General features: G+C 29.5%; 3 protein-coding genes across 4 annotated transcripts; 1 reads left to right on the forward strand and 2 right to left on the reverse strand.

Moving 5' to 3' along the window:
* Positions 1 to 17,298: 17,298 nt before the first annotated feature.
* On the reverse strand, positions 17,299 to 30,625 carry LOC129961035 (cysteine protease ATG4D-like). Its single transcript, XM_056074827.1, has 9 exons — positions 29,862 to 30,625; positions 28,643 to 28,726; positions 28,258 to 28,449; positions 26,782 to 26,968; positions 26,171 to 26,247; positions 24,154 to 24,603; positions 22,912 to 22,988; positions 19,129 to 19,248; positions 17,299 to 18,184 (listed from the first exon to the last, which is right to left on the reverse strand). Exons 1-9 carry the CDS (start codon positions 30,529 to 30,531, stop codon positions 18,023 to 18,025), a joined length of 2,019 nt encoding a protein of 672 aa, XP_055930802.1. The 5' UTR covers positions 30,532 to 30,625; the 3' UTR covers positions 17,299 to 18,022.
* Positions 30,626 to 42,672: 12,047 nt separating this feature from the next.
* Positions 42,673 to 91,278, reverse strand: LOC129960476 (MAM and LDL-receptor class A domain-containing protein 1-like). Of its 2 annotated transcripts, none has more exons than XM_056073940.1 (19): positions 90,886 to 91,278; positions 76,716 to 77,003; positions 74,447 to 74,480; positions 71,383 to 71,559; positions 70,144 to 70,526; positions 68,801 to 68,921; positions 68,486 to 68,629; positions 65,490 to 65,573; positions 65,065 to 65,252; positions 63,543 to 63,627; positions 62,193 to 62,222; positions 53,854 to 53,982; positions 52,471 to 52,790; positions 50,329 to 50,413; positions 50,209 to 50,238; positions 47,712 to 47,912; positions 46,567 to 46,859; positions 45,591 to 45,666; positions 42,673 to 43,539 (listed from the first exon to the last, which is right to left on the reverse strand). In XM_056073940.1, exons 2-19 carry the CDS (start codon positions 76,953 to 76,955, stop codon positions 43,490 to 43,492), a joined length of 2,670 nt encoding a protein of 889 aa, XP_055929915.1. In that variant the 5' UTR covers positions 76,956 to 77,003; positions 90,886 to 91,278; the 3' UTR covers positions 42,673 to 43,489. The 2 variants fall into 2 exon arrangements, with proteins under 2 accessions (XP_055929915.1, XP_055929914.1); XM_056073939.1 differs by having other exon boundaries at positions 53,842 to 53,982.
* A 27,045-nt stretch (positions 91,279 to 118,323) lies between these two features.
* LOC129960898 (vitamin K-dependent protein C-like) lies at positions 118,324 to 131,775 on the forward strand. Its single transcript, XM_056074616.1, has 3 exons — positions 118,324 to 118,496; positions 125,633 to 125,830; positions 129,764 to 131,775. The coding sequence occupies exons 1-3, from the start codon at positions 118,448 to 118,450 to the stop codon at positions 131,167 to 131,169; spliced, it is 1,653 nt and encodes a 550-aa protein (XP_055930591.1). The 5' UTR covers positions 118,324 to 118,447; the 3' UTR covers positions 131,170 to 131,775.
* The last annotated feature ends 11,121 nt before the right edge of the window (positions 131,776 to 142,896 follow it).

The following is a 142,896-nucleotide window of genomic DNA, read 5'->3' on the forward strand; positions in this document are numbered from 1 at the left end:
ATTAAGCTTTAAAGATGCAAATTTTTTTTTTTTGGGGGGGGGGGGTTATAATTCTCAGGCTTGTTTCTCTTGGTTATTTTATGGCCAGATCAGGATTTAAAGTATATGTAAATATAAAGTGTAAAATATAGTTTATATATGGGATGGATATATTCAATCTTACATTATGAAGCATTCCAAATTCCCTAATGAGATGATATTGTTCTTATTCAAGCTTATGTACCTTTGGATTTTTGCCTGCTTTACTAATGTTATGAATTTTTTTCCAATCTTGTGTAAAATGGGGAATCAATATTTCTTTTGAAGCACAGTGGTATCGCTTTTTTTGACACTGCAAAATCATATGAGCGAGCATAGAGGTATGAGAGAATGTAAATTCTTTACAATTAAAATTTTAGATTATAACTACTCCTTTTCTATTCACGATTTATTGCAGCTCAGATTTTTTTTATAGTACATCATCAAGATAATTATTCTGATGTTTTGTACCTAAGAGAAAGTGTTCTAAAGAGCTGTTGTTTTTTTAATGTGGCTCTCTTTATTTTAACTCTTAACATATTGTGAGCCACGTCGTCCACATGTATGCCGCAAAAACTTTTCTCATAGGGCCATGTTACACACGTGTGTAACGGGTATTTTCATAGTCACGTCGCATTGTACTGAGCGACTCTTTAATGTATTTTGTATCGGTGTGTGATATTGCATACTGTAGGGAAACACCTTTAAAGTATAGTTTTCGCTGATATAAAGTAATAAAATGCGTGAATGTCATCAAAATAAGCTAAAAAAATTGATTAAAATTAAATTATCTTAACCCAAATCATGCATCATACAACATATTTGATGTCAGCTGAATGCGAACTACTCAAAAGAATGCTTCTTCCACCTGAGAAATATTACCCACTTGACTGGGATGTTTTAATCCTTTTTTTTTTTTTTTCCTGCTGTGCTCGCAGTATTTATTATATTGAACTTTCAAAAATATTATAAACTGGTCGGATAAGGTTGGATCTGCCCAGACCCGGCCTTCTTAATAAAGGGGCCTGGGTGCAATAAACCATTTGGAACCCTAAATTTTTGATAAAGTAAAAAAAAGAAAATCGCAAACATATATTACTATTGCATGTTTATTTAATGCGTGCTTTTATTTATGCTATTAATTACTTCAGAAAAATTATAATTTTTTTGTAATTCCTTTTTCGGTGCTTAATACAGCAATTGCATTTAAGCATTCTGCACACATGCTTGACCGAAGACAATTCTTTATTAATTTTAATTTGCTGAGAGAGTGCTCAGCACTTACCATAGTAACTGGCAACGTAAAGAAAAGTTTTAACACAGTTAATATATTTAGAAATCATTCATTATAATAATTATTTAGTATGTACTGCTGTATGTTTTGTGCGTTAGTTACATCCCTTTTTTCGAAATCAAATCCCATAACCGATCAATTTTTTGGATTAGCTTTACATTTACATCGCTGTTATAAAACTTTACAAAGTTTTTGGAACATTTTTCTAATTCCTGTTTTACTAAAGTTTTTTTTTTTATCAGTGATTTATTTGAAGTACTTTGAAATCTATTTTCGATATGTACAATAGCAGTATCAATTACAGTGCTAAAAATAACATTTATGCTCTACCGGGTTTTCTCTAACTTCATCTTCAGCTATTTCGGAATATAACCTTTTTCTTTTTCGAATTTGTTTTTCAGGAAAATTTTCTGAAATATTCAAATTGCGTGCTATCTCTTTTGTTTCGTCTAAAATTGTGTTAAATTTTGGATTTCAGTTTTAATTTTATTGACCAAATTAAATCAATCAAGAAGAGTTGTTTTTGCTTGAAATATTTAAATGTTTTTGTAAAATTTCCCATATTTTTGTAGGTGCAGAAAATAAATATAAAAGTTGCAATATCAAAAAAAAAAAGTATATTTTGCTGGAAGCGGCATCGCAAATTAATAAATTAAAAGAATGTGATAGGCAAGGCACCAAAATTACATGAAAGTTTAGAGCAATTATTCTAGATCACCTTTCTAGTACACCTTTATACAGGGTGATCAAGAAATAACAGGAAGTGTTTAGAGCCCTGTACTGGACGAAATACAACAAAATTTGGCCACCGTACACATTAAAGTATGCAGATTCTATTTATCAACAACAACAACAAAAAAAAAATTAGTACCAAAAAACGCTGATAGGGGAAATTCTGACGCTGCAACCGCATAATGTGTGAAAAAAATGCATAGCTGCCAATGGAAACAATAACAACACGCCAAACACCAATGAAAAACGTTTATTAAAGCAACTTAAAAATTTGACTCAAGGTAACCACCACTCTGATGTTCCAATAATTGCATGCGGTACACGAGATTTTCGACAGTTGCTTGCAGCATATCGGCATTTATTCGTCTCACGTGTAATGTTATTTGATCTTTTAAAGTAGGAATGTCAGGAACATGTCCTTGATACACAACGCCTTTCAAGTAGTCCCACAACCAGAAATCGAAACGATTCAAATCAGTGGACCCCGCAGGCCAATTCATGGGAAATGCACGACTCATTATTCTAGCATCTGTGAAATGTTGACGCAGAACATCCTTCACCCAACGTCCTATGTATGGTGGCGCATCATCTTGCATGAAAATGGTAGACTCGATGCAAATTCTTTACTGCCGTTGATGTATCACAAAGTTTTGGAGCATATCGGAATTGACAGAACAAATTACTAGTCAATTTCTACCAATTTCTTCATAAAAGTACGGGCCGATGAAAAAAGAAGCAGTGCATCCACACCAAACTGTGACTTGCGGCGAATGTAAGGGAATCTGTTGACCAACATGTGGATTTGCATCAGTCCAAATGCGGCAGTTGTGTGTGATTATATCACCGTGCACATGAAAGTGAGCTTCATCGCTCCATAATATCCACCACGGCCATTCGTCATCCACTTCTAATCAAGCCGAAAATCTTAAAGCAAACTCAAATCGCATATTTCTGTCCCCTGGGAGCAGTTCTTGAATGGGTGTTATCTTATACGGATAAAATTTCAGCATCTTACTCAATATCTTCTGCACCGTCGAAAACGGGATATCCATTTGTCGTGATATTGAACGTGCACTGCTGGTACCCTGGTTATTAGCTTTCGCCTGATCCATAACGGCAATTGGAACTTCTTCAACTTGTTCCTTCTTGATATTTTTACGTCCTCGGCCTGGTTTTACACCAAGAATTCCTGTTGTTTCAAATATTTCAACCATTCTTCGTAAATTAGTTATGGTCATCGGCAGAGTTTGACGGTTTTTCAAACCCGGTTTTAAAAAACCGTGGTTTTTTTTAAGTGAATTTGTCATATTTGAAAACCGGTTTAAAGAATTCATATTATTATTTAAAAATTAATTTTAAACTTATTTTATTTGCTAATTATTCTATGCAACGGACAGCAAACACATTTTTTCAACGTTGCAAGTTGCGTTGGCCAGTGCTTATGCATTGTCCACTGCGCAGCTACGCCTGCCCACATGGAAAGACGTGCCTAACCGATTTATTTTATGTTAGTACTTATACATATGTGCAATCCGACATATGTGAGTCACGAGAGATTCGCTTAATATTATAAAGTGAAAACTGGAAACTTATCTTAAACTTTAGAACTTCATAAAGTCTTGGGATCGACTCGTCTAGCAGCTGAAGACTTAGAGCAACGAGATGCCAATTTATTAACGAGTGAAGATATATTTGAATTTCTGTAAAATGAACTATAAAATTAAAACATTGAAATAAGTGTGAAATTATTATGCGCTTTAGAATAACGAATTAAAGAAAATAGAATTAGCAACTGTTTTGCTGTATTTGCAAAATCCCCAAAACATTTCTAATTCAGCGAAGAAATCTAGTTTACTTTCTTTAGCTTCAAAAACCGAAATTATTAAGCTATCTGAAAAGATATTATCTAGAATATCTCCAAATTCTTATGTGGAAACCGATTCTGATGAAGAGTAAATCGAAGAAACTATTTATAAGAGTAATGCTTTTTTAAAAGAAGCCATGGAAAAATCAATTCATAAGGTTTTTGAAGATCCTGAAGAAAAACTTACAAATCCAAAGACACTGAAAGCTGAATTTTCATTATTTGTGGCAACGAATAAAAGAACAAAAAAACTTAAATTTGTTATTTGATGCCATGAAAACTGCAAACCCAAGCTCAGTAGTTAGTGAACGAGTATTTTCAATTTCAGGCAATATTGTGTCCAAAATAAGAACAAGACTTAGCCACCGTTCAGTGGATATTTTAGGATTTTTAAAATCCTATTTTCTAGGGAAATTAAAGTTAGTGAAAATAATATAAATACTATTTGAAATTTTTGTTTGAGTTTTCGTTATTTTGTGTAAGTAATATATATATGTAATCCTTAATTTTTTTTTAGTATTTTGACTTAATTATTGATTTCGTCTTTTGTTATTTTATATAAATTAAATAAAATATTTTCCCCTATTCTTTTTTTTTTTTTTTGACAAAAATTCTAAAACCGGTTTTTTGGAAATACTGAATTCGAAAATAGGTTTTTATATAAACCCTAGTTTTAATCTGTTTTATACTGTTTTAATCGCCGGTATTCACGAAGAGCAACACAGGCATTTTCATCCCGCTAATAAAACATCTTGATTTATAAGGCAAGTTCATGTAGTGACAAAGCCATCGACTGGCGAATTTTCGTAGAATGACTTGAATTCCCATAACCCTTCCTTTCCCCTATCCGCGTTTTTTAGTACCAATTTTTTTTCCTTGATAAATTGAAACCGCATACTTTAATGTGTATGGTGGCCAAATTTTGTTATATTTTGTCCAGTACATAACACGCTACAGGGCTCCAAACACCTCCTGTTATTTTTTGATCACCCTGTATTTCCCTTTCATGTTGCAACCATTGCAATATGCCTATCCTCTACAGTTCATTCTTCTACAATATCTAAATCAAGCTCACTTAATCTTTTCAATGGAATTTTTGCCAGTCTTTCTATGGTTACTTCAATAAACTCTATAATTGACTCATTTATAGTTAAACTGTTCTCTTCAAAATTTGCATATCTAATAATGACTGACGTTTGTCCCTTATGGGGAATATCAGGGGTACAATCCATTTGGATATTATATTACATGGCTGCTTTCGAATCGTCATTTTAGTTTATGATCATGTTGGGGCTCAATCAAACCTTTTTGTCTTGGAGAAGAATTTAACCACGTTTATTTTATTTTTATCACATTTCATCCAGTAGTTGTCATCCTTTATATAAAAACATAAGGGATCGTATTATTCAAATAGTGGTGATTCCTCTTCGAGAAAAAGAATAAAGAGCAAAAAAAAAAAAAATTGTATTTATTTTTTGGTATTTTAAATTATTATGGGTAACCCTACCTACCAAATTAAGCGCAATTGATTCTGAAATGGAAATACAGTTTGTTAAGTGTACTTGGGGAAATTATTTGATAGCTCTCGAGTATATAAAGATATTATTAGTCTATATAAAGATATTGTCTATATCATTATTGTTCATTTGTTCGCAAAATCGGTTTGCTGCGTACTGCTCGCTTTGTAACAGGATAATAAGCTTAAGTAATACGGGAAAACAAGCACTTACTAGTTATGCTTAAAGAGGAAAACGTAAAACTGCGTTCCACTTCAAAAAAGTCATGTCTGATATTGGACTTTCTATCTGAAAGAAATACAGAAGATGATATATTAAGTTCGAAAACATCAAATTTGATATCTGAAAATAAGCTGATTTCAAACTTTTTAGTTCAAAATCAATCATTTAAAGTTGAACTCTCATGGTCATTAAAACTTATTGCGTCACATTCGTCCTTTAATGCATTCAACGATATATATTAGAAATATCATCATGTTCATTCATAGTGGGATATCCAAAAATTGTACGCGAGGTCTTACAAAAATTTTGAACATTTTTTGTTACGGATTTACTCCATTTTTACAACAATCTCTTAAGAAATATTTAAACAATTAAAAAAAAATTAATATGCTTTGATGATGCTTTGAACCACATTTCACATAAATGTCAAATGGATCTTATTATAAAATATTAATGTGGATCACCCAATAGTCTCCTTAAGATATTGGAATTCAGTATTTTTAAGGCATACCAATGCTCAAGAACTTTTGAGAATTTTAAAGAAGCTATATCAAGATTTTTACATACAATTACTTTTACAAATTCGTATATATGGACCAAAGTAAATTTAAAATGTTAAAATATGTCAAAGAAGAATTTTCGTGAATATCACTATAAAATTTAAGGGCTAAGTACTTTTTGACTACATATAATCTATAGAGTGTTTCAGTATGGACATCTACTCGATGGAAAGTAGATGTTACTTTAAGAGCAATGTATAGAATATTGAATAATAGTTCGTTGGACATGTCGATTTCCTGAAAGTTATAGTTTCTTCGGAATTTTCATTAAAATTTTGTTTTATCCGTTGAGTAGAAAATGTCAATGTTTGCAAACGTGCGTTAAAAGTGTTTGGCAACATAAAGAAATACATAGATTTCATTAAAAAAATTGCCTGGATCTGCTACGAGTGATAATATGATAAATACTTGTCAGGATAAATTGATTCTGGTTAAAGTTAGCTTCTCTTATATTGCTAATATTCCTCAGCCATTTCCTAAAGAATTTCAGACATTTAAACCAAGAATGCTTTTCTTATACTAAACTCTTTTAATACTTGCTAAACAGTTAATAAAAATATTGTAGAAAGAAGCTTAATAGAACAAGCAAAAATATTAGACAGCTTATTTTTGATAGAGCTTATTGATGGTAAAACTCAAGAGACTGTGAAAAAATACCGATATTAGAATAATAACTACAAGTTACTTGATTGAATTACTGAAACTGTAAAAAGAAAAATTTTAATAAAACGTTTTATGTTTGTGAAGAATACTATAAAAAATATTTGATCGCATTTCCAAAAACTTTGCTGTTTTAAAAGATGCATCTTGTTTAAATCCATATTTATTGAAGAACGATGCATTATTATGTAAAAAACGAATGGTTGATTTGCTTCATTTTTATTCAAAGCACAAATTTTCCCGTCATGTTCAAAATGTGCAAGAATCTAATTTGAGATATTCCTGAAAAAAGTAAAAAGGGTATACAAAAAAACAGCTCATTCATTTTCTGAAAAAATACGTTTAGATATGATTTCTGTTATAAGATTTTGAAGTCCAAAGAATTTCCTGATTTTTTGGAAATTGGGCATGCGGCTGCGGAAAATGGATTTAATATCAACAAGGATATGCTTGTTGAAAAGCTGAAAGATGATTCTTTAATTATTCTAAGAACTGTACATGATATCATAAACTTTTATAGAGATGTTTTAAATGTACCGATTTTAAAAGATTTACTCCAGTATGGTAAATGAACACGTATGATGTATTATGAAGCCTTTAGAAGAACAGTAAAATATTCAGGAGAGAAGAAAAGGAATTCAACAAATGCAAAGAAACTGCTGCAAAAGAAAAAAAAATTAAACTGATGACTGGAAAATCTGCAGAAGTTGCAAACATTGATGCCCAAATATACGAATTGGTAAAAATAAAGAAATAAAAATAAAAAATAATCTTATTTCATAATGTTTTTCGTTAAATCAACATAAAATGGTTTGTATCCTGATAGTAAACATGTTATATTGTGTTTTATTTCATCCGAGACCTTAATTTTGTACAACTTACAATTAAAGAGCATTAGAGGGGATCAATATCCCCCCCCCCAAAAAAAGGTAAATTTTATCTTCTAAATTCTAAGTAATAAATAAAGAGAAATTGTTACAAAATATACAAAAATACTAAAATACAAAAAATTTTGGCCTTGAGAATACAAAGAGAGAAGAAAGAGAAGATGATTTATTTTTGAATCTGATTTTTTAATTGAATTTTAATTTTCAGTTTAAAACCGATATAAAATAGAACCTGGCAATTCGAAGACTTTTAACACTTTCACTGGTACGGGTTAGGTGTGATATTCAGACTACTTATCTAATAAATGAATCCTTCTTTGCAATCTCTTAACTTTAGCGGAGAAAGGGTCATCTAATTAGATGGTCTGGTACCATCAGAAAATAAGTGTGAACTACAAGTGAGGCACGTGACAGTGAATGTGCTAATTTAAAATATTCTCTGGTGCCCTGGATTTCATATTATCATATGCAAAATATCGTTTATAATTTTAATTTCATGCCACGTCAAAGCAAAAAAATTGTTGATTTTTTAAAATTATTTTTGTTTTTTGATTGTTTTTACAGCTGCGATGTTAGCAGGGGGCAAGTGGGTGGTGGTTAAATGATACTTAATACTTTTATTTAATTACAGATTAAAAATTTAGTAATTAGATTGAGAGTCCAATTCGCCATTGCACACGAAAGAGTTAAGAGAAACCAATGCATGCCACTGAAGGGAAAACACTCATGTTTGGGCGAGGAATTAGCTTGCATTAGTTTCGAGGAAAAAAAGTACTTAATGTTAAAAACATGTGCTAAACAATCAAGATAAGGGGATTTAAATTCAAGACTTGATTGTTTTTGAATAAAAAGCATTGGTTTTTAAGTATATATGTACATATATGTATATATTTAGACTTAACCTGAAGAATTTAATACTTAATTTGTATATTTTCCTACTTTAATAAGCGTTACATATAAAAATAAGCTTGTACATAAATTTCCAAATTTCCAGCCATCTTAAGAAGCAATAACATCATCGCATCTTTTCCACAATATATACTATTCATGTCCAAATTATAGTAAATTTTCGTTTGTGCACGCGAGCCTGTTCGCCTCGGATTCAAAACGCATCTGAATTCTTGCTCTTATGGCAACCATTATTTAAAAATTGTTTTTGGTAGGTAAAAAATTTGATTTTTTGACCCAAACCTCCAAAGCTTTTTATTACACTGTTATGCAAAACTTAAGCAACGGGTGCTTTTTTGCCATAACTCCACGAGAAATCATCTGAGAGACATGAAATTCAGAAATGTGAGACAGTATTTTGTAATTAAGCGATGACGAAAGCATAGGTGCGCAAAAATGAGTACAATATGTAATGTCTTGAGAAGGAAAATATAGTTTTAAAAGCGCACAAGATATTTATTCACAGACATAGACAACAATTAACATTAAACATAAATGAAAAATATGTTTAGCAGCTTAAAATCCTCCGGGGTTTTCAAAACCAAACTAATTTAAAAATGCTAAATATCAAAGTTCAGGATCCGACCATCACACACATAACAAAACCACAATCTCGCCTCATCCTTTCTTTTTAATCCTCCGACGCAAGTCTCTCACTTCAGTTTAACTCCCAATCTGAAGAGGTTCCAACAAATTCGGCTTCAGAACGATTTGCCTTTAAATAAGTGGCAGGATGGTACAAATGCTTATAGTATGGAATTAAACAAGCAAAAAAAGGCTTTATTGAACTCATAGAATCGCTACACATGATTTTCTGTCCAAGAGGAACAACAAGCAATTGTTCCTTAGTATAGGATATGCCCTCGCCTTATTGCAATGGTTGCTTCGCACCGTCTCTCCATACTCAGCATCAGATTGTCCAATAGTCCTTGAGGCAAGAGTGCCCATTCCGCAATCAGCATCTGCTTCAGTTGTTGGGTGTTCCACAGAAGATGTAATCGTGCCGAAAGGCGTCTCCCCAAAGCATCCCACACATGTTCTATGGGATTTAAATCAGAAGAGAATGCTGGCCAATCCATTCGAGTTATATCTTCACTTTCCAGTAGCTGCTGAACATCAACAGTCCGGTGTGTTCGTGCATTGGCATCCATAAAAACGAAGTCTGGTCCAATAGCATCTCGGAACAGACGCACATAGGAAAAGATCTCCTCCTTACAATAGCGATCTCCGGTTACAGAACCTCTGTCGAAAACGTGGAGCTCAGTCCGCCCGTTCAGCATAATGCCTTCCCGACGACAACTCCAGGACCATCACAGCGGTTTCTTTCCGTGATGTTACTGAAACCATTCCGTGATGAAACCATGTCCCGACCTCTTTCTAAATCAACTGGCGTTGAGAATCCCTTATGGCATTGAAATCTTATCCGTAAAGAGGACACGACTCCATTGATGAAATGTCCAGTTTTTGTGCTCCTTACACCACTTTAAACGTGCCACCGATGGCCAACTTTCAAAGGGATGCAGCGTTTAGGATGGTGGGCGTATAGGTCACCTTTGTGAAGACGTCTGGCCACAGTAACGGCGACACTTGTCGACTTGTTGCTGTACACAATTGCTGAGAAGTGGCGCTTGCTGACTGCTATCGGCTCTTTTCGCCAGCATGACGATATATAGGTCATCCGCTGCAGTTGTTTTCCAAGGCGGCCGCCACCAACCTTTCGAACAACTGTACCTATGGTTTGGAAGGCTTTTCAAACTCGTGAAACGACACTTTTATTGATTCCGAACTCTTCAGCTATACTGGTGAAACTGTGCCCCTCCTCCAGCTTTCCAAACTTTCTTCCACATGTGAAGTCATCCAGGTAATTTCTTCTAGCCATATTTCACGAAATAACTCATTTGCATTTGCAACGAATTCCTTTAATTGCTCCTCCGTTCTTCCTTATCTTGTAGTGTTGAGCTGCGAGAGCCGAATGTACGAGTTTTGCGCACACTCACGTTGCCTACGATGTTTTGTTCCTGACATTTGCATACGCATCACCTTTTTATTGAATTTCGTGTTTGATGTACTGATCGCAATAACCCCTTTTCTGCAATTTCATGGCTACCTGTTTTAAATTTACATTGTTTCTTAAGTTTTGCTCACTTGTGTAATTATTCCAGATTTCTGAAAAAAAACACACACCTTCGATTATAGTTTTTACATTCGTTTTATATAGCCTTTATGATAAGAGCATGTATTTGTGCATTTGGCATGGCATGTCAATCTGGCGCAATCGATACAAAGTTGAATGGGTTCTTTTGCCAAGTATGTTTCACACTGATTACGTTAAAAGTCACACGAGTGTGTAGCATCCCGAATTAGTACAAAAGAATCAGGTAGCTCCGCTCTTGGGAGTGAAGAAAAGGAAGAATTCATGGGAAATTATTTCTTCAAAAGTTTTAACTTGAAACGAAGGGAGCTCAAAAATTCTTAATGGTATCGCTGTCATATAAATATTTTTTTTTCTTTCTTTCTTTCTGAATCGGAAAGGGTTAATAATAGTGCCTGATACATTTTTTCTTTACATATAATTATATATTGTAGAAGCATTGTTTACTTAAAAAAATAACTAACCAATAAAATTTTTTATGAATTTTTAGATTTAAATATTTTATTATACAAAGTGCTATTTTGCTTATGTTATTATTATCCAATATTAGGCCTTTATAAATTATTGTAGTTCTGTTCGATTAATTCATTTTCGTGTAACTGAGGCATTTTATAAGCATTAAAAAAATATCCAGATGATCAAGAACTGTGTTGAATTCGAACCAATTTCAAAGTAGTTAAAAACATATTCCTCGTTAAACTTCGATTGAATATTTCCATGCTTATGCTTCAACAAATTTAGGTAATTTAGTGTTGCAGTCTGTGTTGCTATTTATAAACTACAATCTAGAATGAAATATAACCAAATTTTTTCTAGAATTAGATGTAAGTGCAATTAAATCTCAAAAGACTCCGAATTTTTTTTCCAAACATCTTTGAAAAAAAAAAAAAAAAGAATGATGAAAATTCTTTTCCTCTCATTCTGAAAAGTTGAGAAAAATTGTTTACTCTCATCTTTGTAATGAGAGAAAAGATCAGTATCGGAATAATAAAAACTAATATAATAATTTTAATTACATTTAAATTAGTTATTATAAGTTATTTTGAAGCCAAATTAGAGAAATTGCGCTTGCCCCCCCCCCCCCGATGAGAAACGGCAAAGGTAAAATATTAAAATCAAGAAGACAGAATAAAATTGATAATACAGTTAAAATAACAGGAATATAAAAATCTGAATATAAAAAAAAAATTCATAGCCGAAACATCCACTACACCCGAGCTTTTTAAAATCGAGGAGAGTACGAAAAGACCTGACAGCCCTGGATACGTCTCCAATAAATATAAGCCACAGTATAAAATTCAATCATTCAGAAGTCAGCATTATTTAAAAAATGAAAAATGTCAATTCTGTAAAACAAATCCTAAAATACATTGGTATAAACAGACAAGAGTCCACAACATGGGTCAGTGGATAACATAATTTAGCACTAACTAATTTTAAAAGCCTTCGCCACCCTTATAACAATCACATTAATTAAATTTTGATATCATCACATTAATTAATTAAAACAGACAGACACATTAATTAAATTTTGGTATCATCACATTAATTAATTAAAACAGACACATTAAATTTTGATATCATCACATTAATTAATTAAAACAGACTATTAATTAAATTTTGATATCATCACATTAATTAATTAAAACAGACACATTAATTAAATTTTGATATCACATTAATTAATTAAAACAGACACATTAATTAAATTTTGATATCACATTAATTAATTAAAACAGGCACATTAATTAAATTTTGAAATAATCACAATAATTAAATTTTGAAACCAGGCCCTTCCCATACGCATGTACGAAAGCATTTAAATGAAAAGTTTTAGTATACATACAATTGAAAGAGTAATGATCTGTGTCACCAATAATCCCACTGATGCAAAGAGGAGAGTCTAATATCGGATACCTGTGAAGATATGAAGGAAAAAACCCATATCCGCTCAAAAATAAAAATAAAAAATTTGTTGCTGATTAAGATGCCTTTGACCCTCTCACCAGAAGCTAAATTATAATTGCTCTAATATGTATTCCATTCTTGAATAATATATTTCTTTAAAATATATTTAATATAGAAGAGAGGAGCGGGAATAATCTTCTCCTCTCGAGAAATACTAGCAGTCTTCGCAAAATGATCAGTCCTTTTATTCCATGAATTATCATCACGATCTTTCACTCAAAAGAGACCGATCAAATCTTTAGCTTCAAATATGTTCATTAAAGCATGATGCAAGTAATTTTGTCACTGCTCTGAAAATCAAACTGACAGTAATCATCGTTCATCAATCAACAGTTGTATCAACCGAGAGATTTCACTCGAGAATAAAAATAATAGTTAAAAAGAATTTGCGATCTAGTATTAATGTGTTCTTGGGATTTTCTAAAGTGCAGTATTATGAAGGGGTGAAAAAGTAACGTTCTACTCCGAGCTAATGTGTACCTGCTATATTACAAATGGCGACAAGATTATATTGCACTCGCAGTACCAGCTACCCTCGCTACGCTTCCAAGACTTACATTATGTATCTAATTGGATGAAAACAGAACTGTTACAATTGAAATCGGCATGACATATTTTTAAAAGCACGTCACGAACCTGAATTAATCAAAAGATTTTTCTATGATCTAAACAAATATTTTTAGCATTTAGCATGATCTAAACAAATATTTTTAGGCATTAATATAAAAAAAAAATTTTTCGTTAATACTAAACTGAATGATATAGAGTGGAATAGTTCGCTCGCCATACGGGAGTAAATAGATGAAAGAACTAAAAGATATTTCCATGGTAAGCACAGTTACCAATTTACAAAGGTAAGAAAAACTATTTTTTAGAGCTAAGTCAGAATATGAAGAAAAACAAAATTGTGATAACAGAGGGTTTATTTTATTTGCCTTATGAAACAAAGGATATTTTAAATATAAGTTTGTGAACAAGATATCAATGAACAGTGTATGTGTCTCATAAAGCAACATACAGTTTTTTATGTACCCAAATTGCAACTTTTGAACAGCCATTAGACTTTTATGTAAATTTATTTCGAATTCAGAAGGTGGTTTAACCATTTTGACTGTTTGAATTTGTGTCAACATTTTTAATTTTATTTAATTTTTTTTTTTTTTTTTTTTTTTTTTACTTTTGAACTGTTTCAAACAAAAATATATAAATTGGTTGATAAAAATAATGCCTCTTTTAACCATTATTTTGTAGATTTAAATAAAGGGAAACTCTGTAGAAATAGATTTATTCAGAAAAATAGCCGAATTGCATGCATCGGCTATATTACTTAAAAAAAAAAAAAGTGTCCAGAAAAATTTTAGAAAGAAAAATCAGAAGTGAAAACAAACTACAAAAGGGGAAGGGAAAAAAAAAAAACCCTTCCAAAGGACAGATAGCAAAATTACATGCTTCTCATTTTTTTTCAGCTTTATCATCATCGTTAGAATTTTATTTTGAAATAAAAGCGGACATATTAGGTATTTTTTGTTGACTTGTACTCTAAAGTTGGAATTAAATGATTTAATACATATAAAATAAAAACTGAAGTTCATCAATTCATTGTGTATATTCCTGAAACAAAGAACAATGCGAATTCGTTTTAAGAAACGGGAAAAACTGAGAAAATAACAGATGACGTTTCCTTAAGTATTATTCATTCTCAACAAACAGGTCGTTTTCGGTTTTTTTTTTTTTTTTTTTTTTTTTAAATAATTGAAACTTTTCTTCTAAGGCAGAAGACAAGCAATTTAAATTTCTAATTTCAAAATAAAAAATACAGATATTTTACAGTTTACCAAAAGCAAAATACCAAAAACTTTTAATTATTGAATTTCTCCCATAGGTTACAAAAATTATTTATGGACAATTTAAAAATTTTATTTCAATGCAAGTTCAATACAACAGCAAAAAAAAAAAATCTTTATCACAGTCTTTGTGTACTTTTTTACATATAATTTAGCTTAAAATTTAGGATTTTTCACCCCTGCAAAAATAAACATAGTTCAATAAATGTTGATACATTCCAAGCAAAAATATGCAATAAACTATACTTTAAAAAAATACATTTTTTATTTTTATATACAACATTCTGCTTAAAAACAGATTTATATTAAATTATAATTTTATAATACATAACTTTCACAAATATAATTTATAAATATTTTCTAATGACACAAATTCAAACTCACAAAATGACATTATTAAGTAAGTTGCATGACCATCTAAAATACATATATAAATCAAAAATGTTTAATATACAAGCAGGCACATAGTACAATTTCAATTAGTTCTTTATTTTACATAATATATTAGTACTTATTTTAAGAGCATGTTAACAGTTTTGCTCTGTCACACAATAAATAAATTTTCCTATAATGTAAAAATCCTTACATAGTAATAAAAACACAGAAATGCTTAGCTTCTGTAAATTCTTTTCCCCCTACCCCTTTGAAAACAAGCCTCAATTGAAGTTGAAAAAATCATATAACGGTATATACTGTAATGCAGCATGAATATGCGGGGCCACAAAAAGTACATTGTTTTCAGTAATTCCCATACGACTGTAATACTGCGTAGGATATTCCGACAATGTGACAGCATTAAATCCATGATAGAATTTAATATGCATGATGTTCATTTGCATCTTAAGTGATAATGTCTTAAACTCGCAATCTTCTTCTTACAAAGCTAAAAAATAAAGCTATATCAAGCTATTGCAATCTCTCTGAAGAATGCAGTTGAGAAATAAGTTATTTTCACATGCATCATGAATTAAAAAAAAAAAATGCATTACAGGGAGGATTTATTATATAGTAAATAACTTTTTATTTCTAATTGTTAACATGTAAATTCACTTAAGTGTCTTCAGTACTTGAAAATATTTTCTTGCTTCTGACTGGAAGTATATAATTTTCAAGATAAATATATGAGGATAAATATATTACAATACAAGCAAGTGTTTCACTTTTCCATCAGTTAATTCTATCACAATATTTGTAAGCAAAGCAAAAGGAAATCTTCTTGAAAAAGTTTGTAATATAATTCTGCTATACAGGCAAAATAGGACCACATTTTATAAAAATAACAAGATTTAATATTCTTGAAAAATGGTTCCATAAATTTTGATTGGTTGATTTGAATAATTTTTATGGTTTTCCGTATAATACCGTAGTATCTATTCATTTCAAATTTTCATCATGGAGAAACGTTTATGCACAAACATATTGGTGTAAAAAATTTCAGGTTTTTATGGCTGAATTAATTTTCAGTATAATTAATATAACTTATAGACACTACGGTATTTTTAAATATAAGTTTTTTTTTAAATATTCTGTACAGATATTTCCATCCATTCCAAAGGATTTAGAAACACACTAATTATGAAGGCATTCGTAGCATCTAAATGTAGAGCTAAGAAAAGGCACTGTGCGAACCAATATATTGGCAGATCACTGCTAATGAAGGCTTCTATAAGTTGTGCTATCACATATAGATAAAGATATAATAATTAAGAAATCTTTAAATATTTTTAATGCTCTATATTTATGTAGAATCATTTTTTAAAACGTAATCCACTTTTGAAAAATGTCAACTTATACAAATATGCACACAATTAAAATTAAGTTATCTTTGAAAGATGAGGAAATTTTGTAAAAGGTTGGGAAAATAGATGGATTGGAAAACAATACATGATTATTAATAAAATAACACCAAACGATGAAGAATGGCCATTAACAGCACTCTTAAATCCATAAGAATATTGCAAAACTGTAAGTACGATGACAACATTTAAATTTAAAAGGAAGCTGATGCTTTACATTACGACTTAGACAATAATTATTTTTAGCATTTGTCATAATTCTGAGACTGAAAAAAAAAATAGCAATAATAAAATTAGGTGCGGTTGTGGTTGCATAATTGGATAAAAATGAATGATAAAAGAGTAAATTTTACTATTTTAGTACACAAAACAAAAAACACAATTTTCAGATGGATGTTTTAAAAACATTCAATGGAAACAAGAAATTTTCTAAACTTTTGCATACATATGCATATTAGCATATACATTTTTAATACAAAGAGCAATATATAAAAAATGAACCACAAATGGAATATAAAGAAAATATGATTAGATCTCTCTAGATACATTTTTCCTACGCAAAGTAACATATTATATATTATTTTATAGAGAATTACAAAAACTGAATAAGCAAATATTTCAGAGAAGAATTTTGACAATAAAATTTTAGAATAACGAAATTATTCAGAGATAGCTAAATGTCATAATATAATGATTACACTGTTCAAATTTTATTTGATTATTACTACTCTTTTAAAAAATATAAAAATTTTAAAAATCAGTATATTAAATATGTCTACAGAATACAGTATCAAAATAATTTTAATTAATCAATTAAAAATAGTTTTAAAAAATTCAAATTTTTAGAGGTAAAATTTTAATAAAGAGAAAAATATGAAATTGTTTGCAACATAAACTATAGCAAATAATTTGAAAACATCCCAATCTGAACAAATTAAAGTAAACAGAACTTAAGTTTTATATAATCCAAATAATGAAATCATTCTATTTTTAAATATATAAACTCATCAACATACATAGACTATATATTAAAAATCAACAGAAAACACAACAAAGATTAAAACCATCAATATAGATTAACCATCATTCTTAAAACAACAAGATTATCTATTACGATAATTCACTTCAGACACCATTCAAAATATCCAACCATTCAACATGTTTCAATTTAAAAAAGAACGCATTTTAAAAAATTTGTCAATAATATTTTTTTCAATATTAAATTATTTTCATTCTAATTTTCAAAGCAAATAAAAAAATACTATCCAGAAAATTCATCAACTGCTTAAGTAATCATGACCATATCCAATAAATTTTTTGCTACTGCTTTAGGAAATTATAAAATAATACAATTTTAATAAAACATGACTAGACATTAAATCTCATTAAACGGATTCTTCCACTAACTGACAATTTGCCAATTCCATAGATTGCACAAAAATTTAAATTTAGTTTGATAGCAATTTAAATAAAAGCAGATAATACAGAGTTTTAAAAAATACCACAACTAAAATTGCAATACATGTTTAAATTTCATGCCTCCTATTCACAAGACTAAGTTCACAATAAAATATAATCGTCTTCGTCAGTTCTGCTATTAGTATGAGATAAGGAAGATCTGGCATATCCACAAGGAGTATCAACTTCTTCCACGTGGACTCGCTTTCCTTCTGCTAGTGCAAATACAGGATAGTCTAAATTCATTTTCATTGGAGCAGTAATCTGATAAATAATATAAGAATGGTTTAGTATAGAAAACTAAATTACAAAAATAAATAAGAAAAGCAGAATGCGAGGCATTTGAGGAGGGAATGAAAAATAACTTCCAAAGTTGCACCATTTCATAACAGAGATAAGCTGGCAACTGTTTTAATGTTTTAGATAAGTAAGCAGTATTTAAAGAATTTAAAAACGCTACTGCACTAATATTTATTATATATATATATATATATATATATATATATATATATATATATATATATACGCCTTTAAGAGTTTGTTTAAAAAATTATCAAATTCAATTCCTTAGAATATCAATATTTTCTGCCTTTTCATCACACAAAATATGAATTCCCTGTGAATGATTAGATAAATATAATTGAAAATGACATAAACAAAGAACCAGAAATATTCTTTTTGAAAAAACTTAATATGCTCATTTATATAATATAAAACATATTTAGATAATTTTTAACATAGTTTAAAAGTCTTCCCCCCTTTTTTTATTTATAAAAATGAAACCATAAAAACTATGTGCTCCTCACCCAATCACATGAAAAGCGTAATTTAAAATACTCAGTAAATTTCATCTTCCTTCCTCTGTATGTTTCCTGAACTCACAGGCTCAAAATTCAATTTTTAATCCCATAAAATTACATTTATGAAGTTATGTTATAGGAAATATCCATGAATTAGTTTTATATTATAAAGGGTGTAAAATAAAAATTCTATACAACTATATTGTAAAATGGCTATTTTCTAACTAGTTTAGATTTTTTAAAAGTAATGAATGCATTAAAATATTGTAAGGCTAATATTTGCTTCACATATATTAGAATTTAGCTAATTTTAAATAGGTAATGTTTACATGAGAAAAACAATTTTTATGCAACTAATAATTTATTTTAATGCAACTTCTTATTTACTTCAAAATGCAAAATATTTACTTCAGAAAATTTTTCTACAAAATGTTCAAATTCTTCTCTCTTCCGGAAGTAAAAACCAATTGCGCAACTAGGATCCATTTCAGTAAATGACATAGTGCGGATTGATGATGAATGGAATGACTGTAAATACAACGAAAATCAGAGAATTAAAACAAATTTATTCACCATAAAGATACTTAAAAATTATTTTGCTATAATAATTACGTTGATTTCAGCAAACATTAAAAAACATTCCTAATCTAGAGGCGTAACTCATAAAATACATAAAAAGTTACAGAAAGAAAATTAGATATTAGAAAGAAAATCAGTAAGTTCCTATTCATGGAGCAGGACTTCTCCAAACATAGTTTGATGAACAAGAGGAAGAAGTGAAACATCAACCTAGGTCCGCACAATCCCCTGATCTCAATATAATCGAACCGTTGAGGTCTAATTTATAGCGTTCAATCTGGAATCGATATTCCCTACTGGCATCTCTCCTGAAACTTTCACAAATATCTCCATGATGAATGATGCAATATTCCTCTAAACTCTATTCAGCACTTGTATTATTCGATTGCCAGATGAACCCAAGCTGTCTTATATACCAAAAGTGACCCCATGCCTCATTTTTGCATTTATATGTGATGTTTCCATTTTCTTCTTCTTTTTTTTTTTTTTTTTTTTTTTTTTTTTTTTTCATTACCATCTCTATGATACTAATAGTAAATTCAAACATATATATAAACTACGACTGTGTAAATTACACTGCTGAAAAGATTTAACATACATGGTCATAAAAGAATAGTATGATGATAGTTTTAGTTTTATGGTTGAAAGGTTTTTCTATGGTTGTAAAGTTTTATGGATGTAAAAAGCACATAGCTGATACACAAATGATGGAATTCCATCAAATGTGAACCATATATCAAAAATATTTTAGAGAAGTGACAATGCCAATATAATGATTTTAATATTTAGAGCTAATATATAATAGACAGCATGCTAAATAACTAAAATATACAAAACTCACTTTTTCTAGGCATTTCAAGAATATTTACATTATTTTAACCCTTTCTGGCAAGGGTTACTAAAATTTTTGAAACATAATGTAAAAAGATAAACAATGGGTAAATTCATGGTCAACTATAAATTTTACTGTAAGAATTCCTTTTCACCGATTTCCCTCTGGAGAAAGAAATGCTCAATAGGGGACATTACAAGCTTCTAGCAATTGAAATTTGAGAGAAAATCTTCGGAAATGATCGCTTCAATTTCTTGCAATAGTAACAATAATTATAAATACCTTGGGCGCATAAAAGTTTTTATTTACATTCTATGAAATTTACACTGGTCTGCAAAACTTAAGCAACAGGTGCTTTTTTTTGCCATAACTCCACGATAAATCATCTGAGAGACATGAAATTTAGAAATGAGAGACAACTTTTTGTACTTAAACGATGACGAAAGCATAGTTGCGCAAAAATGAATACAGTGCATATAATATGGAATCAAACAAACAACAACAACAAAAAAGGCTTTACTGAACTCATAGTATCGCTATACATGGTTGTTTGTCCAAGAGGAAAACAAGCAGATGTTCGTTAGTATGGGATATGCCCTCCTCTTACTGCATGGGTTGCTTCTCACCGTTTCTCCATACTCAGCATCAGATTGTCCAACAGTTCTTCAAGTAAGAGTGCCCATTCCTCAATCAGCATCTGTTTCAGTTGTTGGGTGTTCCACGGAGGATGTAATCGTGCCGCAAGGCGTCTCCCCAAAGCATCCCACACATGTTCTATGGGATTTAAATCAGGAGAGAATGCTGGCCAATCCATTCGAGTGATATCTTCACTTTCCAGTAGCTGCTGAACATCAACAGTCCGGTGTGTCCGTGCAATGGCATCCATAAAAACGAAGTCTGGTCCAATAGCATCTCGGAACAGACGCACATGGGAAAAGATCTCCTCCTTACAATAGCGAGATCTCCGGATACAGAACCTCTGTCGAAAACGTGGAGCTCAGTAAGCCAGTTCAGCATAATGCCTTCCCGACAACTCCAGGACCATCATAGCGATCTCTTTCCGTGATGTTACTGGGAGGAAGCCATGTCCCGACGTCTTTCTAAATCAACTGGCGTTGAGAATCACGTATGGCATTGAAATCTTATCCGTAAAGAGGACATGACTCCATTGATGAGATGTCCAGTTTTTGTGCTCCTTACACAACTCTAAACGTGCCACCGATGACCAACTTTCAAAGGGATGCAGCGTTCAGGGCGGTGGGCGTATAGGCCACCTTTGTAAAGGCGCCTGGCCACAGTAAAGCAGGACATTTGTCACCTTGTTGCTGTACACAGTTGCTGAGTAGTGGCGCTTGCTGACTGGTATCGGGCTCTTTTCGCCTGCAGGACGATATATCGGTCATGCACTGCAGTTGTTTTCCTAGGGCGGCCACCACCGACCTTTCTAACAACTGTACGTATGGTTTGGAAGGCATTCCAAACGTACGAAACGACACTTTTGTCGATTCCGAACTCTTCTTCAGCTACACTGGTCAAACTGTTACCCCCTCCAGCTTTCCGATCATTCTTCTACGAGTGAAATCGTCCAAGTGATTTCTTCTAGCCATATTTCCGGAAAGAACTCACTTGCACTTGCAGCGAATGTATTTAATTGCGCCTCTGTTTTTCCTTTCCTTGTAGTCTCGTTCTGCGCGCCGACTGTACTCGTTTTGCTTACATTCACGTCGCCTATGATATTTTATTTTTGAAATTTGCATACGCATCACCTTTCTACTGAATTGCGCGCTCACTGTATTGATCGCAATAACCCCTTTTCTGTAATTTCATGGCTACTGCTTAAAACTTACATTGTTGCTTAAGTTTTGGACACTAATGTAAATCGATTAAGATATTAATAATACATTATTTTAAAATTATCTTTGCAGAGATATAAAAACTAAATCAAACATATGTAAACTTAAAAAATTATTCCAATTTAATATAAATCTTAAACTAAAAATAAAATTAAAAAACTAATATACAAAAAACACGAAATATTTATTATATTTAAATGATTAAAATATTTATTAAATTTATAAATGTCAATTAAAATTATAAATATTACAACGTTCATTATTTTGAAAAAAAGTGCTTGAAGCAGGTGGCAGTGTCTGTCTGCCTCACACATGAAGAAATATTGCATGTTTTACACTTTAAGAACGCTTCTGCTCGAAGTTACACTTCTCACATGGAGATGTTTTTTAGTAAGCTGTGCCCCTATATGAAGATGCTTTTGAAAAATTTAGCAATGAATTTGAATATTACACAAAATTATGAATTGATACAAAAAGAATATGGAGAAATATGATTGGTAAATTTTGCTAAAATTATAATCATTAAAAACTTTAAAAAATTCCCATGATAAAAAAAAAATTGGGGTATTTTAAATATAAAATTAACCCTATAAAAAAGCTCCCATCCCATTATTCCATCATGCTGCTATTTATAGTTCTGAAAAAAAAGTGAGAGGCTATGTTTCCAGCAATTTTTCAGGTTTCAAAATGGAAAGTTTTTTGTTTCCTTTTTAATATCAAAGTTGGTGTCCTTTTCTGTGACCATCACACCACAATAGACTAAATGCTTGGTTTCAATATATACAACACTAAGGAAATTAGCTTAGGGTGAGTTATAAATTTTGCCTATCCATGGAGTACTTTTAAACTAGATAACTGCACATTAAAGACTAATTACAAAAATGAATTTAAATCTGTTTTGAAATATAAAATATGAAATTAACAAACCTTCTCACTGAAATCCTCTTTGTCCATATCGATCGCAGGCTGACAGGAATGTGGATCCATATGAATTAATTTATCATCTATCATTAAATGAATGCAATTAATTTCAACATACATATAGCACATTCAGAATGCAATCATTCACAATAAATTTAATGTTTCACTTGGGATATTTAAATACATGATTTTTTAAAATCAGTAAATATATTAGATTTAAGGAAACACTAACAACAAAAAAAAAAAAAAAAAAAAAAAAACACCAGAATTAAAAGTATTTTGATAATAGAAGTTAATCTGGACAAATAAGATATAGGAGTTGACAAGTGATCAATGTTTCACTCCTTTTTTGCTCTTTCTAAGGTTATTGTTCTATAATAAATAATAATACTAAAAAAATTGAGCATAACTTTCCAAAAACTTATTCACGAAGTTTCTATGAGAGAACATTTAAAAACATTTTCTTACAAAAATGAACTGGAAAAAATATTTATCTTATAATAAAGTAAGCCAACTAAAAATGTAGATTTACCATTATACAAATGATGAAATATAAAGTTGATTCACCAGTGACTGGAAATGTTTGAAATTTATGTTAATTCAAACTCCATATTTCACTTTATTTTTATTAATTTTGAAACTTTTCTAACTTTTATAGATTAAAATGTAATAAAATAATTCCTAATTTAAAAAATTAATGCCCTTTTTAATGAAAAGATTATTCAAATTAAAATTACCTTCCCATACATTTTTAATTGATTATTTTCAGCTAGCTAGCTTTATCATGGCATAGATTTAAAATCATTTGTGATAATGAAATAATAATATATAATTCATTTTCTAAGAATACTATTCCAGTTTATAGCACTAAATGCAGTTTTATGAATTTTACTGTAGTATGGCAAATACAAAAATATATTTATTTCAGCAGAACTGCACACTAAAAAAGGCTGCAATTTATTAACAAGGACATTTTTTTATGATGGGCATTTTACAATAAAAGAAGAATTAAACAAGTGAATTTTTTTTTATGCATATGACATATCAAATAAGTGTTATGATTTTCAATGATTTTAAAAATGGAGCTCAATTTTTATACAGATTTCCTTCATTTAATTCAATTCACCATATGATAAGTAACTAAACGGAATTAAAAAAATAAATACAAAATTACAGATGGCATATAAAAATCTTAAATAGAGTTTCATGTATAAAATATAATTTCATTGGCATTAAAATGGAACTCACCTTGCCAACCAATAAAATATAATGCATGCTTAGGACGACCACCAATGATTCCAATGCAGTGTTCATATGCTAAAAGGCTTTTCAAACATGGTATATAAAAAGGATTAATTTTATCATTTCCCAATCGCACAGAAACAAAAAGGATTAAGCTTGTCCATGCTGACTCAAAACTGCTAAAACTTGGAGGACTAAAATTGGAATATGATGGACACGGATCAATGAAACTTGCATCAGATTCATCAAATTCACTAAAAGGTATACTGTCCGGGCCATATCCAATAGATGAAAATGTATTTGACACACTTCCAGATGATAAAGAATAATTTTGTCCAACTGGATTTGTTTTAGAAAAATCCATATTGTTAGATACTGGAATTTGATCTCTCTCTAAAGCAGACATGGGCCTTTCTGCAGGTCTCAAACATAGATCCATAACATCTTGTTTAAATACTGTAAGAAAAAATAACTTTATACAGACAAGATATGAACAAATACTTTATGTACAATATATTTTATGCATAATTATTTGTTGGCTCAAAAAAGATCCTTTACAAAATATAAGAAATTACCACAAAATGAGAATGCTATTTCCTAATAAATTCTTTGCAGAATTAATTTATTTAATTTTACAGAATGATGAATTATTTTTCTTAATAATTAATAATAATGAACTCCATATTTTGTAACAAGAAAAGGGCCATTTATGTTTGTTTGGATTTTATTTTTTGTTTAAGTGCTCAATATTTTTTACACTAATCTCAAATCTTTTGCTGTAATAATAATTATTATAATATTGCATATAATCATACACAGAATAAAAAATTCTGGCACCAAAACATTATTAAATAACACATTTAGTATTAATTTTTTGGATACAAAATATATCTTACATTTATCCCCCCCCCCTACAAATGAGAAAATGAAGAATGTCAAATAATTTTATTGATTCATGAAGTGATAACTGATATTTTAGATTACCACAATTTTTGTCTGTATAAAATTACACTTTTTTTCTTAATATTTAAATGAAAGCCAAAGAAGATAAAATAAAACTGAAAACTATAAATTTCCTTTTTTTTACTAATTAAAGAGCTGTTCCTGTCAAAAAGAATTTCACACTTTTAAGAAAGAATGCAGAAATTATACCTATATTTATTCTCAAACTTTAAGAACAATTATGTTGTTTTTAGTCAATTATATTTAGATGCATTATTTGAAATTCATTTTTCTTATTTTATTACTCAAATTAATATAATTGATTGATAATTGCTAAATTTTTTCAATGCAAGTTTAATCAAATTAACTCTGTTGTGTTTATGCATATAGGTTCTAATGTAAATTTTTTACTATAAAGTTAGTTCTTAAAGACATCTGATAAAATAACTATTCTCAAAATAAAATATTACATATATAATTCTTCTTATAATTAGACATCCTTTCAAATTTTTATTCATGTAAATAGCAGAAAAATATGGGAATATAAATATTTTGTCGTGAATGAAGTAGCAATCGATTTTAACATGTAGGCTGTAACTTTAGAGAAGCTTTTAAAGTGTTATAATTATTACTATCAATATATAGAGAATATGTAAATCTTAAACACATAAATAGGGAAACTACCCCTAAATATATATTGTCAAATGTCTCCTGAGGTAATCATGGTATATTAACTGAAATTTAAGCTATGGGTATTTCTTCCATGGGGAAAAACAGATGCTGCCATAATAAATTTCATAGCTTTTACAATTTTAAGTATGTAAACAATCCCCTACAAAATTTTCTGTTGCAGCATCTTTTAGTATTAATTACAACCTTTAAAACTGTATTTTTAGTTTTCACACAGGATTATGGTTAACAGAATAATGCTAGGTGGACCCCCCACCCCAAGCTGTACATTAGAAAACCTCAAATCCTGCAAATTATAATACTATAAAACTTCTCCCAATTAATATATAATCTATATAAAAATCATGAGCAATAAAATGAAATACAATGGTCATCAAATGACAAAGCTTACCAATTCCATCTAAAGCCACATACATGCATACATTTCTAAGTTCAGAGTGATCTCGTTTAGCTTGAATAAGAGCATCCCTGAAGGAGAAATGGTATTTATATAAATTAAAATAATAAATTTAAGGCACATGTGTACAAAATTCCAAAATGTAATTTTGAAAAGTGGAATATTTTTTCATAGCAAGAGTCAAAAAGTTTTAATGAAAAGTTTAAAATGTATGGCAATTCATCTCCTAAAATAAAAGTTCATTAATACAAATATAATATCTGCATCACCAAACATGTGTCTAGGAAATTAAAAACTTTTATTTTTTAATAACAATTTATAATATTTGGTGAATTAATATTTAATAAAAGGTATACATTTTTTACAAAAGTAAAAATATTTCTTTTTTTACCATGAGAAGAAGTTTATTTCAAGAAAATCAATACTTAAAATGGACAAAGCATTTTGACTAATTTATCTTTCCTAATATTAAAACCAATATTCCTATTTAGCTTTAATGAAATGATCAGTATAAGACTAAAAAATTGTTAGTTTTCAGCTCTATAATAAAAAAAACTAAATAACAAAATGCATTATTATGGTTTTTCTTTTTCTAACATATTTACCTCAAAACCTGAGCAGCATGAGTTGGACCATACCAGTCACCAGCTTTCCTACCATAATTTTCACCAAGGGAAACTAAATGATGTAAAGAAAATGGGCTATTATCAGATAATGAATCACCAAACCAACGGAGAATCATCTTATACAAATGTTTCTTTTCAGGAGGCTGATCAGGAACAACACGCCAATCTGAAATATTTAATAAAAACTAATTTAGTTCAAGAACATCATGTATTACTACCATTTAATTTTTTAAAAACAAAATAAAACTCAATGATTTTTCACACACATAAAAAGAATATAAGGTTTTAGCTAGGATTCAGGCTCAGCTCTTAAAATTATTTCCAATTTAATGTAAGTAAACCTTAATTAATAGTCAGTTTTGTTTGGTTAATAACTATACTTAAAAATAAGATTTTTTCAAAGTATAATTCAGGAATGAAAATCTACGCAACAATAATTTGAAATAAAATCTGCATAAAATTTGATTTTTTTTTAAAGGGTCAACTGAACAATTATTTAGCGGTTCTTTATAAAACATCTAAACTAGTAAAAACTATAAATTTACTGTCAGAAAAATCATCAATACATTACAAGATGACTCATGTCAGAAGAAAATAAACTTTAACTCAACTAAAAATGGCCAATTCTATAATTGGTATGAAAAAAAAGTCAGATAGAATTAAAAGTTGCAAATTTGTTTCGCTGGATTCAATAATAGGTGATCTTTTAAAAAAAATTATACAGCATATGGTATATAAATTATATATTCGAAAAATAAATTATTAGGCATACAAGAATTTATGCCGCCCCCCTCCTAATTGTAAATAGAATAAATAACCCTATAATAATTTAACAAAAATAAATATATCCTCATTCACCCCCACTCTTTGAAGAAAATTAATCACAATAAAATATAATACCAACAGAGCTGAGGAAATAATTTTTGATGATGTCCTTAAATATTTTTTTTTCTTCTCAAAAAATGAAATTTTAATGCATGCTTTTAATACTTTTACATTTTTAATAATACTCTATATGAAGATAAATCATAAATTAAATGTAGTTTGCAATATATGAAAGTTTGACTTAAATCAGGAAAAAAAAAAAAAAAAAAACTTTAGTTGGAATAAGCATCTTGAGTTCAGATTTAAATGCAGAAAGTATAAATAGTGTAAATCTTCAAAAAAATTTTTCATTCGATTAAAAAATGTTTACCTTTTGAATAGCAACATTAAAAAAAATTATTTAGATCAAAACCATTGCTTAAGCTAAGTTTCCTAATCTATGCTTTGAAAATACATCTTAAAATATATACACAGATTAGAAAATGGACATCATTGCATTTTTTTCAATGAAACTTTGAATCAAATCACAAAAGATCATTTTTTAAAATACTGTCATAACTATCAATAGTTAAGCTATCTTAATTATTATCAATTACACAAAATCATTTTTGTTAATAACCAAAATAGCACCTCTGTTAAGAAAATGGCACACTAATGCTTGAGCCATCATCATTTGACCACATCTTAACATGCAACCCCAACCAGAATCTGATATATAATCTGTTCCAGGTATTGTTGGAAAATTTATTCGATAAGTCAACCATATTCTGCTAAGAAGATCAAGCTTCAGCTGTTTAGAAACATCCTGTGAAACTGGACCATCTAAAAAAAGTTAAAATAAAATAGGAAATCAGACAATATAATAATTAAATTAGGAATTTTATTAAAAACAAAAATTCCCAGATTTTAAATAGTTATATTAATTTTATATTAATCATCTTATGTTGCAAAATATAAAATAAAAATCTTATCATACAACACTGTAACCTGATTATCAGTAAATAAAATTACATACCTGTTAATTTATTATGATAACATTGTCCAAGTAGCCATGTTGCAGAATCCAATTTTAAATTTACCTCTCTCTTAACTCTCCAACCTATAATGAATTTAAAAATCTAATGAATTTCAAATATCATTGTAAACCAACATATTAATATCATTTTCAAAAATATATCATATAAAAGATAAAAATTAATTATTAAAAACAATCATTAAAGAGCTATCAAAGAAAATCTACATAAAACATCACTGAGAGTAATAACCATATAAATAAAATAAATGAAGTAATTTAATGATGTCATATTAGAAGAAAACTTATATTAAAACTCTTTTCCTTTCATTGGTTGCTTTATCATAAGTGTATTAATAACAAGATGTGTAAGTGAAAAAAAGTTTAACGTAACAACAGAAGTGCACTGTTAAAATAAATGGTGCCCAAGACAAAATATGAAATAAAACACACTAATATCTTGTCTTTGAAGCCCCTTACTTTATATTGCTGATAATCAAATAGAAATCAGATATAGCCTCATACAAATAAAAATATTACATTTCATAGAGTTTTACTATAAAAGAAGGTTAGGTCAATTCAGGAATAAAGTTGTAAGTTTTCATTAAATAGAAGTAATCTGCATCAGGATTAAGAAAAGACTTTAGTTTCAACAAGCTGATTGTCTTTCTTTTTTTACCCAGCTAAATAGCAATTAGCTATTTAGAAAAATGTAGCTGGGAAAGTTAATGCATCAACTCATAAAGTACAAATGATTCTAAAAACAATTAATACATTTATATAATAGAATCAAAGCAAGACACAATAGCAATAATTCCAGATATATCATTTAGGATTAATTGAATATGCTGTCACAGAGAAGAAAACGATTTCTGGTTTTCTTAGCAGAGAAAATTTAAATTTTAGGTGGTTTTTATAATTATTATTAAAAGTGTCAATAATGAAATTAAATAATTAAAATTAAAATTCAATAATTAAAATTAAAATTCAGCAATTAAACTTGCTACTTCGAATACAATTTTGCCAATACAAACAACTAAACATATTTTTATAGATTCTATTTAGCAAATGATTATTTAAATGACAAAGCAAATCATCATATTTAAAATAAGCAGCCTCTCTCTCCTTTTTTTTTTTTCTAAAATCCATAAATATAGCAAATAAGCCTCATAATTTATTAATAAAGCTTTATAAATCTTAATTCAAAAGAAATACACTTTACCATATTTCATATTATTCCACATAGTTCGTAATTTTGTTTTCATTTGGGTTTGTTGGGAGCTGTCATTCGAATTCGCACTCACATTTTGCTTCTTAAAAACAAACGGTTTCGAATTTACTGCAAGATCATCAACGTTAGGGTCGTCTGAAATATGAGTTCTATCTGAGCCACTACCTTTTCTTTTGTTCAATAATTGTCCGAGATGAAATGAAGTTGATTTCGACTTTTTTGTATCTTTACAACTTTCATCGGAATATTTTAAAGGAGAATTAGAAATTCGTGACGAAGGTGAATTTTTAGGAGATCTAATTTTTTCAGAAGCAGTACTCTCATTGGAGCAATATCCCGAATTTACACCTTGATAGCATGAATCAAAAGAATTAAGCTCATCATCTGCTGCTATATGAGACTGAATCAAATCATCTACATCAAGATTTTTGAAAGTCTGGGGTTCAGAAGAATACGTTTTGGGACTCATTCCTACAGAACTGGTATTTTGTTTGTTTGAGGAACCACTTGAAGGAGCTATACAGTCAGAATTTGAAAAATATTGCTTTTCGAACACATTTGTTTCTTCACATTTATCACAACACAGTATTTCAAAGTTTCCAGAGGCACATAGTGAATCAAGCTCATCTCCTTGCACGTTTGTTGGTTTTGCATTCGACATTTGAGTAGCTATAATTGAATTTCAGGGAAATTTCAATAAATTAACACATTCACCCCATTCTAACATCAATAACAAACCGAAAACACGAAATGAAAACAAATGATTTATAGAAAATAAAAGTTACAGTTACATTACAAAACGACGATATTGCTATAGAACTTTTTTCTCTTAAAGAGAATTGGAGGTAAAACCGACTTTCATTTATCCAGGGTGTATAATTAGCACCCAGTTTGGAACAATGATGTAAAATATCATTGCTATCAAAATTTACTTTAGTTACATTCATCTTGTAAATTTAAATAAGAACGTGCCATGAAAACAGCTACAAAGAATATTCGAATCATGCAAAAATATATATTTAATCATACATGTTACATTCACTGAATAAAAAGTAGAATTCTAAGATAAATTCAATTATCTATTAATGCAATTCTTAATCAAAAGATCACCTGAACAGCTGTGAGGTATTTATTAAAAATAAATCGACAGTCACCTATCTGGCAGAGTGAGTAATAAGTAGAGATGCATAATCCAAGATTTTTCGAATAAAAAATATTTTTGCTATTGTTATTTTCAAATATTTGTTCCAATTAACTGTTATTTTAATCACATTTTTAATTAAAAATTATTAGCTAATAATAAAATTTATTAATTATAATGGGGTCAATTCACGGTCACGTGTCATGTACCAAACAAACCGCTTCTGTTCAATTTTCAATCGTTCTGCGCATGTCGTGATGTCTGTCGATAACGTTGATGAAACCATCGTTTTATAAATATTACGCTAGCCGATCAATTATGAAAAACTTCTGATTTTTTAAAAAGAAGATATTATTTTGAATTATTTAATCTAAATTTTCGTAGTTATATAATTTTATTTTTTATATTAAAATTTTAATTAGTATTTTCAATGGAATTATTGTTTTTGCATAATTAATTACCATCGCTTTTTAATTCGTTTGGTGCCACTTTATTCTTTCCTTTCCATATCCCTTCCTTTTTTATCCAAAGGATACATTTTGACAAACGACTATGGCAGTGTTTTTGAAAAATTACATATGTTCGTTTTTACATATTATTTAAATAATATTGAATGGTGAATCTTATGAATATAGTTCTTTTAAAAAATAATTATTACTCTTAGATAAGTTAATATTTTAAAGCTTACTAATAAAATTATTACATTTTTTTCTTATGTAATTATTTTTATTAATATTGAGACTTTGATGTTTTATGTTTGCTCAGAGGAAAGAACATGAAACTCAAATTAGTATATATTGAATAAATTATGTTTACAATTTCAAATTATAAAATATAAAAGGCATAGATACCTTTTTTTAAATCTATGCAACTTAATGAATCAGTTATTTCATTTTAATTTGTAGAAATCATTAAATGAAAACAAACTGAATCAAATTTTCATAATTTTTATTTACACATTACAAAAAAAATATAGATCAAATATATATGATAATTATTTGGAAAAATAGGATCAAATGGATGTTTTAATGCACTCACTAATTCAAAAAACTATTTACTATTTATCAACATCTATTTTTCTAGACACTTAGAAATAATATAAACACAGTATTACAAGAATGTCAATGTAAATAATGAAATCAGTTTTATTCAACAGAAACATCCTAGATACTAAACAACATTTTTTTTATCACCAATAAAAACATAATGTTGAACAATATACTTTTAAAGCAGAACATTTATGAATTTTTTTAATGCTAAAGTTACATTGATAAAAATTACATTGTATGAATATCATAAAATAAAACAAAAACATATAATACAGTAAATTTAATAAACAAGAATAAGGTCATGATAAATATATATATATATAGAGAGAGAGGGAATTAAAATAGGATATAAAGAGTAGTTGAAAGAAACACTTTTATGCTTTTACAGAATTTTATAATTCAAGATTGATATGTTAAAGAAATAGAAAAAGAAAAAAAAAAGAGTCCAATATTTTCTGGAATGAATCTCTTTCTTTCTTACAGAATCCTGAAGTTCTTGTAGCTCATTTTGCAAATTGCTGATTCTGTCGATTATTTCAGAAAAAATAATAGTCTGGGAAGAAGCAGAGTACATTCCACTGAAATCAGAATTCATATAATTTTGCTTAGTAATCAATTCTCTTGCATTTATATACTTAACTTATATATATATATATATATTTCTTATATATAGCATTCAATTTATCAAATTAAGAGCACTTTTAATAAAATACATCAATTATATATATATATATTATAACAGTCAATAAGAAAATTGGATTTTTAGTAGTTAGTAAAGGATTCACTTACTAAATAAATCTTTAAGAAATTTATTCACTTCCACCTAAGTTTAGCATTATAGCAGTTGTTATTTTTGCAACAGGAATTTGTTTACTTACATTAATTAAATTTAGATAAAATTTTGTAGAAAAATGCAATGTAATATTCATGTAAACATTTTAAAACCTTCTAAGCATATTCAAAATTGTCAGAAATTTCATCAAATGTGAATAAAGCAAATTAGAAATGCACTCATGTTTTTGTTTGATTGTTTTTGATGGCAAATCGCTTACCGATTTCTTTTTCTTCGAATAGTTTTTCTACCAAATTACTGGAACAGCTATATTTAATAAATGGACACACACTGAATGAATTCTTCAAAATGATCGGAGCATATCACCGACTTCGAAGGCTTGAAAAAATCTATACCAAAGCTATCAACCCAAGTCAGGATTGTTTAAAGGAAAATAAGAAAACATTTTATCATGACAGTCACTCTTGTATTTCGCATCAAAGCATGCATCCATCAGCACACCAGTATTTCTTCTGTTAACACATAATAAGAGGAAAGAAAATGACCCAAACATTATAATTTCAAATGTAAACAAAAAAAATCCGCTTCATACTCGGCGGAGAACGTTAATGGCAGACTAAACGACGAAAGCGGTGCGGATGAAACTTAAATGCCATGCGCGAATAGGTCATGACATGTGACTTTTACGTCACATGAATTGACCCCATTGATATTTAATTTATTAATTTAAGCAATGTGGGATTGACTTAATTTATATATTTAAGCTAAAGTTTTAATTTTAATTTTTTCCAATACCATTTTTTAAAAATTTATTTATTGGAGTAAATTTTTTTCTGAAAAAATTGAAACAAAAAAGCGTCATTTCTTTAAAATTTTCACTTTCGTTCTATATTCTGCCAATAGATGGCGCCTACAGAATGAATGATAGTAGAAGGTCACGATACAGATAATTAAAAATTGTCTTCATGGGATATAAGGATGAAGAATATTTTACGAACGGTTATTATGTAAGCAATATCAAAAAGTCACAAATACCAGTGATCAATACTTTTGAAAGATTTCAAAGAGAGGTGTGATTCAAATCCTTGATATTATTTTACTGTTGATATTTCGATTACAAGTCCTGAATCACGGTAGAAGGTAACAATCGATAATATCTGTCCAATTAAAGCTCAGGAACAAGAATTCAGTTATGCATAGGGAAAGTCTTTTACACACTGTCGCACGTTCCAGGAAAAGACCCCCCCCCCTCCCATTGATGTTTTGGGGCTTGCTGGTCACAAGCAGAGAGTGTCTTATTTCACAAGGAGCTCCATGCGTTCCTTCAATCAGTAGCATTTCGCTTTCTTTCCCCTCACTTGAGGTTTTCACGGATTCTTTGATATCTGTTCATTTTACCGACAATTTGCGAAAAGCTCACAAGATCTACGTCTCTGGGCAAAAGTAATCCTGCAATGGTCATTTTATATATTTGAGTCTACAAAACCAATGATTTCATTTATCTTTTATATACCTCTCAAACTGTTTTTTGCAAAAAGCATAAGAAACTTTATGTTAATATGGCAATTTATTTATTTGCATGGATCAAATCCTTGACATGATTTTATTGGTGATATTTCAATTACAGGTCTTGGATTACGATAGAAAGTAACAATCGATACGATCTGTCCAATTAAAACTCAGGAACAAGACTTCATTCATGCATAGGGAAAGTCTTTTACACACTGACTCACGTTCCAGGGAAAGATCCCCCACCATTGTTGTTTCTGGACTTATTGGTCACAAGCAGAGAGCTTCTCATTTCACAAAGAGCCCTGTGCACGCCTTCAGCCTGGAGCATTTCGCTCTTTTCCTCCTCACTTTTGGTTTTTCCAGGGTTCTTTGATGTCTGCTTATTTCGCCGACAAATTGCGGAAAGCTGCTGATCTACATCTCTGGGCGAAAGTGGTCCTCCAATGGGTTAGATGGCAAATTTACGATCATATCCGTAAAGGAACGGAAACTCTCCTAAACCATGGATGCTAATGACTATTGCTGGAAGCAAAGGGTGGTGTGGCTACAGCAGACATGGCTATAGCGGACACATAAGATTTCGTGGTCAGAGCGGACACTCCGAAACTCATCATGGTTAGAGCGGACACATTTCCCCCCCATCTTAGAACAGATAAAGAGAGCAAATAAATAAGTAAATAAATACTTTTAAAAATCACAAATATAATTTAAAACTGTATTTTAAGTGGCAAATCTCTTTCACGTGAGATAACGTTTTTTTTACCGAATTTTTCTGTTTTTGCACTCGATTGTCGAATTATAAGGATAAATACACTTCTACCAATCAAATTTAATTATTAATATTGTATTATAGTGCGAATGCATTTTAAACATAGCGAAATGTAATAAAAATAAAAACATTCAGATAAATATTTAAAAATTAATAGTAAGTAACGGTATAATGAAGGGTATGAACGAATTTCAGGGATTTTGTGGAAAACTGTAATTTAGAGTCAAATAAATATTAGAACAGGTGCAATTGCTATAAAATTAATTAGTTTCATTAATGTAAGTAAAAATAAATACTAGAAGTAAAATATATAAAACAGATACAAGTAAATAAAATAAAAATAAATACAAGTAAATAAATACTAACTAACCTTTATTATAAAGGCATAAGTATCATTTACCATTGGTTACAATACTTAAAGATTTTAGACATTTTTCTAAATTGTTTGATGTTTCGAAATCTTTTAGGATGTTTTCAATTCTTTCATCCAATTTTACATATGCTTTTTTTCTTTTTATTCCGGGGTCACCTAATTTTCTGGATTTCAAATTAAAAGACACTTTTTGCGTTTCTTCTTTTAGTATTTTAACTAATAAGTGGATATTAGGCTGGTTTCGGCCAGTGATTGCATTTAATTTGGAATTTCATCCTTCAACAGAATTATTTGTCCTTTAAAACGCTGTCCATATACATTCCATACTTTAATAGGCATATTTGGATTGTCCATCCACTTCTCGACAAAATAATTAATGAATGTGGTAAGTTTGTCAATGCTAAAAGCTTTTTCCCATACAGTGCTCCAAGCCTCATCTATGTGTTCAATTGGCAAGTAAGCTAATGCAGAAATCACTGTACAGACATTTCTTATATCTTCGTTCTCTTTATATTCCTTTGCAAGACCCATTTCTTGTATCTTACGCCACAAACACTGATTAAAATGAATGTTACAACCGGAAATAGTCGAACTGGGAAATTCTAACATACAGCTATTGATAGCTGCGGCTTCAAAATCCAATTTTATAATGTCCACCTTCCACTTAGGTCACCAAAGTTTCACTTCCTGAAACATTGCAATGTAAGTTGCTTGTAGGTGCAAAGCTCGAAACTACACAATAGATGACATGTGACTGATTAGGGAAACAACACAATAGGTGCAAGAATGTCCGCTCTGCTCACCCAGCTCCTTTCACATGTCCGCTGTAGCCACTGTCCGCTCTGACCACGCAACCAAGCAAAGAGCTGCTTATCTCATTGTGCATAAACCAGATTTCTTACGAGCTCAAACTTCCACATTGAAACACTTTTTTTTAAGAGGTTTCTGCCGACAGTCAATGCTGCAAATAAATTCCATATGTGATATCCCTTAAAAGAATATAAAGCCAAAATTACTGTCATTTATTAAACATTTTCCATGACTAAAACGGGTTGATATTAACATAATTAAATTGTCGGTGCCCTGTTAGTATGAGAGTTCTCTGCCGCCAAAGAATGTCCAGTTTTTTAAAGCCGATCTATGACTTATTTTTAACTCCTTTTAAAAATAAAAGAGATATTTTAAATAAGATGCCATTGATAAATTTCCCATCATAGATAGTTAAATACATCTTTGATGATGCATAGAAATTCATCCAAATGTAAATGCTTTTCTTTTAAATATGTAACAGAAAATCTAAATGTTGATATAAGGTATTTATCAATGATTTTAATACATCATCCTTAATATGGCTGGCAGTGTGGTAAAGAAAATAAACTCGTTTGTTAAAATTTCTAAGTTTTTATTATTAATTTTATTTTCAGTATAACATAGATTTCTCCTTAGTGGGAAAAATTATAATGTTCGCATTAAAATTATTTATTTTAACTAATTCTTGTTCTTTTTTTCAATAAAGTTTTTTTTCTTAAAATATTTTTATTTGTAATGCAAATAAATAAATTACTTTTTTAACATAAATTTTCTTATGTTTCTTTCTAAAAACTGTTTGAGAGGTACATAAAAGGGAAATAAAAACACTGGTTTTGTAGACACGAAAATATAATAACACATAAATTTGCTGTAAAGTTGTTTCAAGAAAATGCCAATAATACTTGCTAAGTCTCAGTATCTTAAAAAAAAAATCGAATAAGAACTTTCTGAAAATAAGGGAATAAGTGAAAAAGGATTGTAACCCGCCTTTGACTGTCAGTCAACTATATTCCAGTGTGTAATGTCTACATATTATTTTCATTGGAACTTTATTTTATTTTTTCAGAGAAAGTTTTAATAAGAGAAATAAGCATAGAGTATATTAAAAAAAAATCATAAAATTTCATTAATTACAAAATATTTATTAGCAAAATAAACGGATCTTCAAATTACCAGTTTTAAATGTTAAAATAAGTACAGTAGAATTTTTTAAAAAATGTAGCACATTTCTTAGCTATGTTTCATAGAAGTTTTTCTACATATTGGTATTGTGAATAAGTGTAAATGTGTAAGCAAAATGCGATGTTTGTGGCTCTTAAAACTATATAGTTTTGGGAGTTAAAACAATTGCCGGCATCCTTGCATAGGGGTAGTGCATCTTCTCCCTTATATGGGCGTCTCGGGTTCAAATCCGGGTTTGGGCATGGTTATTCTTCATCTGTGAGGTGTGTGAATATATATAATATAAGTGATAATTACATACAATAAAATTAATAATCTCATTTTTAAAATCAAATATCTAAATTCAAAATGCACTTTAAAAAATCATAAAAGGTTGTAAAGATCGTTATTTGTAAAAGTCTCCTTCTGCCTTTGTGTATTATAAGGGAGCCTTTAAAAAGGTAATCCAATGGAGCCGCGCATGAAACTCATTCTATTTACATAATTTTCGAAAAAATCTCTCTTCTGTGTCTTAATGGTTCAAATATACAATTTACAAATAAAAACACTTTATAGCGGTATTATTAAAAATTATACTATTTATGGTTTGTTTATTCATCAAGAATGTAAAAATCAAGCTGAGTCTATAAGAAACTCTTATATAATTCCCATAGCACATAAAAATTAGTTTTCAGAAATTTAATATATAAGTTTAATAAATTTCACGTTTGGTTTTTGCAGAGTATTAAGAACTCTATAATAAACCCGATGAGTTAAATACGATATTATTTATATTTGTGGTTTTTATACATATTACTGAAAATTGAAAGCTACTCAAACCAAAATGGAAGAAGTGACTAGAAACATTATATTAGTAAAAGACAATTTTTTCTCTAAACATTAAAAAAAAAAAAAAAAAAAAAAAAACATTTAAAATTCTTGATGTGTTTTTCCATGTTGCCGAGCATTTATATAGCAACATAGTTTGCATGAAACATCATTTTTTATTAAAGATGGAACTAAGGCATGAGAGGAAGAGAAATGATGCTCTTAAGGGGGAAAAAAAGTGTTTTTTTGAATTGATATAGTTACCTTATTTTGTATCTTTGTCCAGCTATTTAGAAAGTTTGAATTGAATTAATAAATTTGCCCTTTAATTTTTTTTATTTATTATTAATTTTAAAAAGGATTCAAAAATTTTAACTCTTTATATTGAAATCCATCCAAATGTTGATGTTAAAAAAGACATAAAAATATAAAATGATGATATTGGTGATAATTGAACATTGTATACTGGAATATACCATTATTATACTATATAATGCTTTTTATGTGTCATTATAAAGCATTTTATTTGATTCATTTCTCTTTCCCCCGACTGAGTACCGTTCTGTCTTTGTATAAAGTATTGTGTTCTGATAACTGTCTTTTCCTTAAACGAGAATAAGGTATAAGCAATATATTCTGTGAAGCTTAAAAACCATGAAAAAACTTCAGTGATGCTAAAGATATAATCTTTGAAAATGTTTTGAATACTGTGTCCTTGGGCGAAGTTTCAGTTTTTCTATATTTACTACTTTTACTAGATTTGAAACATATATTTTCTTCTCTTATTTACAAATGCGCTTGCTTATCTCCTTACATATCTGAACACTTAAACTTTGATTCAAAAAATTTTAGAAATTTAGGTTTAAGCATTTAAAATATCTTTTTTTCCCTTAAGACAGAAAGAAAGGCTTAGTAAGAAAAGAATTATTACAGTCAATTAATAATTATAGTAGTCAAAATAGTACAAGATGTTCCACGATATTGCTACAACATCTTCATTAGATCGTACAAGATTCAGAATATCGACCTGTTAGTGTGGTACGGAAGTTAAAAGTGGGAAATGACAACTCAGGTGTCGTCCTCGCCATCTGACCGCTATTACGCTATTACCAAAATTACGAGGTCTTCCTTAGATGTTTTAAAAATAAAAATAATAAAAAATAAAAACATCCACAAAGCTTGATATATATTATTTTGTAGGAATGTATAAAAAGAAAATTTCGTTTTTATTGCATTCATATAAGGATTCTGTTAAATTCTATCAACTTTAATTTATCAATCCCTGTCTCCTTTCCCTGTACTAAAAGTTGTAATACTTGCCCAATATTAATATATTTATTGCATATGTTGAAGTGACTGAATTAAAAGTATTTCTTAGACGTTGTTACAAAGGCAAAAGCACTTATGCTACATGGCATTGAATTTCGTTTCCTTTCTAAAACTGTAATATTTTATCGTTATTTTTGTCTTTTTCAAAACAAAAAGCGTATTTTGTTTTACCGTACATGTACTTGCGTCATTGTTTTTATGCATAAATTGCCTTTTCATTATTTGGTTAATTTTGTTTCGATGTTTCCTGTCTGTACTTTAAAGTGTTTTGAATTTATCTTCTTTTTTTTGAATATTCATATCACTGAAAAGATTTTTATGAATTTTCTTTTCATTCCTATACTTTTATGTAGAAATATTTTCTTTTATCAAGGTCATTGCATGAGAAAATATGTGATTTACTTTGTCTTGAATTTTCAACACTTTTTATTTACGCAGAATATTTGAGAATACATCTTTTACATATAAATAGTGGCTCCTTCCCACTCTTTTTCCACAAGAATTTTAACAACTGGATGCTCCAGTAGAACTATGAAGCTGATTAATTTGCGGAAAAAAGTTAAAACCCCAATTTAGAAATTCATTTTGTTTTTACAGAACATACTGAATTCTATTCTCCTATTGGGTACAGCAATTTTAATGTGAATTTAAGATGTTCTCCAAGCGAAATCTTGGAAATGAGTATTCACGAATTCTTATTAAAGTCATTTTTAAATTTTTGTTATTTCTTCGGCTAAATAGAATTTTTCAAGGCGATTACTAGATATAACATAGTTAGCCTACTGCGAGAAATATAATCTTATGACCATTTTAAAAGAGCATTACAAAATATAAGAATCATTTTGGTGTTTTCAGAAATTATTTTCAATCCATTTAAAAGAGTACTGAAGACTTTAAAAACAACTACAGAATTTGTTGCGAGAGGCATATTAGGTATTCTATATTTTTCGGCTTGGATGAGTTATGTTTCCGAGATTAATTTATAAATGTGTAGAGAAACTTCAATACCTATCGCATTCATCGGGGATGAGAAGTTATCTGAAACAGTAAGGAAGTTCTCGCTTCCCTAGAGGGTGCAATATTGGTGGTGGTATTTAGTTAACAGGTTCATTACCGATGGCGAAATGTACCTCCTTAGAGAAGGGTTTATATATGCATCGCTTATAATGAGGTCTGTTTTGAACTCAGATATACTTCACAGTTAAGCACAAGGTCGAGTTTTCTTTATAGTATAGTCTTTGCATTCTGCATATGAATCACATAATAAGACTACTTGACTTGCTTCGTGTTTGTAATGATGGAATTTGTACTCGCTTTTCATTCATTTCCTTATATTCCTTCCTGTGTTTCAAAATTATATATACTTGCGTATTCTCAAAGACGGCACATTGTTTAATGATATTGGTATTTAATTATCAATTAATCGATTAATTTAATTAGATTTTGATTTCATATGAGACGCCTCCACTAATAAAGAATTTGACAAAAAAGTTGCTAACAAGATTGCTTAAATTTTATAATTATGTGTCATAAATTAAAGTTTAAAAAGCATAAATATAATCAAAAAAATTTTTTAAGTCCACTAATGTCTGTGTGTTTTTATTAAAAAGTTTTTTCTTATTAATTAAAAAAATAAACTGGCAGTTCTCGACTTTTTAGTATTTGAGACAGTATTTTCCATATCAGTTTTAAAAACATTTGCTTCCAACATTTTTTGTTGATTTTTTTTTTTTTTTTTTCATTTTCTGTACGTTTTGGTTTTCAGTTAATTAATGCAAAAATACATTTTACGCTGATTAAGAATGATATTTATCTTTATAATAACAGAATTTAACCTTTCTTGTTTCGAATCCAATGACTGGAGTCTACGAAACTGTATTTCATGCTTCTTGGATTCTTTCTGTAATTTCGCGTGCTCCAAGGAGGAAAACTGTAAACTGCGAACAGAATGCAAATCATTAAAATAAATGATTGGTAATACTGTTTGTAGCTACAAAAACTAATCTTTTGAATTGCTAATTGCGTATTAATATTATAATCTTATGACAACAAAATATTATCGTTTTAAAGACATTGAAAAAATGATATTTTCACTTATTAATGTTTATTAACTTTATAATTAATTAATAATATAAAATAGTTCCATCCCCATCATTGATTCTTGAAGTTTTCCATAAAAATATAATAGCTTCAATGCATTAAAATTAATACCATTTAAATGGAGTTTATCGTTTTAACCACAGTATATATTTCTCCTTTATTTTTTAAAAGAATTGTTGATTCTTAAAGAGTGAGCTGCCAAAATAAAATGAAAAGCTTTCCCTTAAGAAAAGAATTACACTTGCAGATATATCCTGGATGAAGCTAAATTATCTCTAGTTTCTACGTAAGGAGTGCAATTGTCCATTCTCGCTTATTTAATACAAGTAGTAATAATTTTTATTATAACCAATCTATTGAAAGGGATCTAATCTAATTGTCTATTAAGTGGTTCATTTTCTATGTCGATTTACTGACCTTTTGAAATCTGTGCATCATCTGAATCAAATTTTCGATGCCATTCAATTTGATTTGTGCTTTATTTGTGTTGTGCTGTTCGTAGATTTTAGAGGATTTCAGAATTAATAGTTTCATAACAGAATATTTCTGAGTTCATTAGTTAATCGTACTCATTTCAATATTATTCCAAACTAAATCATAAAGTGCACTATTGATGCAACAATTAATTTATTTATGTCATTGTAATATATTGATGACTGTTATTATAAAACATAATTAAAGACGAAACTTAAAAAAATTTAATTGTAATTAGTATAAAAAGGGAATGGTTAGATATTATAGATGGATTCTTATACAAATATATTAATGCATGTAAGTATTTAAAAGAAATAACACGAATCGTTTGATAAGAGTAAATACTATTTATTTTTACTCCAATTTCAAATATCTAGGATGGTTTAAATAGCACAATGAATTTGCAGCTTTAAAATAACATTCAGAAGTGCAATAATTAAAAATGACTTTAAAAGCACTTGAAGGAAAGTACTGAAATTAATTTCTTTTACTTTAAGTAACAGACGTTTTCAAATTTTCTTAGCTAACTTATTTTATTCTGTAAAAAAATATCCCAAGTAGCACAGCCTGTTGCACAATATATTGTGCAACTATATTGTGCGATATTAAATGATATTAAACAATATTCCACAATATCAAACAATATTGCGAATATTGATCAATAATTGTACATGTTATTGTATAATATTGTACATGCAATAGTGTACAATATTTGTGTGCTACTAGGGATTAAGAAAATTATTCGATATTCGAGATTAGGATTTCGATTTAAAATCAGTTATTGGGAAATAAGATTTAAAAGGCAGCATCCTAATACATGAATTGGATTTTTTGAAGCATCCTAAATCACATTGTCTGGATTTCCATGAAATAATTTTTCCCAGTCATACAAAAAGCAATGAATAAAGTCCTTTATAAAATATCACTATTCTATAAATTACGTACGAAGCAAAAATGAGAGTATACAAAGAAGACTGAATAGCTTATATGATTCTCAAACAACAATCTTCAAATGCTATGGAAGTTAAAATAAACAAGCAAAATCTTCCAAAAAGCAGCATTCCTCTCAGAACTCAGCAGTATTCCTGAGTTCTCCTCTCCTCTTTTGGCTGGATTGTATACTTCTTTCATTTAGATGTTGCCTATTTCGCATGAGATGATTTTCTTTCGTAGATATTTGCAGAATTTTCAAATTATGAAGGAGAGAATCATTCAGATTTTTTTCAGCTTACTGCAGATGTTGATATACATTACTACTTTTCTAATTGCATATAGGTGTCTTAAAATTTTTCAGAGGGAGGTGGCTCAACTGTGGCTCTTTCAGGTCGTGCTAAAAAAAGAATAGAAAATATAATATATTAAAAATTTAAAACAATTAATCAATATAAAATTCACTGTTAAATAGAGGAGTAAACGGAAATTATTTTATCAGTAGGTTTTTTTTCAGAGAGCAGGATTTACTATTACTTAACTAGAGACGATTGGTTAGGGGCTCCACAACAATGGTGTGCTTGTCTAGTTAAAAACATTTGTTGTTATTTTATCTTCCGTTCCTTATGATAATACTGGATTACAATATGTATTAAACTAAAACTATTAATTTGTTATTAAATACGTTAATGAATTATCGATGCTTAAAATGCAAGTTTGGTGATTTTTTTTACCCGTTTTGTAAAATTAAAGTACTTTGTTAATTTCAAAAAATGATACTTGAAAAAATATTGGATGTGTATATATTCGACAAAGTTTGTTTGATAATGAATTAGAAAATGTTAGAAAATATTGGTAAGGGCCGCATGAACTTTTATTTGCCAAAGGAGCTGACACCCTTGCACGGACTTTTTTTTATGATTCCGAAATTACTAAACATGTTTTTGATTAGAGGTTGCAATTCGTTCTGATGAAACTAGAGTTCTGAAAATTAAGGATGCAATTTAATTTTGATTCAATGAAATAAATTCACATTACATTACTGTCCAGTAGTAAGCGAAATGGCGCATGTCACTTAAAATATAAATGCTCATTATTTGTTTCTGAGAGGGGCACAATGGTATCGTAAATTAAATTGGCATCGCACTTTTGATGTGCTTCATGTGAGCATAAAATGATTTTATTGATATTATTTTATGCATTTATAGGATTTGTTCCCAAACGTTTTATATATTATGAACCAAAATTCAGTTCCTCTCATCTAAATAAGTCACAGTTTCCTTAGTCTAAAATAGCTCTTATTTTAGAGCTGAAATTTCTTAAATTAAAGTTTGAAAATTTCAAACCTGTCATAGCGACATTTTAGCTTATCGCTGACTGGCTATTTTCTAATAGATTTCTTTCATAGAAAGGAAGTTACAGATAATTATAGAATGGTGAAAGACACTTAGAAATCAGTAAATATTATAAAATATTTATCTAGAGATATCATTTGGAAATGAAAAATATTTTTGTTAGTCGCGAAAATATTATAAAGTGTATTGCTATTTTTAAGAAAAAAGTTTAAAAAATGTTTAGTTTCTGAATTTTAGTTTGTTTGCACTGGTGTCTAAAATTAAACACTAAAGGAATCCTTGCTACAGGCAAGGAATTCTCTGCCATCAAAATGATCAAATTCTCTTATATTGGAGGAGTGATAACGAGTTTTAGATTCGCTCCAGATGAAGACTTGTTAAGAATCGCTATGTACATTGAATCGCGACTCAACAATGAAAAAAACAACCTGCCATTCTTGTTATGTTCAAGAAAGGTGTGTTCGGTTTCACATCAAGCATACTCTCTTTTGTGATATATTCAGAGGTAAACATTGTACTGGACGCACGTTGTAAAAGGAACTTTTTCCAAGGCATCTGTATATTGTTTGTCAGGAAATTCTTTTTCCATATGCTGCAACGAGGTCACGAGAAAATTTTGTAACCTTGTCCACCAATGTTGTTGTGCACTTAATGCCAAGTACCACTTCTGTGCAGGTGTCATCACTCTTGGGAGGCTTTGACAGAGCCTTCTTTTGACAATATCACTCGTTTGAAATTAGTTCTACAACTATATACCATTTTGGCATCACTTGTAACCATCCAGCTACCTCTGATTGAGACTGCCTGGTTTCCAGCCAGCCGATGGATATCCATCTCATTATCATCAAAATGATTTTAATAATTCATTCTCTCTGGAACCAGTAAAATGTATGGATTTTAATGCAGTTTTATAAATACTGCAGCCAAAATTTCCAAATGCTTAGACAAATACACATTTTGTCAATTTTACTAGTAGCACTTTTTGAATTATTGCAGAAAACGTATTTGCGACCATACTTTTGGACACCAGTGTACTAAGTAATTGATTTTGGATAATGGAGAATTACATGATTATAAGATATCATATTATTCTTACTCTGACAGTTTCCATCGTAGAAAGTAACATCATCCAGAGCAAAGCCTCCATCAGTTGCTTCTCCCTCAAATTCGATCTATAAGATATTCATCAAATTTAGAAAGTCTATGGTTTGCTTAAAAACAAAGTAGAGCAAAATGTTTGAAAGAAAAGTTCATCAAGAATTTATTCATTAATGTAAGAAAACATTTATTCCTTTAGAAAAATTGCAAACACTGAAAAATCAGTGTTCCTAGATAAGCTTTGTTTCTGAAGTTTGGCTCAGAACGATCAAAATATTCAAGAATTTATGTCGATGGGAAACTGAAATGTTTCATTCTCATAATTTTCTTAGTAAAATTTTTAAAAATGTGAAAATAAAACATATGAAAACTCTATAATCTGCAATTTTGCTGAGAAAACTTCACCAGATTTTGATCTGAATCTCTTAAAATTTAGTTAAAAATTTTTTTATCCTTAAATTTTTATTCAGTCTTAATCGAAACTTTGAAATCTTCTTGTCCAAATCCATGTGAATTCCTTACGGTTAGTCTAGTTTGCGGCCTTTTCTACTTTTCGATCATCTTCCAGCCTACAGAAGTCACTTTAAACTCCTTTTAAACCTTAAAATCATTTTAAAACTTGAAGAATTCTTTGAGACAGTAGTTTTTCATGGTATTAAATATTAAGCTTGAAATATGTGAATTCTAAAAACTTAAATTTTAATTTATTTAAATATTTAGATGTAAATATTGCTCTCCGTTTCTGTGGAACAAAATATTCTTTCAAATTGTGGAAAAACAGCAAAGAAGATTAAAAAGATAATAAAACATGAATAAATGTTAAAAAGGTTTAAGAAAAAAAAAGATAATCAATTATATTGAAATTTAACTAATTAACTTTTCGATGATTTATCCTTTCTCTGTCATCACTTTTATATTTAAATCTGCTTTAAATTAAATCGAAAGAGGATATTAAATTTAAAGAAATTTCTAACCCTATATGCTGTAAGTGTTGCTACAGATACTTGTCCGTATGTCCAATCAGGACGCGACGTGTCAAACTTTTTAGTTGCTAATTTCCATATAAGCAGCCTCTGTTCTTCTTCCCCTTCAGGAGGCTGCAATTCAACACGAAACACACTCAAAGCAGTTGCTTCCCCTCTTCCAAAAGGTGCAAACCAGAAGCTCAGACAAGAAGCATCGTTCTGACTGGCTGCGAAGTCTGGACTTCGCAAAACAGGATGTTGAGCTGTAGCTTGATTGAAAATATCGAAGAAAACATATCCAGCTGGAAAACGAAAATAGTATGAAATTAATATAAGTTCTGTGCTGGTTTATTAAATCAGAGAATCATATTCAAGCATTGAGTTTTAAGAGCAACTTCTTTTCGTTTAATGTAAATAGTAATCTTTAAACAAACGTCATACATGATATCCATGTCATGGTTTTAGAATCAACCACAGATTAAGCCTAATAAGAATTATGATGAATTGTTTCCTTATTTCAAAGGTCTTTCAATGAAAAAAGCGATGTAATGTAAACAGGTAAGTAAAATCTATAACTTGAGAATTTTTGAATTTATACCTAAGTATACATTCAATTAATCCAAAAGAGTTTGATTTGATTTCAATTAATTCAGAAGGGCATGGTTTGATTTATTGAATTAAATACCGTAATTAAATATAGAACTTATGGCTAACTACATTTTTATGAATGTAGTTGGCTACAATCATTCACTTATGATTAGTTTCGTTTAGTTGTATTATCATCCTGTTTTTGAAGTAATATAAATGATATTTGGGCTCGGGTCTCATACTTTTAATTCTTTCGTGGTCAGATGATGACCTGATCCATTCACAAGGTTGTACTGTTCCAAAATGTGATATTTTTTAACTTTTAACTCCAAGCAGAAAATATCAAAAAGTATAGTAATTTTCTAAATTTAAATAAAGTAGATCTAATAAATTGTCAGATCAAATAATCGTTATACTTCTGCATGATAATTACAAAATATATTTCTGTGAAACTTCGTAATACATTTATATATTCATAGAAAATATTAAATTCATATTTATATTGATAATATAAATATGAATTAAAGTGATAAACAAATCTGGTAAAAGCTATAGGATGGAATTACTTGGTGCTCGAAATGTATGATCTTGAAGGTTTGCTGGCCTACTGATAATGGAAGCCAAACGCCATGTTAATCCTTCTTGATTTGTTTGGTCATGCTTTGTGAATTTCGTTACTGTTCGGTGAGATCCAAGTTCTTGAAGTGGAGGTGGTGTTTCTGTATTATTCTTCCAGTCGCACAAGCTGCGATCAAATGAACATTCCCCTTTTATAGAAAGAAAAATTAGAAGCTAGGCATTAAAAATTAAATTAAGAAAATAACAAGTTGTAGTGAATGCCTATCATAAATCATATAAATCATATCAGATATCTGTAAACTACAGGTTCCGTCGAGGCGGTATGTGTGACGTAATTGCCGCGCCGCTCATCATCCGGGTATGCTTCTAAAAAAGCTATTATCTCTCCTTCTCTTCGGAACGCTCTCGCACACTGCCTCGGTGAAGCGCGTAAAATCAAATGTTTAATTTCTTTAGTAAAAATGTAAATAAAATTATTTTTCTAAAACGTCCCAATAATTGGAGTCACGCAATTCTAATTACGACAAAGTAATCTTAATTTATAATACTCTTAGATTTAAGAATTTTCTTTAAAATCAAAACGCATGTAAATCTCATTTTTACTTTAAAATTAAAACCAGTCAAGCACAGCCTGGTATATTCTTCCTATCAAAATCAGTTATTGATTAACTAATAAAAATGCGGCATAAAGCCTTTCAATCTAATCAACCAATAACCACACGAAATGCGTCTTAAAATATTTCAGCCTAATTAGTAAAAATTCATGGCAGTTATAGGATATTCAATCTGCAAATGAATTGAACTGATTAATAAATGAGTTCATATTTTGTTTTCAAGGTAAATTGGGAATGTCAGGGAAAAAAATAAAAATAATAATTGATCTTTATGCATAGAAAAGCAAATTATTAGTTACATATAATGAATTTCATCTAAATAACTTCTGGCGTTTGCTTGGTGGGGCTTCAGTGTCTTAATTACATATAATGAACTCCGGCTAAATAATTATTGGCATTACATGTGCTTTCTTGTTTAATTCATTTACCCGTTATTGTGCTATTGTGAACCTCCATTGCGTTTGGAAACTTAAATACAGTTCGATTAACAGCCTCAAAATGTGTTTTCTCATGAAATGTTTTTTTCTTGAAAAGGTTTTGTTTGTATTGTGCAATTTTATATAACACCTAGAAAGGAAGTCTAAATGAAAAGTTCGGTGAAAGATTACTTGAAATTATGAAGACAGATGAAATTATTTGGAATTAAATGCAGAAGTTTTAATATTAGAAACCACCGCTATTTTATTAATTTCATGATCACCGTAAAAGACTGAAATTTAAGTAGTTTGCAAGCAAAATTGAATCAACTACAGTCAGTTGCGAATTAGACTCCTGAAAATGTATTGAATAATATTGCAGAAATATAGAAGCAGAATATAGTTTGAAGTTACTTATGAAAGCAGTTATAACTTGAAATTTGTACTTTGGAGCTGATTACTTATTGCACAAAAGCCGCTGAGAGTAACAAGTGGATGTGTATGATTAAGGGATGTTCCTTTCGAGGAGATATGCTTACGTGATCTCTTCTTCGACTAGGACGATTGAGGAATTTATCACATTTTCTCTTCTTCAGGAAGAACAAGTAGAGAAAGAATTATGAGCTTTCTTTCAAATTGTATTTTATTGAGTTGAAAATTTAAAGAAACATATTTTAAAATATTAGTTGAATATCAGGATGTTAAATAAAACTGTTTCATTTAGAATTCTGAATGTTTAATGCAAAACAAAACAAACAAACAAAAATAATAATGCGGTGATCACATATGAAAGGGAAAAGCTCGTTTTGAAATAAGTGCACTTGCATAGTTTAGATGAAAACACGAGAGGAATAAACGAAATCAAAGAAAAACTTTCCTAAACATGAAATATGTGTATCACGAAATAAGTATCATGTAAAATAGAATTTATTTATTTAAGCTACCTGAAATATATCGGTAAGAATCAGTTCTAAAATCACGTAATATGAATTCAACTAATTCTTCTCTTGTTTTCATAATTTAGAAATAGTTATTATTAAACATTTCTCAAATAAATACAGTAGACTTACAGTAAACCGGCTATGTCTCAATCCTATCTCTACTACAATCCCGTGTTTTCTGCAGGGCGACGGAAAAGAATTAAAGAGAAAATATGTTGCTGTAAGCAAATGTCACACTTCGGCTCGAATGTAAGCAATAGGTAGCTGCACAAATTTAAATTGCATTTTGTATTATTTATTATATATAATTTTCTGTTTAATTTTATCTATTTCGTTGAATGAAAATAGGCTTCAATATCAAAGAACATTTTTAATGAATGGCCACTAATCTTACACTTTCCTTAATCCGGCAGTCCTTTGCTCTGATATGTTCCGGATTAGTAGGAGTGCACTGTTCGAATTTGTGGTTCATTAACATGATTATTGGGGATAATTATTGTATTGTGAACTTACCAATGACTGCAGTTGCTTTCAGTGGATGTGCTGTAACATACAAAGAAAACATTAGTTTTATATTTTCATTTAGAAGTTTAGAGCTTCTATGAAACATACAAGATTAATGAAATAACTCACACGAGCAATCTCCATCAAAAAAGCTAATATCGTCCAAAGCAATGACACCAACTCGACCATCTCCCCATATACCTTCTATAATAATCTAAGAATAAAAGAAAAAGAAAGGCATCTAAATTTTATTATGAAATAAAATAGGAATTTTGGAGCGTCTAAACTAATGATATTTACTAAATGCATTCAGCAAGAATCTATGATAATAAATGAATACATAATACATTTGGCAATATCTGTGACAATAAATTCGGATGAATAATTAAATAAAATAATTGCTTTTAATCATGAAAGATGATGCAGGTATATTCCTTTTCATCAGCATAAAATACTCGTCAAGCAGACAGAGATCAAATAAATTCTTTCTTTTTTTTTCCTTCCTTGCAGCCGAAGAAAATAATGACTAGTCGTAAAAATACGACTATTAAGACATACAAGCTGCGGGTTTTTATGCATTAATGAGACAACTTTGTTAACTGCAGATTGGTATGTAATGAAATCTAAGATTTCAAAAGTCAGATTTATGAAAAATTTTATTACTGTATGTGATTATCTTTTGTTGGATTACAATTTTATAACAATTATATTTCACTGGCATCCATATCAAATTATATAGGTCAACAAAAATTTTGGCGTCAGAGATATTTTAATTGATTTGATGTGCATTTTGTATGCTGAAAACAATTATAATTTTAATTTTTGCCCATCAGTCGTTGCTTGTAAAATATAACATTCATGTTACCTAGGTTAGCATAGTAAATTAAGCTTAGCTTACAGGTATTAGATTAAAAAAAATATTATCCTTAGTAAATTATGCAAAACAATGGAGCATTTAAAAACAAAAAAGCAATTCTGTAAATCGTCAATAGCTTAATTGATAATTAGAAATGAGAAAAATCAAATAAAAATAAACGGTTTTTTAAACGGTTAATTTAAAAAAAGCTTTTTTTAAATGAAATTTTTGAAAAAACAATGTTTACGCAATATTTTGGAGATTCCAACTATAAATTGTCATTATTTTAATAACCCATATGCCATGATATTGGTTCTCCATTATTCTTCGGCACTAGTGAAATCATTTACCGTCTTTCGTTCATAATAGTCCACTATTGCCGCCATGATTTACAGGAAAACTATTTAAATGTTAATAACGGCAATGGATATGCTTATATTACATCCAAGGTTTCTGAAGCTATTTAACTCGCAGGTAATTAAATTTTAAAAAATTATGTTATGATTTCTAAGAAAGTTCTTGACAGAAAATGAGATTCTTGCAGCTGGCTGTCTCACTTGTGTAATTTAGAAATGAGTATAATTATTTAATGAATATAATTTAAATCTAATAAATATTTTATGAACTGTATAACTTGGCGACCACTGAAATTCCAATTTAAAATTTTTTCTATTTATTCCAAGCACTTTTTTATCTTATGTATACAAGCAAGAACTATCTTGATTAAAAGCTTCCATGAAGCTGTTATATTAAATATAACTTTATAGACAGCGCTGGCAAGATGATTCTTCCACGTCCGATTAATGCATAACGAATGACATTTCATTCTCTAGTAACTATGTTCTCTCTGTTAAGTCCCTCTTTTCTCAGATAGTGGTGTTGTTTGGCTGTGCTATTTCGCAGGCACAAGATATTTGAAATGATACCTTTATTAATAAAGGGTATAATGAACCACTTCCAAATCCACACAATTTTTTTCATTGATGATCATGAACTTAATTTCATACTGACAAAAGCTATGGTATCGTATTGTTTTTTTTTAAATATGGAACTTTCTGTGTGTGACTGGGACGGGAAGAATACTAATATTCTTCCCGTTTTTCATGCGATTACAAGTTTCGAGTTCGAAGAATTCCATTTTCATGTTCTCGGAACAAATTTCCCTTCAAGATTTTAATGATTGAAGAATTCAGCTGCACTAAATCATAAAAATTAAAGCTGAGGGAGAAACATAGTTTTCACATTTGAAATCGGCATACCAAATATAGCTAAAATGAATTAAAAAATTCCAAGCATAAAACAAACAAACAAACAAAAAACTGTGGCGATTCTGTGAACACCCACACCAGCTCAAATTCATGATTTAAAAGTCTTTGTTCTGTAAAAAAGCTATTCGCTTAGCATTCCGTATTTACCTGATAAGGGCTACTAGGTGCTGCTCTTTCAGAACCCATCACCACAGGAGTTCTAGCCGTTTGCCATCGCTGTCCTTGGTGATTATGCAATCTCCACAAAGTTGTAATCTTTCCACCAGCTTCTCCAGCAGCTGACTTCACATGCACTCGTAAACTGCCTAAACTTGGTCCGGCTGGATCTATAGATCTTTCATACATGAAATAGTAAAAAGACAGACAACGGGTTCTTCCAGTCGCTGAGAAAAGAGGACTAATTAACCAAGCTCTCGTACCACCTCTCTGGGGAGCTTGAGGATTGCTCAAAAGATTCATATAATAACCTAAAAAGTAACAATTCTGATGTTTAAATATTTGAATAGCTACAGGATTATCCTTTTTTCAATATCTGAAAGTGTCTGAAAACGTTCTGAAGAGTAAAAATTAAAACCAAAGCAATTAGATACAAGTTTCTATTGGACATAAAACTTACCCTTTTCTGTGTAAGATATGACATATAAAAACGTAAATATACTTTATTGTTCAGTATCATTTTAAAAATATTTTTTTTTCTACTATTATGGTTAAATATCTTGAATATCAGATATGAATTTTGTAAGTTTCTACCTGTATGAGGGCGCAACACACTAATATGTTTTTGATTTAAAAAAAACCGTACGATTTTGTTAAGTGAGCTTAAATTATTTTTGAAGGTTTTAGATAACAACAAAGAAAATTAAAGTTGAAGTATTTAGCCAACTATGAAATAAACAACTGTCCATCAAATTCTGAATGCATTATTTTACAATGAAATGACAGCGTTTCAAATGAGTTATTTCAAATCTGATTTTAATCGTTTAGAAGTAATGCACTGTTATTAAAAGTGAGGGAAACACTGAAACATTTTTTTCTGTCTCATGAAATTAGTTTTTTTTTCTATTTCATAAATTAAACAGCATAAATCTCTTTATAAGCCTAAAAGCCGTTTAATACGATCTGAAAATTATATATGCTTATATTATCTTATTTTGAGAGCAATTTACAAATATTAATCAGCTTTATTTAAATTATGAGTTTTATTTAAATTTACTTTTGTAGTTAACAAAAATTTAGGCTAGCACCATCAAAGTACAAAGAAATAAGTTATGATGACAAAATATTGAATCTGAAGTAAAAATGCAAACTTAGAGTATGTTACTATGACACCATTCTCTATCGAGTTTCGTGCAGTCCTGAGTTTCATACGGCCCACATTTCAATCTAAACATGTTCTAGTATGTATTACAATATTGAATTCTTTTCAAATGTTTGTATATCGTGAAGAAATATAACTACTACAATTTTTATTGCCTAATTATTTCCTTACTGATGGCTTGGGGTCGACTACCGTCTTACCTTCCTTTGTACCTTTCGTATGATCAGTTGACGGTCCTGAAGTGCTGTAGCTGTATTGTCGAGCCCAATCAAAATCATCCAAGGCATCTATTGGCAATGCATTGGTCCAACCACAAGAGTCTTCTTCAAAAGTGCAATCACCTTTAAAAAAAGAGTCGTCGTGAGTCAAGTGAAAAATAAATGTATTTGAGAAAAAGTATTGTTATAAAAAAGTTAATCCATGATTATTTCTCTTTGCAATAGATAAGAATTTTTTTTCTTTTAGAACTGCGGCAGTCGAACTTCATTTCAGCGAGTTTCAAGGGGCTGAAACTTGCAGAAATGCTTTCTCTTCGCCATGTCCAGAAATATCCTAAGATTGATCTGATATTTAAAATTAATAATTTCAGAAAAAATTGTTTAATAACTTTAGACTGACTAAATGGCCTATATTTAAAATTTAATTGGAGAAATATTTATCTTTTAGTATGAACATAGTTATTTTTATGATAGTTATTAATTTTTTGAATATTCTATTTGCAAAACATTATGACTATTTAGCGTCATTGCTAAAAGTTGGGCATTTATTTTGAAGGTTCATCACGTATATGTATGCATATTATTCCAAAACATGCAAATTAAAAATAAATTCAAGATGAATATAACCAGCCTCTAATAAAAAAAAAGAGGGACTCAGAAAAATATGGGGCATGAAGTTTTGTAATTTACACCTCCATTTTTACCTTTTACATATGGATTATAAATAGAAAACAGTAAGAGTATTCAAAACTATTAAGGGGTATAAAAATAAAAATATGAAGCATTAAAAAAAATTCCATGTATACAAAGGAATGGGTTTTAATAATTTAATTAGTTGAAACCATTTAACTAACTGCGCCATTAATTTTTTTCCTTTATTGAAGCACAATTAATCTGAGATTTAATTGAGTAACTGAAATCAAGAATAAAATTTCTTTTATAAATTAAATACTTTGTGCTTCTAGATTGATATTTGTATTTATTTTGGAAACAGATTTAATTTGTAAAACATTATTGTATAGTAATAAAATATTCGCAATATTTTTTTATTAAATATATAGTTTTTTTAATAAAATATACCTTTAAATACTTATTTAAAAATATAATCACATATATAAGCGACTTTCAATTGAAATGAAAACGTTCATTTTATTTTTGCTTTATTTATTCGGTTCTAAGTGGTAACGGAAACCTATAATTGTTTCGATTTCCTTTATTTAATCTTACTTTTCAGAATCGATATACGTCAAAACTAAGCATTAATGACTGATATCCTTTTTTTGCAGATATCCGCTTTTATTCATATCAAGAATAATACGCATTTTACTCTAGGTGCTAATGAGGTAATGCATTCACCAAATGTGTCATTATAATAATTCATCATTCCAATTTCAAAATGAATAGAAATGGGGACCTGATTCAAAAATAGCTCTATGTTACAGCTATTTGAAAAACAACTTCTTTTGTAATTCAGGACTGAGTGACTTGTATCGAAAGTAGATCACCGTAGTTATAATTTTTTAATGAAATTATTATAAAGATTTTTCAGGGCAAAAATATCGGTTTGTTTCCTATGTTTTTAAAAGAAATTTTACTTATAAAAATATCAATGCATGTAGGTAGGTAATCAAAATTTTATCACATTTATCAAACTCAAAAAAAAAAAAAAAAAGCCGCGAGATTAACTGTTTTCTAGAAACGGAAATGATAAAATGAAGTAAACATTTCCGTTTTTCTATCCAAGTGCAAATGTTTTGTTCAAATGAAAAGAAGTTTTGACAAAAAAAAAAAAAAAAAAAAAAAAAAAATGTTTAACGTATGAGCAACAACTTGTAACATTTTGTATTTTATTTAACAATGAATCTTCAACGATTACGATTCGGAAACTTTTCGATGAAGACTTATCAAGCAGGAAACTAAATATAATTAAGGATAACTATTGATAGTTTAAAGTTTATCAATTGATATAACATAAGTAACCGAAAACTATTTGATTTTCTCTCAAAATTATTTGAATTATCATTGTGTTTACTGATGCAATGTAGAATGTGTCTATCAATCCAGTTAAAAGAATTTTGAAATTGTTATATCGTCCCTGTTATATTAAAATTCTTTATGCCAAATTTACCAAAACTGTTTACTGAAGCAAGACACTTTCACAATTTAGCGACATCTCCTCTCAAATTATGATAAAATACCAGATGTCGCTAGTAGTTCCAGAGGTTATATTAGATTTTCATATGCGTGTTGTCTTTGACACGTGACATTTTAATATAGCAGCGACTAGGGTTTATTTCTCGAGAAATCGTAAGATTTTTCAGATTTTTTGTATTCCTGTTAACAAATACATAAAATTATAAACTAAAATAAAATTAAACGAGTTGATGTCTTTAAAAGTTGTTATTTTTGTAGGAACGTAAACTGGAATTGAACTGGGGGAGATATAAAATTTTTGTATCCTTCATTATTTTCAAATTCAGCATTCTCGAGATATTAAAATAAAAATATACGCTTTAGTTCTCTTTTCCTTTTATTCAGAATTATTTTGTATAAATCTAATATTGCAAGAACTGGGATCATTAATATCATTGTACTGTATTTTCCATGTTATTATATTTCTATGTTATCGTGATTAATGCACAATTTTAAAAACAAACGAAATTAGTTAGCTACTAATTTAGTTGGAGGATTAAAACAATATCCGAATTTGGAAGTGGGATATGATGCTGCAGCAGTTATTATTGATCTTTCATATTTTTATCAAATAAAAACTATTTGATTTCACAATCAAAATTGTTTATGATAAGACATTTCTCACTATTCTCTTAAAAGAAGAGAGCACGAGAAGAAATTGGAAGAAAAAATTTTAACACTAGAAGATAATAAAAAAACAAACAAAAAAAAAAAAAAAACGACCCATTCCAAAACATAAGTTTGCGTTCTAGTTTCAGAACAAGAATTGCAATTTTTCGGCTCAACAGAGAATTGTTTATCAAATGTTATAAACGTAGTTTAGTTAGTTATATTAACGTACCGTTTTTAAAACAATACTAAGGATTTTTTGAGGCGGACCAAGTAATTTTGTACCGTGGTCCAGAAGACGAGAGTGACACCTGAGCCGACACCTCCTCTCCAAATTTTCACACCACACCATCATGAAGATGGTTGGTCACTACAGATTTAATGGGAATCAGACCCGCTTACACGAAGCGGAAAAGCCTATACCTTCCCACCAGGCCACCACGGCTCTGTTATAAACGAAAGTGTGGTTTCGAAAACAATTTCTCCGTCATCAGCTAAAGCTATGAAGGAATTATCTGTTGTAACAAAGCTAAGTGATAAGAGCATATATTACTTATGTTTTCTTAATCATACTTTAACCAGTGAACATGGTCTCTCTGTAACTTTCTCGCATATTCTCCAATAAATTTTTTATCCCCCTTCTCCGGCATAAAATTGTGGAGCTTAGGTAAGGCCGCTAATGTCTTAGCATTGATGAACAATAGTTATGAAATATAGATTTTTTAGCTTGAATCGAGCATTTTTACTACCTTGAGAATATGTATTTTAGATGACTTTTTGTCTATTGTTTGACACCAAAATTTAGCACGTATTTCCAGCTGTAGTCACCTGATAACATATAGAAATTTCATTGAGCCATTCAGCCATTCTTGTTCGTGGCTTGGTGATGGTTTTTTCATATACCAAGAGATTGTGGGGACGCATTCCATATCATAACGAAATGCCGTGTCAATCCCACCACAACTGCACTGGTCACTCACCGGCAGTTTGTTGTTGTATTTAAATTTATTCAAAGAAAAGGTTAAGTATAGGTAGAAATGGATTATAGGAAGTACATATGATTGTACCGCATGATTATACAAGGTACCCACTATAATCATTGCCTAGTAGCTAATTTTAATAAAAGGCATATACTTCCATGCAGAAAAATGTTTTATTTGAAGTAAAGATTTTTTATGTTGTTTGAATCAGTAAATGTGTGACCAAAATAAATAAATAAAAATTTACATTTTTCTACAGTTTCCAAATTCAATTTTTAGCAAAATATTCTAAACATAATTTATTAGAAAACATACAATTTTAAACAAAAATAAAATTGTTCCGCTTTCTGCAGTCAAAACTGATTTAGTTGAAAAGCTTTGAATTTCGTTATTTTAGGTTAATCAAAGAAACGAAGACAGTTGATTGAATGATCATTCTTGAAAAAGTCTTCGAATGGTCTAAAGTAACTTAAATTAAGAAAATTCTAAGCTTCACAGTTCATCAATTTTGAACGCAGAAGAGAAGAACTTTTTTTTAAAAAAAATATTAGTCGAACGAGATTATTTTAATATGATTGATAAGATTATTAAGCCTTATAAAAATTTCGATTTCTTAATTTTTCTGCAGTACATTTATTGATTCAAATAACATAAACAAATTCTTTACTTCATTAAAACATATTTACAACTGCATATCCCTCTCTCTATAAGCTTAGAAATTATTTATTGGGTCCTGATTAGGGATTGCAATACCGGTATACCGGGATACCGAATACCGGTATTTTGAGCCATTTGTACAATTTTGTAATACCGGTATTCAAGAGTTCAAATACCGGTTTTTCGGTATTTACTAGAAATTTTTAAAATTGTCTGCACTATATGTTCAGGGATAGCCAGCATAACAAAATAGTATGAGTTTTTGTTTTTGTCTCATTAATGGGCGAAATTAATTAGCTAATTAATGTCTTAATTGCTTAAATCTAAATTAGCGAAACATGGATTATCCCTGAAAGAAGATATTGTATCCATAATGACTAATGGAGCAACAGTTATGAAAAAAGTTGGAAAGTTGATTGGTGCAAATCAGCAATTGTGCTATGCTCATGGAATTAAATTAGGAGTAATAGATGTATTATACCAAAAAATAAAGAACAGAAGAATCCAAATACTGTGGATATAGAAACTTCGGATTCCGACATTGAAGGGAGTTAGAGTGAGAGTGATATTGACAATGAAGATAATGACAATGTAATTGTTGAAAAAGATATTGCTAATGAGGTTGAAATATTAACCCATCAAGAATGGCTTCCTATAATTTATAAAGTTCGAAAAATTGTTAAGATATTTAAACGTTCCCCTACAAAAAATGCCATATTACAAAAATATATACTAACTTAAAATAAACCAGAATATATGTTAATAATAGATTCTAAGACACGTTGGAACAGTTTACTCCTAATGATGGAATGATTTTGGAAATTTAGAAATCCAATCCAAAAAAGCAATAATCGACTTAAACCTGTAAATTATTTTTTCAGATAGTGATTTCGATTTAATATCCAGAACTATATCAGCTCTACTTCCAATAAAACTGACTATTGAGGCATTATGTCGGAGAGATTCTAATTTATTAACAGCTAATGCAACAATAAATTTCACGTTGCAGTCACTGAAAGAACAGCACACATCACTATCTGAAGAATTATATATTACATTGAAAAATCGCACAGAAGAAAGGCATACCGAAATAAAAAATGTCTTACGGTATTTACATAATTATAATGATTTTAAAAATAAAAATGAAAAAGAAGAAAAGAAAATAACCAATTCAAATCTGATAAAGTTTAGAGTAAATTTTCTTAAAATTTTTTAAACACAAACCTATCCACATTCAGAAGAATTCGGTTCAGTTATCGAAGATTATGATGTCACTACTGTCGATAGTGAAAAGGAATTGTCTCTTGAACAAAAATTAGAATTAGCGATAAATAAAAAAAAATTTAACTAATCAAAATATAATACTGAAATTAGCTATATCCAAAACCATCCGACGAGAAATTGATTTATTTGAAGATGAGGGATTTAGAGGTAAATACTTGGAAAAAGTATATCGCGCATTGTTAACAGTATCACCAACTAGCGTAGATGCCGAAAGAGCGTTTTCGACAGCTGGTAATTTTTACACAAAAATAATTTTCAGGCTTAATGACAGTGCAATTGATGCATTATGTTTTTTAAGATCCCATTTTAAAAATTTGTAATAGTACCACAGACTGAATAGTGATATTTACACCTTTTTTGTGATTTAAATAAATAAGTTGTTCCTTTACTTTTTTGTGATTCTTTATATAGTGTTATAATTTATAAGTTACATATTATTTTTTGTGATATTTACACTCTCTTATAAAACTTTCAAATAAAACGAAGAAACACTTTTTTTTTTTCTTTTTCTAAAATTTCTAATACCGGTATTAAAACCGGTATCCCGGTATTAAGATCTAAAAAATACCGAATACCGGTATTGAAATTTTGGTCCGGTATTGCAATCCCTAGTCCTGATTAGAGTAGACATCCTGCACGTATGTGCATGAGCGCAGAAAAACATCTGTATATATATGCAACAATGTGTAAACTATATAAAACAGCCATTTAAAAAACTATAGAGAAGTATAAAATGTTCTTGAGAAATTAAATCGGATAGTACCTACTGTGCAATATAATTCACTGGTCTTATTTTAAAATCTACAGCAAGATTTTTTTTTGCCATATTTAATTCATTGTGTTTATAAATTATTGAGTTTACATGCATGTGAGAGTACAGACCGAACAGGCAATCAAACTTAGATAGATTTGGTTAAAAATTTGATACATTTTGTATTTCAGTTGCTAAATCTGTATTCAAAATTTTTATCTACTTAGCGTTTTGTAGTTATCGATTTTTTGGTACTCGAACACCCAGGCAACTAGATTTCCTGTGAATGAATTTCGTTCAAAATTTGATAAAAATCAGCAAATTTGGTCGTAAGTCTTTATACCAAATTTCATTCGTCTATCTCGAAGAATTTTTGATTTATGTATTCACAGATAGACTGACATAATGCCAAAAATACGTTTTAAGTACTCAGTGAAATATGAAATGTAGAGTCGCCAAAATCTCCAGTTCGATATTTTTGACGATTACAATATTCCCTCTATACCTGGTACACGAGAAAGTAAAAATAAATAGTTAATTTATTTTACTTGTATTTTGTTATTTAATGTATAAAGAATTATAAATTTGGGAATTTATGAATATCCTTATTTTACTTAGCAATTATCAATAATATAAATTAAAAATAACTAATTTCTAAGTTTTCACCAATTAAAAAAAGTGTAGATGTTGTTTCCCTTTTAAAAATTAATGAGGCCGTTTCCGCGAATCTCGGATATAGTTGCAATTACCCCGGCATTTCCTGGAAAAGTCCTGGGAAGAAGAGGAGAAACCATAGCAACACCGCATTATCGATTTCTTATTAAAGACATACGTCACAACGCATCATTAGTTCTGCCTCCTACGCTGTTTTTCTTCATCTATGAAACAACGCCTCATCTTGATACGAAGAGATAAAATGGCGACGAGAATTCTGCTCACGGAGTGAATAAATTATCGCTTGGTCAAAAAAGCAAAAGTTTTTAAGGGCTATAAATTTTAAATTATATCTTTAAATCCTTATGCATGAGCATATTTTCTTTATCTTTATTGAAAAATAAAATAATTTATTTCGATTACTAATAAATAAAAATAATTTATTGCTATTAAAGAATAAATTATTTTTTCTTTATATTCTTTATTATTTTATTCTTGCTAAAGAATAATAATAAAATAATTTATTATTCTTGATACGAAGAGATAAAATGGAGATGAGAATTCTGCTTACGGAGTGAATAAATTATCGCTTCGTTAAAAAAAGCAAAAGTTTTTAAGAGCTATAAATTTTAAATTATATCTTTTTATCCTCATATATGAATATATTTTCTTTATCTTTGAATTTATTTCGTATCTTTATTGAAATTATTTCGATTACTAATAAATAAAAGTAATTTATTCTCATTAAAGAATAAATTATTTTTCTTTATATTCTTTATTATTTTATTCTTACTAAAGAATGAGCATAAAATAATTTATTCCTATTCTTAAATAATTACTAATAAATTAACATAATTTATTCTTATTACTTTAAAAAAAGTTTCGCAAAGTCTAGTGATAATAAAAATAGAATCTAATGAAAATGAAATTAAAAAAAAAAAAAAATTGAAGCCTGAACTGAAGATTTTTAGATCCATCAACTTAATTTCTCGTTCATAATAGTACAGCATTCTCTTTTTCAAGAATTACAAACTTATATCGAAAATTAGAAAATCCGCTGACATTTAAGTAATTGAAAAAAGAGCTTCCTTTTCCCAAAATTCAATGCAATCATATAAGACAAGGAGAAATAACTTTGGGTGTTATGTTTATGTAAGATAAAGGGAAATAAATATAAAATTTAGCAATGATATTAAGAAACATACCCGAATTTTTGGCAGCTGTCTGAGGAGTGACTAAAAGAAATAATAGATTAATTAGTTATACAAAGAAGTACATTTCTTTTCATAAAAATGTAATATTTCAAATCTAAGTACAAATAAAAACTAGGAACAGTTAAATTTCTCATTAACAGCATTCTTTATGAACACAAAATCAAGTAAAGTTCTTTAAAAAGGAATTTAATCTGAATTTAGTACGAAATTGAAACAAGAAACGTGTCTTAAGTAAACATTTTTTGATACATAAATGTTTCAAAAATAACAATAAAAAACTTTTCCAACTTTATAAATAAATATTATGGCCATTCCGTTAAGTAAAATAATAATTATAATAAATATTTATAATAATATTTATGATGTATATGTTGTCAGAGATATATGGAAGTCCAGTATTCTGTAGAGTGAACATATGAAGTTTGAGAATTATTTGAATATGTTATATTTTTTTTCCGGGCATTGCATGCAATCCCTTTTATAGCAGTTGTCTTCTATAAAATGACGACTGCTGCTTAGGGTGAATATGAAAAGAAGGTCATGGTAACGATATTATTTAAAAATGTATATTTTGTAGAAATACAAATGTTATTTTTTTAAAAATAATAAAAAAAAATGCTATTAAAATTTTTTTATTCAAAATATGTAAAGAAAATTGAAATTTATGCAAAAAAAAGTTTATTGCTTTCTTATTAAAGAAAGCAAAATGAAGTATGAATCTACTTATTGCATCACGAAGGGAAATAATTTCATTTTGAATCGTAGTTAATTTTATTTCTTATAAAAAGAAAAATAGAATCATAAATGGCGATGTATTCCATACTTCACCGGTTTGTCATTTTGCATTGAATAGAATGTCTATGAAATGTGTAAAATATTTATCATTTCAAATTTTCAGATTTCAAGTTTTGCCAGTAACACATATAAAGTTTTCAATGTAAATGAAAAATTTTAGAATACTCTGAGGAATTCGTCACTTTTCAATAGTTGAACTATTTCAAACTCCAATAATTTTAAGCAAAGCGATCGAAAATTTCATTTAAGTGTTAAGCGTAAAAAATAATTTATAATTTTTAAATTTAAGAAACAATATTCGTTTAGGCATTAGCACTCTTTTTTTTCAAAAATTACATACGAGTATATATTACATTAAGAGATTTATTTATGCTAAAGTTATTTCGATATTCACTAAAAGATTTGTTTCAATACAAATGTTCTATTTTGAAATGGAATGTAATATTTAATGAAAAGCGTCGATAAAACGTGAAGCTTCTTAGCATTTAAATTTAATGTGAAATCTAGAAAAAAAGTTTTGAAAATAGCTAATTCTTTTTCACTTACTTGTACATGTCCCAGGTATGAATGAGACACTATCTATAGCAATATTTCCCAAGGAGTTTGTACCAACGATGCCTTCAAACACAAGCTAAAAATATATCTCAATGTGAGAATTTATTAAGCTAAGTAATAAATATATTACTTCTGCACATTAATTTAAACTAAAGAAACACAGGAGAGTTTACTTTCTTAGATTTAAACTGTACTTCTTAAAATTATACGTCCATTTGCTAACTTTATATATGAAAAATGTTCTATAATTTTTTGCAAGTCTTTTTAAATTTTAAACTTTGTGCCCAAAATATCGTAGCGTGATAAAAAGAATTGTCTCAAACAATTAAAATCATATCTAAAATTGTTTTAGACTTGATTTGTTAGTTTCGTCTCCGCTTGACATTGATTGTATCAGCCGTTGCATTCTATGCGTAACGATTTTTAATTCACTCAATTTATCGAAAGCATGGCAACTTAAAAGCATCATCTTGAGAAATTGTGTAAACTAAACTTCTGATTTCAAGTTAATGTTCAGAAATCTATTTTTTTTTCTATCATAATGTTGACATTGAGCAAGAGTAAAAGACACAATGGAAGAATAAAATTAACTTGAAATTTTATAGCATCAATACAATTTATTATTGCAATTTGTATTTAAAAGTAAATTTGAATAGCTGATTAAAATTAAAGAAAAAATTGCCTGGAAATAAAACTAATATCATTTAAAAGTTAATTTTTTTGAATTTTTAAGTGTTTTAAAAATGCCTTTCGTGTGATTATTTGTTTTGAAGTTATTGAATTAAATTTTAATTTATTAAAAATCCAACTGAAACTAAAAATCCTTTTTATGTGAAACCCTCTTTTTTTTATATAACACTTACTCACCCAGAAATAGCAATATATCACATTTTGTGGCTCTAGATCCAAAGATCTGCAGCGCAAAATAGTGAATTTTGTGCTTCACGCATCTGTTTGTAGAATTTTGCTCTGACTTGTATGCTATTGACTCTTATGTAAGATACTGATATGATTGATACTCTCCTGTATAATACTGACGCAACGAGGTATTATTTTCATCCAATTTCCTCATTAACAACTGACGTTCATCAATTGTTACTGATTAAGTTAATCGTATGACAAAACGTAAATAACTTTGCACTCGTTTAAGCAATATTGTATAAGGTACAAATATATATACAAGTAAAAGCTAAATCTTGAATTTGGATAATAGAAACTAAATGTGATAAAACTCTGTATTGAAAATGAAAGCTCTTTTATTTCATGGATCCATTCTCCAGTTCTAAGATGCGTAGAAAACATGCATTACATCAATTATCATTGATCCATCTTTCGTAATACCTACTCTTTCTGAGTATAACTTAGTCATAGACAAGAATTCCTAGTACATTTTTAATAATTATTTAATATTTTTTTCTCTGACTAATATAAATTTCTATGATTTCAAGTGCTTATTAATTTATAACTATTACTCTTAGCCAAAAGTATTATGTAAAAGTATAATCGCACTTACTTGATACGATGTGGCCGAAGAAACGGAAACTTGAGCTCGGTACCATTTATTGCCGGATTCTCCGCTAACTTCCCAAATGACCCTGTCCGGTGCTTCATCTCCAGGAACTCGTTTCAAGACTCTCAGAGTGCCGACTCCATTTCCAAACATGTGAGTGGCGAATTTCATGCACACGGGATTGTTATCACCTACGATAAACAAATCATTCGTTCATTTATAGATCCAAACTATCTTTGTTACAACTGAATAAGGTCTTGCTTTAATACACATCATGTCTCCCCAAAATAGGCGGCCATTCATTGATTCAGCTTAGAATGGAGGATGGTTGCGGTAAAGAGATTTTCCTCTACTTGTGAAAAATTAATCCGCAGTTATCATCGAATGAATAAAATTTCGGCTTACATAAAATAGAAACAAATTCTTACCTGTTGCGAGAAAATTAGGGCTTAAAAGTCGGGCTTTGTCTCCTGGACGTCTTGGAAAAGATGCGTCAATGAAGGCGTATCCACCTGGAAGGAATATCTATTTCAGGTATAAAAAGTTAAAGGACTATTTAGATAGTATAATCCAACAGATTTTGATAATTTCAATATTTTATGGAACAAAATAATTTCAAACTTTCATTCCATGCTATTTGATTTATTGGGACAGAACAGAACGCCGTCTCATACCCCCATATCCGTAATCATTCTGGTCACTGAACGGTTTGATGAGCATGTTACGGAAATTTTATTAAATACCAAAATATTTACAGTAGAAGAAACAAAAATAACTATGTACAGAATTTACAAACATATAAGAAATGATAATAAAATGAAAGCGTTTACAAAGAGTTTCTACTTTGAAATATTATAGAAAAATTATTTGGAATATACAGAATTATATGCAGAAAGATTTTATGTATGGAAAAAAAATATGATTTCTGTGTTCACTTGTTATCATGACATAGTAAATAAGGATTCATTTATAAAAATCAAATAATAAATAATTTCGTTAATGTTAACAAAGAAAATCTATGTTTGAAAGATATTAAAGAATGCAAAAGAACTTGAAGAAACCGTGGTGCTTTTCACCCCTTAGTCCTTGTGAGTATGACAATTGATGTTGAAAAATAGGGAGGCAAAAAAAAAAAAAAAAAAAGACCTTTGTTTTCACAGAAAGACCTCTGTTTTCACAGATAAACTTAATTATCCTATGGATTTTTTGCTTGGAGCTGAAGTTGCTGGCGACTCTTTTCAGCCATTCTTGTACATGGTTCGGTGATGGTTTTTTCATATACCAAGAGATTGTGAGGACGCATTCCGTATCATAATGATGTGCCGTGCCAATCCCACTCCTGTCAGTGTTCACTCACTGACAGTTTGTTGTATTTAAATGGATTCAAAGAAAACGTTAAGTATAGGTAGAAATGGATTATCGGATGTACATATTAGGGATTATATAAAAACCGACTTTTTGAAAAACCGGTTTTCGAATTCAAAATTTCCAAAAAACTGGTTTTAGCCGGTTTTTGAATTTTTGTCAAAAAAAAAAAAATGAAAGGTGAAAAATATTTTATTTTATTTATATAAAATAACAAACGAAATCAATATCAAAATCAAAATATAAAAAAATTAAGGTTTACATATACATATTACTTGCACAAAATAACGAAAACTCAAACAAAAATTTCAAATAATATTTATATTATTTTCACTAATTTTAATTTCTCCTAAGAAAATAGGATTTTAAAAAACATAAAATATTCACTGAACGCTGGCTAAGTCTTGTTCTTATTTTGGAAATAATATTGCCTGCAATTGAAAATACTCGTTCACTAGCTATTGAACTTGGTTTTATAGTTTTCAGGGCATCAAATAACAAATCTAAGTTTTTTTTTCTTTTATCCGTTGCCACAAATATTGAAAATTCAGCTTACAGTGTTTTTGGATTTGTAAGTTTTTCTTCGGGGTCTTCAAGAAACTTATGAATTGATTTTTCTATGACTTCTTTTAAAAAAGCATTACTCTGATGTAGTTTCTTCGGTTTGCTCTTCATCAGAATCGATTTACACATAAGAATTTGGAAGTATTCAAGACAATATCTTTCCAGATAATAATTTCGGTTTTTGGAGCTAAAGAAAGTACACTAGATTTCTTCGCTGAACTAGAAATATTTTGTGGGTTTTGCAAATACAGTAAAAGAGTTGGTAATTCTGCTTGTCTTCTTTCTTGAATTCGTTCTTCTAAAGCATATAATAATTTCAAACTTATTTCAGTGTTTAAATTTTTTAGTTGAAATAACAGAAATTCAAATTTGCCTTCATTTGTTTATAAATTGGCATCTCATCGCCCTACGCCTTCAGCTGTTAGACGAATCGGTCTCACCCAATGAAATTCGATTTTTTGAAGACGAGGAATATCCAGACGTTCCGGAAAACCGGTTTTCTTAATTTTAAAACCGGTTTTCAAATGTGACAAATTTACTTTAAAAAACCGGTTTTGAAAACCGACAAACCCTAGTACATATGTATGTACCGCATGATTATAGAAGGTACCCACTATAATCATGACCTAGTAGCTAATTTTAATAAGAGGCATTATGTCCATGTGGAAAAAAGTTTTATTTGAAATAAAGATTTTTTATGTTGTTTGAATCAGTAAATGTGTGACCAAAATAAATAAATAAATAAAAATTTACATTTTTCTACAGTTCCAAATTCAGTTTTTAGCAAAATAATCTAAACATAATAGCATTTTAAACAAAAATAAAGTTGTTCCGCTTTCTGCAATCAAAACTAATTTAGTTGAAAAGCTTTGAATTCCGTTATTTTAGATTAATCAAAGAAATGAAGACAGTTGATTGGATGATAGTTCTTGAAAAAGTCTTTGAATGGTCTAAAATAACTTAAATTGAGGAAATTCTAAGCTTCACAGTTCATCTGTTTTAAACGCAGAAGAGAAGAACTTTTTTAAAAAAAATATTAGTCGAACAAGATTATTTTAATATGATTAATAAGATTATTAAGCCTTATAAAAATTTCGATTTCGTAATTTTTATCCAGTACATTTATTGATTCAAATAACATGAAAAAATTCTTTACTTCATTAAAATATATTTACAACTGCATATCCCTCTCTCTACAAGCTTAGAAATTATTTATTGGGTCCTGATTAGAGTAGACAGCCTGCACGTATGTGCATGAGCGCAGAAAAACATCTGTATATATATGCAACAATATGTAAACTATATAAAACAGCCATCTAAAAAACTATAGAGAAGTATAAAATGTTCTTGGGAAATTAAATCGGATAGTACCTACTGTGCCATATAATTCACTGGTCTTATTTTAAAATCTACAGCAAAGATTTTTTTTTTGCCATATTTTCGGTGTTGTTTAAAAATAAAATTATATTGAATTTGCAATTTTAGAAAACTGTACCTGTTTGTTCGTCTCTATTATAACTACTGAAATCTCGGGATGGGCCCGTTAGAAAACTTTTACTTGACCGTCCAAGTTCCCAATCGAAATCGTCTTCCACATCATTTGTCCAACCGCAAAACCCACCTTCAAAGGTACAATGTCCTAATAAAGAGGGAAAAAAGAATAAATTATCATTATTTAAGATTTAACAAATATTTGTAAAAAATAATCTAGTAGCTGCATAAAGCCTATGACTTTATATAGAAAAAGTGAAAACATCGCCAGCATATTTGGTTAGTGAGATAATTGGTTGTTAAAATGAAGTGAAATTACCGAAGCAGTTGTCAAGATCTGGGCTACCCATTTTTTGAAAAACCATATCATCCAAAGCAAAATGACCCCTGAAAGGCCTTGCTGGATCATTCGTTGACTTAGTCACAGCTTCAAATATGATCTAAAGGGAAAATGATAGGATTTAATTGCACTAATAAAAGCCTTTTAAAGCATATATATATTTTTTATTCTAAGCACATGATCCAAAGAAAAATATTCTCATAGTTTTTTTAAATCAAAATTAAAGTAATTGCAACTAAATTTAGTATTAAAACCAACATTTATGAAAGATATGAGAACGAAACAATAACTACTTGATACATTAGTACAACAGGCACCATGCAGTAATTAATTTGCTTGGTCATTAACCAGCATTTTAGCAATCAAATATGGAATAAATTCAATTATGAGACTTTTCTTGTGTTAAAATGCTGTTGAAAATTGATAAAAACAGAAAAAAAAAATGCATAGCAAAAAGCACTATTTCAAGAATAGCTTGTTAAACAAATAAATCAAGATAAAAATTATTTTAACTCTGAAAGAGGACAGCTTACAAGTTAATGTAGGTACGAAAAAGAAATAAATCTAAATTGTAAATCAAAGATTTTTACGTGTCTTTAGGGGAATTCTGGCTATAGAAGGAAATTCGTCGGGCCAAATGTCCTCTCGTTTGGGCGGAAGTTAGGTGAGGGGGTTACGAGCTCAGGTGTAGTCCACGTCATCTGACCGTGGCTCAAAATTATAAGGTCTGTCCCAAAATACACTTAGTGTTGCTTTAAAATGGGACATTAATATAACTGAACTGGATTCCTTAAAAATATAATTAGGAAAAGAAAGTATTTTCTGGGTTACTAAAAAGATTTTAGAGGACTATTTTTGCATTTAAAAATATTCCTTTTAGTATAATTTTATAAAAGTTTTGTCCAATTTATTTTATACAAAATTGTCGAGAAGAGTTCTAATAAGTCATCACCGATCTATGCCTTGGACAACTAATCTGAAACTTATTCAGGATGTGAATAATTTGAATGATTTAAATCAGCTTTTCTAATAAATTCATTATGTTCATTATGTACGATGTAACTGGAGAAAAAAATGAGCATGAGAGTAGCGTGTTTCATAGAAACTCTAAGAAATGAAGAACATAGTGAATCATCTCATTTACCATTTGCATACTATCAAGGGAAATAAAATGAGAAGGATTTTATAAAAACTGTAATTGTTTTAATATTATATGTGTAATACAAATGCTTCATATTTGTCCTTGACAATTGTCTTTTCTTTTAATAACAGATCACAAAAATGACATACTTTTGAAATAGGATGATGCCCTAAATACTTACAAGATGAAAGCCATCGTAAGTATAGGCAAGTTCGCCTTTAGTCCAGCTGCCTTCTTGACCTTCTCGAACTTCCCACAAAGATGCATTTTCGGAGGTTTCCATATCTCTCAGATGGATTATCAGCCTGTCTGCACTCAAACCATCCATTATGTAAAAGAAACTAAGGCAGTAGCCCATAGGTCCAGTTCGACTGAGATTTCGGCTGATAAACAATGCACTATCTATTACTCCATGATCTTCTGATAAATCAATTGAAGATCCTCCTGCTCCTTGTGGAAGCGGACGCGCTCCACCAACCATTTGATGACTAGGCTTTGGTAAAGTTGGTACAACCGGTTGATGACTGTCTTCTTGATATGAAGTTTCGTAAAATACATAACCACCTGAATGTGTAATGGAAGAAAATAACCTTTATATGTGCATCTTTTGACTGAAAGTAGTTAATGAATGACAACTATATGAATTAATATCAATCCAATTTTTAACTATCAGAATAAAAATATAACATTAATCTGAGTTTAAATTTTTAAAAAATAGATAAATCAGTCTATCCAAAAAAGAAATTTATGTTTTTGTTCCTATACTGTAATACTCTAATTATAGGTAAAAACATCATTGACGAATTACTTTTGATTAGTTTTAAAACGTTTTATTTTTTTTAGATTTAAATTAAGTGTCTAATTTTAAGAACTATTTCTGAGGCGGTTTTAAATTATTAATGTTATTAAAAAAGATATTCAGAAAAATAGTAATAATATATAATAAAAAGAAGAATTTTTTTTCATTTCATTGAATAAAACGAAAAGTAAATGGTTATTTTTAATCTATTAAAAAGTCTGTTCTTGTTAGTCTATTAAATTATGCTAAAATGCATATCTAAAAATTTAAGCTCAAATCAAATGAAAATTTAACGTAACGTACATATAAAGCAAGTTTTGTAGAAATTGACTCTTGCTTTTTATGCTTTCTTTATTTGATATTTACATACCATGCGAATTAAAAAAAATTATAGAAAAGTTCAAAGAATTAATAAACAGTTAAAACAATTGATTTCATTCAGATATTAATTAAAAAGAGGGACTTTATTTTTTTGAAAAATTAAAAGATGTCTTATTTATGCAGATTAAGTAGCGTCCATAATTCAGCCATTATTAATTCTAGGTATCTAAAATCCATTTAGCTATCCACCTTCTTCGATAGTTATAACTTAGTTTATTAAAACATTTTAAACCTTCTTACCTTGCCTGTCTGAGGTGGTATGATCTGCTCTGGGACCTCCTATCCAAGCTGAAAGTTCACCCATACCAAGTCTCCATCGACTTCTAGGAGGTGCGTTTGGAGGAATCAGCCATGTGCACATGTCTAAGTTTGGTGCTCCAGTACCAAAGTCACAAGGATCTGGTGGCTCTTCGGGCACTGTAAGACGTTCAGAACGGATTTCTGGTTCAGTTTGTACAACCGTGGAACACATGACTCTCCCCAACCACTGGAGAGTCGCCATAGAGCCCAGTACTTTCGATGTATAGCGCGTACTGCAGCACTCCCAGCTAACACATCCTGAGAAATTGTAGAGTAATTGATTAACTATTTCTGGTCTCTAGATTGCAATCTTGTATTCTCAACTCGGATCAACAATCTAAGTAGACAGACAGAGAAGACAGTAAACATGTTCGAAGACGAATTGTCAGAATACTCCAACAGGAAACGAAATGTTCAAGAAATTTTTGTTTTTGATTTTAAATAGTTATTCTGAAGAACCATTTGATTTTAAGCAATTAATAGGAAAGAAAAGAAGTATGGAAGTCTATGCATATAGGTTAAATATCCTTACTTAGAATTACCAATGCTAATATTTGGTTGAGGACACTGAATCATAGTTGTCTGGAATTTGAATTCAGATTTATTCGAAGCTTTGCCAGATTAGATCTCAATTCCATTGAAAACCAACGTTAAAGATTAGTGCAAGCAAAATCTGGGCGAAATGAAACATCAGAGAGAAAAGTGCGCGCACAGATGTTATTTATGCCACCTTGCATAAAATTGTGAACTTTGATTCTAATAATTCATGACATAACTTCTAAATGGAGTGTTAGCCTGACATGAATGCCAATATTTCTGAACTGATCAAATTTTTCTCCTTTAACTCCAGAAAAAGAAGTTAAATAGTTAGTAAATAATAGTGGACAGAAAAAATGAATCTGAAAGAAGTCATCTATTGTTACGTAAAATGTATTTTTTCAATTGCTTCACAATCTTAAAATCCCCAGTCACAGTAGAAAAGACAATAGCCAGAGTCATTGAATTTTGTATTAAGGCAAGGTGTGGCTGCTGAATTAGATCGGATGAAGAAGAAAATTGTGGCCATTTTATGAAGCATAGCTAGAATAACCTTTGAAAATTGGTATACAAATTTTCTTTTTAGATACGAATTGCTTAATCCAATTGGATCAGCTGCTGATAGCTTTCCTGGGTTTGCTCCAAGAGAAATATAAATGGGTTCAGCTTCCGCTGAAAGCCCTCCAAGTTGACCACAAGTATCTCAGTATAGAAAGAAGAACGCAAATGCTTAGGTTTCACAAAAATAAAAATTAAAATCAGATATTTCAATTTAAAAATTGTTACAATTTACGGAGAAATTTGTAAATTCTTTTAAAATTAAGTTTTGGTTTAATAAATAGAAAGAAAATCAGAAAATAAAATGTTAATAATTAATAAAAAACAAATAAAATATGAAATAAATGTACTTAATTAAAAGTTTTGATCGATAATTATATCTCTAAAGATCTTTACCTTTGTTATGAAGATTTTATATTTTTCCCGAAAATAGATAAATATTTTAAGAGACAAGATTGTTGATTAAGGTTTATTTTATGATAATTCTAAAATTATAATTTTTGAATTTTGAAAAAAATAAACTAAGTTATCGGCCTCTACTTATAGAAATGCTTTTATAAGATTAATTTTATATTCTATCAAATATTTAATGTTTACTTGACAAATTAAAATGATTCGTTTTCAGATGAAAATTTGAAATTTCGACCCAATGAAAATAAATACTGCTTTGGAATGTGACTTAAAAGTATTACTCTCGACCATAATATTTTCACTCATTTATGGTATATTATCTTAGTATCTATATTAAAAAAAAACCAAAAGAAATTATTATGTGTTTCATATAACTCATATATTTAAAAAAAATATTCCAAAATTTGGAAAATGAAAAAAAAAAAAAAAAAAAAAAAAAAAGGTTGGTATAACTCAGAACTTTCTTATTTCTTATACCCAAACAAGAAGACAGTTTTATAAAAAAATGATAATTTTCGGCAATTATCAGTCTCTTAATAAAATATGCTATTATCACCTATTATAGATGTACAGCTTAGATGAAACAGTGTTATAATTTGAAGTAAATAGTTAGTCAGAATTAAGTGTAAGAGTTTTTTAAGAGAAGTAGAATTTGAAATAAAGGAATAGGAGACAATGGTTAAGGGAAATTTGAAAATGATTAAGGCAAAAGAGAAACCTTTTTTCATGAAAAGAAGAATCAAGTCAAAAAGTGAATGCCACCAATAGCATTTGAAAAATTCTAAAGAATTCAGGAGAAGCAACAAGAAAGAATCGTTTGCTGGAGTGAAAAAAATCGCAGGAAATGGAAGTTTGAATTACTTGAACAGCTATAAGATTCAGAAAGATGTCTAAGCATATAGAAGACGTTACAAGTAAAATTTCTTTGTTACAGTAATATAGAAATTTGAAAATACAGCCTGATTATTACATTCATAGCATATTTCATTTGAGTTTTGTTGCAGTATTTTTTAAATAATTTTAGTGGGTTAGTTAGCTGAGAGTGCATGAAGACACAGACATCGAAAGTATTTTGATTAGATTAACCCTCCATTTTTCACAATAATTTTTATTAAAAAGTTGTGATTTACGTCATGAATATATCTATTTTATAAAATGATCATCGAGTTTTCAAATTTTCCCCCATATTACTCTAATTTACTTTTAACCAAAATGTAAGAGTATTTTGTAAGAAAATTCAAATTGCATTGTGTTAAAAATAGAATAAAATAATATAAAATGGATTAACCTAACCAGGTATGCAAAACTATATTGAGATTAAACGGAGGGTTAAAGAAAACCAGGGCTTAAAAGACAAAAGTAGATATAGTTAGAATTTGATAAAAGTAGACAAAAAGAAGATAAAAGTTAATTATAATGACTAAAGTAGACATGATAATTATATGAAGCGAGCGAAGAAATTTAAATGTTTTCGACGTGTTAACATGAACATACTTACCGTCAGCATCGAATTCTTGACGTTTTATTCTTTTCTGAAAATAAAGTGAGAGGTTAAAATCAAATGGGAAAGAATGTATACAAACAAAAATAAATATATTTAACTATTGAAACTGTTTATATTTGTTTTTCTGAAAATATGACCCCTACTATTCTCTGTAAGACGAGTTCAGAGTAGTATTTTTTACTAATGTTATATTTTTGTTGCTGAGCATTATGCGCAGATTCACTGAGAAGTTATATATATATATATGGTTATTAAGAATAACCTTATATATATATATATATAAGGTTGTTCTTTTGAAATTACTAGATTTTCAAAAAAAAGGAAAAAAAGAAGAAGAGAGAACTTTGTGAAAAGGAACAACAGAAGTGTGTTTATGAGGCCCCGGAAGGCAAATTCAATATAAAATTATTATAGTTGCGGAGATAGAATCTTTTAGATAGATTTTAATTCTGCGACGAAACTTACACTGGAACTCGATAATCGATTCAACACTCCTTATATCAATCGTAAGTTTACGAAAAAACAAACAAACTGTTTGAACATTTACATTTGCATAACGCCAACTGAAATGCTTATGCAATAAAAAATGAAATAGAATGTGTGTATTTGCACATATGTCCCTCTGTACAAAACTGCGCATAGGTTATTTAAAAATATTATTTATGATTTATTTGTATCACAATATATTACGACCCTTAATCTGTTTAACTTTCAGGTCCTATGAAGTGCGGATAAAATGTAAACATATCCTTAAGAATGAAAGGGCTTAACTTAACTTTGCTAAGTTTAGCTTGTACACTTTGCCATCATCTATCGTAAGAATTAAAATGGCTGCGTAATAAAACTACTATGAAAATCAGAAATCTAAATTTAGCACCTTTGTGAAAAAAATCGTTCAAGAAGCATTACAGAAACCAAATTTAGGATGGAGTTGGGATTAGATGTAGATAGTGTACTTGAGTTAAAGTGCAGCTATGCATTTCAGTGCAGCAAAGCTCAAATATAAAGTTATATTTGAGTCATAATACATTCATATCAGCATAAATTTTATATTAACTGAAAAAAATGTCAAATGTTCCGTCATATTTACACAGACTTCATATTTTCAAAAAATATGAAATGTATATATATCTTGTGTTTGGCGCAAGTAAGTCAAGTAAGGCCAAAAAACACAACTCAAACAACCAATCATATTTTCAAAAAAGAATTTTTGATTTCAAAGAAATACGGAGAAATTAAGGCGTTTAATAACCTTTTTTTGATGTTTTAGCTTTCAAAATAGATGGTTACATTTATTACTCAAAATATTTTATAAAAAAAAAGAATTTTATTTTTGTTCATGAAGACTTAAGAAAACCAGAAAGAAATTCAATTCTCTATTCCTATAAAAAAGTAAAATTTTTAGTGAACTTAAAGTCTCTGTTCTTGTTGGCTTGAAATCTGGTGACAGCACAAAAATTAAAGCATTGAAAGAAATATTTTGACTCTGTCATATCAAGATGTCACATGTCAAATTTGCAGAAACATTTAACTAATGAAAAACATTTATATAATTACACTTGGTTTGATAGATTTATCCGTAACTTATAATATAAGTTGTTACCACAAAGTGCCATATGTCACAAATGGTTTTAGCTGTTACATCAAAATTTTGTATATTTTATTGTGTCGTTTCCAACACACGACATTTTGATTTAAAAAGAGACGATTTTGAATTTAAATATTTTGATATCCGGTGCCGTAATTCCGAATCCGAGTACTGTAAAGTTTCTACTTTTCTACAGCATGTAATTCTACTATGTAACCGCATGCAGTCGTCAGTCTTGGATTTCATGGTTCTCTTTTCTTATTTTGAACATCTATTTATAGTAGTATTTATTTCAAATAACGAAACAAATTGTGAAAACTATTTTTGAAACAGTTGCAGCGGCCAAACAAGCGATAAATGACTGTTTGTTTCGCCAGTTGGCGATAAGCATCAATCATACCTACGGAGATGAACTTTGCTCTCCAACGAATACGAGTGACTCACTTCCTGCCTTCGCCAGCTGGCTTAGAACTTCTTCCTCGTGCTGGTCGATGGAATTACGGCCAATGTATCATGTTCTATATTTGTTAATTTAATTTGTAATTAAAATTTATTTTTGTTATTTACATGGCTGGCAGTTTCCATTAAGTAAAATGTTTTAATACTTTAATTTAAAGTAAATTTGGCAATGCGTGTTAAACCACGCACCAAACAGTAAACAAATGATATACATACCAATAAATGTTGATATGGCGAAATTTGAGAAGTATCTCCCGTCGCATATTGTTTATAGTTAGCTGGAAGCATGGTTAAATTGTGAAAAATGCCAGCTTCGACTTTCGATGTGAGAAAATCGAAGCACCATAGATAAGAAAGTAGCAGTACAAACAGTGACACATTGTTCTGCATGTTATAGAAGAAAGAGAATTTTTTTTCATAATTTCCCTCTCTCACTGATGAATGTCTTTGATGCATCTTTTACTTCAGGAACAATTTTTCAACAATTTTCATACTTATATATACCTGCAAAGAAAATAAAAATGTTAGCAACTGATATACATCATCTTTGTAAGATGTATATTATGTAGTTATTTCAAGAAGAAAAAGATTTAGTCATTAATTATTAATTAGCAATTAGCCGAATGGTGTTCCGCATATATATATGTATATATATATATATGTGTGTGTGTGTGTGTGTGTGATGATATCTCTAAATCTAAATTAAATCCTAATTAATTTTAAAATTTTTATCTTAATGTAACTTATATTAACTTAATTCTAAAATGTTCTTTTATTTCTTGATCCAATTCCACCTTTTTTATTTAATTAATGTGCCACGAGCTCTGTAAAAATGCTTAAATGTGCACTTTCACACGCTCCGAGTGAAGGGATAAAAAACTGTCAAGTCAAGCAAATTCTTTTAAAAAATACCTAGATTCCCCTTACCTAAATCGATATGTGTAAAGATATCCCTATCAGAATCTCACAGTATATACTGACCGAAAAAATATTTCTGTCTCTCTTTACGCTCTTTTCTCTTTTTCGCTCTTGTGTTACACTGTGGATTGACGTGCCTCATCGCGTCTTGCTTGTACATAAATTATGCCTCCAGGGATGGAATAAAAGCTAAATTTAAAAATTCAAAGTGTCTTCTTTCTCTTCGGCCACGAAATTGTTTTAAAAATACATGTTTTTACATTATATATACATAATTTAGATGAATAGATTGATTGATATAGATGTAACTCAGTAAATGATACAATTGATTAATTTTTATAAACTACATTCACAACAAAATGTTTTTAATATTAAAATGTAGTACCAACATCTTTACAATGCTATCATGCGTATATCTTTGTTTAGTAGAGAACATAAGGACATTAATCAAAAACTGTTGAAAAGACAGATCAGAACGGGTCAAATAATGACTTATGACACTATGAGCAATTCCTAGCATTAAGATTTAACATCTTGAAAAGATAACCATTAAAAAAAGAAAAAAAAAAAAGATTATTATATCATGATCATCAATGAAGAAAAGTCAAAGTTCAGAATATAATCTGACATTCACTGTCCGATTTGTAATTCGGGTATGTAAAGTTATGGAGTCTTTTAGAAAGTTTTTATAGTTTTCTCTGTATTTTAATGTTTTAGCAGAATTGCATGCATGTTAACTCCTTCATTAATGCTTTTCGTAGAGGGAAAATTTACAGTGTATTGTTTCAGAATTGAATAAAAAAACCATATTGGCAAAGTGGAAGTAAATTCCTTTTATTTAGATATATAAGCGAAAGAAAATTTCACTTCCATTTACATCTACATCCATCTACCTACATCCATTTACATCTTCCATCACGTCTACATCATAAGTTGTGGAAATAGTATGAAGATGGAAGGGAATGCAGTTGATGAGAGTTTCCAAATAAGGCATCACATGTTTAGTTTAAAACCTCAGCTTCTAACTTTTAAGGAGTTGCAACTATTAGAAAATATTTAATGAAATTATTGATCTCTATAATTAGGTCAAAATTGAAGAATTGGAATTATCTTTCCTTCTTCAAAATTCAGTTAAAGGAAATTTTTAACCTTTTGTTTTTCCACCCTTTAAAACTGGAAGACTCATCTATAAAATCGATCGAAGCTTTAAAGCGCTATATAATATATTCTTCGTAAGTTGAAATCCAATATAAATTATTCTTGTCATCGTGCTCACAAAATGATGCAGGTAAAACATAAAACATATCGTCCCTGCGATTTCAAGTTCTTGACCTGAAAAATGATATTTTCCCAACTATCCTCTCAAAGATTTCCTTCACAAAAAATTGCGTATGGCAGCAATGACTTGAACATGAATTTCCTTTACAAATTGAATAGTAAAATAGCTGTTGCAATTTATAGAAAATTCATAGTTTGGTGCCGATTTCGTTGGCTAGGTATCGAATAAATTTCATGCTTTCGATAGTTTGTTTATATTACCGTGAAAGACCGAAATTAGAGAATGTCGAAGTATACCGCGAGGAATATTGGCACAAACCAAATAATTTTTTTTTTTCTTTTTTTGCATTTGAGCTATTACCTGTGGATGTTGACAAGTACAAATAAGTTCTGGTGAGAAGTGAAACGCAAAGTAGAGAAGGCATAACCAGGGAAGCTAACATAACAGTTTGCTGTAGCAATAAATGAGATTGTATGATAATAATTGTAGTAATTTGTTGTAATTTTTGCGTAAGTTTATTGCTGGTATTATAATCTTTTCTCATTTAAAATGTACTATTCGTTTTAAGTTCAACAGTTTATTATTATCAGCTGTTACTTCAGATTTCTTCTATTTTGATATATATAGTAATATGTTTTAAAAATAAAGTATGTTTTAAAAAACTGCAGTTTTCTCTTAATATAATGAAACATTTTTATTCAACATTCACCATTAGTGCTGCTGCATATCGATATTTGTCGATTTAAGTGAGAAATAGTGATATTTGGCAAATATTTCGGACTACAGCAAGCGACTGTGAGAATGCTGACATTCACCGAAGAATATCAAAATTTGTCAGATACCAGTCTTTCAGAGTAATATATGAATATATGTAAGGTTTTCTGCTTCAGGAATTTTAATCAGAGAAACTGTGGAGAAAGTTTCCCCAGAGTCATGCCATGAAACCTATTGCAATAAGTCTTCTTATAAGGAATCTACATAATATCATTAATCTTATTTACCACATCAAAAAAGATAGAGTAAAAACAGAAGTATACCCGAGGAATAATTTCAGTTGAAAAAAACAGATTGATTTGGTAAGCCTGACTGTTTCATTGCAGAAAAATTCTGATAACATATTTGTTTGCTCAGAATGTCTTTCTATATTGGATTAAGTTATAAAGAATATCTTCCAATTCAGCACTTCCTTATTCATGAAAATAAAAATAACATTGAAAATCGAGAACATGATTTAGTAACTGACTGTATAATGATGGTTTACATTAGTATAGTTAGGGTAATTGAATGACCTGAAATCTCTGAGGAAAGACAGATGAAGCTAAAGAAAAAGTACTATAAAGAAGAAAATTAATGATTCTTGGAACCTGGATTCCATGCACGGAAATACAAGTTTGAATGTTATTCAAAACACTCAATCATGTTATCAATATTAATAGCAATGTCTACAGAGTTACAAGAAGACATTTTTTCGCGTTAGTCTCAGACTCTTTTACATATAAACAATTTCGTAATAATATTACCTAGCCAAAACAACACTTTGCATAATAAAAAGAATATTTCCGGAAGTACTTCGGTATTTCCCCACAGCATTGACCTTAATCTAATATTGATGCCGGTTTTGACATCCTTAAGGAGAAATCTTACCTGGAAATCATCTCAAGAACAAGATTTCAGTAAAAAGAAATGTGACTGAATGTGCTAATGAATAAAATAAAACAAATTTATTAAAATTGTGTCAATCTTTTTATAAATATAATCCTTTGGAATCAAATCAAATCAGATACTGTTTGTTTATTTTAGAAAAACCGTGTATTAAATTTAACTTTTGAAGCCGATTCTGACAATTAATAAGTGCTATATTTTGAATAAGAACTAACTTTTTACTGATAAATATTGCAAAAAAGAGTTAACAGTATCTTTTAAGTATCTTTTATTTGTTTGAAACAATCATATAGCTTCAGTTTAAAGTGATGCATCAAATGCCGATTTTATATTTCTGTGTCAATATTTATTTGCACAACAAAAATATTAAAAATGCATTATAATATCACCAAAATATCAACTAACAAGTGAGTGTAGTGAATAGTATTAAGAAGATACTTTTTGAAAACTATTATTTAAAAAAAAGATATTTTCTCAGACCCAAAGACCTTGTTAAGAAGCTTCCAAAATTAGAATTGCTGTAACTAATTGGTGAAATTCCTCGTAAAAATGGAGCATAGAATATATTTTTATCACTTAAACTAGAATAACCTTTATATTGATTACATTTTTTTATGCTAGTTACGGAAGATATGCGGAAAGAGAGCTTTTCTGTTAAACAGTTAGAGCATGAAACCGCGCTGCATCAAGCGTTGCTGTGAAAGAAGCTATTGGTCACTGCTTCTTGAATTATTAATCAAACAAGAGCTGCCCATTACAACTGCAATAACATGGATAGGGGGTTAGGTTCATATATAATTCAGTAGAAATTTCCAAAATCTAGGACACAAGGATCTCCCTTTGCATTTCCGGACACTTGCCTTTCAGATTAACATGTAGATTACAGTGAAATTGTACATACTGACACATTAATTTAATTTTTGCACACTTGTATAATTTGAATTTAAAAAGGGTTTGTATCTTGCTTTATATTGTCCATTGTAAAAAGCAACCTTTGGAAGAGTGCCTATAGAATTAAGCTCTGATATCTTGAATGCGATTTTACAGAGTTTCTTTGGTTTAATTCTAAACTATTTTTTAAAATTAGTTTTTCATATCCAGAAGCAGATTTTTATTAGAAAAACTTACAACGTTTTGGTGACTTAAATTTGCTTAGTTTTCTGAAAAATGAGTCATGTTGAATGCGAAATGTTGATTAATTAAATCACTGTTAATGATCAAAATGTAAGAAAAAATATCGAAAAATATTTGAGGAAAAGAATTAGAAACCAATAAAGTTTACATTGTTTTTTCAGCAGCTATCATAACGAAAATAAAACTAACTGTAATTCAAATTTCGTATTTTCCTTTTATGGTTTAAGATGAAGATAACTAATTCCTAGAAAATTCTTACGAAGATTTTCAATAATAATTGAAAAAAATATTTATTTCGGCTTATTTGTAATGTGTTTATCTAAACCTCATGGTAATATTAGCTTAAAATTAAAATTTGCTGGAGTGGCAAAAATTTTCAATGCTATTAAATATGTCAGTTAATTTACGGTAGCAATTAATGGCAAGTCACTTTCGGTAATTTTCAGAAAAATGTTTTGATTCTCTGTGAATTATAATCTTTCAACGATTTTTAGTTCTAAGAGGAAATTATTATTATGCATCAATTAAGAAATCTTAACATTACAATGCGAATTATTTTCATTTCACTAGATATTCTCCAACTTGTTTTAGAAAAAATAGCCAAGATTTATTCAATATTAAGGACTTTACAGTAGGTTGTTACACAATTAATGATTTAGTAATGGATGTCCCAAACAAGCTTTCATTTTATCTAAAGGATAAAATGTCACTGTTTCGATGAATTATTAGATTTTATTCACACATTTTGAAAGCCCCGTAAATCGAATATTGAAATAATATATTTATTCATTGTTATATAAAAAAGTCGTTTATCAAATTTGCCAAAAAATTTATTGATACAAATATTTATATAAATAAGCTACATCTGCTTTCAAATTTTTATATGTGATCAGGTGATAGAATTCAAATTATGGATCAAAAACAGAATGCAAAATGCCGTTAATTGTGCCTGAAACTGTTTTGTATGTTGTACAAATGTAGTTTTCTTACATGTGACATCTTGATATTATATCGACATTTGAAATTCAATCACACGAAATATTTAGTTATAAATTAGTTACTTCAATGAAGAAATGTATAACTTTCTTCATATTTTAAAATCTTTAAAAAAAATTTTAATACAAAAAAGTTAAACATTAAGAATGTAATCTGAAAAAAGATCCAATATCCTACGTGCGCAAAAAAAAAAAAAAAAAAAAAAAAAAATCGTGCAGGTTTTGTCACTATAAAAAAGGAAAGAAAAAGGCTTGTACTCATTTTAATCAAATAATATTTCTGTCCGATTGACTGATTCAATTACGAGGTTAACGTCCTATTTTCGAAGTCATACTAGGGCTATTGGGAAGAAAAGAAGAGTTTTTTTTCTAGAAAATATATCGAAAAATGTACGTTACAAAAATAAATTAATGAGGATAAAAAGAAATTCAGAGAAAAGAAAAGAATAAAGAAAAATAAAGTTCAAGCTATATTAGGGCAATTTACCAATAAAGAATCGTGCTAAAATGGAGCAGTCCTCACTGATTCTTTTTTAAAAAAAGAATCAGCAGTCCTCAATGTTTCTTTTTTAAAAAAATCTGAACTCATTGTTCAAATATTTTATAAACAGCTCATTTTTTTCTAATTTCTATTTTAGATTTAAATAAATACAAACAGCTTAAAATATCAGTAAATATAAGAAAAATGAACTCGTACTAGATATAAAAACATTTGCAATTTACGCTTCCAATAGTAGAATGTTTGAATTCTTATTACGTGAGGTCTTTATTTACTCTTTGTTTTGACAACGTTATCATTATGACATCGGTGACATGCTGTGAAAAAAAGTCATAATCATATTTCTGTACTTTTTTTTTTAAATTTTAAATATCATTCAAACTTTCAGTAGGATAATTCACTATCTTTTTATATACCAATAAAATAAAAGTAAACAAGAAGAAAGGAGAAGAAAATCGAAAAGATAACTGCTTCTCTGATAGTTTAAGCTTAACGATGTTTTTGTTAGTGCTGTACTTTTCGCACATACGCATGTGACTAACTATTTTTCAGTTTGTTTAATGCCCATCGTTTTCTCCTTTGTTTTTATACATAAAATTGACTCGTAATTCCATAATTTTTCATCAAGTAAACAATGTAAACTCAAAATTTTTTATTAACTCTTAGCGACCTTGACTGCTGCGAGAATACGAACTTAACAATAACTATTCATTCTAAAAGCTCAAAATATTAATTTTATCTCTTTTCAAATTACTACACACAGGATGTAATTACTATCGTTTTTTTTTTTTTTTTTTTTTTTCTATCTGCCATGATTTCACCAATCCATTTTAGAAGAAAAAACAATTTGTAATAATTGCTTACATCTTTTTAAATTTCTACAATCTTGTAATTGAATTTATAATTAAGAATAAATTGTGTTGTGATTCTGTCTGATGATAATATAGAAGTAATGTCATAATCCTACGAAAAAAAAATGTTTGCCTGAAATGTTTTAGCTTATTCTGATTAAATTTGTTCAACAGGTTTCAAATATAAAAACAGTTTTTCTCTATCAGCTTTACTTTTTTGAAATTTAACATAGCTGAATCATAAAATATTTAAAAACAAGTTTTTTCCTCAAATAAAAGAATCATGTGAAAAGAATAAAAAGAAGAAAGAATTTTAGTATTCGTTCTCACATGGAAAGTCCTACATGATCTGAAATACTGAATAGCCTGATACTGAAAGCCATATCTTACAAATGTCTCCCAACGTTACTCATTAATACCACTGTGTCTACTAACAGAAGAAATTTTCTTTTACCTTTATACCATATAAGTTACTTTCCATCTGAAAAGTTAATGTAATTTTTTACGTAAAACATTGTGTAAATCCTATTAAATTTGATTAGATACTTCTTTATAATAGTTTATGGGGGGTATTAATTTCTAAAAATCAGCTTAAGGGAAGAAGGGAGTGCTAGCTTATAAAACACAATTTTATAAAATATGATTAGAAATCAACAGCTTTCGAGAGGAACAAAAACTCGTGTTTCTTACATATGAATGATAAATTTCCTTTAAGAAAATAAGATTTTACATATTATTTAAAATCATATTGTATTATTTGTGTTATCATTTAATATTACTTGAGACTGAATTTGAAAAGTCTTTGTTCTCTGAAGAAGTTTTCCCGATCTAAATAAGCAGAATTATCTTCAAATCAATTATTAGTTCTCTGATAAATTAAAAAAAAATCGTTGCATTAAAGAAAGATTAAAAATCATTTTTCACGTACTTGTTTAATTCAGAATAACATTTCTTAAGTCTAAAATAAACCGTAATCAATGTAATATATAGTTCAATCAATTTTTCAGATTGCAAAATTTAAAAAAGAAATTCTTTTAGCAGTAACGAATTTTTTTCGTTAAATTTGATAAAGATATACGGAATACACCAAGATAATAATTTATCGATTTTGTTTTGCCAATTCTGCTATCTAAATATAAATACAAATATGATAAAGTTTTTAAATATAAAAACCCTGATACCGTGAAACAATAAGTTTGGGATAATTACCATACGCAGTGTGTTACATATTTTTTTTCTGTTCAAGCTGCTTTTGATAGGACTGCGCAATGAGTTTATGACAGAAATTTGAATCAAACTCGAATAAAATCCTAAAAAGTTAGTAATGTAAGATTAATTATAAATGATCCAAAATACGAATTCTTACTCTTAATCACTTCACGTATGTATACTCGTACACTGCACGTAATATGTTTTGGGTAAAATGTAGCAATCAAAATGATTTTATATCTCCTGAAAGAGGCCATAGTAACCACAGTTCTCGAAAAGTATTCCTTGCAATTTTTTACATAAATTTTGAAGCTATTTACAGACAATCTCTGCAACAATAAGATTTTAAGCTTATTAATTTTTTATAATTCTTAAAGAAAGATTTTGTAAATAACAGCTCAAACTAAAACAATAAAATAAAAACTTTATTCGGATTTCTTAGTGAATTGCTGAATTCATAATTAAAAATATTTAACCTTACATAGACGGACTTTAAGTTATCATTTAGACGCAATTCTTGCTAATAATAAGTTCAGATATTTTTTTCATCGAAAAAAATTATTTATATGCGACACCATAATCATATAAAGGGAATAAATGCCATAATTATATAAAATGTTTCATTTAAATAAGTCTAGTCCGCAAATTTATTGGAATGGCGGAGACGATTTCAGCAATGGGCAATGGAAAGCAGTTAAATGATCCAGGCTTATATCTGAATGTTCTGAAATCGTCTGCGATTCGGGAAATAAAGTATTTGAAAATTATATATTCCTTATAAAATTTAAGTTTAATTAAATAGCTCGCATCATATCTTACATAAACATTGAAGAAATAATTATCAATAACCGACGCATCTGCAATAGTTGCCAGGTGAATACAGTTTCCTTCTCTCAGTTGTTGCAAACTTTTCTGCAATAGTTGCAATTTTTTTCCCGAGAAAAATTAGTTAATTGAACTCTGATAATTTGGCGATTAGTGAATCTCCCCTTAAGAATAGACTAAAATTAATATGTAACAGCAAGTAACCTATTAAATCACAAAGCGTAAAAGATCTATACCACGCAAAAGGATTACGCAAATGATTCATCATCTGGTACCTAAATTATTCACTTCTGTAGGTATTAGTCTTTCGGCTAATGCTAGGGTAACTGCTTTGGTTGTACTTATTTCTCATAATCGATGATAAATAGTACTGCTCTCATTCGTATTTTTCCAATTACTTAGCAATAGGAATATAAAGGTGAGAATAATCTCATAATAAGCGATTTATCGTATTGAATAATGTAGAAGAATACAAAATCATAATTTACGTTCGCAATATCTTGAAATCATCGAAAACCTATAAATTTTATAGATTGAATCATTATTTTGAAAATTTCGTGAATGCTTATAAAGTATTTTGAAGGAAATAATTTGAAATAAAATTTACAAAAATATTTTTTTGTTAATTGTATTAAGGTAGCGCAACAAAAATATAAAAGTGGTTAAATATTTGAAAATTTGAGGAAAAAAAGGATCCATCTTTATTTTATCGGAAAAATAGATATTGCAATTAATTCTTTAATTATGAAACATTATATTTGATTCTCAATTATTTACTAGTGGATATATTAAAACAATTTTCTTTTCATTTTTGCTTGTTGCATTTGTTTGTTTCATTGACACAAATAAATTATAAAGAAGCAATAGAACGATAAACCTCTTGATGAGAAAAAGAATGTAAATTCTTTTTGAATTACAACTTGTTATACTTTCTTGGGTTAATTGACTTAATATTTAAATTGGTCAGAATATTATAACAATAAACCCTGAGCGATTAGGAAAACGTTCTTATTGTCTTTTTCTCTAATTATTTGTTTCACAGACATATTAAATGTTACGTAACGATTATTACATAATATAATAAGTTTTCAATCATAATTCTTCATGTCTTCAATCATAAAATTTCATGTCTTCATAATTTTTCTCTCGGAGAACAACACTACAGAGAATGATCATAAACAGATTAGTAAATCAGATGTTGAAAGAGCGAAATGGGGTTTACAGCCCCTACCTTTATCCATCTAAAAAGTCTTCAAAACCTTTACTGCAATGCATACATGCCATTGAAATATACAGATCTTAGATTTTTTTTTTGTATTGTACATGATAGTTTAAAAGTCGATTTACTCGTATGATCTCATTCACTGTATGGAACATTTTAAACAACGTTTCTTTAACAGCGTAATGTCAAATAAAGTAAAATTAATGTGATTAAATATTAGTATTAGAGTTTGATACACATTTGATTCGATACATTTCAAAAATGAAATGTGATATTAATCCGTCAACATTACCATTAGCTTAAAAATCACAAAGTTTGATTGACACAATGGGAAAAGTAAATTTGAGGTTCAGTACACACACATAAAAAAAATTGAAGACAGCTTTAATCACTTTGTAATCATCACTTCAGGCGAAAGTGAGCGTGAATCAAGCAGTGAAAAATAGTCAACTTATCGTTCTTTATCTGACAGAGATTGTGAAATGGGGCACTCTCTAGTATCCTGAAAAATAATTGAAAGGTAAAGAGTGTTGAAAGATAACGAGTGTTGAATTCGATAGCATTACGACAATTTACAGTAGCAACTGAATGCTATCGAAAATGTGTTGCTCAGAAAACTGGATAAATTCCAAACATCTGCGCTACTTCCAAATGTTTTCTTTCACTTTTTAAAAATTTATGGCATCTGCGAGAGTGCATTTGTTTTTCTGTCCTTCAAACCACAGATATCGTATCTATGACTCATAATCAATCCGGTTAAACAAATAGAATGAAATGTGTTTCAGCTCTTTTTTCATTGCACGCAAAATACATTTTCTGATACTTTTGAAATTATAGAATGCGTCAGAAAAAACAACCAAAGAGCAACAGATTGCATCTATTTGTATTAGAAAACGTTGGGATAAACAGATTTCTTTCTCGCTTGAAAGAAACGTGACATTTAAAAATGCCATCCAAATTCCAAAAATAAAGCAAAAGAGTTTTTACCATCATATACTATGTAAGGAATGAGAAATAAAGTGTATAAAATCTCTGAAAAATAAAATACGTGAGATGACTCGTTTATGAGTGGAATTTAATGATTCTTTGAATACTGAGATTTACTATCAGCATTTCAAAACTGCACTCCAAATGTATCAAATGAATTTTCTGAATTACATTAAAGTGACTAATTCTTGTTTATCATTGCATGCCAAACTAAATATTACTTAAAAAAAAGCAATATCATTTCAAAAGAAATATTCATTTATTCCAGAAACGATAAATATAAAATTCAGTATTACAAGGAAAGCAGTAACTTTATTTTCTTGAATGCCATTTCTCAACAAAATATTTAAACGTGTCAAAAAATCTGAGCAACTTTCGATGAATACGTTTTATTAGCTCATGATAAAATACGTATTAAATATTTAATTTGATACGATTTTTTATGTGAAAGATTCTCGTCGAAATAAATGTATTAATAACTGAATTTCATTTCAGGAAAACTGATTACTTTTTAAATTTAGAATAGCTGATTTTAAATAAAATTTTCTTTTAAATTATGATAAATCATTCTTTTTTTACGATTATTAAAGGAGTAGAGGTAGGCTAAATAAAAATATTTCTTGTAATCAAAAATTTCGAAAATTTATTTTTTCATTTTTCATTTTAAACTCAGAATTAGTAAAATAAGATTACTTTTATGCATGACTTCTAACAATTTAATCAGAATTAGGGGGGAAATATTTCTTTTTCACGCTGTCAGCAGAAAATCATCGGACTGTTAGAAAATCATCGAACAACACTCACATCTTTCAAATGAATTTAAGACAGGTGAAATTTATTAGAATATTTTCTCAAGATCTGATTTTTAAAAAAGAGTGCGCTTTAATTATATTTCTGCACGCTTTTATTAAACTCGACTTGTTTCATGGTTGTGAATATGGTTTTGTTTACTTACTCTTTGATGAAGTAAAACTCTGAAATTTTGTATAATTGTACAATTATATACTCCTATCAACATGCAATATTTTAATATTTGCAGAGCTTAACCATCATCCAATCTATTCGTTTAGATTAAATTTTATTTAAATAAAGGTGGATTTGGAAGAGAACTTGAGAAAAAAATTGATATTAAAAATTCATAATATTTATAACAACTAATTACGAAACATATTAATGAATGAAAGAACAGAAAATAAAAAAATAAAATAAAAGTTTGAAATAAAAAATTTTATTAATGTTCTAAAAAGTAGAAAAGTTTATCGAAACCATGGATAATGACATTATGGAACTAAAATAAAGACATAAAAGACTGTTAAAAATAATGCATGAGATGTTAAAAATGTTGCAATGAATACCATTAGACCGAAAATTCAAAACCCATAAAAATTAAAACATATAATTTATATGATTAAAATTCCAATATGTTTACAGTATTTTAATAAACGCTTTTGTGATTACTTTTTGCAGTCCCTATTTCAGAAGAAGAAAAAATCTATCTTTAAATGCTCTAATGAAAGAGAGTTTTTAATTTTTTTTTTTTTTTTGATTATTTCAGGGTAAAGCTCCCAAAAAATATTTTAATACAAATTTTAGAACTTTCATTCCCTTCTGAAGGAGCTAGCATTCTAATATAGAAGTGCTTTCATTTGATATTATTGCATATGCATATTTTTCATTTTACATGTAAACTGAACATAATCGTGCTGGATTGAAAACTTCATATCATACCAACAACCAAACTGAAAATGAAATTGAAAAAAGAAAGAAAGAAAGAAATATATAAAAATATTTTTGAAGAACATTCTTACTTCAATATTCCTTAACTTTAAAGTAATTGAGATTAAAGCAATATTGCACCCATTGAGATATAAAAATTTGTCTTTTTTGTATGTATGTAAAAATGATTTTTTGCATTTTGTGTCTGCACGAATATCTATGCATTTTCACTTAGAATTTATGAAAATACAAAGAAATATGGTCAACCGTAAAAGAGGAAAAATTATTATCTCATCAAGATAGCTAATCATTTTCGAATTTTTTATAATATAGATATTTGATAACCATTTTCCTGAAACAAAAAAGAAACTATTTGAATAAAAATCTAAAAAAAAAATTTAGAAGCACAAGAATTTCGATGTATGCCCTATAAGAACAAATATAATAAGTTCTAAATTTATTTAAGAGTATAATTAAATTTCTGAACTCGTAGGAAGTACTTTAATTCAGGATGAGGCATTTCTTATGTAGATGGTTAATGGAAAAAAAAGTGTTTTAGAGGAAACATTTCCTACATTTAAGGCCGAATTTTCTAAAATAAAACAAGGAAAGAAATTCATTATAAGCGATCTATTGAGCAATTCTTATTTTTTTTTTCTGTAATACCGACTGTGATTTTTGTTTTATTTATTCTAGAATTAAACTAAATGTCTTCGAAAACTCTTTAATAATAAGTTTCTTATAATTTCAACTTATCTCTTAATTTCATCATATCTATCAAATAACCTCTATTAATGAAAAATGTTATCAAAAGTAAATTGCTTGAGTTTAATACAACAACAATTAAGAAGGCTGTTTAGTTTTCGGTTAAAAAGAAAAAGAAGAAGTAGATTAAAGGAAAGTTAATGTAGATGAAAAGAAAGTCTTTCATTTTTTCTAAAAATTAGATTCCGAAAATTAAATGATTTCACATTAATTGTTATTATATATTAAAGTTATATAGAGCAGTATACAAATTTATAAATTAAAAAATATCTTTCCACTCAAAGTTACCGTAAAAATATTTTTATTTAAATTCAAAATACTCACCTTAAACTGAACAAACTACACGAATTTCTGCGTAAACAGCTTTTCTTGTTGGTTTCTGTCAGCAAATTTAACAAATGGAAATTATTAATCAGTACTATTTAAAAAAATCAGTCTATAAATGTTTCACATATTTTTTGTAGCGCACATTTGATATGGTTTTTAATTTCTCAAGTTAGGGGCTTCCTAAATTCTAATTGCATAAAGATTAAATTTTCGTGGAACTTGAAGTCACAGTATTCTCATCAAGAAACTGACCAGGAGACTATCGGTGAACTTATGATAAGAATTTTTATGGTCAGTGGGATCCATTTAAGTGGCCCGATCGAGCATCAGTAACCATAACAACACTTGTCATGGACCGTTGGTTTGGAGGCGTGGAGGTGTGCCTGCGAATGATATTTCACGTTCATGATGTGAATCTTTCCCACTCTTTATTGGGTTACCATAAACGCTTTCATTCCTTTCACGAAAATCGAAACACAGTTACAGGTTATAATATGGAAAATTAAATTGTCTGCTTCCTGTCCAACTAATAAAAGATATGACATTTTGGGTATCCTTTTCGTGATAAATGAAATGGATTCTAGGGCACGAGATAAGGATCTTCCATGATTTTGTTAACATTTGCATGAATTTGTTTGTAAGCGTGGACATAAAACTGAAAGGCTCATTTTGCAATGTCACTCAAACTGTAAACTGAATTCTAAAGAACATTTGAAATGCACGTGTATGATGATAGTTTATTCAAACGAAATAACAGTATTCATACTCACTTTTAAGTAATAATGATTAATAAAAAATAATTATGTTTTTTGACATTTTTTCAATGGCTATATTAAATGGAATCAATTGAATTTTTTTAAAGTTTTTGTCACGTTTGCTGTTACACAACGGTCTAGTTTTTAAAATATTGCCACAAAGGAATCACTTCTTTTTTCAAAATATAGATTACTATTCTCAAATGCAGGAAAAACAGAGTTCGAAGGTAATGAATAAAAAATTCCATAAACAATGCGCTTTCTGATTTAAGAATAAAATTTTCTACTTTTCAAATATCAATTAATATTTTTATTCAGATCTATAAAATCTATCCCAATATTTTGATTTTTAAAATTTTAATAATCTAGTTAAAACATTTCAAGAACTTCTCAATATTACAATTTGGGTTTTTGTCCCTAAATTTGAAACATTCTTACATCACTACATTTTAAACAAAAAATTTTCTAATTACAAAAAGTTTAGATTTTTTTTTCTTTTTTTGGTTTGCAATTGTTAGATGTGAGCTATTTTGTCAATTTTAACTCATTCATGTTTAATTGAGAACAAGTAGGAGATTTATTTAGAATTTACTGGCTTGTATTTGGCTTTAAAAGCTTTACATTTTCCATCTAAAAGCAATTTAAGCAATAAGCCTTTTAGAAATGCGATATTCTGTTCCCTATCCAAAAAGTTTTTTTAATAAAATCTCATAACGAAATTTAAAATATTACTGCTTATAGATTTAAACTAAAATTTTTTGGATCTAAACAACATATCGAAGTGATTATTAATGCTATAAATTTCTAAATCAGCTTTTATGAAATATAAATATTTCATCAATTTTCCAGTTAACTATAGGTGCTCACTTTGATTTAGTTAATGCAAATTATATATTTTAACAATCATAAAAAATTTAATTCATAAAAGATAAGCGAAAAAATTAATTTCTCTTTGTTCGTAAGATGAAATGAGCACAGCATACATTTAGAAAGTTACTTAATGAAGATATATAACGTTTAAGGCATTTCTTTTATGAGTACGTGCACCGATAAGATTATATAACGATCGATCAAATCTACAGAAATGAAAGCATAGTTAGTACAAGTAAATGTATCGCAGCTTACAAATGATTGTACGTATCAACCGAAATAGTCAGTTTTTTGTAAAGAGCGTGTTCAATATCATTGGGAATATATATGTTGATGCATTTATTTTTGGTGCCTCGAAATTCGGTATGACAGTACCAGAATTTCGGTATCAGGCATCCTGAGGAATTTCATTTTTTTATTTGCTGTCATAAGGATTATGTATAGGGAGTGGCGGGAGGATGAACAAATAATCTACCTTCGTCACGTCGCATATCATCTCTGATTCATTTGCTTTATACAGAATAGATACTAAATATAATTACAAATACTGAGACATTTTATTTCACAGATTTGAAATAGGAATGATGAATACACCTATATAATAAATATCGATGAAAATTTACCTTGGAATGAACTTATCCGAATGGACCACTGTCATTATAGATAATCAAAGATAATTTCTTATTCTAATGTCTGATTGTGGTACGTATCATTTTAAGGAATAATCTGGAAGTATCGAAAGATTCTTAATTTCTGTGCTGTTTATACTCCAAATTAGCCTCTAAAATCTCCCCAAAACAATAACCTAAATAACTTAGATCCAATGAAGAAGGTGGCCAAGCATTTACTTAGTAAAATCTGGACAATTGGCATGTAGTCAAGCCTGTGTTGGTTTGGATCTGCATGATAGTACAGAATCGTGTTGAAATATTCAATTCCTTTTTAAAAACATTATATAAACAAGTAGTAATAATGTGTAACCAATATGTTTTATTTGTAGTATTCCCCTCTGATTTTTATTCATTTATCAATGAATGTCAGAGGTATATTCTTATTTTTGAAGCTGTACTCATACTGCAAAGAATTATGCAGCTCATTCTTTTTGTTCTGAAAGTGTTTAATAGAAAGTTTTAAGATATATTCTCGAAATTTGCTGCTTATACCATTCTAAAAGCGATATGATGGATTAGCATTGGAAAATATTTTCTATCAATACATCTTGTCTATTCAGTAATTTTGTGGTATCCTTGTAATTTTTAATATTAATGTGGCAATTAAACTTTAAGCTCTTCTGTTGCAATAAAGTCAAAATTTCCAGTCTTCATTATGACAAACTGCATAGTTCTTTGATTCACGCTCTCCTCTGCTGCCATTTTATCTGTAGAAATTTGTAAATCTGTTTTTTCACGTGTTCTTTTGATGAACTCTTTTGTAAGAACGAAAGATTAAGATTTGGTCTATATTTACAGCAGTTAGTATCAAATAATCACTTTATATTTTTATAAAAAAATGTTCTATTAAAGCCAAAGCCTTTAAATAGTTTAAAGATTGCATTTGCAGAAAATATGAGATTAAAACTATTTTTTGATCGTTATTTTTTTGTCTTTCCTCTAAAATGATTCTTACCTTTAGCTTTCTGCAAAAAAAAAAAAAAAAATGTCTATTTAAATAGAACTTTTCCAATTGCAGAAATAGAGAGATAAATTGTTTTACTAAATTTTAAAATTAATCCTTATTTTTTGGAGTGTTACAGTATTTAGTAGCCAGGAAAGCTTAGAAAAAGATTCCTTATGCATTGTTGTAGCTATTTCATAATTACAACAAAATACGATGCCAGTAGTTACAAAAGTGACATCAGAATATCCTATTATAAAGAACAGCTTGCCAAAATTCTTGGTGTATTTATTATATTGAAGGAAGGATTTTGCCATATTCACTGCATATGTAACATAATAATTAAGTATGAATAAAAGTGTTGATATCGGTCCCCTGGATGATTAAAAACCTACTGCTTGCTTCGCCAATCAAATCATGTCCCTTCACTTTGATTATTGTCACACCGCTGCAAACAAATCGTTTCCCAATAGACAATGAAAAAAACAAAAAGTTCAGCTTAATGGAAATGGTCAACTTCGGTTATGTCATACTATCAATGCTATGCTCTGTTCTTCTGAGCGCAGAAAAGAAAATGCCGCGACTATTTTACAAAATCGTTTGGCCTCACAAAACAACTAGAAATTTGTAAAATTATGAAAACTAGATTTTTTAAAAAATTTTTAGTATATTTTTAGGAGATTACAAAGGGAAAAAATATTCCATATTTTCTGAAATTTCATTGGATTTCCTTCATCACACAGATTTCTGATTAGATACTAGCTTCTAAAAAGTCCATATAAATTTTTTTTTATCGAAAATTTATGTCTCCCCTGAAGTGATGTGATTAGAAACAATTCAATGTAATAAAAAGAGAGAAAGTCCTCGTTTTAAATCCAATCAAATGATCTCAAATGCCTTTTCTAGAGATATCATATCTAAATATCACTCGTATACTTTCTAACCCCCTCAGGGGCTCATCTACTATAGGTGAGTACGGGTGTCCCAATCCCGAGGTACCCAGGGATCTATACTCCCTTTACGTTTCCACTCCCCTACGTCTTCTGCTTTCTGCTGTGTTTTTCCTTCCCTCGACGGCAAGCGAGGGGGCTCTCCATGAGAAGCTGTCGCCGCTCTGTTTGCTTCTTGCTTCTCATGGACAGCCAAAGTCCCACGTGTTGGCCGTGCGTGGCAACCCATTTGACAGACGGGTGGTGTACTGTGGTCCCCTGTACATCAATCGGCTGGTAGCTAGTCACCTGAGTGGCTAGTCTGCTAGGGATCAAGCGAAGGGGTTACTCCTTGGGCTTGGCGTTAAGGGTGGTCACTGTCCCCGGGGGTAACTCCGAGCGTATAGGTTCCGGCTAGCACCAAGGTAAGCGCCGAGGCTGGGAAGGGCCAGAGCCGGTGGCTGCCTTCCCTTGTTGGGCTCCGTGGTGGGCGGTGCCGTCGGGCCTGAAGCACTTATCATATCGTATGGGCTCCTCCAAACGTGGTCCCTTCAGTGGGCGTAAAGTTTACTATCCTCAAAACAATACACAATATTTTGACAAGTTTTTTATTATCAAACGTACATCAGATAAAGAAGAAACCTTTTCATCTGTTTCACCGTTCCTTGTACAAAAGGCAATAGCAGCTACCGTCGGTGATGTCTCATCGATTCGGAAAATGCGATCTGGTGATTTATTAGTGGAAATCAGTACCAAAAAACAAGCACAACAAATTATGAAACTAAAAGCTCTCGCGCATATTCCCGTTTCTGTGAATCCGCACACATCTTTAAATTTCTTCAAAGGTGTTATTACCTGCGGAGAATTATTTAATGTCTCTATAGAAGAAATATCCTCTGAAATGAAGCCACAAGGCGTGACGCATGTTCGCCAGATAACAATTCGGCGGAATGGTCAACTACTTCCAACGAAGCATTACATACTTACTTTCCACAATCCTAATTTACCCGAATCTATATATGCAGGCTATATCAAATTACCAGTTCGCCCGTACATACCAAATCCATTGAGATGCTTCCAGTGCCAGCGCTTTGGCCATTCAAAAGTTAATTGCCGCGGGACACTCACATGTGCCCGTTGTGCCGAAAAAGGGCATGACAGCCAGCAGTGTAGCGCACAAGAGAAGTGCGTGAACTGTGGTGGCGATCATCCTTCATATGCTCGATCTTGCCCGCGCTGGCATTTAGAAAAACAGGTCACAACTTTAAAAATAAAAGAAAATTTAACTTATCCAGAAGCCAGGCGTAAGATTCAGAATCAGACCCCTACTCCCGGTATCAGCTATGCTGCCATTGTACAAAAATCCTTTTGCGCTAACTGTTCTTGTGTCAATTGTAAGAAAGAAACAAGTATTAAACTTCCTGAAAAGACATCGAATTCTGATTCTGATCACTCAATAAAAAGTGTTCAAGAATCTCCTGAAATAGATATTTCAACTAAAAAAGTCCGGAAGAAAAAAACAAAGAACTCAATGACATTAAAATTGGCTAAACGTGGTATTTCACAAAAGGATCTATCTGTGAAACTTCGAAAATCTGCTTCACGAAATTCAGTCGCCTTGGGGTTGGCGAATCAGGGTGTTGTCTATAAGGACTTAACGTCCATTTTTGGTGACACATCTAACAACCCCTATTTCAAGCTCCATCCATCTGAGGATGAAGACTCACTTGATATGAGTTGCAAAGATCCTGCAACCACAACAAATGCTCAATCTCTTTCCTCCTCTAAAGTTCTCTCTTAATGGGTACCTTCGTCTCATGGAATTGTCGTGGCATTCGTTCCAAACTTCATGAAATTAAATCAATTTTTAATAAATTTCATCCCATCTGTTTTGGTGTTCAAGAAACATTCTTGACACCAAATATTCCCATCAAATTACGCGGATACAACTGTGTTCGAAGAGATGCAGACACAGGATCACACAGTTCTGGTGGTGTCTGTGTCTTTACTTCAAATCTCTATCCCAGTACACCTCTCAATTTGCATACTCCTCTGCAGGCTGTGGCTGTGCAAGTTCACATACAAACTTTAGTCACAGTCTGCAGCATCTATTTGCCGCCTCATGATACCATACATCAGCAAGACCTTGACAAGTTAGTGGACCAGCTTCCAAAGCCCTATATTGTACTCGGCGACTTCAACGGACATAGTACTTTGTGGGGTTCGGATGATACGAACTCTCGTGGGAGGCAGATTGAACAGTTCATTTCTGATAACTGCATCTGTCTGCTCAATAACGACGAGCAAACATACTTTCACGAACCTACACGTACTTTCCATAGTCTAGACCTGGCCATGTGTTCTCCTGAACTCCTGCCATTGTTGACTTTTACTGTCGATACCGATATGCATAATAGCGACCATTTTCCTATTATCGTCTCCCGTACTAAAAGCGACGGTACAACTCTTCGTCCTAAGCGTTTCTTATTCCAGAGAGCAGACTGGAATGCTTTTTCACAATTAGCAGACATCACTGAGACTATGGCCAATACTCCAGACATTTCGGAAGCAATACAGCTCGTTGTTGAAGTCATAATGAACGCAGCAAATAACAGTATCCCGATGACTTCCCCACGTCTAAGAAATTTTCGTAGACCGTGGTGGAACGATGCCTGTCGCGACAGTTTAAAAAACCAGAAAAGACTTTGGAACCTTTTTCGAAGATACCCAACGACAGAGAACTTCATCGCTTTCAAAAGAGCCAAGGCACTAGCGCGGCGCATTCGGCGACGAAGTCAGAGAGAATCATGGATTAATTTTATTTCCTCCATCACATCCTCTATTTCCAGTAAACTTTTATGGAAAAAGGTTAAGGCTGCTAATGGGATATACCATGAAACTGCTGTTCCTATTTTAAAAACAGGAAATGACATACATTCTGCCCCAATAGAGGTGGCTAACATTCTCGGTCAAGCATTCGCACAAGTGTCCGCAATAGATTCTTATAGTCCGACATTTCAGGCAGTTAAGAATCGCGCGGAACGGTTGCCTTTGCGGTTTAAATCCCGAACCAACTTTTCATACAACTGTGAATTTAGGATATTTGAACTGGAAATGGCCTTGTCTAAAACCAAAGATACCAGTCCCGGGCCAGATGGAATTACTTACAATAGGCTTCGCCATTTGAATAGGATATCTCTGTCCAATCTGTTGCTACTATTTAATAGAATCTGGACGGAGCAGAAATACCCTTCACAATGGCGTGAAGCTATTGTGATTCCAATATTGAAACCAGGCAAAGAGCCATGTATCCCTCTGAATTATAGACCGATTGCCCTTACTAACTGCCTCTGTAAAATATTTGAACGCATGGTCAATGCTCGTTTCGTATACGAATTGGAGAAAAGGGGAAGCATTCCCCCTATGCAGAGTGGTTTCCGTAGAGGTCGATCAACTTTCGACAACCTTATCTTATTGGAAACACAAATAAGAAATGCCTTTGTGAAAAGGAATCATCTTGTCTCCATATTTCTCGATATAGAAAAAGCATATGACCGTGCATGGCGCCATGGCATACTTAATACACTTTTTAACATAGGTTTTAGGGGTAATTTACCCATTTTTTTTACAACATTTTTTAAGACATCGCACCTTTCGTGTTCGAGTTGGCAATTTTTATTCTAATCATTTTATTCAAACTGAGGGAGTTCCCCAAGGAAGTGTCCTCAGTGTAACACTTTTTATTGTTCATCTCAGCCAGATTTTGAATCATTTGCCTTCATCTGTTACTGGAACACTTTACGTTGACGATCTGCAGATATCATGCCAAGGTAGTAATATGAATTTAATAGAGCGACAAATGCAGAATGCTGTGGACAAATTGGTGGCTTGGTGTAATAAGAATGGACACAATATCTCGCCAGAGAAGAGTCGCTGTGTGCACTTTTGCCGTAAAAGAAACATTCATCAGGACCCTAACATTCAAATTAGAAATGTTTCCATTCCTGTTGTGAAAGAAATACAGTTTTTGGGAGTGATTTTCGATCAAAAGCTCACTTTCCTTCCGCATATTTTACACCTGCGGAAGAAGTGTGAGAAGTCCTTAAACATTTTAAAGGTACTATCCAGAACATCTTGGGGTGCCGATCGAACCTCCCTTCTTCGCATCTATCAAGCAGTTATTCTTTCTCGAATCGATTACGGGTGTATGATATATGGCTCCGCCCGCACATCTGTTTTGCGGCGGCTGGATACCGTCCATCATTCTGCTTTGCGCATTTGCTCTGGTGCGTTCCGTACTTCACCAATAGAAAGCCTCTACGTTATTTGCCATGAGCTACCCCTTTATATAAGACGTAAGAAACTGTCCGCTCTGTTTTATTTCAGAATACAATCGGTTCTAAATCACCCATTAAGAGAAATATCACTACCAGTAGGCTTGCGTCGCCTCTATAACGCCCGTCCTTCACATATTCTACCATTCTGTGAAAGAGTCAAAATGCTCCTGCATGACTCAAACTTGAGCGATATTCATATTAAATCAGTTGACCCTTTTAGATTTCCGCCTTGGGATATTCCGCAATTTACCTTTCTTAATCCTTTCAGAGGATTTGATAAATCCTCCACTTCTCATATAATCTTGAAACAGCTCTTTCTACAACATCGCTATCAATACTCATCTTTTCTGCCTGTTTTCACGGATGGCTCGAAATCAGATGGTCATGTAGGTTGTGGAATAATATTTCCGTCTGATATACTGAGCCACCGCCTTCACAACAGTTGCTCAGTTTTTACTGCTGAATTGGTAGCCATTTTCTGTGCTCTCAGGAAAATTTCGCTTTCCACACAGCGTAAATTCATTATTTACACTGATAGCAGGAGTGCGTTGGAGGCACTCACCCACTATCACAATTATCAAATACATCCAATTGCTATACGAATTCTGTTCACTTTGCACACCTTGCAAAATGAAAATTTTGATATCCTTTTTTGTTGGGTCCCGAGTCATGTAGGAATCTATGGCAACGAACTGGCGGATTCTGCTGCAAAATCTGCAGTGTTTCCCTTGATTCAAGGTCTTCCCTACAGTGATGTTAGGAAGGCCTTTAATAAACACATCTATTTTACCTGGCAAAACACATGGGATCTGCAGATCCAGAATAAACTTCATTCTGTGAAACCAATTATTGGACACTGGCCTAATCACCCTATACGCGAGGTTGATGTCAAGTTGACTCGCCTCCGCATTGGGCATACTCGCTACACGCATAAACATCTCATTTTTGGCGAGGCGGCACCAAAGTGCCCTGCATGTCATGTGGATTTTACCATTAATCATATTTTAATCGAGTGCCCATCTTTTAATTCCTCCCGTTTAAACTTTTTTAAATCATCGTCATTAACTTTACAAGATCTGGTGGGTGAGAAATTCCATCCAAACATCTTTAAATTTTTAAAATACATTAGCTTTTACACATGTATTTAATACTTTTAACTTTCATTAACGCCTGATTTTTACATTGCTTCAATGCAATGCGTTTTTATACCACTGTTTCATTTAAATTTATTAACGTTGTACGTACTAGAACTTTTTTTTGGAATTTGTATGTTGATAACTTTTGATTTTATATTTTATCATGTGTTTTTTTTATATAGTTTGGTCTATTATTTTACCATTTGCTTGGCGCAGTATGATCAAGTATGGTTCTTGCGCCATAAAACACTAACTACCAACCAACCAACCAACCGTATACTTTCTAAAAGCATTCAAGTTGACTTAATTGCTGCTAGAAAAAATTATTTGAACTTCTGTCTTTTAAACTTCAGATGATTCTTTTTTTAATGAGCAGTTGTAAATATTCACGGTAATATGAATTTTGCACAGTTTTTTAGAGTGATCATTGCTTCAGCATCAAAAAGTACTTTAAAATCTGTAATATATTTTAAACACTCTCTCTTTCTTAATCAATATATAATATAAAAAATATCAGAAATATTTTTTAACTTTAATTCCTAAATCTCACCAAGTTATTTTAGAAACCTTTTGGTTGTAATAGTGTAGAATCATTGACTAAAAAGAGAATATTATTTTATTTCTACATTATTTAATGAAAAACCCATGAAGCAAAAACCCAATTTCGTTCAAGTAGATAGTAACTTCCAAAAAGTCCACATAAATTTTTTTCGTCGAAAATTTATGTCTATACAGAGGTGATGTGATTAAAAACAACTCAATGAGGAAGAGAGGAAGTCCTCATTTCCGCTAGTGAATCTCATGGGGGAACCATATAATGCTTCTAAGTTTCCTGAACGCTTTGGAAAGTCCAGAAAAATTATTAGAACTTTATTTCTAGACAGGCAACACACTCTCTGGGGAATGCAAATCCATTTATTTGGCTGATAGCCGAAAGATGGATAAGTAAATGAAACGCTTTTAACCCATTTGCCGACTGATTGTTGATCACATCTGAAACATCATCATTACTGACCAGGCGGGGAGGTTGGCAGTTCAGATGATACCCTGGGGAATGGAACTTCATGCCAATTGGGATGCACAAACAGGGCGTTTGGATGAACGGCGTTGGGGTGATCAGAAAAAAAAACCCCACTGCTCCTTTTTGGTATTGCTTAACAAATAATTACCGTTTCCCTTTTATTCTAGAGATAGATCTAATCTTGCATTACTTACCACTTGGGAATTTTAAGTGTTTTTGCCCAAACGAATCAGGAAGAAAAAGAAATAACTATTATGGTCTGTGCGTAATGGAAGTAATAATAACCATAAGCAATAGAAATTATGATTATTAATTTAAACTTTGATTTAAAAAAAGATAACCTCAAGGGAAATAAGGGATAAAATCTCAAAGTGTATTTCCAAAATTAATACGTTTTAAATTTAATCCTTTAATATTCTGTGAAAATCATTCATTATTCTATTACATCGCAATATGAAAAGTGGGAGTCTAGAGTATTGAAAATCGAGGAATAATTAGTTATGTTTTACTATGCATTTTGATTCACACTACAGTTTCGATTGAAATAAATTGTTTTTTGCAATCTATTAACAAATTTATGATCTAGGTATAAGTATTAACATATCTTTGTTCTTAATGATATGCAAAAAAAGACAAATAAATGGGTGTCTCATTCGATATTATTCCGCATTTTTGACACATATTGGAAAATTAGTCTTTTTTATCACATAATTATATATTTTCGATGCAGATATTATACATACTAAATTTCTGACATGATACAGGCCAAAAGGACATTACAATTTATGGCATTTAGTAACTTTCCCAGTATTTTTAATTAAGAAGTCAAAAAGAAATCTTACTATAAATAAAATTTTCATTGTTGGTAATATCAAAGCTATATTTTTGAAATGATACATGAAGCTAAAAAGAGATTATTTTTAGCTTGTAAATTTGTTTTTCAGTCTTTTGCTTGGAAACGTACGAATATAAAGATTTTTTTCATCCATTTAACATTGACATCGCAATAATTTTTTTCTATTCATTTACTTTTCGAGGACAAAATCACACTTGCAAATAATTACTTTATCTGATCATTTTTAACGAGTCTGAAGTATAACACCATACGGCGAAATTTTTGAAAAACAAAGGATCACAAAAGCCCAAGTGCAAAGCTGCTTTCGAAAACTCACGAAAAGTAATATGGTGCCAAGAATGAACTCCTATTGTCATATTCTTCACCCACAGATAAAAGAACACTGAGTTACAGTATCAGTCAGGCATGTTTAACCAACCGAATTAGCTACAATGATGAAATTTAATTAGAATGTTGTTGTGTTTTTACTTGTAAACAATAATTTCTAGGATTTTTTAAATCAATTAATAAAGCATTAATTTTTTAAAGTAATGAAAGGAAAACTAAATAGCATCAGAACATTCAACTCAAATATTTGGTTCAAAATTTGATAAGGCCTATACTGTAAATACTAAAACTATGTATCAAGTTTTATCTTTACAACTCTTTGAGTTTTGTAAATATCAAGCTCATTTGTACTCGAACAGCCAGACTTACTCTGTATAGATTTCGATTAAAATGGGATAGGAATCTACAAATTCCGTCGTAATTCCCTATACAAAATGGATTTTGTCCAACGCAAAGCGTTTTTGAGTTATTGTGTGCACAGAAAGACAGGCAGACAGTTTTTCGGACTTAGGGAGGTTTGAGTTTCGTCAAAATCTTTAACTGAAATTTTTTGAAGATTACAATAATTCCTCTGTGCATCATATACGAGGAAATAATAAAAAGATGAAGATCAGTTCTGCATTGTGCATCAGTTAAATAAATTCGAAATTATTTAAGGGATATTATTGATGCAAAATAAAAGAAGTCGCTGGATGTAACTGAGAAATCTATTACCATAGGAATATTAAGGTCCATCTCACATTACTAGTGGTTTTTCGAATATGAGATCAGAAACCTGATATACTGATAGGACAAATGTCTGAATCTTCACGGCGATTATATAAAAGTAATCATTCTTGCGCACAACTTTTGGTAATAAATTCATTCTGTTCTCTGCCTTTGTCTTTTTTTATGGTCCATCGAAGGTTGGAAAAAAAAACAGCAACGACCCTGGGAGTTTTGATATTGTTGCTTAAAGTTCAATGCTTAGAAATCCAAACACCGATTGTCTCGCGTAATATTCTATTCCTCTTTCTACTTTCACGCAAAATAATGACATTTGGCATAAAATAACATGATTTGATTTTAAAATTGCATCAATGAATAAAATGTCAGTTTTTTATCTCCTTATTGTGTTTGAAGTTGATGTGCGATTGGTAATGTATTGTTACATATAAGTAGCACCCTCGAATTTTAAAGTATTTATTCATAAGATAAAAGTGCAGTTACACAGTTTCTTTAAGGACGATATTTCACATTGATTTTTCTTTTCGTTAGCTTGAAGTTTCAACGTTATCTCTTTCATATCTACTTGAATTTTCTGTTCTAGAAGGGATTTTTAGAACCACCACTGTTTATTTTTAGAAGAGATAAACGGTAGTAGTTTGCTTTAGATTTCAGGCGTAAGAATCAGCTTACACTACATTGGGAAAAAAAAAACAAAAAAAAAAAACAAAAAAACGAACAAGCGTGAAATGACGCATCAGATGAAGGAATGGCCCAAATGGACTCGTACGATCACGTGATCATTAACTGACAACATAAGTGATGAATAACCAGCAATCCCAATTGCCGAATTATGCAACTTTTTCGATTATTTAAGTCGCGAACTTTTAGTTATTCGAAATTTCAAGATTTTTAGAAGAAGTTATGTTATCTTTATTCTACAAAAAGCGAAACAAAAGCCATTTTACAAAAATAGAATGAGTGAATGAGTATTTGGTAAAGTTTCGCTTTTATAAATAAAAGGATTCTAAAATCTATATGCTGCTTAATTTCGACAAAAAAAAAAGTACATATATGGAAGCCTGTACAATATAAACCAGCGGCTATCAATTTTTAAGTGTTTAGAGTCCAAATTTCAATTTTACTTTTAAGGTTTCCTTTTTATCCTTTTAATGTATCTTGCACTTTTAAATAATCAATACCAAAATTCACTTAGTGTAATTTGTGCGTACTTAAAAAATGAAATTTAATATTTCTATTTGTATTAAGGAAATATAACTTTTATTATTTAGTGTCAAGATTTTTTTTTCTGAATAAGTTTCTTTTCCATGTCTTCATGCCCTCGTTCTATGATTCTTTTATGCCCTTTAAGAAATTCAGTGGGAAAAATTATGGAGGGGATGGCAGGGGGATAAATGAGAATACATTAAACACAATATAAATAGGCCATTACATATAAATCATATTATGAATAGCTTTTTAAGTTTTGTCAAGCTAGTTTCCTACGTAGTAGATATTATAAAAAGAGAAAAAGGACTAGCAAAGTCCTTGAGTCAAGGACTTATAATAGTATGAAAGTGTGACAACTTTTGTTACTCATATCGATCATGAAGTATACTTAAGTACCACTGCAGGTGAAAATTTGACTTGGCTCCATTTATATTTGTCAAAGTTGCTTTCCAAGACGACATTCAGGGAAAATGGTCCACATTTGTATTTCGTTTGGAGGAAAATTTCCAACAGCCATCTGCGAACGACTGTCTAGCGATTCTATAATGATTTACAGCTTTTTAAAAAATGTTAGTTAAGAATGCAACAGAATAGAATTCATGACTTTCATTCTCCTATTTGAATTCCTCCTCATGGATTTGATTTAACCAATGAGACTACTCAAGAAATTGTTTAGGCAGTACTTGATTTTTAAGTCAAAAGGAAATTAAATTTAATTCCAGATAAAATACTTAGACAAGATAGTCTGGTGGCAATCCTCTGCTGTGTGAATGACTGCTATTTCAATACCAAATTACTCCTAATGACAACCGTTTATATGGATAAGCATCCAAACGATAATGTGATATGTGATCGTTAGTAGATTGTATTATTTGTGTTCGTTAATATAGGAAAGAAACTATTTATAACTTAATCAGAATAAGAGAAGAACATGTTTCTTAAGAATACCTCATTTTGTTGAATTGTGAACTTTGAAGACTCTGTTAGAACTATAATTTATTTTTCGGTACAAATGGATAATCTCAGATTTCACTTCTTTATTCTGTTAAATTGCAAAAACGGTAGAAAAATGTGATAAAATATTTCAAAGTACTACTTGGCAGAAGAGACATAACATACAAACTCTTACAAAAACAATATCACTGAAAGGAGTGTTACCTAAATATACACTTAAAGAAATTAGGTTTAAAAAATATGAATTGGAATTTTTCACTTATATCATTATTTTCTTTTGGTTTCTAAAACTTTCTGTGACTTTTTTACTAATATTCCTATCCAAAAATTTCAATAATTGAACAATTTATATTTTTTTCAAAGCTTTCATTTTTTTAAAGTTTTTTTTCTCTGTCTTGCTTGTTCAATTTTCTGAACTATTGAAAAATGCCGGAGAAGTTTAATATGCTTAATGGGAGCACTTTTATTAGAATTCATTCCCCAAAATGAAAGTAGCAGAATGTACCGAGGCTCAAAACAGGAGCTGTATTTATTGTTATATTAATGTCTCATTTTGAAGTTATTCGAGAAATATTAAGGCTAGACTTCGTAGTTTTCAATATTAATTCATGTCAAGGACAAATCCAGATGACACTCTACACTTTACACTTACACATAACTTTCAACAGTGCACAGAAGCTACATAGTACAATGTTGTATCATGTCGCGCGCACGAAATACGCACTTTATAACATATAATATTGTACAACATCGAACAATACTATATGTATCATACATTATATTGTGTTGAATGTAAAGGTGACTAACATACGACGGCGGATAAATTATATCCAGATTTCATATTAACGGAAGATCTTTGATCGATTCGATGTGTGACTTTGAATTCGACATAGTTACAGGAGCACGAATTCTTTATGTAGTGAACAGACTGAGGATAATTGTATTTACACGGATGCTGTAATACAGTGTTGTATGATAGCGCATGTATGAAGTATGAGCCTTTTCTAAGGAAACACATTTATGTAAGCGCGTCTGTTGCTATTCAATTTTATCATCGATGCCGAATGAAAGTGATGTCTGAAGTCCGTGAATGTTCGTTGATGAGGAATTTTAAATTCGACATCTCCCCATCCTCGAAAAAACAGTGTGAATAAAAAAAAAATTGCTCCTCTCTTCAGGATAGAATAATTTGATAAAAATTTTACAATTACATTTTATATTAGATCACAATAATATCAAAGTAGTAAACAAGGCATGCCTTGAGAAATTTCTGTGTAAAAAGAAAGATATCCAGCATCAGGAAGTCGAGCATATATCTTTAAACACGGCATATTTCACTAATCCTATATTTTAAGCAAATTTGCGATTTTTTTAAGAATAGACCCCTTAAATAACCGTTTTTGTTATTCCAATTTTAACTTTTAAAGTTTTTCCTTTTTATAGATGCACCCTAATGTCCATCAGGATGATTGATTTTCATGAAAAAAGCAATTTTAGAGCTCCCAAAAAGATTATATTTCATTGGAAAATATAACAGGAATATGGCTTTTATCTGTGGTTGTAGCTTATAAAGAATATGCTGAATTCTGCGACAAACATTTTAATCTGCCAAATCATGTTTGAATGATGAAACAAGAGTTGCAAGAGAAAAATTATATTTTTTTGTTAGTTTTTTAAACTTTTCATACAGCATATTTTTTCAATTTTAGTTACTGCTACTTTATAGTGGAAATAAACTGTATTAATTTTCCCTATTTTCTTAATTTTATTGCCAAGTTTCTTCTGTTTCCAATTTTTTGTTTATTTTTGAATGAAATCTAGAATGTTTAAATTGCATCGATAAAGCTTCAAGCTTCAATAAAGCAGATTCTATCTGGTTATTATGCCATTTCAGAGATAACTTTCAGTGTTTTGATAATAAAATGTTTCAAATCAAATTTATACTGATGATGCATAAATCATTATTTTTAATTTTCTCATTAATATTCTTACTTCAACTATTGAAATATTCAGTTTTAAAATAACTTGGCACTTGCGTTTCATCTCGATGGCCATAATAACTAATTACCAAAGCTGAAAAGAAAAAAATGATTAACATGGAAATATTTAGAACAGATAAGAATTTATCCTTGACTCTCATTGGAAGCTATTCTTTTAAATTCATTAGAAATTAAATTTTATTACTTGATTGGGTCATTCTTTATAAGCACATCATTCATTTCAATAATCTGTCATTTTTCTTTTTGAATTACAACAGAATACATCAGCATTTATTATCTAAAAGAATTCTTTAGAATAATCCAATAATTCCCTTGATAAGACCTTCGAAAAAAAAATGTTTTATGACTCGTTGTCTGATTAACTGTTTTAAACTTCATTTAAAACAGGTTATTGATGGAAACTAATTCTCTAATAAAAAAAAAGGTATTTATTCCGAACTAACTTCCTTTATGATGTTTTCTTTTGTAATGAACATCCGTTAACACGCACGTTAGAGTTCATCTTTACATTTGGAAAAAAAATTAGTTAAATGGCATTTTTAGGTCACAAAAAGGTATTCAAAATGTGAAAAAGCTGTGATGGTGCATATATTGATATTGGCAACCGGTTCATCAATTTACGTTGCACAATTCAATCATTCCTACATATGCAAAATACTTCAATGTTCGTATAAAGACGAATGTGGAGTTTTCGAAAAAGTGCTTTTCTGGTTACATTAATAATCCATTGAATTACCAATGAGTTTTTAACTACTTTTCAAGTTCAATATTGAAAATACGAAAAATAAATGTAAAACCGAATGTCAAACATTTGAAACTTTCTTTCTAATTTGCATATTTTTTTCTTAACACATTAGCGTATTTAATTTAGCATTTCTTATGCAACTGCATGCACTTTTCTGAAGACTATAAAGAAAGTTTACCACAGCTTCAATGATGTCCATTTGCTTTATTAATATGAATTAGAAATGGGTAATTTTGAAATGAACAAATGCAGTAAAAAGACAGTGAATTTTACTCAGTATACACACATAAATCTAAATATAAATTTTAGCTACTTGTTTTTAATGCATATCTCTATTCCACTGGTAAGATTTGAATACTCATTTGATTCTTCTATGGGAAGAAAAACAAAAATGAGACAAATGTATGTGACACTACATTTTAAACTTGTTTCCCTTTACTCATTTCAGTTTTGCATGTGATCTGCAAACATGATTGTCAGTCCAAAACGACATCAAAATTTAAGACATTTTAAAAACCCTTATGCGAGTTTTGGAAAAAGGGTACAATTCAAAAATCGAAAAAAAAAAAAAAATGGAGGGATGCATTCTTATTTTTAATTACAGACTGATTTTTCTTTTTATTTTAATTATGATTTAATTTAGAGACGAAATTCGTGTAAAATAAATGTTCCACTTTCTTTCATCTTCCAATTTTTACTTAAAAAGGAACCTAAAAAATTTATTTTTGAATTTTCGTATTGTGACCTGCAATAAAATATGTCAGCATAAATGTGAAAAGTATATATCGAAAAGAACAAAACTTTTCTTCTTGCTTCAGAAAAGGTATTAATTGCTTTATGATTAATGTGATTTTGTTGGATATGTTATCCAAAAATTTATGAACTCATTTTTAGAGTATATGATCATTTATTCATTTATCAAATACATCCCTATTTTCTAATTAAATATTTTACCAATTATTTATGGTAGGAAATATGTCGTTTATCAACAACACTAAATATCAGTTGATTTTTAAAAGTGTTTGCATTCTTTCTTTATGTAACATTTTATAGAACAAAAGATTTTATTTCTTTTCATGAGTTTTTATTCTATAAAGCAATATATTGTTTTATATGCATTATGTAATAAATAATACAGTAAGTAAAATTCAGCTATTTAAAAAGTCTCTTCTCTTAGGTAAATGGTCTCACATAAGTTAATTTAAAAAGAATTTTTTTAGAAGAATATATCCAAAAGTTCATCCGTGAGAGCTTTGATAGATATTTTTGATAATTCATAAGATTCTATAATTACTGCAGTTGCGGAAAGCGCGAAATTATTCATGTCCTGCTTATTAAAGAATAGAGTGTTTTAAAACCTCGCAGCTGCTCGCGTTCTATTTTCAAACATTTCGCGTTGATGAAAGTAAACAATTTCATGTAAACTTCCATTTTTACATCTGGTACACCATTAAATTACTGTTTATCATCATGCTTTTAAGCAACGAATAAAAATACATGTTATATTACTGAAGGATGCATCAGAGTTTAATCAAAGCGAAAGGAAATCTTTTTATATATTTTTTTATTTAACTTACAAAATTTACATCAACTACTTAATAATATTAAATGTTTAACTGTGTATGCATTTTTTTTTCAATCTTCATTTAAGGTCAACATAATTCTGTACAACCTATTAAAAAAAATCTAGATTGAATGAAGTTAAATGTCACCTTGCGGTGAGGTCAGACCCCAGCGGAAAAATTTTCTTTTTGATTATACTTGCAAAGAGAGGCTCTCGACGTATTCCTTTTACTTTTTCGAAATCACCACATAAATATTCAGATTTTCTTGTGAAGATATCATTGATAAATGAAATTTCAGTCTAAATTCTATTAACATATGAAAAGATTATAAATCAAAAACTGGTGAACAAGGAGCAGACTTGGCATGCCTAATTCATTTGGTTGAACCCAGTTACAGTGTATTTAGTTCTACAGATGCTCTAGTTTATGTTTCTGTTACAGAAAAGACCTAATTGCTTATAGCTGTTTTTACATTTTGATGTTTATGAGCTTTATCCCTTATCGCCATGTTTGTTTAAAGATTCAGAAGCCTCTTTCTTTTCAGCTTTTACTCAATAAATGTTATAAGTTTGGGTTTAATGTTATCTAGGGCGTTTCCTATTTTTCAATTAAGACTTAAACTGATTTTTTTTTCTTCTTGTATATTTCTATTAATTCTTGTTTTTATTTTGAACTGCCTATATCCTTATTTCAGTTCCTAAAACATATGTAAATGATGAGGATGTTGTTTTCTACCTTATTGTTTACTAAGCATATTTCAAGATTTTCACTAAGCAATTGTTTTAATATGACGGTTTCGCCAGTCTGAGAAACTAGACGTAAGGTCACACTATTGTTGTTGAAGAAGAAGATAATATAAATTTGGTGTAATATGCATTTGGGATTATTGTCAAGAAGAATTTAAAGTATTTGGATAAAAGGCGTGTTTTAACTAATTTTGAACTCAAAGTGATGATGGCATTTTGAAATCGCTATCACCGTATAGCATTTTTTTTTTTTTTTTTTTGTAAAATGTTTAAGAGTTTTTATAAATGGATGCAAACTGAATTTTGGATCAATTGGACGTTATGTTATCTATTACATTGATTGAAAGGGAATTTATTTTCTATATTTCTCCAACCAAAATTTCTCTCTTGAAACTGTTTTGATTAAAATAGTATATACATCATTTTCTTGCAATGGACATTAATTCTTCTAATTTTGTGTAATGAAAGTTATTCCATTTAAATGTAGATTTTGTGACATAGATTGAATGTTTAATTTGCTTATGATCGTTTTATCTCTTCGAATGACTAATGTCTGAAACTCTTTTGAGAATTTTATACATTATTTTCTAAAATAAGGGTAGGCAAGAATTCTGTAGAAGTTATCTTCCAGTGCTGAAACAGCAGAAGAAATGAAATATATTCTCTCTCTCTCTCTCTCTCTTTTTTTTTTTTTCAAATTTGTGCTGGAAACAATCTACTATATCTCACTAGTTACTGTATCAACTCAGAAAGCTTTTCAAAAAAAAAAAAAAAAAAGAAAGAAAGCTAAGCAACCTTGCTGAAGGAACAACAGTACTGTTATTGAACCTCTAAATATTAATTTCAATTACACCACATCCCATGAGATAGGTTTTCATCGGCTTTTTCATTTGGCTGTCTTATAACTGAATATCAGTAATTCTTTTAATAAGACTAACTTCACTATTTGTGGTACAGCAGTCTTATTAAGGCAATTTTATAAGTGTTTCATGCAACAATAAACATTAAATTAAGATAAAACTGTTCTGGCTTAACATCGGAAGAGTACTAATTTATTTCAGAAATGGGTTTTATTTTCAATTTAAAAGCAAAATAGAAAGCATGATATCCGTCTTTCTCCGAGACACTCATTTATAAGACTTAACTTTATTCGCCACTAGTTGCCTTTAGTGATACAAGTACACAAATCCAGTAACAGTAAACCTAATGGTGCTTCAAACTATGACAATTTAATCTTGAGCAAATAATGTTGTTATTATTGACATTTTGATTTTTTATTCCTATAACAAGTCAAGTCAAAAATCTAATAGTCAAGATTAGAAATAACGCTAGAAATACTCGATGGCTCCCTGTGTTCAACTTGAAATTGGTCATCTCCCACTATATGTTAACCTATACCAAATTAGGAAATTACAGCGAAAGCTATAAAAATGCATGTCGGGGAAAATAGCGAACATTTATCGATGTACTAATAAAATAGATATGAGGATTACAAAAGAATTGTGGAATAAAAGCCTAACTTCCCAACAGAAACGTGACTAACAGTCGGTGAACGTGACATTTATACAGATTGATTCGGCGATTTTCGAACATTTTGTCAGTACTCGCATGACCTATTTTTGTTGCTTGCAAATAATCTCTTTTATTGAGCAAAATATTGCTGCAAAAAGAAAGATATGGAGAGGAAATCGTAATAACAGAATATTTTATTTCGCAAAAATGATGTTTTCCGTTCTTTTGATTATTTTAGTGACTTTTAAAGATGCGGCCGGGAATTCCATTCTTCTTCTTTCTTGCTAAGAATCACCAAAGTCTTGTTTTATTTAGATTATTTTGTGAACTTTAAAACAATAAAGTTGATTATTCAAAGCTTTTAGGAAAAGCTGTTTTTAATAATCAAATTATGCTCAAAGTTGCTACAACCTTTGTGTAAAGCGTTTGATTACTCTAATCACTTCATCTGCGTTCCTATCAAAAATTCTCCAATATATTTTCATAGGTCTCAATAAGTACAGCGAATACTGAGCGAAATTTTAAGCAATTAAACCTTACTCATTACATTATTTTGTTGTTGTTTTATTATTATTAATTTACAAAGAACGTTTTTATGTAATATTTCTCCTTAAGGTTATATGCTTATGTTTAGAAACTACTTGTTTGATACTTGAGGCTGAATACTGAATATTGATACTGAATTTTCTCCGACTTGTATAATACAATAGTTATTTTATCACTACTTTTCTGAAAATTCTATGTATTTTCTTACTTTTAAGGCTTGCACAAGTTGCTAATAACTATGAAAAATGTAATTGCATTAAACAGATAGACTTTGCCTTTGCTACCTGCTAATGCTTTATATTGTTGATGACCAATTAAACTACAAAATTTGGACTATTTTACTAAAAAAATGTAAAATCTATTCCTATTTTACTATTTATATCATATTATTTTTTACTTGTTATTTCATGAAATAGATTGCTATTTAATTACTGAAGTATAAAATGTTTTGCAACTGGATAATCCTATCTTGTTGCAGAGAGAAAACTGAATTTATTTATTTTACTTCTTAAAACAAGAAAATTGCATCCATGCTTATACTAATCGTAGGTGAAATTTATATTTTATATAAAGGATTTTTTTAATGTTTTAGAAATTAAAGAAGTAAAAGGCATTTTATATAAGGAAGAATATTCTCTTTCAATTTCGTTTTCTGATTCCAACGAGTCCTCACATATTTCCATCAAAAATGATTAACCCTATGTTAACGTTAAACTTAATGAGGTTTTCAACTACTGTATATTCTTATAACTGTAACTCTAATAACTTAGAAAGTAAGTAGTTAGTTAGAATGCATAATTTTGATAAGTTGAAATCAAACAGTATCCCGATACTTCACTACGAAGAAGCTGATAAAATCAAAACTTACAAAAAGATCCGATTGTCGCAACCTTGCAAGACTTCCATAAGAAACTCCCAAAGCGTTTTTTCGAAAAAATCGACAATAGCGATAAATCGCTTTAATGAAATTGAAATATATGACCCTGCACTTCTAAAGAGTGCTCGCCACATCCTGCATGTCTAGAGAATATTAATCAGCCTAGCTTTGACACCGACTTTTCAGAAATTTATTAAGGTAAAATCTTCCTCATTTTTTAGCTTGTTTTTCTCAAGTGTTATTATTAATTGTCATATTTTTTTAATAAATCCTCAACTTTTCTTGCACAATCACTTACTAAGTAATCCTATACCATTACTCTATTCACTTGTTATATCCGGTGGTTACAAACCTTGAATTGAAGCACTCCGTGACACTGCTCTCAAATCGGCGAATCTATAGAAAAAACGATGTAATAATTTAGTGGAGTTACATCGTTAAAATTTCAAATTAAATCTTAAGAGAGAGAATAAAGGAATTTGATAATCTAATAAGGAGTCTTACCAATATTATGGAAAATACCACCTAATTTTAGCTATTATTAGATAAAGCAGATGATACTTCAACCGAAACCCGCTTCCATACTTTCACACCAAATCAAAATGAGGACATTTGGATATTAATTAAGTAAGTCATACTCATATATACAATGGCTCTTAGCAAATTCAAGACAGTAACAATGCTCCAGTCACAATACCGAGACAGTAGGATGCTGTGCGCCTCGGCGCCTTTATGATTCTTGATCTTCTAACAAGGTCTCGGCAAGATATTACATTATTTTCTTAAGTGCATAATTTTCAAAATTATATCAATAAAATTTATGATTAGCATTATTATAGCATGATTAAACCTCAAAGAAGTTAATAAACGAATTAGGTAATAAAATACTGAGTTTTACCAAAAATATGGAAACGGCCTCCGAGCTTTAGATTTGATTAGATGATGAGGATGTACTTTAGCTGATGCTTGCTTTCCAAACTTCTCTAACACTTGAAAGCAAGTATATTCAGTCAACGGCGGAATTAATGTAAGTCATATTCACATATATGGGAGATCTTCAGCAGAATGTCCACAATAACAATTGTCCAATCAACAGCCGAAGACTCTTCCAATTGGATAGCGATACCGACAAAATGCACCTCATTGCCTTGAGGAGTTTTAACTTCCTGGCATATGAGATATAACATAACCTTCCATTACATTTCCTTCCTGAGATATTATATAATTTTTATAATGTTGTTTATGTTTTCAATTTCAATTTCATCGGTCATAACAGTATACTTTGTGCGAACTAACAATTGGGCTTAAATTTTAGTTGTCAGTAAAAGCTCAATATCCACTTGTCAGTGCTAAAGCTCAATAAATATTAATGAAGTTTCTATTTCGTATTTCTACGAAACTGAGTTTCAGCAATTAAAATAATCACAGAATCAAAGTATTACTGAAAAGACAATCAAAGAAAATTATATAATCATTTAATCGTGTATGTCTTTTTAATAATTTAGTTCTACGATTTGAGCAACTCTATAACGATCAGCAGGTTTATCTACCCACTGCTTATTATCATTATAACACTAGTTCTTGTGTGATCTAATACGTGTTTTATTTACGCTTTTACCTTATTTATAAAAAAAATCTAAACTTTTAGTAAAAAGTATTTGCTGAAGGTTTATGCAAGATCACGTAGAAAATTCTGGATTCAGTAAGGGCACCAAGAATCAAATGAGTTAGGGAACAACTGCATTAAGGAGTTAATTATGACTGGAAAAACTTATTCTGCTTTAGCTCATTGAAGTTCTGACGGCATACATAGTGGACTATCACTACTGTAATCGAAGGTGTTGGTACAAAAAAAAAAAAAAAAAAAAAAATCGCGTTACCGAAAATGTATTGTCTGACTTTTGTGAACTTTGAATCCTTTGATTTACGACTTCTTTCTTTCAATGTACTTCTGAAGTAACATGTTTAATGATAAACCTAAAATAATCAATTTTAGCCATATTTATGTTTTACCAACAGTGACTGACGCTAGCGTATAGAGTTTGATTAAAAGAAGAGTAGAATGAAACCAACCAACATGACTGGATGAAGCTGTAAATTTCAATGATACGTCATTTATATGAAATCTAAAAATGTCTGTATTCAATTATGAAAGAACAAAATTTTCATAATATTTCACATGGCTGAAGATTTCATTAGCTGTATTCATCATTTCTCTTTGAAAAAGTCAATGAAAAATGACGAATTTTGCAAACTACAAAAGGAAAGTGCAGCAACATTGAAAAACAATAGTCAAGGGATTTTAAAAATATCACTTTTAACCATTCACTAATAATGGCAACTTTTATATAATACCTATACAACTTTAAAATCATAAAATGCATGACACCTTTTTGAAAAAAATATTGTAAGTTTTATTTTGATACTAACATTCTTTTAGTACTTGATTCTTTTTAACTAATTTTTTTATTATATGTTTCGAGTTCATTTTGTTAAAGAATATTGACAACAAATATAAATATATTGAGTCAGTAAGTTGATTAAATCAATCGCTGAACTTATTTTTAAAACATCATATACTGAAAGAAAATTGAAAGAATAAAACTAGGGAAAGCAAATTTCGGCAAAATTCCTTTGTGTAAAAAATAACTTTTTTTGTATCTATTTATTTATTCTTTTTATCAGAATATTTATTATTACTGCATCTTGTACATAAAATTAAATAGTATGCAATAGCTTTCATTTTGCTGTAAATAAAATTATTTTTTTCAATAAAGAGCTTTAATACTTTCAAGAATGTAATAAAGTATTTAAAAGCAATTGCAAAAAAGTATGTGGCTTTAATCATGTGGCTGAACATGAACGGAAAAGAAATTAATAAGATCTATATGTAATTTTCATAAAAACAGTGAAAGCAATTTTCCCGAAACTGGAAAAGAAAATTCTGAAGCTGTTTGTTTTTCCGAATTCTCAAAACTAGTTATTTCTTTTTGTATTTAAATAAAAATATTACTAAAATCTAATTGGTGAAAATTTGAAATTAGGTTTCACTTACTGGAAAAATATGACAAAAAAAGTGTCACATGGTCTTTTTTTTTTTTCCTGCATTTTTATTTAACTTGTTACGATGAAATATTGTAACCGAATTTTTTCTCACTTCCTTACGTGATAGTGTTTTAAAATTTTCTACGTGTTTTTTCCATTGACAATATTCTATATCAACGTTTTTTTTAAATTTAATTATCGGTTACTGGATTAATTTAATTAAATTATATTCCGTAATGGATTTAATGATGATTTAGAGAAATAATTAATACCAATATTCCATAATCCTTATGAAAATGAATTATATATTTATGATTTCAAAATGAAAAGTAATTAAAATTTTTAGAAATTCGATTTTTAAGTAAGCCAATTAAAAGTGTGTATTCGAAAACTGTTTTTATTAAATTTATCTAAATACCATTTGCCTTTTACTTGTTTCTTAAAAAGAATCTGAAATTAAAATTAAATTATGAATAACGAAATCAAAATTAGTTATTCACAACGAAAACATGTAGCTATTAGTAATATAGACACATCCTCTGATGAATAACATGTTATGCATAACTCATGATTAGCAGCAGTTACTTATTCATATAATGTAAAGAAACAGTGTTGAAAATGTAATTACTCTGGATGTTATGTTTCCAAAGAGTTTATTTTTTTAATACTTTTTCATCACCTGAAAATAATTATAGGTAAATTCATCGCAGTTGTACGTTACGTTTTCTAATTAGGACCATAAGTACTAATTATACCTGAAAGTAATTATCATATTACGCAAATTGGAAAACGTTTACTCTATAATTTTTTTTTAGTATGCTTATCAGTCCATTACTCTTCCAGTTAGTGAAACGATGCTAAAGAAAATAATTTGTTATGACACGAATTTATTTCATTGCCTCAAATAAAAAAAACTGCTTCAAGTTAAAGCGTGGAACTATTTTTCATCCAATTATTGCTTCGTTGTCCGTGATAACTTCTTTATTATTTAAAGCAATGTTTCATTATTTTCAATTATGCTTGAAACTATCCTCAGTAATGAAGTTTTGATTCATATCTAAAAGTTAAAATTTATTAAAACAAATAAACAATAATTATGTAGTGTATAAATAGGAAGAAAAAAAATGTTTCAACTTTGTTGCCATCCTTTGTTTCAAAATCTTCAAAAATAAAACTTAATAAGAATAATAAATTTTAAATATTATTAGATAAATTTTTTCAAAAAATTTTGCGATCGACCCTCGATTACCGAAATCACAAGTATTCTTTAATTCTTCATATTTTGAAGTTTCTACCATACTAAACCTTGTCACATAATATTTCGGTAACCACAACGCCTAAAGAAATGGAGTATTTAAAAAGCCTTATAAACACTTCCTTGAACTGTGATAACATGGCATTTAAAGAGTAAAAAATGTTCAAAACCAAATGCAAGTATGTAAATGTTAATCTTCTCACCAAAAAATTAAATAATAAAATAAGATTTTTTTTCTCCGATTCGCTGCATAATTCCTCCACGTTTACTATGCTGCAAGATATGAAAACAAGTTACCTTCTAATATTTTTTTATATCTCTCAAGTCATGTATGCGCACATTACTGAGCGCATCTTAGCTCACCTACATATCCTGATTGCTCCCTTACAAATAAAGGTTCCACCCTTAAGTGGAAGCAGCGTCACTAACAGCGTTGTCCTAAAAGAAATATTGTTCTTTTGCCTTCTAAACTACCAGTGGTTTTCATCCGAGTAGCTTTTCTCTTTGACAAGGTCACCTATATAGCAGCCTCTGATGGATCTGCTGGACTGTGTGAGATTAAACCTGTTCCTCATCGTATTCAGTAAGTAACCCAAATAAGTTCTTTCAACAGGGCTTGTGCCACTTTCCGAAAGGCTACTTTTCCTTCTCAGAAGATCGAGTAAATCCGAAAAAACTGGCCACGGCTTCCGCTTTCCCTTTTACAGTAGATAGGATTTTTCGCGAAATTAGCTCGGTAATGTTAAGAGAAGGAAGAGTTTTCCCAAATCATCTTCTTTGTTTAAGAAATTCTGATTCTCTTTAAAGTAAATTAACTGTTGAAGAATAAGAAGAGTGAAAGGTTATTTTTATCACTTTCATTTGTTAAAAAGAAAATTAACGAATAATTGTTATATGACTGTATTTGAAAGAATTGTTACCTTCTTAAAAGACTTAACGAATCCGACAAAGGTGATCAAGATTTTTCTTTCTTTGTTTTTAGTTTTCGATGGGTGATATAAAAACTCTCTTATTTATTTCATTTATTTATATTATGGAAAACAAATGCATCTGTGACAAAGCCTTATTTAGATTAGCTCGCATAAAGCTTCTTCGCTTTCATTTCATTGAGATTATTTATAAAATAGCCTGTCAAATATAAGAGTGACATCCACTTTCATTAAACAAGAATTTCTTTGTCTAAATTTAAATATTTTAAAGGCCCATTAATGATAGATTAATTGAGGGAAATTCAGATAGTTTATAATTATTTTTATCAAATTAGTTACAATGAAGAAAATCAAAAAATAGTTGCTGCAATGTTATATGCATTTTTAAAAAGTCCTGAAGTTTCTAGAAAGATTGGCGCAATCATCTCTTTTATTTTTATGTGTCATTCAGCAACATTGCACATATAATGAACTTTGTACATTATTTTAAGTGTAATATTATAAAAGTGTATATCATCTGTTAATTATTTAAATTGATTTTAGACAATTGTGAGAATTCTTAAAATTATCAATTTTGATCATTGATGGAAGAATTCGACGAATGAAAATATTTTCACAGTGATAGCTACAATTTATTATAACATTCTTCAAAGTTGTAGTTGTAATTTTCAATAACATTCTTCAACGTAGTTGTAATTTTCAATAACATTCTTCAACGTAGTAGTACTTTAATTATAAGCCTAGGAACTTCTGTCCTTAAATATATCATCCCATTTTGGACACGAGGAAATTTCGCATGCCTTTTTTTTTTAAAGTTGATATGAACTATTACGATGCTAATTATCGCACATCAACGCTTCTTTGTCACTAAATGCGAGAGAACTCTTGAAATTGTACAAAACAGTCGTATTTATTTTTTATTATATTTGGTCGTAATAAGAGAGAAAGACGAAAAACGCAATTAACAATCGTGCTATATCTTTAAGATATTCAGGGTGATAACTTTAATCTTTTAAAATCTTAAGTATATAATAGCACCTAGAATATACTAGTACTATTCAATGTACTAATTAATGCACCTCTTTAAAAAGTCTAAAAACTCCTGAAGAACTATCCTTGGATCTATTTTCCCGTTTTTGTTCATATGGAAACTATGTAATACATACGTTTTTTTTTAAATTTAATTTTGAAATGAATTGTTATGAAATCATTTATCGCAAACAACTCTTCATTTTAAGTAAATATAAGACTTGAAAAAGTAGAAGATCCATTTTTAATTATTTATCTGGTGAGGATGAAAAACATAATCAACAAGCATGTTATATCTTTGAACATAGAAAGTTGAAAAATGTGCTAGAAAAAGGACAATTTTTTTATTATATCTGTGTATCCTGCAAAAAAATCAATTCATGTTCATGAAACGCATGCATCAATTTAATTTTGGAATATGTTGTACATCTTGCAACAGTGTTGTAATAGTTCAGAGAAAAAACAGTTTACAAATGCTCGGTAAAAACAGTGAGCAGATGTTTGGTGGCAGATGTTTTGGTACATTCAGCTATGATACCACGTAAATTTACACCATATAAAAATTGACGGAACAGAACTATCGTTCCCATACTGAAGTAAAAGGAATTTTAAGGGTTACAAGATCACATACTTATTTTATTTCTTCTTATTACTTAAAATAGTAATAAAATTCCAATTATCTGGATAAACTGAGTCCAGACGTGATTCGTATAATCGAATACCCGGATAACTGATGAAAAAAGCTATTTTTTAGGAGAAAAAACGAAATTTATTTGTAACATTATTGTTTACATTTTGTATATTTCCATATTATATTGAAATATCACTACTTAAAAATATCAAAGTGAGTTGTTGTTTTTATGCAAGAAAATTTCGCTTGTAGATTTTTTTTTTTCTCAATGCAATCTGGATAACTGCCTATCCCAATAATTAGTTTTCAGATAATTGAAGCTTTACTGCATCTGCCTTTTATACCACTTTTGCTATTTTAATAGCAGGGGTAACAGCTGAAAATATGTTTGGCAAAATTTGTCTAATTATTTATATTTCCTCGAAATATGATTTTATATCTGATGTCTGAATTTTATTTATGTAAGAGAATTTTAATTATTTTGCAGGAAACGATACAGCACACTAAGAAATTTCTACGTATGCAAAATAACCTCAATTGATTTCCACAAATCAGCGTTTCGTTAGTAGTTATAAATTGTACAAATTTATAAATGTTTTTGAAATGAATTTTAATTTTCATTTAGAAATATTTTTTTCTCTGTTTCTACTTAAATGTTAAATGAATGTCAAAATTAATAAATAATAACATAAAATAATTTGAAGCGGAAATTTTTACTTCAAAATAACTTTTAAATAATCAAAATTGAAAATTAGTATATTTTTCTATTGAGATATAACAGCTTTCAATGGAGTCACAGTCATATGACAACTTACGTTTGTCTTACGTTTATCTTACGTTTATTACGGGGTATTTATCTTACGTTTAGCAACGAGATCACGTACTTTTCTCTCTTGCAAGATGTGCGATGGATTCCAATCTAAAGACGGCATGTCAGTGAATTTAGAAATTAAGATATGAATGAGCATTGACGTAATCATAGGACTGGCAAAAATACTGGGAACCACGGTTCCATTGAATTTAACTCAAGCTGAATTAGTTACACAAACGCAAAGATATTACTAAGTTTCAATCTTTCCGAAATTGAAAATTATCAAATTTAAATTGATTGCAAAATATTAACAAATTACAAAAAAAATGTATTAAATGAAATTGCAAACAAATGCTGAATCATTTCTTTTTTCCTTCTAAATTATAAGATCTTTTAAAATCAACTTACAGTTTTATAACAGCCATTAAATACCTAAAAAAGCAAATTTTTTGCAATTGTGATAAGTATAATATTCTAAACACCCCACCCTGCCGGTTGCTCCATATGGTTTAGTTTACTGCACAAGCCTGGATAGTAATTTAGTATGTTTCAAGATCCAGCTTCAAATTAAAGAAGATATAACCTAACAAAAAATACATGAATTTCTTTAAGAATATGTAAATTAATTTCCGATTGAATAGATAGCATTAAAATCTTAAACTTATGATGTTAAATCAAGTAATTTTATAGTCAAACGAGTAGACTGGACTTTATAAAATAACTAGTTGATACACCTCCTCGGATTAAAATATTTTCGTGCATAATATTTTTAATCCAAAAACTACCTTTCTATAAAATATTATAATATATAAAATCCTTTTATCATATGTGTTTAGGAAATGTGTTTTAGACAGAATTAAATTATCTATTGAAAATAGATAATTTTTAAAAACTGCCCATATCTAATTATTTACATAAGGTATTAATATTTGTTATATTAGTACTGCAAATTTTGTTCACAAATGTTGAAGTAAAGAATTGTTTTAAAGAACAGTTGAAGATAATTAATTAAATAAATTTTTCTCTAATTAAAAACAAAGTTTTAAAATTTCCTTTTGACATTTTTCTAAAGACTTCTGACAGCAGATTTTCACACGCATTCTTGTTCCGTAACATTAAAAAAATATTTTATTTGCTCGCGAAATCTGTACTTTCCTTGTCTTCATTTAAATCTGAATGGTGGACTTACGTTTTTTAAAAATGTCTTTAATTCGCTACTTTAAATTTCTCACTATTTATAATTCACTCTTCGCAAATACAATATTGCTTATTTATTATTTAGTAGAAAATGCAAATAATATTGACAGGCGATTTTAGCGGTAATAATTCTTTAATATGAATAAAACAAGTTCATAATTCTTTTAAAATCAATAAAAGGCTTGCTAAAATATATAAAAAAAAATCAAAACACTAAGGGACAGATGCTCTCTGCCTCACGGTTGTCTAGCAACGAGGTACAAGTATCACCGTTGCCTGGCAACGGAGCACGTATATGCTTCCTTATTTCAAAATCGTCCGAAACTAATCAATTATTTATTAAAGCATCTGGAGTTACCTTCTCTTCAGTCAGATAAAACCTGCTATCAAATTTTAAAAAGAAGTCATTAAATACAGTAACTTTAAAGTTAAACTAAATCAGAATATTCATAATACAGTTGTATTTAATTTAGTGAAGGACAATTCTGCCTTTTATTTAATTTTGTTTTCACTTTATTTCGTAATTAATTAACTCATTATTTTGAAATTTTGCTTATGATCTATTTTTTATTATTTGGTTAGTAGACATGTAATTTCTCGGGGTTTTCCATTCTTGACTAATTTACATATAACTGAATGTGTGAAAAGCATGATGCTTTTAAATTAATATCGCAATATCTTAACATTTGTCTTCGCACTTTATTTATAATGATCTAAAAGTTAATATTATTGGAAATGGCAGTATTTTGAATTGAAACTGTAGTTCGATAGATGGTATCAGTAGAATCGTGAGCATAAATATTGTTTATCTTTTATCTTTTCCTGACATTATTTTTGCTTCAATTAAGAAATTTGATAACTATGTCAGTTCATTCTTGTTTTATTACATAACCTTGGTGAATAAATTTCTTAACAAAAAATTGTCGATCCTATATTTAATATTAAACAATGTAAAACATTACTCAGCACTTGTATCTGATTCAAAAATTCAGTGGAAAAATTAACACTTTCATTTGCCTCAATCAACGAATACATTGATTTTATATATTCTTTCCTTCCCAAGTTCCTTGTTCTTGTATTTTTAAATTAATGTCATCATCTACTTCATTTCTTGCTGCTAAAACGGCTTTTTTAAATAAACAGTTTGAAATTTGTAATTTTAATCAATGTCCATAAAAACTTTATTAATTCATCTGAACTATTGACGATATTATGTAAATTATTCATTTGGCTGGTTACAATCAATAGCTGGTAATTAATTGAGCTGTAATTATCAAGTTCACTTGTACTCAAACAGCCAGACAGATTTTCTGTGAATGCGTTTCATTCAAAATTTGACTGAAATCTGCAAGTTTGGTTGTAATTCTATATACCTAAATTCAGCCGTCTAACTTAATGCGGTTTTGAGGTATCGTGTTCACAGACAGACATAACGCCAAAAATATGTTTTTCGATCTCAGGGAGTTCTAAAACGTGGAGATTCATCAAAATCTCGAATTCGAATTTTTTGATAATTAAAATACTTTCTCAATACCTCGTATACGAGAAAATAAAAAGTAATGGTAGATTTAGAAGACCATATTGAAAATTATGTAGTTTGCTTATTTCAAATATTTATTTTAATCGTCTAGATTCTTCTGTATTTCCAGCACGCCATTAATGCGATGAAAATTCTTCATATACATACAGTAGGCAGGAATGCAATGCCAGTTCTGCATGTACATCCAGTAGGCTAGAAATGTAGTATATACAGTTGACAAGTAATGATAAAAGAATGTATTAAAAGTAGAAACAAATAGCTTACAGGCATCAGTGCCTGCGAAGATACTTCAAAATACTTAGAATCAAATGGGTTACCGCTTGGATTACCGCTCCGTGGGTAAATGGTCAGTCACTTAGAATAAATGTTATGTACGCAAACAAAAGCGTTAGCTTCCTTTTATACTGCTTTTACATTTATTCGTTCTATCATTATTTGTAAAAAAAAAATGACAGTCATTTCTAATCAAGGTAATCATTTAGAATCACCATCAGCTAAATCAGTTGTGATTAATTCATGGCAAAATTATAATAATTTTATTACATATATAATTTTTTGTTTCTAATAATAATGAAGGCAAAAGTGTATGTGCTTGAGTGTGTGTGTTTGGGCTCTGAAGAGCAGATCGTTTCTTCTTCAGCTACCAAATTAACACAGATGTATTTTGGAGGGTGAGAATGTGCATCTAGGAGCGATTTTTTAAAATTTCAATTAGAATTTTAATTAATTAAAAATTAAACAAGGTTTTAGCATTTTCCTCTTAAAGATAGTATAATTCCTAAAAATAACTCCTGAAAATAGCATTGAACAAAACTGATTTTTGGCACATTTTTAAAAATTTTTAAAATTTCTTTGTAATTATACCAATTTAATTTGTGAGCGATTAATTTTTTGTATAATTTTCAACAATAGATTCTATTTTTGCACTGAAACAAATTGTTTTAATGGTTTCAGCAAATATTTACTCGCTTGATTTTCTTCCATTGGTGAAAGGGAAAGAAGAGGGATTATGTAAAATATATATATAGATTACAGGAAAAGAAGTGGAGTTTCAGTATCATAAAAGCTAGAAGATAAGTTACCCGAGCAGTTACGTTTTTAGCATTATATCATGGGGTTTAACTCAATTAGGATGTTTCAGATATACAATGAAAAGAACAGATATAAGGTTATTAAAATAACGCAGTTTTAATATCTGACACAGTTTGAGGCCTAAAAATATTTTCTTGGGGGAATCAAGAATATTAAATTATCCATACGTGTAATCAAAAGCAAACGCAACCGATAATCCCGAGGAATCAGCTGGTCACCTCAAACGACTAGTAATTGATAAGAGAAAGAAATACGAACAAAAAAATAAGATCAAAAGTACTAATTATGTTGAAAAAGTGGAATTGCTTTTGTATAAGACTCACTCAACCTCTCTCTGCATTAATTTATAAGATTCTATAAACTTCACGGTGTTTACCGTTGTAAAGAAAAGCAATTAATTGATTTTAAATATTTTTTATTTTATTTTTCGGTCTAATGCTTCTTTAAAAAAATGATGATTCAGTTTTGATGCCTTAGTTTTTTTTTCCAGATATCTGTCATGCAGAAGTCGAGAAACAATGCCCAAAATCCCTAAGTTTAAAAAATGGAAAAGTTCGATTTCAGTCCCGAGGAGGCGTGACGGCAGTTTTTTCCTGCGATGCTGGTTTTACACTTCGGGGGAGCAATGTGTCACATTGCCAAACTGATGGACACTGGTCCGTGTCAGAGCCGACATGTGTATCAAATGGTAAGTGGAACTGTTCTTCATATTAAAAGGAAAAAATAAATAAATATTATTGTCTTTCTATTGAAAATTGTCAAAAAAATTGAAATTTATATTAAAAAAGGGCATCTAAACTAGGTTACAATTGGTCAAAGAGCTTCAATCAGTGCGCAATCTAATAAGGTCAGCGAGTTACAATTTCCATGCATCGCGGTAATCATTATTTTAAGATTTCTCTAACTTACAGTTTCGATTTGACGCTATGGATTTGTTGTCAAAAACAGCAACAATTCTTTTAATAAGTTGAAAAAAATGGTAAATGTTCAAATATTTATATTTTGAAACAATATATATTTATATGGTATTGGAATGATCGTATTTTTGTCGAAAATAAAAGTTCAGATTGGCGTCAAAAAAAAATCCTTGATTTTATTTTCCAAGGTAGAGTGTAGTATTTATGCAATTGTCATTAAAATCCCTTTTTCAAAAAAAGTCTGACATATGGAATATTAATTAAGAAATCCGTCATATGATCGATTTTAAAAACGGGAATGCAAAGCGTATAAAGAATCTAATAATGTCAAACATAGAAAAAGGACAAAAATTCGTCGCGGCCAGAACAGAAAAAAATAGAACAAGAAAATCTCCATTTAATGTACTGTAATATTGATAGCAATGTGTTAATAATAGCAATGTGCTGCAATATTGATAGTGATGTGCATGAACTGTCTTAATTGTCACTTGTGGGCGATGCTAAAAAGCGAAATTCAGGGCTATTTCATTTATTTTCTTGTATCACTATTTATATTTTGAAAATATAAATTTTTAAAATCCTGTCATTCATTTATGTTAACACTGTAGTAAAACCTAATTTTAATGTTCTGAAGTCTGAATGCTTGAAACGACCATATTTTATGGATATAAAAATTGCTTTGTTTCATTACTGAAATAATTTCATTTATAATCTTAATAAGAATCCAAATATGCATTTGCTTAACTAAGACTTTTTCTAATTTCTGCCTGTTATTTTTAAAGACGTGTAAAAGTAAAATATGCTCAACTCTTAATCGTGCCATATTTAACTCTGTCCTGTGACATTACACAAGAAATTAACACATGTTCTAAATTTTGATGTGACACGATACATGTTCAAAATTTTTTCTGAAATTTTTAAACTTATGCCCTCACAAAACCATATCGCATACTTTATAACATAACGACAAAAATTGGAATCATTCAGAAAAGTTATGCAATTTCACTACATAAACTTCCAACTAATTCACGAAACCAAATGGAAACAAATAATAACGAATACAAGCATTTAAAGAGCGGTCATTTCGATCGCAAACAAGTTTCAAACGTTCATATTTTCCTTGCTTATTTTTTCAATTTTTTAATTATTCATTGACTTATCTTGATTATTTATAAAAAATATGTGGAGGAAAGATTGTTTTATCTCATTATTATCGACACTATAAATGTGTATACCTAGAAAGACATATTGTGGTTATTTCGACTGTAGAAAAAATATCGCAGATTATGATGTGTTTTCTATTCTATTTTAAATTTATGTGCGCACTATTTATAATTTTACAAACATTTGAATTTGATTTGATTAGAAGGAGTATAAATAAATGAATTTGGTGGTTCCAAGCATTTATTGGTCACTTATTGGTCATTTTTTGTGTTGAACCAAATACCTAATATTCATTCCTTTTGACGGTTTTCAGTTTATATACTCATTTCTTTATCTATTCCACCGATATTTTCCATCGTGAGTCACAAAGAATCTTTTTTAAAAGAAATCTATCTCAAAAAAGTTTGTAATCGAAATTTATATGAGATGTATTCTGACTTGGATTTAAAATCTTATTTATCTCAAGAAGAATATATTCCTGACGGTGATATCGAGTAAACTTCAACAACATCGAATGCTCATTTTTTGCCGAAATATCACAAAGCAATTTTTTTCTTTGAATCAGAAAATGAAGAACATTCATTGATAAGCTTCGATATCTCACATACAAGTACTTCACAAGAAACAAGTTGAGGATAAGAATGGAAAGATTCAAAAGCGAAGAAAAATACTGCAAAAAAAAAAGGTCAAGAACATCTCTCTCTCTTTCAAAATGAGTAAAATGAACGAGTTTAAAAGCAGAACATAATCCGTATTGATGTATAATTTTAAACGGATTAGATACTTTTATTTTTAAAGGTATTTTCAAGAACAATCTGTGATTTGTTACTTGGAGTCTAAAGTTTATCCTTGAAATAATGACTCGAAATGAATTCAAAGAAATCATGAAATATTTACGGTATGATCTCAAATCTGCAGGATTCAAATAATGTTTAACAGATCCAGTTTTTCTAGAGATCTGGAACACAAATAATGAAAATTGTTTGTTTTATTAAAGTCAGGTTAAAACGTAACAGTTGAAGAGAAACAATTCCAAAAGAAAGATAATCCATTTATATGCTATAGACCTCAAAAACTGGAAAATCTCAGTGTTAAATTGGGGATAACAGATTGAGATATGTTCGATAAAAATATTTGTTAATGTCTATATACAGAAAAAAAAACACTAAATAGATTTATTGATGAAACCGCTGGAAAGTTTGTAATATGAAACTTGGCAGAGTCGTTTCATAATATAAGTAAGAATGCTCAAACGAAGTTTTTTTTTATTGTTCATTTTAAAGTAAACCAATAATTTATGAAGTGGAAAGTCTAATTCGTATTGTCAAATATAGTACAAATTACTCTAGTAACTGAAAATCAAAAAAAGAAGTACTCAAAGAAAATTCTCAAGCATAATAACACCACGGTGACTACATATTACAGAAGAAAATTGGATAATAATGTAAAATTTAATTATTAAATCTATATTATACAACTTGCTTTAGCAAAAAATCATGAAAAAAATTTGTTTGGGGTAGTTTAGAAAGAGCGGTCAAAATAACCGCTTCTAATCTTTCTAGGTATACGAAAAACATTGTCTTTCTAGAGTTAAACATTTTGCACTTTGTCAGAACTGCTACTCCACAAAGTCTTGATATGATGCTCTTGCATCTTTACAGAAGCAAGCAAAGCTGCAAAGATATACGCCATTGCTACGCCATACGCCAACAATAAAGCAGACCAAGAAACAATTTCGTTTAAGATTTGACAAATCTAAAGAGGAAATAACCTTAAAAGATCATAAAATTATGCAAAGCTTAGAAAATGCCAAACTACTGCCTTCTGACATAACGAATAGGATAAACTTTTCATTTCAATAAACAAAACTTTGCTGTTTGAAAAAAAAAGGTTTAACTCTTTGCACTCGAGAGGTGACTCTCGATCATAGCTTACTGTGTTGCAGTAACTCGAGTGAAAATATCTTCAAAAGCAAAGCGTTAATATGTTGAAATTTGTCGCACTTTCAAATTAAATTAAATTTCTTAGTACTCTTAAATAAATTTCTAACTAGTGCTTCTAACTACACCTTATGATTAAAACAGGTAATTAATCCATCTTGTAGTATGCATTTGTTATTGAAATACATATTTTTCTATTATAAACAATCCTAATAATTGCAAGGTGTATTTAGGAACTACAGTTTTTTTGTTTGTATGTATTATCGAAAGACATTTCGTTATTAAAAAAATAGTCTAAATAAATATTACATTAGATCTCTTTCTGTTAAATGTCTGAAATGTCTAAAATAATAATAAAATTTTTTTAAAAGCCTTTTATTTTGATATAACAGCACTTTGTAAAATGCCAATAAAAAATAAGGCTGTGACGCTGCCTTTTTTTATTGCCAATATATATATAAACGTTTGAAGTATACAATCATTTTCCATCATAACATTAATTTTATACAAATATTCAGTACTTAAATGTATACCTGTAAAAACTGTATTATTATCCTTTTGCTTCCTTTCTATTATCAGATTTATTTATTATTTATATAGATCAAAGGTGTCCTGCCGCTGAAATAGAATCGATTCTTCTTCAACCAGGAAGAGCAGTCAATATTAGCTGTGCAAAGGACACAACAATTACAGATGCTCAGCACTTTTGGACTACAAATGGCACTTTCATTACCAACACATTTAGTGATAACAACACGCTTGTGATTTCACCAAAAACTCCAGGCATGTATGTATGCTTAACATTTAGTTCTGATGAGGTTGTTATTTTAAGAGCTGTTAAAATGATACTGGATCAAACTGATTCATCTGAATTGACGCTTGAAAAGTGTAATTTGACTTTTAAGGACACCGAAACAAATATATCTACTATGTTTGGTTCAAATGTAACGCTTTCGTGTGAAATTAGTTCACTTTCAACAAAGATACATTGGTTAAAAAACGGAGAAACAATATCCGATAAGCATGGTGCATATTCTAAATACAATTTAAATATAACTAATATACACAAAGCAGATGAAGGTAATTATACATGCATAGTGCAAGAAAAAAACATTCCTCAATGTTCTGTGGCAAAAAGTATGATAGTGAAGGCAGAGAAAGTCACTCGTCTGCCGTCAGGATTTGCGTGTGGACAACCCGTCAATACTGCACGACGATGGCGACGAGTTATTGATGGCAACCGAGCAGCTCCTTTATCTGCACCATGGATGTGTATGCTATCTATGGATAGAGAGCCTCCGTTTTGTGGTTGTAGTCTTATATCTGAGAAGTGGGTTGTCACGGCTGCTCATTGCTTTAGAGATGCCAACAAGTTAAATTCCTCTTTCATGTCATTAGAAGAAATTTACAAAAAGGTTAAAGTAAAATTTGGTAAACAACAACGACGGCAGTTTGAGAAAGGTGAGGTAGTGAGAATGATACAAAGTTTGCTTATCCATCCGAAATTTGTTCTTGATTCGACTGCAAGAAACTTAGCTAATGAGCATGACATTGCTCTTGCAAAACTAAACGAATCGCTGATCTTTCAACCAAGTATACTACCGATTTGTTTACCACCAGCTGGATTCATGGATTCAATACCAGCTGGAACTCTAGGAGTTGTAACTGGTTGGGGAAGAGTAAGTGTGCGTGATTCGATCATGGCTTTGACACTTCAAGAAGCATTCTTACCGTTAGTAAATAATAGCTCCTGTCAAGAAACTACCAATTACGCAATTACTGATAACATGTTATGTGCTGGGTATGCTGAAAGTTATAGACCAGATACATGTTCAGGGGACAGTGGCGGACCCTTTGTACTTCAGAAATTGAACAGCTGGTATTTAATTGGAGTAGTTAGCTGGGGAGAAGGTTGTTCAACGCCTAAGAAATTTGGAGTATATACACGAGTTGAAAATTATGTGCCATGGATTCAATCAGTTATTTCCGGGAAACTAACACCTTGAAATTGATTCTCATATAAAGGTATTTGACTGATATCACTTTTACAATATTGGGCAAATTCCGATTTGCTTAGTTCTGCAAAATAAAAATAAAATGTGACATCCTTAGGAAACACAATATACTATGATATTAGAAATCCTTCACAGCAAAGAGAAAACGTGAAAGTGAAACTGATAAAAATCTGCAAAATGTTTATTCATACATTTAGATATGAAATTATGCTTGACAGGTTATAAGCAGCATAGAAGCAAATCAGAGTGTATTCATAGAAAATAGGATTTCTTAATAATTCATTAGCTATCATATCATGATGAAGCATTTGCATTTAAATGTAGGCGAATATTTGACTAGAATTGTGTGAATCTATACTTATTCTTCCAAGATGTTTCATGTTTCAAGGAAAAATAGAGTATATTAAACTGGAGCTTTTTCTTTTCAACTAACTCACGGTAAACTACAATAAAATGTTCAACTTTGATTAACCGTTTTTGATTGATTCTTAATCCTGCTTGCAGTTTTCCGTGTTGTGATGTTATGGATAACTTTTAGTTTGTTTACTTTAATTTTTTCAACTTTAAAAATAAAATGTCTTTCACGTGTTCCACTTTTTGCAGCCCAATAATAATTTTTATTTTTAATTATTTTTGAAATTAATTTTTCCGTAGATAAAAATCACAGAAATTGTTTATCCACAAGTTGTAAAAGTAAAAAAAGGCCTGTTTGAATGATTAGTATCCAATTTTCTGAATTAATTTGACCACAAATCTTGCAAGATTCATAACTTCATCAGAAGTACCCCGCTCATCTTTTCTATCATTGAAATCTGAATCTCTTCTTAACAAATTAAAAGAATGAAAATTGTTTGTCTGCGTTGTCATTTATCATTGCGTTTAAAATTTAATTTAAAACTGAATTCTATTATGTTAAAAATTGGTATTATACCGAATCTTTTTTCTTTCAAGTTAAGTGTTCAATAGTAATTTTTTACTTGTATGATGTCTTTCTTTAGAGGTACTAAGACATGAAATAATGTATAAAAATTCATAAAATACAATTCTTTGAAATTAAATGTGAAAGTATATATTTTGTTAATAACAATAAATTTATTTTGATATTAATTATTTAAAATACTGGAATTCATTGCTGAGGAATTTTAAAAAATAAATTCAATGAAAGCAATTTTTATTAGCGTATTTTAATGTCCTAAAAAGAAGAATTTTTTCAAATTACAGTTAATTTTTATAAATATTATGAAATCTAGCAATTAATCTTTTTATCAGATTCGCCACCACGTGACACCACTAGAGTGGAAGAGAATTTTATTTTAAATTTAACGATAAATGATAATTAAGTTCTTAAAATATTAAAATGGCATACTCTTATCAAATGTATAGAATTTCAACATTACAGCACAACAGAAAATGGATGAAAAATCGATAACAAAATTTCTTCCTTACAAACATAAAACAAATAGATTGAAATAAAGTTATTTTAAAAGCATTAGAAATGCACACGATTAAAACTGAACTGATTGTCGAATGCCAGATAGTAAAATGTCGGAAAGTCTAAATTATCATTAATATTGCGTATAAGATCCGTAGGAGAGTTATGTCGATTTACATACAAAAAATATTATGTAACACAACAATGTCCAGAGTTTCTGATAGGTAAGTGCTTCCAAAGTTTCTCAATGGAATATTTAGGATGCACAGAAAAGTATCATTTAACAATTGCAAGAAGTCTTAAATAATCCACATACAAGAAATGCTCGTACATAAAATCAGATAATCAGATATTTTATCAACAAAATTTTCATCTTTTCCAAATTGCATTCGCGGATGAACACATCTATTGGTTATTCAAGCTAACTGTGACAATTTAATTGGATAACATTTTCGGATGAAAATGGAAATGAATAATGCTTCTCGCTCTATCTTTCTAGAAAATCTTTTAACATCCAAAAACTAATGAAATATGATAAGCTATACTAAACGATACTAAATATACGATACTAAAATATCTCTGAAATTTGCAGAGCATTTTAGATTTTTGCAGATATCTCAGAAACTTAAGATCGCTAGCATGTTTTTAAAATAAAATTTATAATAATATAATTATAATTAATTCTTAGGAAATCCGTTTCTTTTTCATTACATAAACTTATTTAAAGCTTATAATACAGAATACGATGTTGTGAAGTATTAAATGGCCTACACATAATTTAAGTGAAGAAAAACTGCAGAAAAATATTCAGATAAAGAATTATTATGATACAACGAAGACCATCTTGTGAATCACTTTAAATACGAGTGTACATATTTTTGTACATGAGTGTACATATGTGAAATTTAAAACATTTCAAGAAATCATTCAACGTAACTCCGAAAATGGATTTGTGAAATTATTATTTTTAATCCCCTCCCATTCTCCTCTAAATGATGAAATGACTCCTTTTTTTTTTCCTTGGTTACGTGGCGGATGCTTTTTTCGTTTTTTCAGATTTGTAACTTTTAGAGAAAAATAGCTTTGTCTTGTTACGTTTATTGAATGACTTCAGAACTCATTGTAAATGACTAATTTCAGAAACGATGTTTACGGTGACATGGCGGAAACGAATGAATCCGCGTTTTTATCTATAAGGCATGACGTCATGAGTCTAGCTAATAATATCTAAATATACGTAACTCAAACAAGCAATTTTAAAATCGCGTCATAGTATTTACACACAAAAAAAAATTAAAAATACAAAAAAAAAACATTCTATTCCCTTTATTATATCACGACGATTCAAGCATTTACATTAAGTGATGATTTTCAACAACTTTTGATTTTTTTTCTTATGTTTTATAACCGAAGTGTATTTTTGATACATTCTAAATCGAACCAATTTAATTAATTGACAAAAAAATTAATAATTTAAATGTTAAAATGTTTTAAGATCGGAACTCTGGTATATCGAAGTGGAAAAAGGAGAGAGACGTTTGAAAAATAATAGACCGTTATTTTTATAAAATGAACTAAAAAATTAGTAATTAATGGAGTGAAAAAAATTGCTATGTCCTTGGTGTCATCTATCCTTTCATTATCACTGATATAAAATTCCATCGAAAATTTCATTCTAAAACCAAAATACTAAGTTGTCAAATTAATGAATTATATTAAAGAAGAAACTAGTAATAAAAATAAAAATATTTTAGGAAAAAGAAAACCAATTAACATAGGTTATTAGTTTGCACTTACTGAAAAAATATAATCAACACAAAAATACTAAATTTGAATTAATTGAATTTGATTTTTTAAATTAAAAGATACTCTACACTTAAATGAGATATACATCTTAAAATCATGTACAAATATCTTCTTCGATTTAATGTGTAATTACTTCCACAATATTTTGCTCCAAGTAATATTTAATTATGTTAAAATTTCAAGGAATAGGATCTAAACTCAGAATGCAAGCTTTGGAGTGAAGTTTTTATTATTTTCGAATATTTCTACGAAAAAAAAAAGTTCATTCATTGCTTTACGAACATGTAATAAAATTTCGAAGTTTTCCACTTGATATTTTATTATTTATTATTTCATTATTTCAACAGTTCTATTGAGTTCAATAAAAATGTTTTGAAAGAAGAACAGCAATTGTGTCTTTACTTAAAGTGAATTGAATTTTAAATTATTAAAATTAATAATAACTTCTGTTGGCTTTGTTTTCAACCATAAATGAACTGGAAAAAAAAAATACCTGCACAGTTCATCTCATTTTTTTTCATTGCTGCCATCTGTTATCGGTATTTCGAAGTAAGGTACTTTAATAAACATTAATTAAAAATAAATTTTGCTACTGTTAATTTAAATTACAATTGTATTGATTGATGAAAATAAAAAAAGAAATATTTTTTGCTGTTAAAGCGCTAATTTTTAGAAGCTTTATATAAATAAATTATAGAAATATCAAAGCACTTGTCACGTTGCTGTTGACTTTTGCATAAAAAATTAATTTTTCTGCTGAAATATATAGGGGAGGCCGGGGCAGGGAGGCACCAATTTTAATTGCGAATTTTTTAAATTTTTTTTTGTAATGATTAAATAGCTGTTATGTATTCCAACACATTCTTACATCCTTTGGCTAGTATAAAACGGAATTAATAACAATTTGGTTAAAAATTAAGCGAGCAATATCGAGTTGAATGAGCTAACTCCATCGGTGCTAACGTACCCCGGGGTCGGGTACGTTGGAACCATACGAGGAGCAGGTTGGCACTATATGTTTGTACTTTTCTTAATAACTTTTTTTGAACTAAAGTTGAATAAAAGTGAATAGTTAAATTGAACTAAATTGAATACTTAAATAATTGAATTTAACTAAAAACAGCACTATCTTTTTCGAATTTTAGGAACATTTAATCAAGATGCAAGCAATGAGATCGACTTCAAATTTCAAAAATGTTTTTATCTCTTTGTTGCCCCAATATTCAAATGCAGTGGCAGAAACTTTCATGAATCAGCCCTTGGGACAACTGCTATTTCAGCGTTATAAATAAAAATAAAAGCATTCATCATTTTAGAACTTTTCTTGAGGAAATCTACCTTATATTCTTGGGGACTCTTTTGGTTCAAAACTTTAATCAGGAAAATTTTGAAATTTTGTTATCCTCAGTTAACAGTTTCACTAATATAAAATCATTAATCTCTGGATCTTTTTCTAAATTCAAATAATCCGAGTCCTCGATCAAATCATAGTTGATATCAAAATAGTCTTCATCGAGAGACATCCATTCCTCTTCACTTCTTCACCATTCAGAATGAAAGATCTGTCTCCTAAATTTCATTTTCTTTTTCTTCATGTTCGGCCACTTTCCTATTTTTTAGCTTGCCTTCTCAATTTCTTTTATTGTGTACGACTTTTGTCTTGGTTTCCACAGTTGTTTTTAATCCTATGACCTTAACGGCTTGGTTTTTGTTTGAAAGGAATTTTTCACGGGGTTATCTGTCAGAATAGAAGCCTGCCTATCCCTTTATCCTTTTCTTATTCCTCGTCTTGAGCCAGCCTTTGATAATGCCCGTAGTCGTGTGGAAGTTTGGAGAGAGTGGTGCCAGTTCGGATGCCGTCCCCGTCATCTGACCGCGGCTCAAATTACGAGTTCCGTATCGAAATAGTTCTAGTGTTGCTTAAAACGGGCCGTTAATATAGCTAAACTAACTAACTAAACTTCCATGCATCAGGCACTTCCAGTTTTAATAAAAAAGAAAACTGATAATTAAATTTGCGTACTTTTTTCGGATTGAGACCAAAATAAGCATCTGAGGCTGGTTTTGCATATTCTCCGAGATATGCTTCCTCCTGACAGCAGAAAAAAGTTTCGTGTTGGTAGGTAGCTGATAGGCACTTTCGCTTTTGAAGCCTTTTGGCAGTAGCGTTTTAGGGAAAACAAAGTTATCCCATACTTTTAGCAGCTTTTGAATACAATTCTTTATGAGATATCTCTTTTACTGCTTCAGAAATGGTTTCCCGAGATACAAAATTCAATTTGCCGTACTCTTTCTGTTTCTAACCATGACTCTGAAAAAAAAAAAAAGATATTAGTCTTTGACATCAATCAAAACACAAGGCCAACTTGCCCCGCTGGTTCCAACGTGCCTCGCCCTGCCTGATGCCACCATGCCTCGTCATGCCCTTTTTATTTTTATCCCATTTTTTTAAAAAGAAATATTAAATTAATTAAAAGACATATTCTCATGAATACGCTCATGAACGTCAAAATACTAAATGTATAAATATAAATATGGAATATACAATATTAGCAATAAACTTCATTGCTAATATTGTATATTCCATAAGAAAATCAAGTGAGTGATAAATAATTACTTTTCAAGCAAAAAATAACAACTTGACCTCTAGTGTCAGCAGATTCATATGAAACTGACTAAAAACTTCTGAGAATATGAAGTCATACTTCTTGTTCACTCTTTTCCTACTTCTACTGTTATTTAATGGTTTTTAATCGCGCTATTTTCCAAATGCCAACTTTCCACTGGTGCCAACTAGCCCCGATCTTCCCTACCTTTCAAGGCTAAAAACTAATAAAATTCGATTCATATATATCACCAGAAAGTCTATCATATGGTATTGAATTTATGATGCGGATGCTCCAGGATCCGTTGTTCGAATAGGCAAAACAGACAACTGACTAAAGGTCATATAATTTTAGAGGCCTTATGGATCTCGATTTCTCTTGTGATATTTTCAAAATAAATTAATCTCCTGGTTTCGTTTGATTTACAAGAGCTGTGTACTAAACTTACTCAACAAAATTCAAGTATCGTTTAAATTTCAGTTATATTAACGTTCCGTTTTAAAGCACCAGGACTGCTTTGGGGCAGTCCGTAGTTTTTTCCATAGTGTTGAGATGGCACCGCCTTCTCCAAAATTCCATAGTTCACTACCGGGAAGAAGACGTTTGGCCCCGACAAATTTGACGTGTACCAAATCCACTTACACGACGGTTCTTCGGTGAATTCGGGTCTCGATCCTGAAACCGGGACCTTACCACCAAGCCACTGTGACCCTCGCTTAGACTTCAGAATATTATTGTAATGATTTTCAATATGCTTTCTAATTCAATCGCAACGAAGTTTTTTCCATCAGAATATTTTGCAGTTGGCTTGTTGATTCACTAATAAAAGCTCTATCGATGTTAAAAAATTGTAAATTTTACCACATATTTTGATGTATTATTAATTTTTTTTTCAGTATCCGAGATATTGAAACCGCCTCTCTTGAAAGTAACCTACAATTAAATTTGTAATTTCAGTTTGTTTAATATTGCCATTTAATTGCTTATATCTGTAAAAGCAGTTTAAAATTGCTTTTGTAGATATGAAATAAAATTCACAAAAAAGTATCTGGCTTTGGACAATGGAGAGGTTTTAAATTAATCAGGACATGCATTGGCTTAATGTCCTTGCATGGCTTAACCCGACCTTGGTGTGCGCAGCAGCTTTCAAGATTTCAAATTAATCAAAATATATAATTTATATTATCTCAAAATATATTTCAAATACATTTTGAATTTCAAATACATGAACCTCACAACATTTTATTTAAATTTCCTGGCTCACATTAATATTTATAATGCCGTTGTGAATTTATTGTTGATTCAAAATTCAATTAGCTTTTGGATAGTTGCCTTGTGATCACTTATAACATTTAACTATTTCTGTCACCTTCAACACCTTTATATCCCTTTTGATTCTCTGATGAAAAATGCACATTTCTGTAAAAAGCTTCATGAAAACGAAATATGGAAATACAAAACCAGATGAAGGCATGAATAATGCATAATATCAAATATATGTCTGTCAGCTTGATTATCTACTTCAATCGAAGTTTAAGTAACTGTAAGTAACCTTTGAAAACTTGGCATGGCTCTTCAACATATAATACAAAAACTTACCTTCAGGAAACATAATGTTCCTCAAAATAAAAAATCTCACGAACTAACTACATAACTTCTAGTAGCAACATACGTAATTGGAATAACTAGTAATATAACAACTAGCATATAGCTTCTTTTTAATTTAAAAAATCGATCATGATAAAAAAAAATCAGGTTTTATTGTTAAATCTATTTACTTGTATCCAAAGTATACAAACAAAAAATATTACATTCGTGAAAAAATTCTATTTCGAAATTTTGACGAATCTCTGTAATAGACTTCTCCTGAATCCGAAAAATCCATTTTTGGAATCATGATTATGTTACTATATGATGTATGTGAATACAATCATTCAAAAAACGAAAAAGGTTAGGCGGAAACGAATTTTGTTATGTGCTCATTACATCCAAATTATTGATCGGTATCAAATTTTAGATAAAACTTGTCAAATATATGTTCGTAAATTGGAGAACGGTAAATTCAAAATACTAACATCTAGATGAATAAAATTTGTCATCTGATCTTTTGCGTCAAAACTGCAGATCTGTAACCATTTCAGAATTACTTCCCCCCTGCCAAAACACGCAGGATTGTAGAATCACTATTGTCGCAACAAGGAATAAGATTCAATCTCCGCTGAACAACCCCACCTGTAGGAGGCACGTCCCGCCACTGGGGTGAAGGTAACTTCATCCCATTACTTTGCAATACCTACCAGGGGAATAAAAACAGCCATTGAATTAGAAATATCATCCCGATATCTAAGTTGCTTCCCAAAGGTGTATTATGGATCTACATACAAATTTTAAGCAAAGTTCTCCCAAACTGTAGATTTGAATCAAATATTGAATGAAATCAATCTGTAGAAATCAAGAACTGTTCTCAAAAAGGCATACTCGACTCCCTTCATTTTGAAGTAAAGCTTAACAAATAAAAAAAAAAAGGTCATATTGTGACAGCATAATATGAAAATTATCCTCATAATATTCCTTCACATCAATTGTGATTTCTTTCGCCAAGTTTTATGGTTGTTGAAATCATAAAAAGAAGCCTGAATAACTAAAGATTGATCATGCTGAACATCGCTATTTCTGACAGAATTATTACAATATATAACCCGAAAAATGTTTCGATGAAAGAACAGTAAAAACACAATTACACTGAATGAAATTAAATACAACAGTTTTGTTCATGCCGCTTTCATTTCTTGAATTAGAAAGATACACTGCAATTTTATATATGAAGACAGTCAAAATGTTTTTCATGTAGATGATGTTTGCATGAAATTATATAATGCATGTTATGTTTCAAATAACTTAAGTAAAAAATAAAAATGTAAAAATGCTCTCTTTTACTAAAATAAAAAAAAAAAGTAGAATTTTTTCGTTTTCACTATTTTCTACTTTTTAGACTAATACATTGTAATAAATTGTATGTAAACTTGAAATAGTTTTTTCTTCTAAAGTTCAATAAATGGTTGCTGATAATTAAGTTTTGGAAATATTAGCCCTTTAAATACCAGCGTCCCTTTCATAGGCAGCCATATTTCACATTCATGTTTAAATCAAAAGCATTCTTTTTTTTTTCTAAGAAGTCAATATATTTTCCAGAGGTTCTAAACGATTTTCAAGGACATACACAATAGACTGGCCAAATTTTCAAATCAAAGTGTCGTCATTTTGATTTTTTTTTTTTCTTTATCTGAATAATTTTGAGGTGGTGGATTAATCTTAATATTTTACAATTTTCTGGTACTTAATTTTTTTTTATATTTATCTCCCAAAATATTTGTGCCGATTTTTCGATAATTTTTCTTTAAAAAAAGGTCTTTGGAATTTCATTTTAGTTCACAGTTTTCTTAATATTGGTATCTTTAGCATAATTTAAAGGAAATTTATTGAAATCTATAATTCAAAATAAGTTGAACGGTAAAGAGGTAATATATTGTATTGCCACCGAGGATATAAAAGTGATAAGAATTCAAACATCAAACACAGCAGGAAATCAGTGAAAATGTGATTATAAAATTTCATTTTTACAAACATCAAGTCAGTCAAAATAAGTCTTTGAATTATTCTTTAAAGAGAAGCTTTAACAATTCAGAAATTTAGAATCCATCTATAAAACTCACTTTCTTCTGAGGCTTTTTGATTTATTCATCTGTTTAAGGCCAGTTGACTCAGCGGCAAGTTTTGTTTCGTGACATACTTAAATTACACGATACGTTTTCAAATGAAAGAATAAAACGGTTAATAATTTCACTCAGAAAAACTATAATTCTTGTTTCAAATTGAAATGAAAGATAATTTAAAGATAAAGATAAAGGTATAGGAATTGGTCTTCCTATACCTTTCACAGTCTATGCATGAAATTTGGTTTCATCCCATTAATTAGATTCATTTGCATAAGGCTCCGAATTAGGAAAATTATTTTATAGTCACTTTTTGTATTGCGATTTGAGATAAAGAAATTCCGTTTTACAATTAATAATATTTTAAAGGCATATTAATAACATAAACAAAAGAGAATTTGCCTTAGGCATGGTAGGAATTTCAGTACTTTTAGGAAAAGGAGCAATTGTTGAAACAACGTAGAATTATATCTTTTTTAATTAATTGATTAGTTTTTAATTAAAAGCGTTTTGCGATTAACTGATATTATCCAATAAATAGGTAAATTGTTTAAAGCAATACATTGACTGAATTATTAAACAAATTTAAAGTGATAAGACAACAAATTTTCTGTAAAGAGTACCTATTTTAAATGTTTGCTATTAATTTAAAATTAATCAGTCAAATTATTTTCCATTTATTTTAGCTTTATATCTTGTGTTATATCATAAAAATACAAGAAGCTAAGAAAGTAAATTTGCATAAACCTTATTTTCAAGCGGATAAAAAAAAAAGGGATCTATTTTGTTAAATGTGTTAATTTTATGTTGGAGCAAAAAAAATATTTTATTATTACACTTATCTCTTCGGGTTATTTATTTTAAATATGATAACATAAAAAAACTGATGGATAAACATAACCTTATATAGATAACCTGATATAGATAACCTTATTGAAATAAATGGAACTGTCAGAAAAGAAAACAAAAGCTTTGCTTTTTAAACGCTGAAGGTAAGAGAAAACACGTAATTTTAATAATTGCTTTGTAATTTTAATAACTAATGCATGTTTTTTTAAAGAAAGTTATTTAAAGCCATTTGTCTTTCGTTACGTTTTAAAATTTGGTGAAAAGTGATACAGCATTATTGCCTGATTAAGATGCTCCTTAACGCATGATGCGATAGTTTCCCATTGTTTTCAATATCTCCCATATGTCACAGAAGGTTGCTGCGGTGTTTAGGCTATTATATCACGTTCTCCTGACCAAACCTCATCCACACCTTTTTTTGCTATGACGCAGAAGGCAGCTCCATAAGCTTTATGGTAGTTCTGACTATTTCCTGTGGTACAAAAGGTTTTATTATATTTACATAATATTATATAATATTATGAATACCAGAATATAGCAAATAGCATTCCAAAACATTATAAAATATATAAAAATGTCTCCTAGATCCAGTTTAATTTTCAAAAATATTATAAAAAATGAGATTTAACATAAAGATATTAATATTAATTCAGGTTATCACGTAACAGATTATTAATATTAATTACTCGTCAAGACACTGAATATTATGCCATATTGTACAATCCAGTAATAACAATATTATAAATTCAATATATATGGATACATATCAGTATCAGATTATACCACTCTACATCGTTAAATGTCGAAATTATGATATCTTTATATAGCATTCCACAGTACCATCTGTTGGCTGCAAGAATAATTATGTAAATAATTATTAAAAGCTAGCCTTGATTTTTAATACAATAAAATTATAAATAGATGTCTCGCATTATATTGGGACCGTTATAAAAATTGACCTACGTCTCAAATCATTCTGTTATTTAGTTCAGAAATTATTAGACCCTGTCAAATGTTTTTTCCTGTTTAGATAAATTGTAAAAAGAAGCGATGAGTAATCAGAGTTTTGCAGAGAACTGTTTCATCCTTTAATTAATGTTGAAATTTTTTTGTTTATAAAATAAATCAAACTCAAGAAACTATACATGCTTTTTTTTAAAAAAAAGAGTTTTTTAAAGTAATTGTTTTTGCGCATATTTCCTTAATTTATTTCGACAGCAAATGCATGATTTCTGGCGAAGAATCTCTTTTTTATTTTAAATTACACTGTCACCCAGAAGTCGCAAATGACTGAAATGAGACATTAAAATAA

This window comes from Argiope bruennichi, chromosome X2, assembly GCF_947563725.1.
Source record: "Argiope bruennichi chromosome X2, qqArgBrue1.1, whole genome shotgun sequence".
Lineage (NCBI taxonomy): Eukaryota > Metazoa > Arthropoda > Arachnida > Araneae > Araneidae > Argiope > Argiope bruennichi.

Bases quoted from the DNA above. Each gene is read 5' to 3' on its own strand.
- LOC129961035 (XM_056074827.1), bottom strand. From the start codon at position 30,531: ATGTCGAATGCAAAACCAACAAACGTGCAAGGAGATGAGCTTGATTCA. The intron at 26,969-28,257 runs GTGCTATTTTGG...TAAATATTTCAG, and splicing joins GTGCCATTTTCTTAACAGAG to ATTGGCGTGTTGTTCCTGAT. The intron at 18,185-19,128 runs GTAAATATTTTG...ATTATTTATCAG, and splicing joins TTGTAGAAAAATTTTCTGAA to ATTACTGCTCCAATGAAAAT.
- LOC129960476 (XM_056073939.1), bottom strand. From the start codon at position 76,955: ATGCATCAAAGACATTCATCAGTGAGAGAGGGAAATTATGAAAAAAAA. The intron at 71,560-74,446 runs GTAAGTATGTTC...AACGTCTTACAG, and splicing joins TCAAGAATTCGATGCTGACG to TGCCCGAAGAGCCACCAGAT. The intron at 43,540-45,590 runs GTAAGAATAATA...TTCTTTTTTTAG, and splicing joins CTACGATGGAAACTGTCAGA to CACGACCTGAAAGAGCCACA.
- LOC129960898 (XM_056074616.1), top strand. From the start codon at position 118,448: ATGGATCTGCTGGACTGTGTGAGATTAAACCTGTTCCTCATCGTATTC. The intron at 118,497-125,632 runs GTAAGTAACCCA...TTTTTTTTCCAG, and splicing joins CCTGTTCCTCATCGTATTCA to ATATCTGTCATGCAGAAGTC. The intron at 125,831-129,763 runs GTAAGTGGAACT...TTATTTATATAG, and splicing joins GCCGACATGTGTATCAAATG to ATCAAAGGTGTCCTGCCGCT.